We start from the raw sequence: 144,179 nt of genomic DNA on the forward strand, positions 1-144,179 counted from the left end.
TTTAGGGGTTGTTTGGATTGTGCCCGATCCAACCCCGCCAAACTATGGCAACACGCCACCCTGGAAGTATTAATCTCACAGAGCGGGCCGTGAGTGGGCCAGCCCAATTAGGTGTCAATGAATCCGGTCTTGGGAACCTTTTAGAACGTTTCGGTCCATTTTTTCATTTCTTTATTTTGTTGTTGTTTCCCTCACGGATTTTTTTGTTTTTTCTTTTGGTTTTCAACGGTTTTTGGGGGTTTTAATGGTTTTTACCTTTCTATCTCGGTTTTTATTGGGTTCTTTCTTTTTTTATTTTTTTCTCCGTTTTCTTTATTTCTTTCTCAGTTTTCGTCGGTTTTTTCACTGGTTCTCTTTGGGTTTTCTTTTTTCTTTGCTATAACTTTAGTTTCCCTTTGCTCCTCACTGGTTTTCTTGGTTTCTTTCTTGGTTTTCACATTTTTTTCATTTTCGCACCTTTTCTTTGTTTTCTATGGTTTTTGTTTGTTTCTTTCTTGAATTTTCTATTTTTGCACCATCTCCCCCCGGTTTTCTTGTTTCCTTTTTCTGTTCGGTTTTCTTTCATTTGTTTCTTATGTTTCTTTCATTTTTAATTATTTCAGCACATATCTACATTTTTGTTACACAACGTACATCTTTCGTACACATCAAGAACATTTCATAATACATGTTAGACATTTTTCAATAAATGATTAATATATTTTTTCAAGTAAATCAAATACTTTGATGTATATGTTTTTCATATACATTGCACATTTTTGGTATACATATAAAACATTTTTAATATAGATTTAACATTATATATGTATATGATTTTTTTTCAAATATATGCTTTGATGTCTAATTTTTCCGTACAGAAGATAAATATTTCTTAAACACCCGACACATTTTTTTATGCATGTTCAACATTTTTCACATACAGTTAAACATTTTTCAAATATATGTTTAACATTTTTGAAAACTTATACTTTTTGTTGTCTACTTTTTTCCATACACATTGTATATTTTTTTCTATACACCAGGAACATTTCTTATATACATGTTTAACACTTTTCAAATACATGATTAATACTTTTAAAAATTAATTTTTAGAGTTTGCTTTTCCCCTAAACATCGCTCTATTTTTATATACATCAGGAATGTTTTTAATATACAGTTTATACAACATTAACATATTTTCATATACATGTTTTGATATATATTTTTTCATAGAAATTTACAAAAAAATTATATATTAAATTTTTTTTGTACATGTTTAACATTTTTTTATGAACGATTAACATTTTTCAACTTCTGTATATGAAGTGATATTTATAATAGATGTAATCAGAAATTTTTGAAATACAAGCAAAATTAAAAAAATAAAGCAGAAAATCCAATGCAAGGATGTGTAAGAAAACAGAAGAAATAAAAGTGCTGAAGGCCTGTCCGTGCTGGGCTGGCCCAATCGGATGGCTGCCTGAGTTAAGACATCCTATTGTCTCGCGTCAAGCGAGACATAGGAGCGCCTGCACCACATACTCTTTTTACCTCAAAATAAGTCCCACATACTTTTTTTTTCAGTTGAAACCCGTCCCACATACACATGCGTGCGAAGCAAACAGATGCACATGTACTCACTTTATTTTTATTTAGTCCCCGTATTTGCTTTGCTCAAAGTCAAGCTTTGTAAATTTTGACAAAGTTTATTATTATTGAAAGTACTTTCACATCACATTGATTTGTTATGATAAATGTTTAGATTGTTTTCTATAAATTTGGTCAAACTTTACGAAGTTTGACTTTAGTCAACTCTAATATGTAGAGTAAATAAAAACAAAGGGAGTACCTACGTTGGCGATTTCCTATTCGTCGCATTTTGCGACAGAATGTCGAGGCTACACACATCCTTCGCTGCAACATGGGACGGCCCAAACAACAAACAACAACAACAAGAAGAACAACGCCTTTAGTCCCAAACAAGTTGGGGTAGACTAGAGGCGAAATTCATAAGATCTCGCGACCAACTCATGGTTCAGGCATATGGATAGCAAACCTCCACACACCCCTGTTCATAACTAGTTCGCAACATGGGATGACCCACATTTTTTTTGTGGGTGAGCATCCCGGCTTTGGGAAGACTAGAAGGTTCTGACCGGTTTTGGGAACCTTCTAGAAGGTTCCTGAATCGGTTTCGCCTTCATGATTTTTTCCTTTTTCCTTTTATTTTTTCTCTTTTTTACTTTTCTTCTCTTTTTCAGTTGTTTTTTCTTCATCGTTTTTCCGGATTCTTCTCTTTTTTATATTTAATTTCCTTTATTCTTTTTCTTGTTCCAAACAATTACAAATTTACAAAAATGGTTCATGTTTTAAAAAATTGTTTTATTTTTTTTAAAATCTGTTCGCAATTTAAAAATGGTTAGAAATCTCAAAATTGTTTGCAACTTTTTGAAGTATTTCCTAGTTACGCTGCTCCTTAGACTTTGGGCGCCTCATTTGTCACTACTAGCACGCAGAAGGCACACCTAGAAATTTCAAACAATGTTTAGAAATATTAAAATTGTTTGCAACTTTTCAAGTATTTCCTAGTTACGCCGCTCCTTAGACTTCGGGCGCCCCATTTGTCACTACTAGCAGGCAGAAGACACACCTAGAAATTTCAAGATGGTTAGAAATTTCAAACAATGTTAAGAATTTTAATAAAAGAAATCTGTTTGCAATTTAAAAATGGTTAGAAATTTTAAACAATGTTTTTTGTTTTTAAAATTTGCTTGAATTTTCAAAAAAGGTTCATCATTTCAAATTTTGTTCTTAAATTCAAAAAATATTCAAAATTTCTAAAGATATTTACGTTTTAGAAAAATGTTCCAGAATTTTTAAAAATTGTTGTATTTATAGAATAAATGTCCGGAATTTCAAATGATATTCTTGTTTTCAAGGTTTGTTTACAAAACCAAAATGTTCACGTTTTCTTGATTTTTTTTGGAATTTAAAAATTATTTGCGTTTGTCAAAAATTGCTTATAATTTGAAAAAATAGATCGAAATCTGTAAAATTGTTTGCAACTTTTCAAGTACTTCGTAGTTACGCTGCTCCTTAGACTTGGGGCGCCTCGTTTGTCACTACTAGCCCGTGCATATTTGTGGTATTTTTTATTTGAAAGTAAGAGAAGGGGTCACAGTTGGTTGGGAAGATTTTTTTTGACAGATTCCATAAATTTTCATTACACATTGGCAAAACATGTAAACATAATTATGATCTGGAATCAATTGTTTATTATTTGTCACTTACAACTTTCCAAGAACCTAATACTTCTCTGCGGGCCATGGTGCTGGAGGGCATTGCTGGAAAAAAAATGTCATATACACAAACTGAGGTCAGATGGCCTGCAAGTGCATATTGCTATTGTAGCACTTTCGTGATAAATAGAGTGTCGAATCCACATGAAGCGAATAGGAAGGCACCACAAACCCCGCAGTTATGCTGTCACTTAACGAACTACGTACGCACCTAAACCATAGTTTGGAAATAGCCTACTTTAGTAAGTTGCTAGGAACACAAATAAAATGGATAGTGTTTACTAAATTACGAACAAGAAATAAAAGACAGAAAAGTAAAGAGACTAAACTACGTGAAACGGTGCTTGAGTAGTAAACGTTCCCGAGGGAATTGGAGTCATCACCACAAGTATGATGCTGACAATACATGATGAACATGACTCTCTAATTGTATCACTAAGCCACTTGTATATGATCTCGCGTGGGCGGAGCCATATAAAGTACTCATCCCCACCAAGGTTACTGTGTACCGTGCTTCCCCACTCCGGTTATCACAACGATGATTAAGGGGAGTGAACTCCCCGTGGTCACGGCCTTAAATTCTAGGGTTCTCTACTAATCCCTATTGCAATGATCAGGAGGAAGCGAGAATGTGTCCTGTCACCACCTACCCTCCACAACTATCCTTCTCACCAATATGACTTGCCTGAAGTCCACAAGGGAATAATGTTGTGTGGGTGTCCTTGACAACACCATGAGGCAATCAACGCAACACATATAAAGAGAATATTGGACAACTTATTAAACAAAGTACTTATCATTCAAGGGTTCACCCAAATCCTAAGAACTAACACAACTACTCAAACATCATAGAGGGAGAGGGCAAGTTACAAGCCAACATGAAGCCGGTGGAGGAGAGGACCATAGCGGCGCCGGTGATGGTGTTGACGGCCCGCCAGCGGTGAAGACCACACCGACCCAAAGGCCGGTGCGCGTGGTGGAGGCACCCCTTCTTCTTCCTCTTGGTTTGGCCCTTCTCTTCTCTATGGAGGTGGTTTTGGAGAAACAATGGAGATGGATAATGGCTGCGTGGATCAATGAATGTTGATGGAGCATCAGAGACGGCGGCAAGGGTTGTGGATGACTTATATGGAGAGCCTCCCTAGCCTCCTCCCTTGATGAGCTTCATCCAGGGGCTCACAATGAGCCTAATCCTACCCAATCTCTTCTTTACGAGCCAAGGATCCCGTGGGATCGAACGGGTACGAAATCTGTGAAGAATTCCGTCAGGAAGGGCGATTTTTGGAGCTGTCTTGACGTCAAATGACCGCTCAAACGACCGCGAGAATGCCATCTTTCCTGCTATCCTTTTGTGTAATCTCTTTCCAGTAAAACGACCGCCATTTCTTCATACGAACTCGGAATTTGAAGTTCTTGAGCTCGTTGAATTCGTATGAACGATGCCGATACATTTATAGTCTTAGATCTTGATTTGGAGCACTCTAGAAAAAAAATGATTTTTTCCGACCTTCGAAATGGCTAAGTTTGACCCCTGACTGACCCCGTTTTGAACCCATACTTGCTCTTTTCATCATGCTTGTTCCCAGGTTGCCCCAATACACCTATAGACACAAGAAAAGAAGGAAAACTAATAAAACCCAAATAAATACACAAATGTGCAATGATCACAATGAAAAGCGCAAAAACGGTAATCATGCATAATGGACATACATTTGGTTCAATGAGACATGATATATAAAGAGAACATGCAAAATATGAGCTCTAAAAATGCGTAAAATATAGATCCATCATGGTCACTGCTAGAACAAATGGCATAAACATTGGTAGCACCATACTATCAAAAGAGGTGGAAGCAGTTTACAAATCTCACAGAAATTGTCAATTCGAATTAAGTACATCACTCCCCGTCTTCCAATCCTTTTTACTGGTAGCACCATAATGTTGGGGAACGTAGTAATTTCAAAAAATTTCCTACGCACCCGCAAGATCATGGTGATGCATAGCAACGAGAGGGGAGAGTGTCGTCTACATACCCTCGTAGACCGTAAGCGGAAGCGTTATAACAACGCGGTTGATGTAGTCGTACATCTTCATGATTGATCGATCCTCAGCACCGAACTTACGACACCTCCGTGTTTAGCACACGTTCAGCTCGGTGATGTCCCGCGAACTCACAATCCAGTAGAGCTTCTGGGAAGAGCTTCGTCAGCACGACGGCGTGGTGACAGTGATGATGAAGCTACCGACGCAGGGCTTCGCCTAAGCACCACTACGATATGACCGAGGTGGATTATGGTGGAGGGGGCACCACACACGGCTAAGAGATCAATGATCAATTGTTGTCTCTATGGGGTGCCCCCCTGCCCCCGTATATAAAGGAGCTAGGGGGAGGTGGCCGACCAAGAGGAGGGCGCGCCAAGGGGGGAGTCCTACTCCCACCGGGAGTAGGACTCCTCCTTTCCTAGTAGGAGTAGGAGAAGGGGGAAGAGAAGGAGAGAGGAGGAAGGAAAGGGGGGCGCCGCCCCCCTCCTTGTCCAATTCGGACTAGAGGGGGAGGGGGCGCGCTGACTGCCCTAGCCACCCTCCTCTTCTCCACTAAGTCCCAATAGGCCCATTACATCCCCCCCCGGGGGGGGGGGGGGTTCGGGTAACCCCCCGGTACTCCGGTATATGTCCGAAACCTCCAAAAACACTTGCGGTGTCCGAACATAGTCGTCCAATATATCGATCTTTACATCCCGATCACTTCGAGACTCCTCGTCATGTCCATGATCATATCCGGGACTTCGAAGTACCTTCGGTACATGAAAACACAAAAACTCATAATATCGATCATCACAGAACTTTAAGCGTGAAGACCCTACGGGTTCGAGAACTATGTAGACATGACCGAGACATGTCTCCTGTCAATAACCAATAGCGGAACTTGGATGCTCATATTGTTTCCTACATATTCTACAAAGATCTTTATCGGTCAAACAACATACGTTGTTCCCTTTGTGTATGTTACTTGCCCAAGATTCGATCGTCGATATCTTAATACCTAGCTCAATCTCGTTACCAGCAAGTCTCTTTACTCGTTCTGTAATGCATCATCCCGCAACTAACTCATTAGTCATATTGCTTGCAAGGCTTATTTTGATGTGCATTACCGAGAGGGCCCAAAGATACCTCTCCGACAATTGGAGTGACAAATCCTAATCTTGATCTATGCCAACTCAACAAACACCATCGGAGACACCTATAGAGCACCTTTATAATCACGCAGTTACATTGTGACGTTTGGTAGCACACAAAGTGTTCTTCCGGTATTTGGGAGTTGCATAATCTCATAGTCACAGGAACATGTAGAGAAGGCAATATCAACAAACTAAATGATCAAGTGCTAAGCTAACGGAATGGGTCAAGTCAATCACTTCATTCTCCTAATGATGTGATCCCGTTAATAAAATGACAACTCATGTCCATGGCTAGGAAACTCAACCATCTTTGATTAACGAGCTAGTCAAGTAGAGGCATACTAGTGACACTATGTTTGTTAGTGTATTCACACATGTATTATGTTTCCGGTTAATACAATTCTAGCATGAATAATAAACATTTATCATGATATGAGGAAATAAATAATAACTTTATTATTCCCTCTAGGGCATATTTCCTTCAGTCTCCCACTTGCACTAGAGTCAATAATCTAAATTACACAGTAATGATTCTAACACCCATGGAGTCTTGGTGTTGATCATGTTTTGCTCGTGGAAGAGGCTTAGTCAACGGGTCTGCAACATTCAGATTTGTATGTATCTTGCAAATCTCTATGTCTCCCACTTGGACTTGATCCTTGATGGAATTAAAGCGTCTCTTGATGTGCTTGGTTCTCTTGTGAAATCTGGATTCCTTTGCCAAGGCAATTGCATCAGTATTGTCACAAAAGATTTTCATTGGACCCGATGCACTAGGTATGACACCTAGATCGGATATGAACTCCTTCATCCAGACTCTTTCATTTGTTGCTTCCGAAGCAGCTATGTACTCCGCTTCACACGTAGATCCCGCCACGACGCTTTGTTTAGAACTGCATCAACTGACAGCTCCGCCGTTCAATATAAACACGTATCCGGTTCGCGATTTAGAATCGTCCGGATCAGTGTGAAAGCTTGCATCGACGTAACCATTTACAACGAGCTCTTTGTCACCTCCATAAATGAGAAACATATCCTTAGTCCTCTTTAGGTACTTTAGGATGTTCTTGACCGATGTCCAGTGATCCACTCTTGGATTACTTTGGTACCTCCCTGCTAAACTAATAGCAAGGCATACATCAGGTCTGGTACACAACATTGCATACATGATAGAGCATATGGCTGAAGCATAGGGAACACTTTTCATTTTCTCTCTATCTTCTGCAGTGGTCGGGCATTGAGTCTGACTCAGCTTCGCACCTTGTAACACAGGCAAGAACCCTTTCTTTGCTTGATCCATTTTGAACTTTTTCAAAACTTTGTCAAGGTATGTGCTTTGTGAAAGTCCAATTAAGTGTCTTGATCTATCTCTATAGATCTTGATGCCCAATATGTAAGCAGCTTCACCGAGGTCTTTCATTGAAAAACTCTTATTCAAGTATCCTTTTATGCTATCCAGAAATTCTATATCATTTCCAATCAACAATATGTCATCCACATATAATATTAGAAATGCTACAGATCTCCCACTCACTTTCTTGTAAATACAGACTTCTCCAAAAGTCTGTATAAAACCATATGCTTTGATCAAACTATCAAAACGTTTATTCCAACTCCGAGAGGCTTGCCACTACAAGAGATCGGGCCTACTATGACGAGACACAAAATGTCATCGAATAGCTAATAACGTCACAAATTACCCCTAAGTGACGTTTTATGGGCGTCACAAGGATCATCACGGAATCCCCGTCACAGATTATTCCTAGTGACGGCGCACGCAAAATAACGTCACTGGATATAGGACCTTCAGTGACGTTCTCTAGAACATCATCAAGTTGTTACTTTTGTGACAGTCGATTAATGTCACATGCTACGAGAAAAAATTCCATATTGCACCATATTCAGTGATGTAGGAACGTCACAAATTCATGCCACGTCAACACCCAAGCAGACTATCCCACAGCTAGCATCATTAGTTTCATTATTGGTGAAGATGACACCACATATATTTGATTTATTTTGAATTTAAATTATGACAAATGATTAAATCCACTATAATCCAAATGCATATGACAATAATTATTTAATTCATATGAGATTATATAAATATAAGTTAAGATCCAAATCACATCATAAATTTATGATATTATATATTTAATCGTCTCAGCCAATTCGTCCTCTTGTGTTTCATAGTTAAAATTAACACTGACTCACGAGTTTGACAGAAGAATAGACAAGTTGAAAAGAAATATTTAGATAAGTAAAGACCACATGTGTTATCCTGATGATTGCAATGTATGATTCAACAACTATCTTTCCATCGCAAAAGGATGGCCTTCATGCACCATTAAGTTTGAATTAGGACTGCTAAGTTGCTTGCTGAGTTGCTTGAGCCCTTAAGAGAAAACCAATCAGGATATCCGTCTCTTGTTGCTTCTTTTGCCATGCTCCATTCTTCTCTTGCTCGATCTTCTTCACATCTTCTAATTATTCGTGTTGCTTCCTCTACACCTCTTCAAATGCTCTCGCTTGTGCTTCAAGTCTCACCACTAACTCCTCTCAGTGCCTATAAATTGACAAAACATAACAACATTGCATCTTGATGAGATGAAAACAGACAAGATAAAAAGGTGAGAGTACCACTAAGAAGCTTACAATCTATCAAAATATGAATGTAAAATAGAGAGGTGCATTATTAAATGTTAAGGCAAACATATGGATGGGCAAATGAAACAGTAAACTGAAGAATAACTTATAATGGTAAAAAACATGCATAACTAAGAGATAAATTTCATTTATCATTCTGAAAAGGAGCAAGCATCACCGATAAGATATCAAGTTAGTAACCTAGGCAAGAAGCAACTATGCTTGGACAACAACTTTTAGATCAAACTCAACCAACCTATATCATTCTACTAAAAAGCAAGCATATAAACCAATCAACAAATCATACTAGATTTTAGGATTAGAAACCATGCATTACAATCTTATTCTCATGCCTTTGTGTTGTAGCAGCAAAAACCATGTATTTCTCATTACAAGAATTATTATTTTTATGTTACTTTGGATTATTGGATTTGGATCAAACCATATGTAAACAGCGAAGCACTCCTCAGTTTGTTACAAGAACTGAAGACAAATGTCTTATTCACAAGTATTTGTGTATGCATTTTCTTACTATCATGAGGGCACTATGCACAGGTAGAAAAGCATGAAAAAATAAACAACAAGAACACAACAAAGAAACAAGACAAGTACCTGTCATTTGCATCTCTCGCCTCTCTATCCTTTTGCTCAATTCTTTCTTCTAGAACTCAGATCCTTGCTGATGAATTAGAGTTCCCAAATCTCCCGGATCTTGATGCATAACTCATGCTGGAAAGGAAGGTGCTATGGGCGTTTTCTTCCTTTAGAACTTCAGCCACAATCATTGAATCAAACACTGGTTGTCACTTCTGATTGTGTTTCCCTTTTCTTTTCCATTGCATTCTATTGTATAAAGGAAAACATTGATGCTCAAGTAAGGCAAAGTTCATATGATGGATACACTCGATCAATATGAGAATCATTTCAAGTCAAAAACAATAAAGGAAGAAATCTTACATAAGCTAGATGTGTCGGCTCGCTCATGCTGTTAGTATGGGTCTCTTTGAAAAACTCAATGGGACTTGGCTCCTGATTATTGTACTTGCCATTTTCCTATATATGAAAATCTAACATTACCACTCCATATATAATGACAAGATCCGATAGACATAGGACTAGAAGTAAGGTATTTGGAATGCTTACAATTTTGCTGAAAGTGGAAACATAAGACCTAATTAAAGCCAGTGAATGCACACTGATGTACACATTATTCAAGATGTAAGTCCACACGATATATTAGCATTGCTTTGGACATAGCAAGAGTGGCTTCCCCTTCATCTCTCAAAGCCCCTTCCTAGAGCTTACATGAATATAATAAAGTAGATAAGTTAGGATGCAAGCACGGGATGCACTAATATTGTGTATAACTAATTGTTAAAGTGAAATTAATGGAAAACATTTACTCTTGCTTGCACTATGAGTAAGCATATGGATGGAGGAGTACTTGTAACGTAACTGACTGATTTAGCTATTACAAGTTGGCTTCGCATTGGTGGTAGACAAAAAGAAGCTAGATTGTGTAAAATAGTCATAACTCGTAAGCAGGCAGCAGTGCCAACAAGAAGTTCATGTCAGAATGTATAAATACAAAATGAAGATCTCACGCATTGGGATCTAACAAGTAAAGAAATCAACATGCATGGTGCAGCTGGGTCACAGTCAGGGAGAAGCAGCCAGCAAGCCAATAAAAACAAGACTAGAATGTTCATAATAAAAAACAGCAAAAATATATGATTACCGGAGCTACTGGCATAGTTTAGAAACCAGAAAGTTTACTACTATTTCAGAATTAAGGCTCGATGGATGGTGTTGTATGTTTGCAAAGTAGGAGCAGGTTGATTTTACCCAGCTTAGTATGTCAGCTTAGTATGGCATAGTTTAGAAACCAGAAAGTTTACTACTATTTCAGAATTAAGGCTCGATGGATGGTGTTGTATGTTTGCAAAGTAGGAGCAGGTTGATTTTACCCAGCTTAGTATGTCAGAATATAGTAAAAAAACTAAAGTTTACCATGTATCTGCTTTTATCAAGTTCTGGGTGTACTGAAAATGCTTGTGGGCTTCAGACGCTTAACATCATGGGTAGCTAAATTAGGAGAGGCATGTCAAAGATTAAGTTTAGTTCTCTTTTGACTAGTACTGTAGACAAAAGTACACTGATACAGAGCTATGCATCTCCTTAAGGAGTCAAAATCAAGTGCAGTCTCAGTCTTTATTCAGTTTTGACAGCACTAGTTAAGGACTATTTATGGGACAACAGAACCACAAACATAGAATTCAGTTTCACGTTTTAACATAGATAAAGTGGTTGCATCAAGCAGCTAGTTTATCCTGACATATAGATACATGGATACAAGGATGCACTGCTTCCTGCTTGTAATTAGTTCTCCTTTTATATGCTGCATACTTTAGTTCATGTGTTTATGTTCATCTGATTATGACACCATACAACGATCAAGAGCATCTAGTTTTATTCATTACAGCAGGGTACAACCATCAGATGGTTAACATATAATTTTCTTTTGAATGCAAGAGTAGCCATACAAGCACATGGAAGCAAAAGAAATCTCCCAGCTAAGGCCACACATCTCATACCTAACGGAACTTTTCCATAACGGCTAACAGTGCTACAGTAGCATATATTCAGGTTCATCCCTTTTGACAATAGCAGGCTATAACAAATGCAAAACCATGGTCACTATTGCGGTTTTGCACACGGACCTATTAATAGGATATCAAGTAAAGTTATCTAGCAGGAGGTTCAGGCTTTTTAACATCGCAGGCTGTAGCAAATCCTAATTGCAGAGAAGGGCGAGGTGATTAGTACTAGTATGCATGAACCCTAATCATTGAACGCCAAGGGGTGGCTGGATGAGGAGGGCGGCATGAGGAAATCACCGAAAAGTCGTCGGTCGCTGGGGAAAAGAGAGCCGGGTGCTCACTGGGCGGGTTGATGCGGTGGGTCCAACCTCGGCAGCGGGGCAGCCTCCTTCAATCTGGCGTCACGGGTCGCTGCAGTTGGGGGAGAAGAGGGCCGGGTGCTCGCGGGGCTGGATGTTTGGGTGGATCCGAGCTCGGCCTGTAGGGCGACCTCCCCCGATCTGCCGCCGCAAGTCGTTCCAATCGGGGCTGTAATCTTGGGGAGAAGAGAGCCGGTTGAATCGGGGCAGAAGAAAGATGCGGGGTAGGCAGTGGCTCTTCGCGGGTGAAAAAGGAGGAATTTGGCTGGGTCCTTGACGAGTGGGGACACAGTGTACACGAGGAATGATTTATTTTCAGGATTTATCTTCCACTCTAATACTCCCTCCGTCCGAAAATACTTGTCATCAAAATAGATAAAAAGAGATGTATCTAGAACTAAAATACATCTAGATACATCCTCTTTCTTCCATTTTGATGACAAGTATTTTTGAACGGAGGGAGTACCATGTAATTCATTTACTTCAAAATAAATATCAAATGATTATTAAAAAAAGGAAATCTTATATAAACATTATGATTCAGTATTTTTCCATGTAGTTTTTTTATATAATTGTAAATAAATATGCCGAAACTTGTACACAATGGTCTTAAATATGTTTTTCTCGCCCACAAGGATTACTGTGGCATCGATCCCGACCACAACGGAACTGGTGGTTTGATTTTGATCGGAATCCAACGACAAAGAAATCATTTGTATCTGTTGTAGAACTGGATAGTTCGTCATATAGATAAATCATTTAAAAAATTAGATAGAACAAAACAACGTCACCTCAGGCATGCCCCATTCAAGTTGTTTGCCCAACAACTATCTATTTACATATAAGAATAAAAATAAGATTTTCCATCTACTCTCATCTTTCCATTTTAATTTTTTACATAGAACGAAACAACATTACCTTATGAGCGCCCAATTGAAGTTTTCAACACACCCACTACCTATTTATTCCAGATATAAGAACAAAATAGCTATGTTAAAAATATATGTTTTTTCCATTGCCCGTTCACTCTCTTATTTCCATTTCTATTTTGAGATAAACAACATCAGATCACAAATGCCCGATTAAAGTTTCTTGCCGAGTCACTACCTATTTATATTAGAAAGAACAAAATAACCATCTCAGAAAAAAGAGAAAACAGACCAAGGTTTTCAATTTATAAAAAATAATAAAATATATGTCTTGCATGGCTACTACCTACTTATATTTTATTTGCGGGATACTACCTACTTATATTAGATAGAACAAAATAATTACAACCCTCAATAGCCTTTGAAAAATTATGGAGAGTACCACTACCAAAACTAATGCATGGGTCCTACCTCTAAATAACCCTTGGACTAGCTATGGCGGGTCCCACTGCTAGACATTACATGAAAAAAAATGATCACCACACATTCGTAGTATTCGATGACACTGGCAAATCCGTCATGAAAATACCATACTGTCACAGAAATTGGCAGCCAGGTGTGCTCAGAGAACGAGGCAATTAGGTGACGTTTATCGTCACCGATTTGCGATAATCGGTGCCATTGTCCACCATCGTCATGAGGCTTTTCGTCACGGTATGTCAATTTTGTTGTAACCAGTCCATAAATGGATCGTTGGAGCTTGCACACTTTGTTAGCTCCCTTTGGATCGACAAAACCTTCGGGTTGCATCATATACAACTCTTCTTCCAGAAACCCATTCAGGAATGCAGTTTTGACATCCATTTGCACTAGTAGAAAACGGAGCTTTAAAACCGGTTCGTAAGGGCCTTTAGTGCCGATTCCATAATCGGCACTAATTGGTGGGCACTAAAGGCCCCCCCTTTAGTACCGGTTCGGCACGAACCGACGCTAAAGTGCCACCACGTGGCGTGAGCTCGCGCCTTGGTATGGGGGACCTTTAGTACCGGTTGGTGTTACCAACCGGTATTAAAGGTTTTTTTTGATTTTTTTTATTTTTAATTTTTCTGAATTATTTGGTGATTTAGTCTCTAATCACCTCTCTACTGCTTAAGTGTGGATCACTCATTCCAAATCATCTAACTTCCCGACCGGTCACCCATCCCTCTCACTACTCCAGCCCGAGCATGCTTAACTTTCGGGTTCTATTCTCCTTCGTTTCCAAGTCTGCACTTGTTGTTTTCCTGACAATAGTAAGATGCCAATCCTATTAACCCTCAGGAGTTTAGCTTGAGCATGAAGTCACACGTTTCACTGTTTGAGTTTGAAACTATTATTCTAAAAAAACAGTAATTATTTAGTAACACTAATATTTCTTGAATAAGTTTGACCACAGTTTGACCACAGTTTGACCGTAGTTTGACCAGATTTGACCAAAATTCAAAAAATTGAAATAATTATTTAGTAACACTAATATTCTTGAATAATTATGTAGTAACATTAATACTTCTTGAATAAGTAGTTTGACCAGATTTAACATTTTTTTTAAACTGAAATTTGACCATATCTTTTTTTCCTTTTGGAATTTGAGGATTCTAAAAAATTGCAAACTTGCCATAGGCAGTCTCCATCGGATGCAGATTTTCATGCTGAATTTTTTGATATATTATACGTTTTTTTCCGACATCGTATGCAAAAGTTATAGCCGTTTTACATTTTCCCTACACTTTTTGCAAAACATGTCCAAATTTAAGTTTTCAAATTTTCCTAAGTAGTAGATGTAGTAATATAACTACCTCTCGAAGGATTTTATTTTTTGAAATTTTTATCATTTTCTTTTGATTTTTTCAGAAGTGAAATGGCGACACAGGGGGGGGTAGAGTTTGAAAATTGCCCTATAATGCCGGCTTGTGTCACAAACCGGTACTATAGGTCAGACCCCTTTAGTACCGGTTCGTGGCACAAACCGGTACTAAAGGTTAGCCCTTTAGTACCGGTTTGTGCCACGAACCGGTACTAAAGGTGATCGTGGAGCCCCAGCCTGACGCCAGCCTGCCATCACCCCTTTAGTACCGGTTTGTGGCACGAACCGGTACTAAAGGTTCAACACGAACCGGCATTAATGCATAGTCGTTCGAACCGGCACTAATGGTACCATTAGTGCCGACTCAAATTCAAACCGGCACTAATGTGCTTCACGTTTGACCCTTTTTCTACTAGTGTTGCCAAATTTCATAATCATAAAATGCGGCAATTGCTAACATGATTCAGACATACTTAAGCATCGCTACGGGTGAGAAAGTCTCATCATAGTCAACCCCTTGAACTTGTCGAAAAACCTTTCGCAACAAGTCGAGCTTTGTACACAGTAACATTACCGTCAGCGTCAGTCTTCTTCTTGAAGATCCATTTATTCTCTATGGCTTGCCGATCATCGGGCAAGTCAACTAAAGTCCACACTTTGTTCTCATACATGGGTCCCATCTCAGATTTCATGGCCTCAAGCCATTTTGCGGAATCTGGGCTCACCATCGCTTCTTCATTGTTTGTAGGTTCGCTTTGGTCAAGTAACATGACCTCCAGAATAGGATTACCGTACCGCTCTGGTGCAGATCTTAATCTGGTTGACCTACGAGGTTCGGTAATAACTTGATCTAAAGTTTCATGATCAGCATCATTAGCTTCCTCACTAATTGGTGTAGGTGTCACAGGAACCGGTTTCTGTGATGAACTACTTTCCAATAAGGGAGCAGGTATAGTTACCTCATCAAGTTCTACTTCCTCCCACTCACTTATTTCAAGAGAAACTCCTTCTCTAGAAAGGATCCATTTTTAGCAACAAATGTCTTGCCTTCGGATCTGTGATAGAAAGTGTACCCAATAGTTTCCTTTGGGTATCCTATGAAGATATATTTCTTCGATTTGGGTTCGAGCTTATCAATTTGAAGCTTTTTCACATAAGCATCGCAGCCCCAAACTTTAAGAAACGACAACTTTGGTTTCTTGCCAAACCACAGTTCATAAGGCGTCATCTCAACGAATTTTGATGGTGCCCTATTTAACGTGAATGCAGCCGTCTCTAAAGCATAACCCCAAAATGATAGCGGTAAATCAGTAAGAGACATCATAGATCGCACCATATCTAGTAAAGTACGATTATGACATTCGGACACACCATTACGCTATGGTGTTCCGGGTGGCGTGAGTTGCGAAACTATTCCGCATTGTTTCAAATGTAGACCAAACTCGTAACTCAAATATTCTCCTCCACGATCAGATCGTAGAAACTTTATTTTCTTGGTACGATGATTTTCCACTTCACTCTAAAATTCTTTGAACTTTTCAAATGTTTCAGACTTATGTTTCATTAAGTAGATATACCCATATCTGCTTAAATCATCTGTGAAGGTGAGAAAATAACGATACTCGTTGCGAGCCTCAATATTCGTCGGACCACATACATCAGTATGTATGATTTCTAATAAATCTGCTGCTCGCTCCATTGTTCCGGAGAACGGCGTTTTAGTCATCTTGCCCATGAGGCATGGTTCGCAAGTACCAAGTGATTCATAATCAAGTGATTCTAGAAGTCCATCAGTATGGAGTTTCTTCATGCGCTTTACACCAATATGACCCAAACGGCAGTGCCACAAATAAGTTGCACTATCATTATCAACTCTGCATCTTTTGGCTTCAACATTATGAATATGTGTATCACTACTATCGAGATTTAACACAAATAGACCACTCTTCAAGGGTGCATGACCATAAAAGATATTACTCATATAAATAGACAACCATTATTCTCAGATTTAAATGAATAACCGTCTCGCATCAAACAAGATCTAGATATAATGTTCATGCTTAACGCTGGCACCAAATAACAATTATTCAGGTCTAAAACTAATCCTGAAGGTAGATGTAGAGGTAGCGTGCCGACGGCGATCACATCGACTTTGCAACCATTTCCCACGCGCATAGATACCTCGTCCTTAGCTAGTCTTCGCTTAATCCGTAGTTCCTGCTTCGAGTTGCAAATATTAGCAACAGAACCAGTATCAAATACTGAGGTGCTACTGCGAGCTCTGGTAAGGTACACATCAATAACATGTATATCACATATACCTTTGTTCACCTTGCCATCCTTCTTATCCGTCAAATACTGAGGCAGTTCTGCTTCCAGTTACCAGTCTATTTGCAGTAGAAGTACTCAGTCTCAGGCTTAGGTCCAGACTTAGGTTTCTTCTCTTGAGCAACAACTTGTTTGCCATTCTTCTTGAAGTTCCCCTTCTTCTTCCCTTTACTCTTTTTCTTGAAATTGGTGGTCTTGTTGACCATCAACACTTGATGCTCCTTTTTGATTTCTACCTCCGCAGCCTTTAGCATTGCGAAGAGATCAGGAATTGTCTTATCCATCCCTTGCATATTATAGCTCATCACGAAGCTCTTGTAGCTTGGTGGCAGTGATTGAAGAATTCTGTCAATGACACTATCATCCGGAATATTAACTCTCAATTGAATCAAGTGATTACAGTACCAAGACATTCTGAGTATATGTTCACTGACATAACTATTCTCCTCCATTTTGTAGCTGTAGAACTTATTGGAGACTTCATATCTCTCAATCTGGGCATTTGCTTAAAATATTAACTTCAACTCCTGGAACATCTCATATGCTCCATGACGTTCAAAACATTGTTGAAGTCCCGATTCTAAGTCGTAAAGCATGGCACACTGAACTATCGAGTAGTCATCAACGCGCGAGTTCCAGGCATTCACAATGTCTGTAGTTGCCTGTGCAGGTGGTACACCTAGCGGTGCTTCTAGGACGTAATTCTTCTATGCAGCAATGAAAATAATCGTCAAGTTACGGACCCAGTCCGTGTAATTGCTACCATCATCTTTCAACTTTGCTTTCTCAAGGAACACATTAAAATTCAATGGAACAACAACATGAGCCATCTATCTACAACAACATAGACAAGCAAAATACTATTAGGTACTAAGTTCATGATAAATTTAAGTTCAATTAATCATATTACTTAAGAACTCCCACTTAGATAGACATCTCTCTAATCATCTAAGTGATCACGTGATCCATATCAACTAAACCATAACCGATCATCACGTGAGATGGAGTAGTTTTCAATGGTGAACATCACTATGTTGATCATATCTACTATATGATTCACGCTCGACCTTTCGGTCCCAGTGTTCCGAGGCCATATCTGCATATGCTAGGCTCGTCAAGTTTAACCCGAGTATTCTGCATGTGCAAAACTGTCTTACACCCATTGTAGATGAACGTTGAGCTTATCACACCCGATCATCACGTGGTGTCTCGGCACGATGAACTTTGGCAACGGTGCATACTCAGGGAGAACACCTTTTACCTTGAAATTTAGTGAGAGATCATCTTATAATGCTACCGTCAAACAAAGCAGAATAAGATGCATAAAGTTTAAACATCACATGCAATCAATATAAGTGATATGATATGACCATTATCATCTTGTGCCTTTGATCTTCATCTCCAAAGCACCGTCATGATCACCATCATCACCGGCGTGACACCTTGATCTCCATCGTAGCATCGTCGTCGTCTCACCAACTATTACTTCTACGACTATCGCTACCGCTTAGTGATAAAGTAAAGCAATTACAGGGCGATTGCATTGCATACAATAAAGCGACAACCATATGGCTCCTGCCAGTTGCCGATAACTCTGTTACAAAACATGATCATCTCATACAATAAATATAGCATCATGCCTTGACCATATCACATCACATCATGCCCTGCAAAAATAAGTTAGACGTCCTCTACTTTGTCGTGCAAGTTTTACGTGGCTGCTATGGGCTGAGCAAGAACCATTCTTACCTACGCATCAAAACCACAACGATATTTTGTCAAGTTAGTGCTATTTTAACCTTCACAAGGACCGGGCGTAGCCACACTCGGTCCAACTAAAATTGGAGAAACTGACACCCGCCAGCCACCTGTGTGCAAAGCACGTCGGTATAACCAGTCTCACGTAAGCGTACGCGTAATGTCGGTCCAGGCCACTTCATCCAACAATACCACCGAACCAAAGTATGACATGCTGGTAAGCAGTATGACTTGTATCGCCCCCAACTCACTCTTGTTCTACTCGTGCATATAACATCTACGCATAAACCTGGCTCGGATGCCGCTGTCGGGGAACGTAGTAATTTCAAAAAAATTCCTATGCACACGCAAGATCATGGTGACGAATAGAAACGAGAGGGGAGAGTGTCGTCTACGTACCCTCATAGACCGGAAGCGGAAGCGTTATAACAATGCGGTTGATGTAGTCATACGTCTTCACGATCGACCGATCCTCAGCACCGAATTTACGACACCTCCGCATTCAGCACACGTTCAGCTCGGTGACGTCCCGCGAACTCACGATCCAGTAGAGCTTCCGGGAAGAGCTTCATCAGCACGTCGGCGTGGTGACAGTGATGATGAAGCTACCGATGCAGGGCTTCGCCTAAGCACCGCTACGATATGAACGAGGTGGATTATGGTGGAGGGGTGCACCGCACATGGCTAAGAGATCAATGATCAATTGTTGTCTCTATGGGGTTCCCCTGCCCCCGTATATAAAGGAGCTAGGGGGGAGGCGGCCGGCCAGGAGGAGGGCGCGCCAAGGGGGGATTCCTACTCCCACCGGGAGTAGGACTCCTCCTTTCCTAGTAGGTGTAGGAGAAGCGGGAAGGGAAGGAGAGAGGAGGAAGGAAAGGGGGGCGCCGCCCCCCTCCTTGTCCAATTCGGACTAGAGGGGGTGGGGGCGCGCGGCCTGCCTTGGCCGCCCCTCCTCTTCTCCACTAAGGCCCAATAGGCCCATTACATTCCCCGGGGGGTTCCGGTAACCCCCCGGTACTCCGGTATATGTCCGAAACCTCCCGAAACACTTCCGGTGTTCGGACATAGTCGTCCAATATATCGATCTTTACATCTCGACCATTTTGAGACTCCTCGTCATGTCCACGATCATATCCGGGACTTTGAACTACCTTCAGTACATCAAAACACAAAAACTCATAATACCGATCGTCACAGAACTTTAAGCGTGCGGACCCTACGGATTCGAGAACTATGTAGACATGACCGAGACATGTCTCCGGTCAATAACCAATAGCGGAACCTGGATGCTCATATTGGTTCCTACATATTCTACGAAGATCTTTATCAGTCAAACAACATACGTTGTTCCCTTTGTCATCGGTATGTTACTTGCCCGAGATTCGATCATCGGTATCTTAATACCTAGCTCAATCTCGTTACCGACAAGTCTCTTTATTCGTTCCATAATGCATCATCCCGCAACTAACTCATTAGTCACATTGCTTGCAAGGGTTATTGTGATGTGCATTACCGAGAGGGCCCAGAGATACCTCTCCGACAATCGGAGTGACAAATCCTAATCTCGATCCATGCCAACTCAACAAACACCATCGGAGACACCTGTAGAGCACCTTTATAATCACCCAGTTACATTGTGACGTTTGGTAGCACACAAAGTTTTCTTGGTATTCGGGAGTTGCATAATCTCATAGTCACAGAAACATGTATAAGTCATGGAGAAAGCAATAGCAGCAAACTAAACGATCAAGTGCTAAGCTAACGGAATGGGTCAAGTCAATCACATCATCTTCTATATCTAAATAGCTAGTCCCCACTAACTATTTCTCTCAACATGCAAGCATGCCACATCATCCCATAGCATGCATGAGAAAAGGCCCACCTCCACTATCATATGTTTCTCAACATGCAAGCATGTCACTTCATCATTAAACATGCATGAAAAAAGGCTCATCTCAACATGCAAACATCCAAGAGAATTTTCATTCTACTATGCTATTTAGATTTAATAAAAAAGTTACAATTATATAGTAATCAAACATAATAAATTATATGTATTTTCAGTTTTAACTTTTTATATTATTACTTCAGTTATTCATTATTCATACAACGAATCACATTGAAATATGTTGCAAAATATTCCCGCAACAACGTGCGGGGTATCATCTAGTTCTCCTAATGATGTGATCCTGTTAATCAGATGACAACTCATGTCCATGGCTAGGAAACTCAACCATCTTTGATTAACGAGCTAGTCAAGTAGAGGCATACTAGTGACACTATGTTTGCCTATATATTCACACATGTATTATGTTTTTGGTTAATACAATTCTATCATGAATAATAAACATTTATAATGATATGAGGAAATAAATAATAACTTTATTATTGCCTCTAGGGCATATTTCCTTCACATACTCTCGATAATTTTGGCCTAGTTTCCTTCATAAACTGGACAAGTCTTCTTAATGGTGATGGAGGGCCTCCCTGCCCTCTCGAAGATGCTTTTGTGAGAGAAAAACAAGTAGGTTACTTTCGGCTTCACGGATTCATGTCCATTTATCTAGGAGTACATATGTGCCCATGTTTCTTTCTTTCTATGGACAAGTAGCTCTATTGTTTCTTATGCAAATGTGGTTTCCATATGCCGGGTGTGGCTGACTTGTGTCTATGGACAGATGGCTTCTACGACCACCACCTTTGACATATTCAAAAAATAGAGTTCAGTAATGAGCTGACTTATGTGCCTAGTATGGCCCCTAAATCGAAACTGGAGGAAGGTGATATGCATGTTAGCAAATTTCTACTTAAAAATAGGATATTGTATTTGTTATTTCATGGTGCCTAACAATACACTCTTTTACTTTCAAGGTTCTTTCATGAGAGGATAAAGACACCATCAAACTTTGCAAAAACATGTTAAAAAGACGAGGATGCCCTCTACTTTTTGTGGTTTTTGTCTCCCATGAGGGGTATATTCTTGGATCCATTATGCTTCTATCATATTTATGATTTCTAGTACAAAAGAAGTAAATTAACACAACTTATCTTTTTAGCTTTAGTATATGCAGGTTGATGCAGATATTAATGATATGATATTCTTTACAAAATACACTGGTGACCTTGATTATTTGGATCAAGGAGAATGATGGTTGTGATAGTATAATGACCCATCTATCGGACTATCACCAGCAGATTCGTCCAAGAAGCTTGATATTTTCCTTCACAAACGGGGAAACACCCCCACTTTATTAATGGCATCAACGATCGCACTCCGTAAGTAGTCACTTCTGACCTTATGAACGTAAAATGTGTTAGGCATCACTTATATAGTTATACTAATCTAATCTCATCGAACTCCTGCATGGATGTCAAGAAGAAGCAGAACATCAAGTGTGTGAGATACAACATCGATGGTGAGAGCCATGTCTTGTTGATCTCTGCCATGACTTAGCTTGTGGAGAGAAGCAATACTATGACTACAATGGGCATGAGTATGCGTACCCCAACACATCATTTTGTCTAACTCCCAATAGTTCTGACTTGCCCAACATCAATGAGTTTGGGTGATAATAGGGATTAATGGTGGCATTTTCAGCATTGTGCCTCTGAAATCCATTAACTTCTATGTAGTTCGGTTGCCAAAAGAAATCCCTAGATGGAGAAAATGATACATGTCGATGTTGTAGGTAGTGAAATTTGTCTTCATTCAGTAGTGGGGAGAGACAAGTGGGATCTTCATTTTACATTTCTCCTGACCACCAAGATGTTGTCTTCTCACTCATATTAATTACTATCGCAGAGTTCCTGCATGGCTTGAGAGTTGATAATCTTCAATCAGTTTTGGATGCATATAGTTCCCTTTCTCCCTAGAGCGAGTCTAGGTTACCGAATACACAAGAAGTCATGCCTTGGGAAGGTGATTTCTGCAAGACTTTGTTATAAAATAGTTACAGTTTTTGCAGACCAATTCCACAATTTATATTAAGAAAAAACAATAAAGAAATATGACAGGGGTGTTTCACTTGCAACCATATACACACGCTCGAGATATGCGGGACATTTCAATTGAATGCTTCCAGTTATGATAAAATGAAACTAAAGCTATTTGTCGTACTCTAATCACCAAAGCAAAAACATGGTTATGTTTATCCTGCAGGTACTATGAAGCGACGGAGTTACAATCTTATATGAATGCCATAAGTGCCCAGGCAGAAGAACCAAGGCCTAAAATTGCGACATCAACAATATCATGTACAAATGTGCAAATTGTGTTGTAGATGTACCTGTCACAAGTGCCTATGGAAATATCTTCTAAGTCACTAGATGGAAACTAACAATGCGATTGCGGAAGGGCACACTATCCAAGAAGCTAATTAATGCTTCTCTACAAATGATAGTGCTAGACGGCATTGCTTGAAAATGTTCGTCTACACCCACTGAGGTCACCGCTAGAACAAATGGTAAATACACCGGGAGGACCATACTATAAGACGAGGTGGAAGCATAAGAACCTTAAATGGTGGAAGCTGAGCCCCATCATTCTCTTCCTAACTTAAGTCACCTGGGTTGCTCTCCTCATCAGATGAAGGTTCCTAGTCTTGCTCTATGATTTGATCCAAGCTTGCATGAGATCTTGTTGTTGGCCCCTTCCCCCTCCTCTGACTTCCTCCTGTGCTGCTGCTACCTCCTACACTGCTTCTTCCTCTCCCGCCCTCATCTACTGGCTCCTCCTGTCCTGCCTCTTCCTCTCTTGCTTCATCCCCCTCCTCCTCATCTGGTCCATAAAGCTCTTCTACATCAGTGTATCCTTCAAAGTGATATAGTGGATCATCTCTATGCCTCTTCATTGCCTCCAGCCTAGCTGATATGTCCTCATCTGCTAGATCTTCATCCTCACTTTCATGATCAGTGAACTCTTCAGCAAGCAGCTGTGGGAGTTTTCTTTTTGCTGCCTTGTACTTCTCTCTTTGTATCTTATTACTCCTAAACTTCTGAATCTCTTCATTTCTCTTCTGTTCCATCATCTGCTCAATGTGCTCTTGCTCTTGGTTTGTCTCCATGAAATACTCATGCCTCTCATTACCATAGTCCAATGCAAACTCAGGTTCACTTAGGCCCTTTAGCTTCAAAAAATGAGAGCTCTCCTGTGTGTTCATGACTTGGACTGGCCGTGGTTGGGGCTTCTGGACTAGGGCAAAGAACTCCTGAAGTGTCTACATCATAAACAAGTGGTACACATATTTCAGGCAAAGGAACCTGCTCTTCATAAACATGACCAATGTTCAAATCAGCTGGTGTAGGTGCATCACTTCTCATAACTGTAATGTTAACAACATTCTTTCCTTTACTAGCTATGTCATCCAATATTTCTTCCACCTTGTCACCATCAGTTAATTCTTCCATTCCTGACACCCAACTCCTGGATCACTAACATAATACATAAAATCCCTTGAACTATAGCCTTCCACCTCTATTAGGCCAATGAGATTCCAGAATGTTATGTCTGACAAACAAATTGTTCTTTCCAAATTATCTCTGTCTAGGAAATGGAACCTCACTTCCCATTCTTCATCATCCAAGCTACAAATTCAGTTAAAATTGCTGTTAAGTACTTAAGTACAAGGTTCACACTTTAGTTATAATTGTTGTTAATTACAATACTAAAGTTAAAATTAATTTATTTGACAACAACAATAATAGTTTGACAGAGAGGATTTGAGCAATCAACTGAGAGACGACAACAACAATCATGTACAAGTACTCATGTTAAAATTAATTTATGTGACACCAACAATCATGTGACAGAGAGGATTTGAGCAATCATGTGACAGACCATTCACAGTAGAATTACTCTCAGCAATGCTACAATACCTGTTACACCACCATGGAACCCTAACCCTAGAACCCTAACACTAGAACCCTAACCCTAGAATGCCAATCGGGGAAAATAGAAAGAATGAGGAGGATGGCTTACTCCACACCGCTGAAGGGGGAGGCAAAATGGTGGCTAGCTGCCTGTCGGATTGGCCTTCACCGCCTGGGCGAACACAGTAGCTGCCGCGTATTCCAACGACTTCGGCGCCGCCGACAGTTGGGGAGGAGGCAGCGCGTTGGAAGGATTTGAGCTCCTGCAGAACTCTGGATCTCCCTCACAGCTGCCCGGAGCATCCCCACCGGCAACAGCTCCGTCGCCACGGTCGACGCCGCTAGGTTTCGCCGTCGCCATGGATTAGATCGAGAGGGAGAGGAGTCAGCGGATGTGGTGTGGTCGGGCGCGGTCGATCGATCTGTCCGTCGCGAGCCGACCACCTCGTTTACAGCAAACGGATCCGTCCGCGCGACCGTTAGGCCACGTCGACAGATTTGGGCCCCACCTGTTGGAAACGCCCTCAACCACGCCAAATCACCTGTTCAGTGCTATCTACAAACTGTTTACTGAATCCGCAGTGCATTTTGCAAACAATTAACGACCTTGTGGTTTTCTGCAGATGAAGCCTCAAATATGGTGGTATTTTGCAATTCACTCGATTTGCATGCAGCTGGGTTTCAGTAGGAGTCGTGTGCATTAGTTGCACGCGACAGCCAGCAGTACCATGATTCTTTCTTTCTTTGGAAGTTTACAGACTTCTTAGGAGATGGTGCTTTCCATAATCGGAGTAACGTAGCTAGTAATATAACACACTCCAAGGGAAATTTGCTTATGTAAGAAGTATTTAGTGAGGAGAGAGATATTTGTGGTAACATAATCTATTAGCGTAACATAACACATTCCGAGGCAAAACGAGTCTGCATCTAAATAAATGAACGTTTGCATGACACCACATATATGTTACTACGGTTATGGAGGTAGTAACATTAACATATGCATGTTACTAGTCTAAGTTACTTTCCACTATGACCAACCTAATTGAACGAAGTTCCAATGACGTAAAAATGCAAGGTTTTGATTTCTAGTGTTTCCCATTATTTTTGGTGATTCGCTGGTAGTGTGGAAGTGCACACTATCCAAGATCCTAATGCTTCTATGCAGGCGATGATGCTGGAGGGCACTGCTGGTAAAAATGTCTTAGACACACATTAAGGTCACCGCTAGAAAAAATGGCATATACACTAGTGGCACTCTACTATCAAAAGATGTGGAAGCACTTGACCAATCACACAAAAATGAACATGATCTAGATTCATATGCTAGGGTTAACTTCATCATCGACGATATCAATCCTTAAGGGGATCCTCCTAAAGACTAGGAACAAGAGTATAACGTGTACTTCACTAAGTCTATGAACTATACATGTTGCAATCGCTCGGAAACTCACTGCCGAGGACCGCGACGAGGAGCTGCTCCTCTGCGACCGCGGTCGGCACACCTTCTGCCTCCGCCCCATCCTCCCCGCTGTCCCGCTAGGCTCCTGGCTCTGCCCTGACTGCGCCCCGACCTCCATCATCCGTGCGTCCGTCCCCCGCCGCTCGATCTCGCCATTCCCGCTCCCCCCCTGTGTTCGTGCTCGCTCGTCTGCCATGAATTTCATCTCATCTCATCTGCTTATTGATTGAATTTCTGCCAGGTTTCCCGTTGAAGCAGAGCAAGATCATGGATTTCTTCCAGATCGAGAAGGGCGCGGAGGGCGGCGCCGTCGGGCTGGCAAAGTGCACGCTTTCTCAGGGTAATTTTCTTATCTCTGAAATTTTGAGTCGCATGGATTTTGTTCATCGTATGGCTTAAACTAGGGAGTCTGCGATGAGGAATCGTCGCTCAATCGTTACACATACTGCATTACCATCTGCTGATGATGCAAATAATTCATAAGGTGCAAATAGTTCATCTGAAATACTATGACTGATTCGTTCGTTGTACTCTATGTGGGTGTTGTGTGTTGATTCATTATTTTATTCGTCCATTGATTGTTTTGTTTTGCTATGCTGACCAGTCTGACACTGTAGTATCCTGCATATGTCAGTGTCTAGAATTTCTAGGTAATGAAATATCACCGCAGGAAATGCGCGGGAAAGCTACCGCCGCCAGAATTGCGTGGGAAAACCATCACTGCTGGAAATACGCGGGAAAGCATTGTTAAAAAAATTAATTTGATCTTAACAGCACTCTTGTAGTAGGATTGTGTTATTGAAGTAGGTTGGTCAAGTATGTACGGATTAATTGACTTCCATTGATTTGTACACATGTATATCAGGATGACTTACAGGGATACGTCGCATGTATATCCTGTTCGTGATCTGACATTTGTGCCATAAAAAGCCGCCACATTTGTAGTTTATTTAAAATAGGACTGATTACGTGTAGGGTTCACTTCTAATGGGAGAAAAAAAATATCAAAAAAATATCTTGTAGGGGGTTGTTGTATGTCGATTCATGAATTGTTCTGTTTAGCGTGACTAACCGGTCAATACAGTAGCCTCCTGTATATATTCCAATTAACTGAACCTAGTTTGTTGGGAACACAACAGCTACTTAACCATTCAACTGCATATATCTCCAATCCAATATACTCCCTCCGTCCGGAAATACTTGTCGGAGGACTGGATGTATCTAGGCGTATTTTAGTTCTAGATGACATTTCCGCAAATTTATCTATTTCTTGGACAAGTATTTTTGGACGGAGGGAGTATCTTGTATGTTGATTTGTCAATTGTTCTGTTTTGCGTGACTGACCGGTCAATACAGTAGTATCCTGTTTGTTGGGACACAACAGCCTCAACTGCATATATCTCCAGTCATAGTATCCTGCATATAGCTCACTGTATTTATCCATTCTTAAATATTTGTATTTCTAAAGATTTTAACAAGTGACTACATACGAAGAAAAATGAGTGATCTATATTTTAAAATATGTCTATATACATCCATATGTGATAGTCCATTTGAAATCTCTAAAAAGACAAATATTTAGGAACGGAGGAAGTACTTGTATACAGATGCTAAGAGGCGAAGGAGGCGATCTCTTGATATGCACAAGAAGAAGAGGAGGCTACTGCCATTTGTGCTCACTGAAGATAGAGTTCGAAGGCTTGAACAGATGGCTTCTGCTGCCACTGCATTGACATCTTCGAAAATGGAGTTCAGTAATGAGCTGACTTTTGTGTCGAGTATGGCCCCTATATCTGCCAATCAAGCAAAGCTGAAGGAAGGTGGTATGCAGGTTAGCGAATTTTTACTTTAAACAGTATAATGCATTTTTTGATCTCTTGGTGCCTAACGATACACTTGTTGCCTTTCAAGGTTCTTTCAAAAGAGGACAAAGAAGCCATCGAACTTTGCAGAAGCATGTTGAAAAGAGGAGAATGCCCTCCACTTCTGGTGGTTTTTGATTCCCATGAGGGGTATGTTTTTGGAATTATTCTTCTAATGTTTCTTCATTTTTCATACGGAGGAATTAAACTAACGCATATTTATTTCCAGCTTCATTGTGCAGGCAGATGCATATATTAAGAGCATCTCCACTCTCGCCCCTGAACAGGCTCTCAGGGCGCCTTTTTTAGCGTCGGCGGTAAAAAATCGGCCCAGTCGTGCCCCAACTCCTCATTTATCGCCGGTTTAGGCTGAAATAACAGCCGGTGAACCCTAGCCTAACCCAGCCCCCCCCGGGGGGCGCCGGCCGAAGCGAAAAGGCGTGTGGGCCCGCGCTGTCGGCGACAGACTGGCCTATTTCCCACTGTTTTCTCCTTTTTTCCTCCATTTCCTCATTGCTTACCCTCCCCCCCCCCCCCCCCCGGCATCCCGCCGCTCCCGCCATCTGGCCGCCATGCCACCGAAGAAGTACAGGTACTATGGAGCGACGGAGTTACAATCTTATATGAATGCCATGAGTGCCCAGGCAGAAGAACCAAGGCCTGAAATTGCGACATCAACAATATCATGTACAAATGTATAAACTGTGTTGTAGGTGTACCTGTCACAAATGTCCTCATCTAAATATCTTCCAAGTCACTAGATGGAAACTAACAATGCAGTTGCAGAAGGGCACACTATCCAAGAACGTAATGCTTCTCTACTGATGATAGTGCTGGAGGGCGTTGCTTGAAAAATGTCATCTACACACACTGAGGTCACCGCTAGAACAAATGGTAAATACACTGGGAGGACCATACTATAAGAAGAGGTGGAAGCATACGAACTTTAAAAATCTTTTTTTGTGACAATTATTGCTTGATCGTATAATTTTAGGAACCCCCTTCCCTTTGGAAGACACTTTCGTGAAACAAATAAAGCAAGTCACTTTCGTCTTCAGGGATTCATGTTCCTTTATATAGGTCACTTTCGGCCGACTATATTTGGCATCATAGAAAAAACAAAACTGCCGAAATAGAATGACAGGATTTGTGGACAATGATTGCATGTTATAAATAGTGATTATTATCCATTCACAACACAACCTAGTTATTTAATGTTAGGTGGCCGTTAGTTTCTCGTCCGCCATGGATCACCTAAACTAGATCCTACTAACCACCGAACCAAACATACACACATTACTCCAAGGTTACCGTATGAGAGTATACACATAATCGTGACAAATAGATTCGCCAGAGGCGAGGGGGTGGGTGGGTGGGTGGGTTGGGGGGGGGGGGGGCAATCAGCCTGTCCATTCGAGCGCTCACCTTGGTCACTGACGTCGTCGTCGTCCTTGTCATAATCGTGACAAACTATATATACCACTTGTCCTGGCCTCGGCTGCTATGGAGGAGAACCCGAAGGGGGGGGGGGGGGTAGGGAGAACCCTACATTTCAATTACCTTATCGCCAGGTAGATGCCTGATGAGGAGTTTAGGCTGGGGGACACATTGCTGAGTCACTACCAGAAACATGACTAAGCTTGTAGGCTAATAGCCGACAGGAAAAGCATCCCTGTCGGATAACCGACAACCATAGCCCGCTAGGAATGAAATCACATGCTAGCAGTCTGAATCGGAAGGTACAATTTTATTAATATTATAAATAATGAACTTAGTGAAACTGCTTGACGGATAGTATACATAATAAGCTACAAACAAGTTGTGTGAACTCATTGGAAATTCAATAATTGGTAATATGATTAAGCACCTACTTTTATATAAGTTCCCTATGTGGGCTAGTAAGATCCTTATTGTAATAGACAGGAAAATATCGACGATATGCAGGCTCACCTATCAGTAATATATAATTCCTAAAGAGTTTGTAAAAACATTCAACCGCATTATAAGTGCCAACAAATATTATCAGTGTTGAATTAACTCATATTGCATTGTAGTTTATCATTTTGGGAACTAGACAAGAATGTTAGACGAATTTTGTCTAACCCACTTCCATAGTTCTAACCTGTCCAGCATCAAGGATTCTTGGTGAGAATAAGGATTAATAGCAGCCTTTTCAGAATTGCCATTTATATTTAATAATGTATATATAGTTTGATAGGTCACTGAACGTCAAAATATGATGGTTGCTGGTGTTAGTTACTTTTTAGTAGTGAGAGAAGTGTCTTCATTCAGTTGTTGGGAGAGACAAGTGGTATCTTCACTTCTTTTGTCCGGGGTTTCCCATTTTTTGGTGCTTTGCTGTTAGTGAGGAAGTGAACACTATCGATCCTAATGCTTCTATGCAGGCGTTGGTACTGGATGGCACTGCTGGTTTTTTCGAAAAAGGGGTATCCCCGGCCTCTGCATCAGAACGATGCATGGCCACCTTTATTATCAAGCAAAATAGTTCGACGGTAGTCTTAAAGTCTCAAAAAAGTAAAAAAAATCTCACAAAGAGCAAAAGAACAAAAATAAAACCACAACCGGCTAGCAAGATAAAGATAGGAACACTAATTGCCTATCCTATTACATGACCGCCATCCAAACCGGTTGAAAATATCCCGTGCTACCATCTCCCGTCGGATAGATCCAGTAACCAAACGCTCCCTGGCCTCCGTCATAGTGAGTAGCGATCACATACGGATCAACGCAGTGACTCGGAAGATAACCTGCAAAAAATGAGTATTTGTTGTTCTGTTAAAGACCAAATCATTTCTGCAATTCCAGATAGCCCATAGTAAAGCACATACTCCTACGCGAATGTGTCTCGCTGTTTGGAGCTCAACCCCATCAAGCCACGTCCCAGATAACGTGTTGATATTATTCGGAGGAGTAATATTAAAGGCTATGTGCACAGACTGCCAAAGAATTTTTGCCAAGAGGCAATCAAGAAAGAGGTGTTTGATGGATTCATCCGATCACAAAAGCTACATCTAGTAGACCCATTGCAGTTGCGTTTTATCAAGTTATCCTTAGTTAAAATGACTTGTTTGTGTACAAACCACTTTAACACTTTAACTCTCAAGAGAACTAATGGCATATACTGCTGGTAAAAATGTCTTATACATACATTGAGGTCTCCGCCTGAACAAATGACATATACACTGGTAGCACCGTAGTATCAAAAGAGGTTGAAGGACTTTGACCAATCACAGAAAAATGAACCCGAGCAAGATATATATGCTAGGGTTGACTTCATCATCGACAAAATCAATCCTGAAGGGAATTCTCGTAAAGAATAGAAACAACAATACAACGTGTACATCACTAAGTATATGAACTATAAATGTTAACACTCTTCTCTTAGTACTGCTGAGGTTCACTCCTGAAAGGGCTCCTCGCACCTAAGTCTAACGAAATTGATTTTCACGCACTGCTTCAAGTTGCGTACTCTAAGGACTTTGTTTTATGGTACCTTGCTATGATGTGATCTGTCGCCATTGTAGTGGTGCTCTGCACTGCAAGTGCTATAGATTTTACCGATCTACATCTCCTGAGAGCCTCAGATTTTGCCGAATATTGGTTCCAATGTTGCCCTATCGTGCCATGTACTGATCTCCATGGATTATGTTGGAAATGCTCAGCAACCACTTATATATGTATTTATAGAGTCCAGATGTAGTGGTAACACATGTCGATCTTCTTGTGATCTTGTTGAGCATGAGTCAGCTTCGACAACACGGCACCAGAGCAGAGAAGTACCGAGGAGCAGTGACAACGCACACATCTTGAGCTAACCGGATGCGGACCTTGAATCTTGAAAGAAAGGGAACCAGCTACATAGGCCTTAGACATACGCGCCAGGCATAAGTTGAAGAGTAGTAGAGAAGCACTATAATGTCGCCTTTGCGGCGAGGTTGACGAAGGCTGCCCTGGTGGGAGGTCCCCCGCCTTGTTGCTCATGTCGTAACCATATGCCGACGAGCTGTACTCGGTGCCACCGATGGCGAAGATGGCATGGAACATACGCGGCTGGTCCAGACCCTTAAGCCACTCAGTGTATGCCGGCGCTACTCGCCACTGTTTTTGTTACAATTGTTTAGCTTGAACATCCGTGATCGTGTCACATAGGATTCAACTGGACTGGAATGAGTAATGGGGAAGTGGGGCAGGGAAGGGTTTCCCGAGGCTCGCTTAGATCTGATCTGTGTGCAGCTGGGTTTTAGCAGGAGTGGTGTACATTAGTTGCACGCACCAGCTAACAGTACCACGATTTTTTCTTTCCTTGAAAGTTTACTGACTTCTGAGTATAGGGTGCTTTCCATAGTCGGAGTAACTTAGCTAGTAACATAAAACACTCCAATGGAAATTTGCTTACTCAAGGTTTTTATCGAAAAAGGCTTTTGCCCCGCTTTATATAAAGCATCGACCAACAACACCCCGATACAAACGCACGCCACCACAACACACGCACACACCCAAGGCAAGATACATAAGCGCTGAGCGCAGCAACACCACCCCAAACTACAAGAGCAGTCGGGTCCTCGACCGTGAACACGACATCGCGAAGAGATGAAGCTGCATATGACAAACCGTGGGCTCCAAGGCGGTGCCTTCAGGAAGGATACGACACCGGAGCGCCGCCACCGCCCGACCTGAGAGTCAGAGTTTCCCCTAGAGCAACACGACGGGCAATGATGACCGCGACGACACCTTCAGGAAGGGAGCGAGTTTCGCCGCCGCCGGTCCGTCCGAAGATAGGACAGGTTTTCACCCCGGCCCAAACTCACCGTCACCGAACGCCACACCCCGGCGACCATGCCGCCTACATGACCATGGTCACTGGGCAGCACCAAGGCATGGGCTTTGCCCATGAGCGCCGCGACACCACCACCAGGGCCGCCACCCCAGCATCCAAAACCTCGACGCCACCTCACCAGTTACCCAGCGCCACACCACCTATAGAGACGGGTGGAAAGGTCCCGCCTTTCGCACCCCTGAGCTGCCCCCAACTAGCCGCCATCGGCCCGTCCTGCTGTCGGGCGCGAGACCAGCGCGGTCCTGCCGCCGGGCGCGAGACGGGCGCGGTCCTGCTGCCGGGCGCGAGACAGGCGCGGTCCTACTGCCGAGCGCGAGACGGGCGCGGTCCTGCTGCCGGACGCGAGACGGGCGATGTACCACTATTGAGAAAAGCCCAGTCCTTCGACGGAAGTGGTGCGTGGGCGACGGGGAGAGGCATCGAAGGCCGCCGCACGCCGCCTACGGACGAACAGACGCCGAGAATGTCAGCCGCCGCCGTAGCCGACACGCCAAGCTACCGTGGATCCCTCCACGGCCGGAGCAGCAGCCATACCAGGCTACTGCCCATCCCGCGCCGCCCGCCAGACTCCAGGCGTTGAGTCCGCCAGGCACGCAGCCACCAGATCGGCCAGCGCACCGGTCGCTCCACCTGCGCCGCCCCACGCACCACCACACCTGCGTCGCCACCTCCACCACATACGCGCCGCCGCGCCCTGGCCAGAGCCGGCCAGCACCCCGCCCCCCACACGGACCAGCCGAGCTGCCAGCCGCCACGCCACCACCTGAGCCCGGCCGTCGGCCACCCCCAAGGGCATCCGCCGCCGCCACCTCCCGGATCTAGGCAGAGGCACCCAGATCCGACGCCAGCAAGAACCTCGCACACCCACCCCGGATCCGCCATGGGGGGAGGACGGGAGGCACCGCTGGGACGCCAGGACGCCGAAGGGAAGGGGCCGAGCACGAGGGAGAGCCGAGGACCGCCGCCGCCGCCGAGGAGGGCCACGCCCCGCGACGCAAGACCCCAGGCGCAGGAAGAAGGCGCCCCGCTGCCGCCTACGCCGCGCGGCCTTTGGCCGGCGACGCCACCGGCGGCGGCGGGGGAGGGGACCGGGGCGAGGAGGGGAGGGGGTGGCGCTGGGGTTGGCTCCCGGAGTCGCCCGCGGGAGCGACTCGGGGAGCGGGGGTCTATGTTCCCTCACTCAAGGTTTTAATGGTTCTCACATACTAATATCTCTGTCCTCACTAAATACTTCGCACATACTAATGCCTCTATACTAAGTTCCAATGGCGTAAAAATGCAAGGTTTTTATTTACGGTGTTTCCCCTTTTTGGTGCTTTGCTGTTAGTGCAGAAGTGCACACTATCCAAGATCCTAATGCCTCTATGCAGGCGATGGTGCTGGAGGGCACAACTGGTAAAAATGTCTCATACACACAGTGTGGTCACCGCTAGAAAAAAATGGCATATACACTAGTAGCACTTTACTATCAAAAGAGGTGGAGGCACTTGACCAATCACACAAAAATGAACCCGATCTGGATTGATATGCTAGGGTTGACTTCATCATCGATGATATCAACCCTGAAGGGTGTCCTCCTAAAGACTAGTAACAAGAGTACAATGTGTACACCATTAGTCTATGAACTATAAATGTTAACACTCTTCTCGTAGTGGTGCTGGGATTCACTCCTGAAAGTGCTCCTCCCACCTAAAGTCTAACGAAACTGACTTTCGGACACTGTTTCAAGTTGCGTACTGTTAAGAACTTTGTTTTATGCTGCCTTGCTATGATGTGTACTGTCGCCATTGTAGTGGTGTTCTGCACTGCCGGTGGTATAGATTTTGCTGATCTTCATCTCCCGAGTGCCTCAAATTTTGACGAATATTGGTTCCAATGTTGCCGTATCATGCCATGTAATGATCTCGGTGGAGTCTGTTGCAATCGCTCGGAAACTCACTGCCGGGGACCGTGACGAGGAGCTGCTCCTCTCCGACCGCGGCCGGCACACCTTCTGCCTCTGCCCCATCCTCCCCGCCGTCCCTCTGGGCTCCTGGCTCTGCCTCGACTGCGCCCCGACCTTCATCATCCGTGCGTCCCTCCGCCGCCGCGCGAGCCCGGCCGCTCGATCTCGCCATTCCTTTTTGTGTTCGCGCTCGCTCGCCTGCCGTGAATTTCATCTCATCTCGTCTCATCCTCTTATTGGTTGAATTTCTGCCAGGTTTCCCGTTGAAGCAGAGCAAGATCATGGATTTCTTCCGGATCGACAAAGGCGCGGAGGGCGGCGCCGTCGGGCCGGCAAAGTGCGGGCTTTCACAGGGTAATTTTCTTATCTCTGAAATTTTGAATCGCATGGGTTTTTTTCATCGTATGGCTTAAGCTAGGGGGTCTGCGATGAGCAATCATCGCTCAATTGTTACATATACTGCATTGCCACCTGCTGATGATGCAAATAATTCATAAGGTGCAAGTAGTTCATCTGTAATACTTGACTGAATGACTGATTATGAGTATGATGCACATCTGGTAGGAGAAAAAGTTGTCCTCTATGTGGGTGTTGTGTGTTGATTCGTTCGTTGATTGTTTTGTTTTCCTAGGCTGACCGGTTGACAGGGGTAGTATCCTGCATATATGTCACAGTGGATTAGAATTTCTAGGTAATGAAACATTGAAAAATGAAGTGAGCTATCACTGCAGGAAATGCGCAGGAAAGCTACCGCCGCCAGAATTGCGCGGGAAAACCATCACTGCTGGAAATACGCGGGAAAGCATTGTTAAAAAAATTTAATTTGATCTTAATGGCACTCTTGTAATAGGATTGTGTTATTACCACCAAAAAAATAGGATTGTGTTATTGAAGTAGGTTGGTCAAGTTTGGATGGATTAATTGACTTCCATTGATTTGTACACATGTATATCAGGATGATTCGCAGGGATATGTCACATGTATATCCCGTTTGTGATCTGTCTTGCACTTATTGAGCCATAAAAAGCCGCCACCTTTTGTAGTTTATTTAAAGTAGGACTGATTACGTGTACGTTGCACTTCTAATGGGAGAAAAAGTTATCTTGTAGGGGGTTGTTGTATGTTGATTCGTGAATTGTTCTGTTTTGCGCGGCTGGCCGGTCAATACAGTAGTATCATGTTTGTTGGGACACAAAACATCTGTAAGTCACTAGATGGAAACTAACAATGCAATTGCGGAAGGGCACACGATCCAAGAACCTAATGCTTCTCTATAGATGATAGTGCTGGAGGGCATTGTTTGAAAAATGTCATCTACACACACAGAGGTCACCGCTAGAAACAATTGGTAAATACACTAGGAGGACCATACTATAAGACAAGGTGGAAGCATAAGGACTTTACAAATCTATTTTTTAATCAATTTTTGCTTGGTCGTATCATTTTAGGGACTCCATTCCCTTTGGAAGACGCTTCCGTGAAAAAACTAAAGTAGGTCACTTTCGTCTTCAGGGATCCATGTCCCTTTATATAGGAATATGCAGAGTGGCAGTGGGAAAGAACAAACAAAACTACACAGTACCCTTTCAGCAATGAGGTCACCGATAGTAAAAATGGCATATACACTGGTAGCCCGGTACTATCAAAAGAACTTGAAGCAATTGACCAATATCACACAAAATGAACCCGAGCTAGATTGATATACTAGGTTTGACTTCATCATCGACGTTGTCACTCCTGAAGGGGCTCCTCCTAAAGACTAGGAACAAGAGTAAAACGTGTACATGACTAAGTCTATGAACTATAAATGTTAACGATCTTCTTTCAGTCGTGATGGGGTTCACTATTGAAAGAGCCCCTCCCACTTAAGTCTACTGAAACTGACTTTCAGATACTGCTTCAAGTGGCATACTATTAAGGACTTTGTTTTCAGCTTCACTATGCAGGCTGATGCATATATTAAGGATCCAGTAACTAGAATGGTAAGTAGCTAATGGCTGAGAGTGAGATATATACGGTTAAAAAGAAGGATACAGGTGAACGCGCGTTAATGTTTGCATGCAATCGATCCCAACGTCGATCGACTTGCCTTTTTCCATGAATAAAGATTTGTTTTACATCGATCAAAGAAACTTATTGTGAAAACAAGATATAGAGGTGAAAGTTTACCACTTTATCATTTTAAGAAAGTCTGACACTGTTAATTGAATATCTAGTGATGTTGATTATTTAAAGAATAGGGAAAATGATGGTTGTGATAGTATGATGACCCTTCTATCACCAGCGGATCCTTCCCAGAAGCTTGTTATCCGCCCTAACAAACGAGGAAACATCGCCCGCTTTATTAATGGCATCAAAACCACACTGTAAGGAGTCACTGCCTATCCCGATGAATGTAAATGTATTAGGCATCACTTATGCCACTATGATATTATCCAACTCCTGCAGTGATGGAAATAATAAGCAGAACATCAAGCGTGCGAGAGACCACATCGACGGTGAGTGCCATGTCTTGCTGGTCACATGCTGTGATATATATCGTGGTGAGAAGCTGTACTACGACTACAATGGGCATGACTATATGTACCCAACGAATCATTTCGTTAACTCCCCCAATAGTTCTGCCCTGCCCTGCATCAAGGAGTCTAGGCGATTAATGGCGGCACTTTCAGCATTGTTGCTGAAAGCAGTAACTTATATACAGTCCAATTGCCAGAAGAGGTCCCTTATGGCAAACAATGATACATGTTGATTTTGTTAGTACCTCGTAGTTTAAATAGTCTTCTTTCAGCTATGGAGAGAGACAAGTGGGATCTTCATTTTCTTTTTCTCCTGACCTCATTCCTGCTCGACTTGAGTCCTTTTCGGGGATTCATTTACCCCTTCTATAGAAGTAAATACATATCTGCCCCTGCCTCTCTATCGAATGGTTAAGTAGATGTTGTCTCCCAATTAGTGGTACATTTTAAACTGGAAGAGAAATGTTTCACCCCATTTGTTGGGGAATTGTTCTCCATGTTTAGTTATTTCAGCTGGTGAAATGTGGTTTCCCTATTGGTGCCGTGGTTTTTTGTTTACTTTATTATTGCCCTGTGGCTACTGGGTATTTTATTTACTTGTTCTTTCGACACATCCCAACTTCGAGAAGACGTGGCAAGCTACCAGGAGTGATCTTGAACTCCCATGCCTTTGTAACCTCTTGAAGTTGATCCCTAACTAACTTCATAACTATATAAGTTCTTAATGAAATGAAATCTAGTGCTGATGATTTCGTCAAGAAATGTTTTTCCAGAGAATTTATCTAGTGCTACTGTGTATGTGTTTAGAGCATGTTGTGCTACGAACCCATAACTTATCAACTAAAAGTTAGCAACTTTATAATTGATTTGACACCATAGAAATAAAATGTGTCATGCTATCAATTTAGTTTGACAACTAAAAGTTATGAAGTTTTCTTCGAACTACGCATGAAAGATATGATGGACTATGGATAAGAAATAAAGATAAAGTAGATTTAGACTAAGTACAACTTGTCGTATACTCCAAATCACCCCCCTCTTGTTATATTATTTATATACCATTGGAGAGTCATATTAACAACATTGAAATCTTTTAGGGGTTGTTTCGATTGTGCCAGATCCAATCCTGCCAAACTATCACAACACGCCCTGGAAGGATTAAACTCACAGATCGAGCGAGCCACGAGTGGGCCAGCCCAATTAGGTGTACATGAATCTGGTTTTGGGAACCTTTTAGGCCGGTTGTAATGGGTAGTATCATATACTAGTATCATGTATATGATACTACCTCCGTAATGCATAGTATCACAAGGTAGTATCATAGGTTGTCTTATTAATTGTCATGCATGACACAAAGTAGTACAACATTTAATATGATACGGTATCATGATATGATACCACACCCTCTTTTTCCTCATTTAATTGTGTGCCACATCATCCAAAAAGTCTAGTTGGCATGCATGATACCTCTTATGATACTCCCATTACGACCAGCCTTAGAAGCTTTCAGTCCATTTTTCAATTGCTTTATTTTTGTTGTTGTTTTCCGTACATATTTATCAGATTTTCTTTTTAGTTCTTTTTGTTTTTTCTTTCGGGTTTCACCAGTTTTTCTTGGTTTTCAATGGTTTATTGGTTTCTTTCTTGTTTTTATTTGGTTTGTTCTTTCTTTTTGTCTATTTTTCTTCAGTTTTCTTTATATCCTTATCAGTTTTTATCAATTTTTTCGACTTTTTCACTGGGTTTCTTTGATTTTTCTTTTTCCTTCACTATAACTTCACTTTTCCTTTGCTTTTAAGCGGTTTTATTTGTTTCTTTGTCGTTTTTCACAATTTTTTATTTTCTCCATCTTTCCTTTGTTTTCTATGGTTTTTATTTGTTGCTTTCCTGATTTTTCTCCAGTGTTAGGTTTCTTTGTTTCCTTTTCTTTTTTGCATCGTTGCCCTCTGGTTTTCTTGTGTCTTTTTTCTCTTTAGTTTTCATTCATTTCTTTCTTATGTTTTTTTCTTTCTTCTTTTCCTTTTTTCAACAGATGTCTATATTTTTGTTACACAATGTACATCTTTCGTACAAGTCAAGAACATTTCTTAACAGTTTTTAAATATTTTTCAAACACATGATTAACACTCCTTTTTCAAGTAACTGTTTTGACGTTTATTTTTGCATACACATTGCATGTTTTTGTATGCAACTACAAGATTTTTTAATACAGGTGAGACATTTTAATGAGTATATGTTTTGATGACTATTTTTTTCATACAAATCATACATATTTCTTATGTATCCGATACATTTTACTACACATGTTCACACTTTTCATATATACATATCACATTTTTCAAATACATGATTAACATTTTTGAAAACTTATATTTTCTCTTTTTCATACACATTGCACATTTTTTGTATACACCAGGTTTTTAGATACACATTTAATGTTTTCAAATACATGATTAACATTTTAAAACTTTTTTTGGTCTGTATTTTTCCCATAAACATTGTATATATTTTTTTAATATATAAGGAACAATTTTAATATACAATTTAATATTTTTTTGAGATACAAGATTAACATATTTTCATATATATGTTTTGATTTTTATTTGTATACACATTATACAGTTTTCCTACATGTTTAATATTTTTTAATGTACGATTAGCATTTTCAATTCTTGTATATTTATGAAATGATATTCATAATAGATATATTCAGAATATTTTGAAATATAAGAAAAATAAAAAAGAGAAAAAATATATCCGATATGTGATTTCTCCATCTCAAAAACAAAACTGTACTATCAACAGTGTCATGTACTACACGAAGTATCCCTAAAAAATATAGATACTATATGGAGTACATGACAACACAGTACGACAGTAGTGCTACACCCGCATGACTTTCCCTTTTTGACTAAATTTTTTTCGTGAAATTTGAGGAGAGGGGAGTCAAAACTTCTACGTCAGGAGGCCTCACCAGAGCGATGAAGGGACTGAGGAGTAAAAAGAATCCTACTCTCCATATATATATATATATATATATATATATATATATATATATATATATATATATATAAAATTCTAAGACTCAAAACATTTTGTTCTAGACTCAACGACGTCAGCGATTCGATCAAGCAGTGGGCTCCTAAGTCGGGGAAGGCTCTGATTACCAACTTGTAACACCCACAATGCGGCTATATCTCCCACGTGTCGGGGCACGACTTAGAGGCATAGCCGCATGGTAGGCTTGTCGCAAGAGAAGTAATCTTCACACATCCCATGTACTGAATAAGAAAGTGACAAAGAGTTGGCTTACAATCGCCACTTCACACAATACATAAATAATTCATACGTCATCCAAAGTACAATCAAAGGTCCAACTACGGAACCAAAATAAAGGAAGACAATCCCAAATGCTAGATCCCCGATCGTCCCAACTGGGCTCCACTACTGATCATCAGGAAAAAAAACATAGTAACGGCCCGAATCCTCGTCGAACTCCCGCTTGAGTTCGGTAGCATCGCCTGCACTGGTATCCTCGGCACCTGCAACTGTTTGGAAGTATCCGTGAGTCACGAGGACTCAGCAATCTCACACCCGCACGATCAAGACTACTTAAGCTTATGGGTAGGAGAAGGTAGTGAGGTGGAGCTGCAGCAAGCACTAAGCATATATGGTGGCTAACATACGCAAATGAGAGCGAGAAGAGAAGCAACGCAACGGACGTGAAGCAAGAAGTGATCAAGAAGTGATCCTGAAACTACTTACGTTCAAGCAAAACACAAGACCGTGTTCTCTTCCCGGACTCCGCTAAAAAGAGACCATCACGGCTACACACGCGGTTAATTCATTTTAATTAAGTTAAGTGTCAAGTTCTTTACAACCGGATATTAACAAATTCCCATCTGCCACATAACCGCGGGCATGGCTCTCGAAACTTTATACCCTGCAGGGGTGTCCCAACTTAGCCCATCACAAGCTCTCACGGTCAACGTGTTGGGGAACGTTGCAGAAAACAAAAAATTTCCTACGGTTTCACCAAGATCCATCTATGAGTTAATCTAGCAACGAGTAATCGGATTGCATCTACATACCTTTGTAGATCACGCGCGGAAGCGTTCAAAGAACGGGGATGAGGAAGTCATACTCGATGTGATACAAATCACCGGAGATCCTAGCGCAGAACGGACGGCACCTCCGTGTTCAACACACGTACGGTCAGCGTGACGTCTCCTGCTTCTTGATCCAGCAAGGGGAAAGGAGAGGTTGATGAAGATCCAGCAGCACGACGGCGTGGTGGTGGATGCAGGGCGTCACCGCAGCAGGGCTTCGCCGTTATACTGCGAGAGGGAGAGGTGTAGCAGGGGAGAGGGAGGCGCCAAGACTCAAGGGTGTTCTGCCCCCTCCCCCCCCTTTATATAGGCCCCCTAGGGGGGCGCCGGCCCTAGGAGATGGGATCTCCTAGGGGGGGCGCCGGCCAAGGGGTGGAGTCCCCCCCAAGCCAGGTGGGGCGCCCCCCACCCTAGGTTTCCCAACCCTAGGCGCATGGGGTGGGCCAAGGGGGGCGCACCAGCCCACTATGGGCTGGTTCCCCTCCCCACTTTGGCCCATGGGGCCCTCCGGGATGGGTGGCCCCACCTGGTGGACCCCCGGGACCCTTCCGGTGGTCCCGGTACAATACCGGTGACCCCCAAAACTCTCCCGATGGCCGAAACTGCACTTCCTATATATAATTCTTCACCTCTGAACCATTCCGGAACTCCTCGTGACGTCCAGGATCTCATCCGGGACTCCGAACAACTTTCGGGTTACTGCATATTCATATCTCTACAACCCTAGCATCACCGAACCTTAAGTGTGTAGACCCTACGGGTTCGGGGGACATGTAGACATGACCGAGACAGCTCTCCGGTCAATAACCAACAGCGGGATCTGGATACCCATGTTGGCTCCCACATGCTCCTCAATGATCTCATCAGATGAACCACGATGTCGAGGATTCAAGCAACCCCGTATACAATTCCCTTTGTCAATCGGTACGTTACTTGCCCGAGATTCGATCATCGGTATCCCAATACCTCATTCAGTCTCGTTACCGGCAAGTCACTTTACTCGTACCGTAATGCATGATCCCGTGACCATACACTTGGTCAATTTGAGCTCATTATGATGATGCATTACCGAGTGGGCCCAGAGATACCTCTCTGTCATATGGAGTGACAAATCCGAGTCTTGATCCGTGTCAACCCAACAGACACTTTCGGAGATACCCGTAGTATACCTTTATAGTCACCCAGTTACGTTGTGACGTTTGGTACACCCAGAGCACTCCTACGGTATCGGGGAGTTACACGATCTCATGGTCTAAGGAAAAGATACTTGACATTGGAAAAACTCTAGCAAACGAACTATACGATCTTGTGCTATGTTTAGGATTGGGTCTTGTCCATCACATCATTCTCCTAATGATGTGATCCCGTTATCAATGACATCTCCATGTCCATAGCCAGGAAACCATGACTATCTGTTGATCAACGAGCTAGTCAACTAGAGGCTCACTAGGGACACATTGTGGTCTATGTATTCACACATGTATTACGATTTCCGGATAATACAATTAGAGCATGAATAATAGACAATTATCATGAACAAGGAAATAAAATAATCATTTTATTATTGCCTCTAGGGCATATTTCCAACAGTCTCCCACTTGCACTAGAGTCAATCATCTAGTTACATTGTGATGAATCGAACACCCATGGAATTCTGGTGTTGATCATGTTTTGCTCTAGGGAGAGGTTTAGTCAACGGATCTGCTACATTCAGGTCCGTATGTACTTTACAAATCTCTATGTCTCCATTTTGAACACTTTCACAGATGGAGTTGAAGCGACGCTTGATATGCCTGGTCTTCCTGTGAAACCTGGGCTCCTTGGCAAGGGCAATAGCTCCAGTGTTGTCATAGAAGAGAGTCATCGGGCCCGACGCATTGGGTATGACTCCTAGGTCGGTAATGAACTCCTTCACCCAGACTGCTTCGTGTGCTGCCTCCGAGGCTGCCATGTACTCCGCTTCACATGTAGATCCCGCCACAACGCTTTGCTTGCAACTGCACCAGCTTACTGCCCCACCATTCAAAATATACACGTATCCGGTTTGTGACTTAGAGTCATCTAGATCTGTGTCGAAGCTAGCGTCGACGTAACCCTTTACGACGAGCTCTTCGTCACCTCCATAAACGAGAAACATTTCCTTAGTCCTTTTCAGGTACTTCGGGATATTCTTGACCGCTGTCCAGTGTTCCTTGCCGGGATTACTTTGGTACCTTCCTACCAAACTTACGGCAAGGTTTACATCAGGTCTGGTACACAGCATGGCATACATAATAAAACCTATGGCTGAGGCATAGGGGATGACACTCATCTCTTCTATATCTTCTGCCGTGGTCGGACATTGAGCTGAGCTCAATTTCACACCTTGCAACACAGGCAAGAACCCCTTCTTAGACTGATCCATATTGAACTTCTTCAATATCTTATCAAGGTATGTGCTTTGTGAAAGACCTATGAGGCGTCTTGATCTATCTCTATAGATCTTGATGCCTAATATATAAGCAGCTTCTCCAAGGTCCTTCATTGAAAAACTCTTATTCAAGTAGGCCTTAATGCTGTCCAAAAGCTCTATATCATTTCCCATCAAAAGTATGTCATCTACATATAATATGAGAAATGCTACAAAGCTCCCACTCACTTTCTTGTAAACGCAGGCTTCTCCATAAGTCTGCATAAACCCAAACGCTTTGATCATCTCATCAAAGCGAATGTTCCAACTCCGAGATGCTTGCACCAGCCCATAAATCGAGCGTTGGAGCTTGCACACCTTGTCAGCATTCTTAGGATCGACAAAACCTTCCGGCTGCATCATATACAGTTCTTCCTTAAGATAACCGTTAAGGAATGCCGTTTTGACGTCCATTTGCCATATCTCATAATCATAGTATGCGGCAATTGCTAATATGATTCAGCCTAGCTTTATAGATGGTCACATTACCATCCGCGTCTGTCTTCTTCTTAAAGATCCATTTATTTTCTATGGCTCGCCGATCATCGGGCAAGTCAGTCAAAGTCCATACTTCGTTTTCATACATGGATCCTATCTCGGATTTCATGGCTTCTACCCATTTGTCGGAATCCGGGCCCGTCATCGCTTCTTCATAGTTCGAAGGTTCATCGTTGTCTAACAACATGATTTCCAAGACAGGGTTGCCGTACCACTCTGGTGCGGAACGTGTCCTTTTGGACCTTTGAAGTTCAATAGGAGCTTGATCAGAAGTATCTTGATCATCATCATTAACTTCCTCTCTAATTGGTGCAGGCACTACAGGAACATTTTCCTGTGTTGCGCCACTTTCCGGTTCAAGAGGTAATACTTCTTCAAGTTCCACTTTCCTCCCACTTACTTCTTTCGAGAGAAACTCCTTCTCTAGAAAGGATCCATTCTTGGCAGCAAAGATCTTGCCTTCGGATCTGAGGTAGAAGGTATACCCAATAGTTTCTTTAGGGTATCCTATGCAGACGCATTTTTCTGACTTGGGTTCGAGCTTTTCAAGTTGAAGTTTCTTGACATAAGCATCGCATCCCCAAACTTTTAGAAACGACAGCTTAGGCTTCTTCCCAAACCATAATTCATACGGTGTCGTCTCAACGGATTTCGACGGAGCCCTTTTTAAAGTGAATGCGACAGTCTCTAAAGCATAGCCCCAAAATGACAGCGGTAAATCGGTAAGAGACATCATAGATCGCACCATATCCAATAGAGTGCGATTATGACGTTCGGACACACCATTACGCTGAGGTGTTCCAGGCGGCGTGAGTTGTGAAACTATTTCACATTTTCTTAAGTGTGTGCCAAATTCGTGACTCAAGTATTCACCTCCACGATCTGATCGCAAAAACTTGATTTTTCTGTCACGTTGATTCTCAACCTCACTCTGAAATTCCTTGAACTTTTCAAAGGTTTCAGACTTGTGTTTCATTAAGTAGACATACCCATATCTACTCAAGTCATCAGTGAGGGTGAGAACATAACGATAGCCATCATGAGCCTCAACACTCATTGGACCGCACACATCAATATGTATGGTTTCCAATAGGTTGGTTGCTCGCTCCATTGTTCCTGAGAACGGAGTCTTGGTCATCTTACCCATGAGGCATGGTTCGCACGTGTCAAATGATTCGTAATCAAGAGACTCTAAAAGTCCATCTGCATGGAGCTTCTTCATGCGTTTGACACCTATATGACCAAGGCGGCAGTGCCACAAGTATGTGGGACTATCATTATCAACCTTACATCTTTTGGTATTCACACTATGAATATGTGTAGCATTACGCTCGAGATTCATTAAGAATTAACCATTCACCATAGGAGCATGACCATAAAACATATCTCTCATATAAATAAAATAACCATTATTCTCGGATTTAAATGAGTAGCCATCTCGAATTAAACGAGATCCTGATACAATGTTCATTCTCAAAGCTGGTACTAAATAACAATTATTGAGGTTTAAAACTAATCCCGTGTGTAAATGTAGAGGTAGCGTGCCGACGGTGATCACATCGACCTTGGAACCATTCCCGACGCGCATCGTCACCTCGTCCTTCGCCAGTCTCAGTTTATTCCACAGCTCCTGCTTTGAGTTACAAATGTGAGCAACTGCACCGGTATCAAATACCCAGGAGCTACTACGAGTACTGGTAAGGTATACATCAATTACATGTATATCACATATACCTTTCGTTTTGCCGGCCTTCTTGTCCGCTAAGTATTTGGGGCAGTTCCGCTTCCAGTGACCACTTCCCTTGCAATAAAAACACTCAGTCTCGGGCTTGGGTCCATTCTTTGGCTTCTTCCCGGCAGCTTTCTTACCGGGCGCGGCAACTCCCTTGCCGTCCTTCTTGAAGTTCTTCTTACCCTTGCCTTTCTTGAACTTAGTGGTTTTATTCACCATCAACATTTGATGGTCCTTTTTGACTTCTACCTCTGCTGATTTCAGCATTGCAAATACTTCAGGAATGGTCTTTTCCATCCCCTGCATATTGAAGTTCATCACAAAGCTCTTGTAGCTCGGTGGAAGCAACTGAAGGATTCTGTCAATGACCGCGTCATCCGGGAGATTAACTCCCAGCTGAGTTAAGCGGTTATGTAATCCAGACATAGTGAGTATGTGCTCACTGACAGAACTATTTTCCTCCATCTTACAGCTGAAGAACTTGTCGGAGACTTCATATCTCTCGACCGGGGCATGAGCTTGGAAAACCATTTTCAGCTCTTCGAACATCTCATATGCTCCGTGTCACTCAAAACGCTTTTGGAGCCCTGGTTCTAAGCTGTAAAGTATGCCGCACTGAACGAGGGAGTAATCATCAGCACGTGTGTGCCAAGCGTTCATAACGTCTTGGTTCTATGGGACGGATGCGTCACCTAGCGGTGCTTGTAGGACATATTCTTTCTTGGCAGCTATGAGGATGATCCTCAGGTTCCAGACCCAGTCCGTATAGTTGCTACCATCGTCTTTCAGCTTGGTTTTCTCTAGGAACGCGTTGAACTTGAGGACAACATTGGCCATTTGATCTACAAGACATATTGTAAAGATTTTAGACTAAGTTCATGATAATTGAGTTCATCTAATCAAATTATATAATGAACTCCCACTTAGATAGACATCCCTCCAGTCATCTAAGTATAACAAGATCCGAGTTAACTAGGCTGTGTCCATCATCATGTGAGATGGACTAGTCAACATCGGTGAACATCTTCATGTTGATCGTATCTTCTATACGACTCATGCTCGACCTTTCGGTCTTCTGTGTTCCGAGGCCATGTCTGTACATGCTAGGCTCGTCGAGTCAACCTAAGTGTTTGCATGTGTAAATCTGTCTTACACCCGTTGTATGTGAACGTTGGAATCTATCACACCCGATCATCACGTGGTGCTTCGAAACAACAAACTGTCGCAACGGTGCACAGTTAGGGGGAACACTTTCTTGAAATTATTATGAGGGATCACCTTATTTACTACCGCCGTTCTAAGTAAACAAGATGCAAAAACATGATAAACATCACATGCAATCAAATAATAATAGTGACATGATATGGCCAATATCACATAGCTCCTTTGATCTCCATCTTGGGGCTCCATGATCATCTTGTCACCGGCATGACACCATGATCTCCATCATCATGATCTCCATCATCGTGTCTCCATGAAGTTGCTCGCCAACTATTACTTCTACTACTATGGCTAACACGTTTAGCAATAAAGTAAAGTAATTTACATGGCGTTTCTCAATGACACGCAGGTCATACAAAAAATAAAGACAACTCCTATGGCTCCTGCCGGTTGTCATACTCATCGACATGCAAGTCGTGATTCCTATTACAAGAACATGATCTCATACATCACATATATATCATTCATCATTCATCACAACTTTGGCCATATCACATCACAAAGCACTTGCTGCAAAAACAAGTTAGACGTCCTCTAATTGTTGTTGCAAGTTTTATGTGGCTGCAAAAGGGTTCTAGCAAGAACGTTTTCTTACCTACGTAAAAGCCACAATGTGATTTCTCAACTTCTATTTACCCTTCATAAGGACCCTTTTCATCGAATCCGCTCTAACTAAAGTGGGAGTGACAGACACCCGCTAGCCACCTTATGCAACTAGTGCATGTCAGTCGGTGGAACCAGTCTCACGTAAGCGTACGTGTAAGGTCGGTCCGGGCCGCTTCATCCCACAATACGGCTGAAGCAAGATAAGACTAGTAGCGGCAAGAAAGTTGACAACATCTACGACCACAACAAATTGTGTTCTACTCGTGCAAGGAGAACTACGCATAGACCTAGCTCATGATGCCACTGTTGGGGAACGTTGCAGAAAACAAAAAATTTCCTACGGTTTCACCAAGATCCATCTATGAGTTCATCTAGCAACGAGTGATCGGATTGCATATACATACCTTTGTAGATCACGCGCGGAAGCGTTCAAAGAACGGGGATGAGGAAGTCGTACTTGACATGATCCAAATCACCGGAGATCCTAGCGCCGAACGGACGGCACCTCCGTGTTCAACACACGTACGGTCAGCGTGACGTCTCCTCCTTCTTGATCCAGCAAGGGGAAAGGAGAGGTTGATGAAGATCCAGCAGCACGACGGCGTGGTGGTGGATGCAGGGCGTCACGGCAGCAGGGCTTCGCCGTTATACTGCGAGAGGGAGAGGTGTAGCAGGGGAGAGGGAGGCGCCAAGACTCAAGGGTGTTCTGCCCCCTCCCTCCCCCCTTTATATAGGCCCCCTAGGGGGTGCCGGCCCTAGGAGATGGGATCTCCTAGGGAGGCGGCGGCCAAGGGGTGGAGTCCACCCCAAGCCAGGTGGGGCGCCCCCCCACCCTAGGGTTCCCAACCCTAGGCGCATGGGATGGGCCAAGGGGGGCGCACCAGCCCACTATGGGCTGGTTCCCCTCCCCACTTTGGCCCATGGGGCCCTCCGGGATGGGTGGCCCCATCCGGTGGACCCCCGGGACCCTTCCGGTGGTCCCGGTACAATACCAGTGACCCCCGAAACTCTCTCGATGGCCGAAACTGCACTTCCTATATATAATTCTTCACCTCTGGACCATTCCGGAACTCCTCATGATGTCCAGGATCTCATCGGGACTCCGAACAACTTTCGGGTTACTGCATATTCATATCTCTACAACCCTAGCGTCACCGAACCTTAACTGTGTAGACCCTACGGGTTCGGGAGACATGTAGACATGACTGAGACGGCTCTCCGGTCAATAACCAACAACAGGATCTGGATACCCATGTTGGCTCCCACATGCTCCTCGATGATCTCATCAGATGAACCACGATGTCGAGGATTCAAGCAACCCCGTATACAATTCCCTTTGTCAATCGGTACGTTACTTTCCCGAGATTCGATCGTCGGTATCCCAATACCTCGTTCAATCTCGTTACCGGCAAGTCACTTTACTCGTACCGTAATGCATGATCCCGTGACCAGACACTTGGTCACTTTGAGCTCATTATGATGATGCATTACCGAGTGGGCCCAGAGATACCTCTCCATCATATGGAGTGACAAATCTCAGTCTTGATCCGTGTCAACCCAACAGACACTTTCGGAGATACCCGTAGTATACCTTTATAGTCACCCAGTTACGTTGTGATGTTTGGTACACCCAGAGCACTCCTACGGTATCCGAGAGTTACATGATCTCATGGTCTAAGGAAAAGATACTTGACATTGGAAAAACTCTAGGAAACGAACTATACGATCTTGTGCTATGTTTAGGATTGGGTCTTGTCCATCACATCATTCTCCTAATGATGTGATCCCGTTATCAGTGACATCTCCATGTCCATAGCCAGGAAACCATGACTATCTGTTGATCAACGAGCTAGTCAACTAGAGGCTCACTAGGGACACATTGTGGTCTATGTATTCACACATGTATTACAATTTCTGGATAATACAATTAGAGCATGAATAATAGACAATTATCATGAACAAGGAAATATATAATCATTTTATTATTGCCTCTAGGGCATATTTCCAACACAACAAAGGATATTCCTTCTCCCGAGAAGACCCGATCAGTCTCGGAATCCTGGTTACAAGACATTTCGACAATGGTAAAACAAGACCAGCAAGACCACCCGACTGTGCCGACAAATCCCAATAGGAGCTGCACATATCTCCTTCTCAGGGCACACCGGATGAGCACTCCGTACAACTAAAACCAGCCCTCAAGTTTCCCCGAGGTGGCGCCGCAAAGGACTCTAGTTTGGACCAACACTCAAAGGAGCACTGGCCCGGGGGGTTAAAATAAAGATGACCCTCGGGCTCGCGAAAACCTGAGGGAAAAGGCTTAGGCGGCAAATGTTAAAACCAAGGTTGGACCTTGCTGGAGGAGTTTTATTCAAAGCAACCATAACACCCAACCGCGTAAGGAACGCAAAATCAAGGAACATAACACCGGTGTGATGGAAACTAGGGCGGCAAGAGTGGAACAAAACACCAGGCATAAGGCCGAGCCTTCCACCTTTACCAAGTATATAGATGCATTAAATTAAATAAGCGATAATAATGATATTCCAACAATATCCATGTTCCAACATGGAACAAACTTCATCTTCACCTGCAACTAGCAACGCTATAAGAGGGGCTGAGCAAAAGCGGTAACATAGCCAAACAACGGTTTGCTAGAAAGGTGGGTTAGAGGCTTGACATGGCAATATGAGAGGCATGATATAACAAGTGGTAGGTAACGCGACATAACAATAGAGTGGACAACTAGCAAGCAAATATAGAAGTGAGAGGATAAAGACACCATCGAACTTTGCAAAAACATGTTAAAAAGACGAGGATGCCCTCTACTTCTTGTGGTTTTCGATTCCAGCGAGGGGTATGTTCTTGGATCCATTATGCTTCTATTATTTTTGGCAAATTTTAACATGCTCCCTCTTACCCCTTCTTTTTACATGTGAGGTAAGAACGTAAGAGTTAATTAGACCACTAATTACTGAGATCAACGGCTCAGATATATTATATACTCTTACATCTCTTGTGAAAATAGGGGGTAAGAAAGAGCATGTTAAAACTGCTCTTCATTTTTATGTTTTCTAGTACAGAAGAAGTAAACTAACACAACTTATCTTTCTAGCTTGACTATGCAAGTTGATGCAGATATTAAGGATATGACATTCTTTACAGAATACACTGGTGACCTTAATTATTTGGAGCAAGGAGAATGATGGTTGTGATAGTATAATGACCCTTCTATCACCAGCGAATCCCTCCAAGAAGCTTGATATTTTCCTTGACAAATGGGGAAACACCACCCGCTTTATTAGTGGCATCAACAACCACACTCCGTAAGTAGTCACTTCCGTTCTTATGACGTAAAATGTCTGAGGCATCACTTATATAGTTATATTAATGTAATCTCATTGAACTCCTGCATGGATGGAAAGAAGAAGCAGAACATCAAGTGTGTGAGATATGACATCGATGGCGAGAGACATGTCTTGTTGATCTCTGCCACGACATAGCTTGTGGCGAGATGCTATACGATGACTACAATGGTCATGAGTATGCATGCCAAACACATCATTTTGTCTAACTCCCAATAGTTCTGACTTGCCCATCATCAAGGCGTTTGGGTGAGAATAGGGAATAATGGTGGCATTTTCAGCATTGCCACTGAAATCCATTAACTTATATATATTCGTTTGCTAGAAGAAATTCCTGGATGGAGACAATGATACATGTTGATGTTGTTGGTAGTGAAAATAGTCTTCATTCAGTAGTGGAGAGAGACAAGGGGGGTCTTCATTTTACTTTTCTCCTCACCTACCGAAGATGTCGTCTTCTAAGTTCTCACTCATATTAGTTACTATTGCAGAGTTTCTGCGCGACTTGAGAGGTGATAATCTTCGATCCGTTTTGGATGTATATAGTCCCCATTCTCCCTAGAGTGACCATAGGTTATCAAATACACAAGAAGTAATGCCTTGGGAAGGTGATTTCTGCAGGACTTTGTCATAAACTAGTTACAGTTTTTCCAGACCAATTCCCACAATTTATATTAAGAAAAAATAATAAAGAAATATGCCAGGGATGTTTCACCTGCAACCGTATACAGACACTCGAGATATGCGGGACATTTCAATGAATGCTTCCACTTATGATTAGATGAAATTAAAGCTATTTGCCGTACTCTAACCACCAAAGCAAAAACATGGTTATGTTTACCCTGCAGGTACTATGGAGCGACGGAGTTACAATCTTATATGAATGCATACTTAAGTGCCCAAGCAGAAGAATCAATGCCTGAAATTGCGACATCAACAATATCATGTAAAAATGTGCAAAGTGTGTTGTAGATGTACCTGTCACAAGTGTCCTCATGGAAATATCTTCTAGGTCACTAGATGGAAACTAACAATGCAATTACAGAAGGGAACACTATCCAAGAACCTAATGCTTCTCTAAAGCTGATAGTGCTGGGGCGGGGGGGGGGGGGGGGGGGGGGGGGGGCATTGCTTGAAAAATGTCATCTACACACACTCAAGTCACGGCTAGAACAAATGGTAAATACACTGGGAGGACCATACTATAAGACGAGGTGGAAGCATAAGAACTTTGTAACTCTAATTTTTTTTTTTGTCAATTTTTGCTTGGTCATATAATTTTAGGGACTCCCTTCCCTTTGGAAGACACTTTCGTGAAAAAAAATTAAAGTAGGTCACTTTCGTCTTCAGGGATTCATGTCCCTTTATATAGGAATATGCAGAGTGGAAGTGGGAAAGAACAAACAAAATTACACAGTACCCTTTAGCACATATCAGATGGCCGGAATTTTGCTTTTCTAGCGAGATATCTGATTCTGATAACAGGTTTAGTTTGTTTTCAGAAACCACATGGGACCTTTTGGGTGTATGATGCACTTCTACAAGCCGGACTAGCACCTAGAAAATTATAGTAATTTTACGTAGTGTCAGAGTAGTGGTTTTAACTTCGTGATTGCTTGCAGGGGGGTAATTGATGTGGGGCACCGTTCTTGTCCAGGTCATCCATGGTCAAGGAAAGCATGCTCTTCCTCTACATGGGCGCCCTTGAGCCAAAGTGTTGTACGAGCCCTCCTCCTGGGCGTCAAGTGGCTGAGGCAAGGGGACTGGCAAGGGCCATGCACCCCATATGCTCCCACAAACACATCTACTACTACTCCTAATTCTCTACTTAACTGAGAAAATTAGCTATATTTTGATGATTTGACCCCTCCTAACATTATATGAAATGTTTGGACCCCTCTGACTTGAGATTCAGGCTCCGCCAATGGGGACGACTCTTATTATTGGCCGGCATATAATTTTTGATAAAATTCCTGCTGAAATCGAGGGTTCTCCTCCCACACAAGGTAAATAAGAGTGGCTCTTCTTTCTAGTGGAGGAAGTAGATGGGGACAGCATACCTCTTCAATGGTTCCCGATCCTAGTTCATTTTCAGTTGGGATGTCAGGAGAGGAGTATAACCAAGAAGAAGGTGAATCTACTTTCAAGAAAGCACAAGTAACAAAATAGGATGGCGAAGGTATTGTGGAAGTAGTAGAGCTGGAAACTTATGAGTGTCACAAATTCTGAGGAAGAAGAACCATCGCAGTTAGTAGATCACTCCCACGTTGTAATTTTTTTGCCCAGGTTGTATGGATTTGGCCGAGTTTCCCTTATGAACTGGGCCTAGCTTTCTTAGCAGATGCGTGGGAATTTCGTGCCCTTTTAAAGAGGTTACTTGAACAAAAAAACAAAGTTTTAAATAGCATGATATGGCAAATTCTGGCAGAAGTGTTAGCGCGCTAAATGACAATAAACGGCTTAGTGTGATTCCCCTCCAAATGCTATAGGGCCGAGATAGCACACTATATGAGAAAATTCAAGTATATCATCACTTTATGAACAAAGAACTTGCATCGGTGTTGAATCAAGGTTTTCATGCACACAAGCTTCCCAGACTCCACATCTCTGACATCACAGTCCACAGAAAATATAGTAAACCGAAATAAATCTGGGGATATGGCATCACCAGCACTCAATAATATCGTCAAGATTTAATTTCAGTAAACCCAATGAGGCAATGACACATGTAAATCAAGCATAGCACATGTAGTTTTCTTGTCCACATAAATTTACTTGTCTTTTCATCTGGGCCTGAACAACTATATAAAGGTCTGATCCATTTTGATAGCTAACTATTGATAAAGATTCGTGTAGAAATGAATAGTTTATTGGCTATACTAACACTAGTATTGAATTGAACCAGTACCTTACCGTTGTTATTATCAATATTCTTACAGACAAATTTAAATGATGCTACATTTTATGCATGGGTAGGGTAAAAACATTCATATATGCACATCGATAGACTCACCATCACCGCCATATCATTTGATTTGGTATTATTGATGGTGTCTCAAGGACATTCAATTTTTTCCTTGTAGCTAGCAATCTGAATCGGAAGCTTCCTGTGGGCTCTCTATCAAGCACATGATTTCATTCCTAGCAAGCTATGGTTGTCGGTTGCTCTTGCCGGCTGGCCGACGGGAATGGTTTTCCTGACGGTCTTACTTCTTTTTCTGTCAACTATTGACCCACACGCTTATTCACATTTCTGATAGTAACTCAATAATGCATCCCCCCAGCCTAACTGCCCATCGCCAATTTGTCTGGCATTGAAGCAATCGAAATCTAGGGTTCTCCCTACCGCCCCTGGGTTCTCCTTCGCGCCTCTCCACATCTGTCGTGGCCAGGACTTGGTTAATGATCTCGGAAGTGTCAACGACGACGACCAAGGTGAGCACAAGAACGGACAGACCAATTTTTCCCCTTAGCCTCTGGCGATTTGTTTGTCACGATTATGTGGTTGACCTGGGATGGTGACCTTGGAGTAATGCATGCATTTTTGGTTCGGTGGTTGGTAGGATCTAGTTTACGTGATCCATGGCGGCCAAGAAACTAAAGGCCGCCTAATATTCAAAAATTAAATTGTGTTGTGAATGGATAATCATCACTATTATAACATGTAATCACCACTCGTAAGTCTTGTCCTTCTATTTTGGAAGTTTTGTTTCTTCTATGAGGCTTCATAGAAGAAACAAACATAAACTGCTGAAATAGAAGGACAACACAACTTAGTTCTTGAATGTTAGGCGGCCTTTAGTTTCTTGTCAGCCATGGATCGCGTAAACTAGATCCTACCGGCCACCGAACCAAACATGCATGCATTACACCAAGGTCACCATCCGAGATCATACACAGAATCACGACAAACAGATTCTCCGGAGGCGAAGGTGGGAAATCATTCTGTCCGTTCGTGCGCTCACCTTGGTTGCCAACGTCATCGTCGTCCTTGTCACTTCTAAGGTAGTCGGCCAAGTCCTGGCCACGGCTGCAATGGAGGGGCATGGAGGAGAACCCAGGGGGGCAATAGGAAGAACCCTAGATTTCAATTCCCTCATCGCCAGGCAGATGGACGACGGGGAGTTTAGGCTGGGGGACACATTATTGAGTCCTTACGAGAAACACGAGTAAGCCTGTGGGCCAATAGCTGACAGGAAAAGAAGTAAGGCCGTCGGAAAATCATTCTTGTCGACCAACGCAGGAACAGCCGACAACCATAGCCTACCATGAATGAAATCACATGCTAGCAATCTGAATCATAAGGTATAGTTATGTTAATGTTATAAACAATGAAGTTAGTGAAACTACTCAGTAGATCGTATACATAGTAAGCTACAAACAAGCTGTGTGAACTCACTGGCATTCAATGATGACTTTAATGTGGCAATATGATTAATCACCTACTTTTAGATAAGCTCCCTATGTGGACTAGTAATATCTTTATTGTAACAGACAGGAAGAATATCAATGATATACAGTCTCACCTATCAGTAATATATAATTCCTAAATATTTTATTAAAACATTCGACCACATTATAAGTGCAAAAAATAATTATTGGTGTTGAACTAAATTCGTATTGCACAATAGTTTATCCTTTCAGGAAATAGACAAGAATGTTAGACGAATCTTGTCTAACCCAATTCCGTAGTTCTAACCTGTCCAGCATCAAGGACTCTGGGTGATAATAAGGATTAATAGCAGCCTTTTCAAAATTGCCACTTATATCTGATAACATATATATAGTTTGATAGGTCACTGAACAACGCAAGATGATAGTTGCTGGTGTTAACTACTTTTTAGTAGTGAGAGAAGTGTCTTCATTCAGTCGTTGGGAGAGACAAGTGGTATCTTCACTTTTTTTGTCGGGTGTTTCCCATTTTTGGGGCTTTGCTGTTAGTGCGGAAGTGCACACTATCCAAGATCCTAATGCTTCTATGCACACGATGGTGCTCGATGGCACTGTTGATAAAAGTGTCTCATACACACATTGAGATCACCGCTAGAAAAAATGGCATATACACTGGTAGCACCGTACTAAGAAAAGAGGTTAAAGCACTTGACCAATCACATAACAATGAACCCGAGCAAGATTGATATGCCAGGGTTGACTTCATCATCGATGATATCAATCCTGAAGGGGGTCCTCTTAAAGACTCGGAACAAGAGTACAACGTGTGCATCACTAAGTATATGAACTATAAATGTTAACGCTCTTCTCTTAGTAGTGTTGGCGTTCACTCTTGAAAGAGCTCCTCCCACCTAAGTCTAACGAGACACTGCTTCAAGTTCCATACTATTAAGGACTTAGTTTTATGCTGCCTTGCTATGTTGTGTACTATCGCCATTGTAGTGGTGCTCTGCACTGCAAGTGTTGTACATTTTGCTGATCGACATCTCCCGAGTGCTTCAGACTTTGCCGAAACTTTGTTCCAATCTTGCCCTATCATGCATGTACTGACCTCGGTGGAGTCTATTGAAATCGCTCGACAACCCATTTATATTTCTACGTGTAGACTCCAGATGTAGTAATAACACATGTCGATCTTCTTGTGATCTTGTTGAGCATTGGTCAGGATCTTGGGGGTCCTCTGCTATCTGATTCGCCAACGCAGCACTGGAGTAGAGCAGAGCGGTACTGAGGAGCAGCGATGGTACATACATCTAGTGCTAACCGGTTGGGCACCTAAAATCTTGAAGAAAGCAGGATCTAGATAGCGTCTCATACATATGCACCGGGCGTTAGTTGCAGAGGGGAAAAGAAGCGCTCTAATGTTGCCATTAGGGTGAGGTCTTCGAATGTTGCCCTGGTGCGACGTCCTACGCCTTGTTCCGTGTGCTGGACCCGGACACCGATGCGTTGGACTCGGCGCCACCACCGCCGACGGTGGCGTGGAACATGTGCTTCTGGTCCGGGCCCTCTCGTCGATCGGTGTAGGCCGGCGGTGCTCATTGATGCTTCTCACACAATTATTCGGATTGAGCTTCATCATCCGTTATCGCGTAGCATAAGATTCTACTGGATTGCAACGGGGAATGGGAAAGTTGGGAGGGGAAGGGTTTCCCGGATCTGCACGCAGTGGCATTCCGACCGACGTCGTTGGCATTAATTGCATGCGCCAGCAAGCAGAACCACATTTCTTTCTTTCTTTGGAAGTTTGATGACTTCTGAGCAGAGGGTGCTTGTCATAGTGGGAGTAACTTAGCTAGTACCATAACCCACTCCAAGGCAAATTTGCTTATGTGAGAAGTATTTTGTTAGGGGAGAGATATTTGTGGTAACATAATATATTACCATAACATAATGCATCCCGAGGCAAAATGAGTATACATCTAAATAAATGAAAGTTTGCATGAAACCACACACATGTTACTGCCAATTATGGAGGTAGTAACATGGACAAGTAACATATGCATGTTACTAGGCTAAGTTATTTTCCACTGTGATCAGCTTAATTGAAGCAATTCGAATGGCGTAAAAATGGAAGGTTATTATTTCTGGTGTTTCCCATTTGTGGTGCTTCTCTATAAGCACATCAAAAAATCACAGTATCGGCTCCTAAGCTTCTCCATCTAGCTCTAGGAATTTTAAAATTTCATGATTTTAATCTCTTATAAACTTTGAATGCTCCTTTTGAATCTTTCTACTTTTGGAATTCAGCTTTCAGGTTTGAACATTTTGTCATTTTTTGACCTTTCAGAACCTCAAATTTTAGGAGTATCTAACTTTTAAGATTTTCCCAAACACCCAAATTTTGGATTCAACAAAAAAATCTAGCAGGTCACTTTTGGCTTCAGGAATTCATGTCCCTTTATCTTGGAGTACATATGTGCCCATGTCTCTCTTCTTCAATGGATAAGTGGCTCCATTATTTCTGCCTATGCAAATGTGGTTTCCATATATGCCTGTTGTGGCTGTGTATGGACAGATGGCTTCTGCAGCCATTGCATTGACATATTAATAAAATGGAGTTCAGTAATGATCTGACTTGTGTGCCTATTATGGACCCTAAATCTGCCAATGAGGCAAAACTGGAGGAACTTGGCATGCAGGTTAGCAAATTTCTACTTAAAATAGCATATTGTAGGGAAGCGGATTAGGAGCACTCGGCGACGCTGCACACTGAAATCACACCCGCTCCCATGCTAGCTCGGGATATGTGCATCATTTAACAAAATGGTTTCTCATGTGTGAATACCTCACAGAGGCGTACACGTGAACAGTTTTGACCTGTGCATTGTCATTTAATAAGTGTGCATGGCGAGCATTAGAATATAGAACAGGGGCACAATGCATTAACTATCTTCCGTGTTAGAGCTAGGCCATTTATGCTTTACATCCAGCGGCATTCCCTCCATTTCCAGATCAAGGAGTAAGGATCCCCTCCAAGAGCTTACGGTTCATCTTCCCCAACATCCCATATCCAGAGAAGACGAGAGACGGGCGGGGCAGCTCATACCCAGTTGCTGATAAAAGCCATCTCTTCAAACTATAGCTGGTGCTATTTGGAAATGATATGATTCCTACATCAGATGTGCGAATGGATCCGGGTTCAGTTAAAACAACCATGAAAAAACCATGGCGAAGAGAGCGGTCAAGTTCAGAATTGATTGCTGAGGTTTGTTGTTTAAGAACTTTTATATGTTTAGCACTAGTCTTGCATACATGGAGTGGCTCTGAGAATAAATCATTGAAGCGAGCGCATCATTCTGTAGCATCTCGTCTAATCAAAAGCAGTAAGAGTGCACTTGGATGATTAAATTTTCGAAGAAATATACAGTGAACAAGTACGTTGCAACTTTTGTGCAGTGTGGTAAGAAATGAAGGTGTGAGAGGAACAGCTAGGCTCTTGTAAATGGCGCATTTAATAACCTGGCAAGTCGGTTGTCACAGTGTGTTAATTCGCATGTAAAGTCCCAAAACGAACATGTGAGTGGCTGCATCGGGATGACTTCATTGATAGCTTAATGAGTTTCTAGTTCTTTTGGTGATACACAATGCTCTCCTGTGGTGTGCACACAAAGTCAATAGTCCTAATTAACGAGACTCACGTTTGCATGCAAAAAAAGTTAACGTGTTGTCTTTCCTCTGCAAAGACAGGTATGTCAGAGTATGACGCGGCTCAGTAAATGAATGCAAAACAGCTGCTTGCAATGTAATTACGTCAATTCATCTTCGCTGAAGCATGAAGATGAACGATTAAATGCGGCTATACTGCACTGGTAAACAGTGGCGTAGCTAGGGGGTGGCCAGGGTGGTCCATGGACCACCCTGGAATTTCCCCATAGCTTTTATATAGTGTAGTAAAAAAATATTTCTTTGAAAATAAATAAACTTATTTAATATTTCTATTGATGGACCACCCTGATTTATTGGGCTGGCTACGCCACTGCTGGTAAATCAGGCAATGTGACTAATAACATACTAGATTTTTAGAGGAAAAGTTTTGAGATTAGTACAGTTAAATCGTCTAGAATTACTATCATGAAGTTCTCAGGTTTTCACTAAAAATAGAAATACTTAATCTCATTGAATTTGTACCTTGAATTTTCCTGGATTGGAATTATCCGTTTCTATTTCTAAATTTAATAATTATGAAATCCATAGTTTTAATTATCGCAGGATAAGATTCTCAATTTTTATAGAAGACACATAACTTGATGGAAAATGGTATTGTAGTTTAAAAACTGATAAAAATATTTGTGAAAAATATTTTCAAAGTTAAGATAATATTGCAATTATAAACTTGGTACAAACTGAATATTACATGTTTTATCTGATTCAAAACGCAGGTTCCCTCAAATCTGCATGCATGTCAGATGTCCACCCATATCTAGATGCATTTATTTCAAGTCAGAGATCATTAAAAGTATGGAAGAATACAGACCCTATACATCTCCTAAAAGAAATCATACGTCAAAATAAACTCATGAATACGTGCATACTAATATAGTGGTACAGATCACTATGCTTATTTAATGGTGAGATATGAGGGAGGTGAGCCCGCAGGTGCTCCTAGGCATTTTCGCATATTGTAGTTCTTATTTCTTGGTGCCTAACAGTACATTACATGATTTTCTAGGTTCTTTCATGTGAGGATAAAGAAACCAACAAACTTTGCAGAAGCATGCTGGAAAGACGAGAATGCCATCTACGTACGTCTTATGGTTTTTTATTGCCGCGTGGGGTATGTTCTTGGATTGTTTATGCTTCTAACATTTTTATGATTTTCAGTATAGAAGAATTAAACTAACACAGGTTATATTTTTAGCTTGACTATGCAGGTTGATGCATATATTAAGGATTAGACATTCCTTAATAAATACACTAGAGAACTTGATTATTTGGAGAACAAAGAGGATGATGGATGTGATAGATCCAGCGGCGATGGTATGGACGAGCTCGCCTGCTCCGGTTATACGTGCCAATGGGACAACGACACGTTCGAGCCGGAACTGAATGCAATCGTAGAGAGAGACGGATACGCCCTGTCAAACAGTAGCGTACAGAGACGGCTCCGTGTAACATACCGGTGGGTGGACGGTCCACCGTCAGCTGTTCCGTTGGTACAGGACATGGTAATTCAGCGTATAAATTGGTATGACTGCATCGCGTGGATATATTCCGTGTGGCCGTTTACTGCAACGTATAAATTTGGTCCGCACCAGTAGTGGTACGTACTAGCTGGAGAGAAAACATGATTTAATGCAACGGAACTTCATTTCATAATGATCCATCCAAATTAATTCAGCCAAACTATTACTCCCTCCGTTTCTTTTTATTCTACATATAAGGTTTGGTCAAAGTCAAGCTTTGTAAAGTTTGACTAACTTTACATTAAAAAATATAAACATTGACAATATGAAATCAATATTATCAGATGCACCACAAAATGTATTTTCATACTATATAGTTTTAATATTGTAGATGTTCATATATTTTTATATAAATTTGGTCAAACTTTGTGTAGTTTGACTTTGACCAAATCTTATATGCGGAGTAAAAAGAAACAGAGGGAGTAGAACTTAAACAACGGGCGCGCATAACACGTGATTGTCACTCGTCAGGTGGAGAGCTGACTAGAGCGAACGACTCACTCGCTAGGGTAGGTTCGATCAAGGACACCTAAGTCCCCCCCTCAAACATTTGCTACCATGGGGTTTCAGCGTGTATTTTGTTTGGTTGTTGCTTTATATATAAAGCGGGACGAAAGCCTGTTTCGAGAGCGCAACTCAAGTTAGCTACATTTTCCCGTGGCATATACAATAAATTGGCCATGGTACAATACATTAAAAAACATATGCAAAGATAAAAATTGTCATCGTATTTGTACGAGAAAACATGCAGAGTGAAATTTTGTCATGGTCCATGGCAAGTTTGGAAGAAAATGTTCTAAAGATCATGGGAAACTTAGCTAAAAAAGCTTATCACTAGATCAATCATTCTTAGCAAAAAAAAATCTGAAAATGCCATGCCACTAGATCAATCATTCTTAAAATTGCCATGTCACAAAACACAAATGTACCTACATTTTTCTTAGATGCAAAAAAATTGCAGTTGTACACATGTTTAAAAATTTGCCATGATCCATGGCAAATACTATATAAAAAGTGAACATAAGCACAGAACAAGTTTGACATGATTAAAAATAAATAAATAAACACAACAAATACTCCCTCCGATCCATGACACTTATTTTGGATCGGATCAATGACAAAAACTATATAAATGCCTAGTACAGAAGTCATGGCAAACATTAGAAAAGATGTTCTATTATTCATGGCAAAAAAAAATAAAAAAGCATGTATTAGTGACATGGCAAATTAATATATTTTAGATGTCTATATGTAGGCGAAATGTAGAAAAATTTGTACTTTGACATGCCAAAAAAAAATTAAAAACTGGACTCGTAACTGGGCAAATTTAGACAGAAAAATATGAATACAAAAGGTAAGAAAATTTGTACTAGATGGCAAAAAAAAAAATCTGAAATTGCCATGTCACTGATTTTTCCCCCCGACATTTGTCATGTCGCAAAAACAAATCTACCTATATTTTTCTTAGATGCAACCAAAAAATGTCATTTTAAATATGTTATTGTATGCAAGAAACCAGGACAGGCTGCAGCTGTGAGAGTTTCGTTGTCATCTGATTTACTTGGTGTGGAAGGTGGTCTACTGATGTATTTTCCAATTATGACTAGCAATGTAGGATGAATCTCCAACCAGCGCTCAACCCCATCCACCAGGGGATCCAGGAGCTGTCCAGGAGGCGCACGTAACATGCCGCCTTTCCCTGCGTGACGTACATACGGCACCGGCTGGCCACGGCGTCCCGTTCGATTCCAAATGGCACCGGCTGGCCACGACGTCCCGTTCGATTCCAAATGACTCCTCTGAACTCTGGTTTTCGTTCCCTCTCGTTAGGGTTTCGTTCCTCTCGCCGCCTCGGGCGTCGTTGAGATCTACCTTCCCTCTCGCCGGGGGTTTGATCTTAGTACCAGGGATCGAGGCAGCCTAGTCGCTGTCAAGGCCGGGGGCTGGTTTTCTCACCATCGGGGGCTAGGGTTTTTGTGGTTTCGAGAAGATCGTCCGCCACCTGCGTCTGATCCAGATGGCTGGCCAGCGGAGTTCGTCGGCGGCCGATCGAAAAGGAAAAGGCAACTTGGAGGAGATGATGAAGGAACTGGCCCTCAAGGAAGATGACCTCGATGATGTAATCTTTGAGGATGATGATGCACCAGCCGAGGAGTCGCTCCGCTGGATGATTTTAGCCCGAGTTCATATGGACAAGGACTTCAGCTCCTACTGGTTCTTTCACAACATGAAAACAGCATGGGATCTAGCCAGGCCAGTAAAGATTAAAACCTTGGAGGAGAACCTTTTCTAGATGCAGTTTGATTGCTTGGGAGATTGGGAGCGTGTGACCCAGGGCGGTCCATGGCACTTCAGGGGAAACCCAGTACTAATCGCCCCGTATGATGGTTATACAAAACCCTCTTCTATTGAGCTTTTCACCTTCGAGATTTTGGCTAGGATCATCGAGCTTCCCATCGCTTTCCATGGAAAGGTTAAGGCGCTTGCATCAAAGATTAGTGTGTTTGTTGACTCCGAGCCTTCATCTTTTGATTTCGAAGGAAACTTTTTTAGAGTCAGAGTTAGATTGGACGTCCGTCATCCTTTGAAGAAAGCTATATCCTTGATCCGGGGAGGAGAGAGGGAGATTTTTGCAGTAAAGTATGAGAGCTTGCCCGACTAGTGTCAGGTCTGTGGCATGATGGGCCATGAGTTCAAGGAGCACGGCGACGGGGTGCACCCCCCCCCTCTGCACTGGTTTTCAAAAATCTCCGGGCTCCAGCGACCACGGCGTGGGGAACCCAACGCCGAAACAGAAAGCAGCAGAACCAGAGGCAAGAGATGCATGCGGAACACTATCCAACGACAAGCCAACAAGAGGCACATGTAGATGAAGGTATGGACCTGGATACCAACAGGAAGCGCTCGTCCGATCAGGTTATTAGCTCTCCAAACCCCAAATCGACGGGGCTGGAGCTGGTGGCGGTGACGAAGCCAAGTGGAAGCACGGTGCCGATTAGTCCTCCTCCAAAGCAAGACCCGAAGAGGTCTAAACTCACGGGGCAGATGGGAAAGACAGGCACTTCGGGCGAGAAGGACGGGACAGTTGGTGTGCTGAAGAAGAACCCCAGTGGGGGAAAAAGCTCGGACGCGAGATCGGCGGCCTCCCCAGCGGAGGACCGCCGGACGCAATGAATCTGCTATGCTGGAACTGTCGGGGGATTGGCAATGCCCCGACAGTTCAAGAGCTGCGCGAACTCACGAATAAGTTTGCCCCTAGAGTGCTTTGTCTAGTTGAAACACAGATTAGTGGGGTAAGGGCTGAGAATTTGAAAAGTACTTTAGGTAATGATTGTTCTTTTGCGGTTGATGCCTCCGGTAGGAGTGGAGGTTTGGCTATTTTCTGGAATAATGAAATAAAGACTGAGATTTTGGGTTATTCTAAGTATCATATTGATTGCAAAATCGTTGGTGTAGGAGACCAACCATGGAGGCTATCTTGTTTCTATGGCGAAGCTCAGACGCATCTTCGCCATCACACTTGGAATACAATGAAAAACCTGTCCACCCTCCAAGATTTGCCGTGGGTGTGCATAGGCGACTTCAATGAGGTGCTGAGACACGATGAACATGACGGGATTGGCTCGAGAAGTCAATCGCGGATCCAGGGCTTCAGAGATGCGGTTGACGTGTGTGGCTTACTTGATCTCGGATACAAAGGTGTCAAGTGGACTTATGAGAAGAAAGTAACAGGAGGCTCGTATATCCGAGTCAGGCTGGATAGAGCTTTGGGCTCGATGGATTTCGAGACTTGGAGACTTGTTGCTGGATTTTTTATTAATATGAATCGTATGCATCTTTCTGATGCAGAGGCTGGGGTAAAACCCCTTTTTGAAAAAATTAAAAAAAAGAAGAACAACCAATAAACATGTATAGATGGGATGCAAAATAATGCAAACATTCATTTATCTGCAAACATAATTGCAGAAAGCATGGAAAAAATAACAATCATAAAATTATAGAGGATAACCTCATATTAAGTAGCAAGGTAGTGTACCAGCAGGCGGCTGGAACTCCAAGTTTCTCCGAGCATTATAACTTGTAGGAGAGTAACAACATACATGAAGGGAGCAAATAAATGACATGGTGAGACTAATTTGAGCGGTACAATCAGGGATTAAGGTAAGATGGTACTTACTGGTATGTCTCCTAATAAATTCACAGTCCCAGAACAAAGGTACTCCCATATTCGTGTTTATGTGAAAATCATGTATCATGGTAACTCTGTAGTATAGCTTAATTTCCAGACATAAAATTAATCTAAAAATTGTTATAAAACAGTGGACTGAAAATTTATTTAGTTAAATAGAATATGAGTTGAGGAGGGGCGGTTGGTTGTTCATATGGCTGCAGTGCATGAAGGTGAAATTTGGTGGGCATCTGCATATATTGTGAATGTCCTTGTGGATCTGTTGTTGACTCATATGGTTACAAAGAAGAGAACAGGTGGATGACATTAGTGACGAAAATATCAATGGATATGAAAGATTTAAATGGCTAGAGTTGCACGTGTACTCAAAAGCAGCACACATGTTTGTTTCAACGGTGAGAGTAATAAGAATATACAAAAATGAAGTACTAAACTGTAGTCAGGCCATGACTCATCTTCTTTGTACAAATAATCTGGTCCATCTATAGTTCTCACCTGAAAACTTTGAGGCAGCTCATACCAAAATATGATGCTGGGTCGAAACTCTGGCGTGTTGCTGCACGAAATGATAAGAGTTTAAGGTTTAGTTAGTAGAATCCCAACAAAAAAAGTTAGGAAACAGAATAGCATATCAGAATGGATTCCAACAAAAAAATGGCTCCTTTTTCTCGGCCACCTGAAAATTAGCTCCACCCAAATGAAAGTTTCCAACTTGTATGATTTGTGTGAACCCACTGTCATCTGCATTGACAAACTTGCATAAAAGAAAATTTGAGATGTTCCTAATTAATTAGTACATGCCAAAGCTTGAAGAAATCAGACTGCGGAAGTAATTTTGGTAAGTCATAATCATACCAAAAATGATTCCTTTCCCTAATATCGCATCAAAAGTAAATCAGACTGCGGAAGTAATTTAGGTAAGTCGTAGTCACACCCAAAATGATTCCCTTTTCCTAATATCGCATCAAAAATAAAAGAATGTAAATTAATGCCCCAATCAGGATACAATCTCTCATTTTCTAATTCCAAATCAATCCTTTTCCCGGGAGTTCTATTCTAATCAACCTGGGAGAAGACGTATGTACCTCGTTGCTTCCGATTCTTGGGTTATTCTACGGTGCAGCCGACGCAACTGAGTCTTGGCGAGGCCATCGCTGCTGAGAAGATGACGACGGGTAGAATCCTCAGGGATTATGCCTTGATCAAGGATCGATTCAGGGTGGTCGGCGTCAGAACTCAGAACAGCGGCCTGGCCTGCGCTCCTACAACCATATACTCCCTCCGTTCGGAATTACTTGTCGTGAAAATGGATGTATCTAGATACATCCATTTTCACGACAAGTAATTCCGAACGGAGGGAGTAGATGTTGGAGGCGAGGTGGAGTGGCGGGATGTCAGAGGAGGTACGGGGCAGACCAACCCGTGCAAAGTTCGATTCGGCCATGTCTTCCTCCATGATCTGCGTCGCTGGCAAGGAATTGCAGCAGATAGGTGGGGAGAGCAAATCTCCAGATTGACAGTCTGCCTCGTAGTGGTGCCTGCCTTCGTGGTTACCTTAACCGCTGTGCCCGCGGTTGCCGCCATGCCAGCCACCATCAACAACAGCAGTAACCCATCGGGTCGGCCTCCGATCAGGCGCGGCCGAGTCACCTGGCACAACCGATTGCGGTGGTGGAGACGGCCCGTTGCCTCACCAAGCGACCATGGTTGCAGCAGCGGTGGGAACGCGATCTGTAGCCGCCGTCAACGCTCGTACAATGCGTGAAGCACGTCTACGACCAAAGGAACGAAACCCACGCGAAGCAATTCTCGGCCAAGACTTAGGCCCTATTTGTTTGGGATTTTGCTTTCGATTTTGCAGTTTTTCCACTTTGACAAAAAATGACACAAAAACTTCTAAATAGGGGCTTTTTTCGGCTTTTGACTTATACTCCCTCTGTTCCCAAATGTAAACCTTTTTAGAGATTCTAATAAGGAATTAGATATGGAGCAAAATAAGCGAATCTACACTCTAAAATATGTCTATATACATCTATATGTTGTAGTCCATTTGAAATCTCTAAAAAGACTTATACGTATTTAGGAACAGAGGAAGTATAAAAAAAAGCACAGTTAAAAACGCTGCGTCCGCTCGTAGGCCTGGCCCATGCAGGCGTCGGTGCATCCCCCGACTTTTTTTTTTCACAGGCGACGGGTGACTCGTTCCTTTATCCGTTTCCGGCGCCGCAGGGCGGTCTAGGTCTCCGGCGCCGCCACCAGAGCCGGCGCCTCCGCCCCCGCCCTCACTCCCTCCACCTCTCTCCACCGCCCCCGAGCTGGGCCTGCTCCGCCCCCGCCGGAGCTCCATCTTCGCCGCCCCAAGCCCGAGGCGGAGGCCCTTTCTGCCGCCCTCCCTCCCCACGCGATCCACTCGGCGGCGGCGCCGAGCGATCCAACAAATTCCGTAGCGCCGACGCGATAGAGCCGCCGCGATGGGCTCTCTGGAGCCTTTCAACCGGTGAGTCCCAGATCCCCTCCCTTGAAACCCTAGCCGTCGCGGCGGCTTTCTTCTTCGTCGTCTCTGATCTAGCTTGGATCTGTTCGATGGTCGGTCCGGGGCAGGCTGGTGAGGCTGACGGCGCGGGCCTTCTACGACGACATCTCCATCAAGGGCGACACCCAGGCCAAGACCTCCCGCGGCGACAACCGGGGCATGGCCGTCGTCGTCCTCGACGGCCTCACCAGGTACGGGAAATCTCTGCTGTGAATCGGCGGTACCTGGAGAAATTTACACGCCAGTGAATTCTTAAGCTTGGGCTCGCGCAAGTTTGGACTTGTGCTGAGGTTGTTGACTCATGGGCGGTCAATTTGAGCTTGCATAATACACTTCAGCCGGGGCTTATGACATCTGTGCTCTCGTATATCGTTGGTAAAAATGATTTCAGACTTAAGAGCATTTCTCCTAATTTCATCCATTGAACGGAGCTGATAAAATGCCCAGTTCGGTCTGTCTTGCGGAACAAAAAAAAAACTACCATGAAAATATGGGTGTCCACGCCCCCAGAGTACTAGCAACCGGTAACACAGAATAAAAGCCCGGTAGCTTAAAATTCAAATAGCTTGTAAGTCTTGACAAGTTCATCAGAGTCCTTGTTGGGAGCTACCAAAATGTAGTAAGTGCACTTGGGGATTGTGATTGATTATTTTGCTTGATTCTTCAATCTGAGATATTGGGATCATCCTGTTTGTCCAGGATGGATGGTTCTTATGTAGGTCTTTGTATCAAGTATGAACGCATAATCGCTCTTATGGAGACAATGATAGTTATTTTGCAAACTGGTGCTCCCCCTTGATGGTTTCCATGGGGTCTTATTCCATATGAATCCAAAGTAATTTACAATGGTTACTGATATGCAAGAAAAAAAAATGAAGCGCAGGGCGTCAGGCCTGCGTTTTGCCTCTGTCTAGCGCCTAGCCTCAGGCGCTTCAGAGCATACACGCTCTAATCTTCGTGCAACATTGCTCCGATAAGGCCCCTCATGGAATCCTAGCTTGCCAACCCAATCTCAACCATCTATATACTCTAATCCGAACCGTCCATCTACTCCCAGCTGTCTCTTTCTCTTGCCTGCTCCCTTCCAGGCACGCATCAGTAGCAGCAATGCTGGTGCTGCAGCTTCTTGTCCACAGCCACATCCCCTTCCCGCCTCTTCTTCCCCACAGCCGACACTGCCTGAGTACCTCACTGGCTGCCTGTGTTTTGCCTCCGCCCAACTGCCAGCTGCGCTTAAGCGAGCGTCTATGAGGGTGGTTATTTTGTTTGATTCTTCAATCTAGGATATTGGGATCACCCCTGTTGTTCAGGATGGGTGCTTCTCATGATAGTTGTTTTACAAACTGCCCCCCCACCCCAGTTGGTTGTGAGGTCTTAGTTCATATGAATCCAAAAGCAATTTACAGAGGTGGGTCGATAACCAACCCTAAGATGGTTACTGATATGTCATAGCCGTTTTATCAAAATCTGAGGCTCTGATATTTGTACAATCTTTTGCTTTTGCTATTCTCATATCGTGTCATTCAGTGATTAATGGCGACCAGAGGTTATGACGGTAGTTGTTACTCAAGAACTGGAAATTTGCCACTCACTTTGGGACTGAAAATTTTGGAGGCCTTCTTTGCCCATTGTTTGTCAGACATACAAATCAACCATCAGTAAACCCAAAAGTGCATTTGCATTATAAATAGCCTATATCATGTACCCCATCTGCCATACCGCATTTGTCCTTTCAAATATTTATTTTCTTTGGTCTACAACTGTTAGCTTGTTGGCTAAGTTGCACTATATTTTTTTTGTACCTTCACCTTTAGACGCCAGTGGGTCCGGGAGGAAGACTTGGCTAAATCATTAAAGCTCCACTCAAAACAACTTCGCCGTGTCCTCCGATTCTTTGAAGAAGAGAAGCTAGTGACAAGGGATCACAGAAAGGAGGTTAGTATTGTATTGATCTTGTTCTTGTAATCTACTTTCTTGTCATTTTGATTTTTTGTAAGGTAGCCTCATTTACTTCATATCTCTGTCACCTGATCACAACATATTCTTGTTTGTTTAGTTGTTTACTCAAATGTTTTTAAGCTGTAAATGGAACCATTCATCAGTGGCCAGAAAATGAGTCGCTTTAGCTCTCAGTTTAACAATTAGTGAGGTGTGAGAATTTTTCTCCTGCTAAACTTCTCTGCAGTGATGTTGAGATGTGCATGAAATGTGCCAAATATGTTTAAACATCTAGACTAATTTAAGTAGCACCTGTTTTGCACTTTATGTTTCCTTATCGTGGTATTGCTTTATTGTACTGATGTCTTCTGTAAAAGGTTAGTATTGAATACTGAATGTTGAAAGGTACAAGTCATGGGAGCATCAACTTGTTTGAAGCTACACTATTTTGATACACTTACATTTTGTGTTTCTTGCTGAAAATTAACCTCTATCATATTTGGTTACACTGGAGGGAGGTGCTGTTATGGCCGGCTTAGTTTATATCCGGAAGAGGCCCACCGGGCAGTAGTTAGGGGGCTTGGCCCACAAGTTAAGAGGCCCACCGGGCAGTAGTTAGGGGGCTTGGCCCACAAGTTATCTTAGGCAAGTTATCTTAGGCTAAAGTTATAAATACTCGTGTAAGACATCGTTTGAGATCAAGCAATAAGAAGAATATTATCTCCTATTGCCCGGCTCCCTGAGGAGCCGGAAACCCTAGCCGCCAACAGCCCTAACCGCCGCCGCCCTTCTCCTAGCTCGTGACGGCGCCTTGCCGCCGGCGCGCCCGTTCCTCGCCACGCCCTCCTCCATCCTTCCCTTACCACCTACGGCCTAGACCTGGTAAAGTACTTGATTCTACCAATTTGGTATCCAGAGACACCAGGCCGATCATGTCACTCTCTCCATCACCGCCGCCGTTACCATCCACCTCCGTCCCGCTCTCGCTGCCGCCGGCCACTTCCACGGCGATGACAGAGATCGCGTCCGGGACCACCGCCCCCTCCGCGCCAGCGGCCATCACCACTACAGGGGATCCGCCCCCGCTCCTCTCGCCGGAGGAGGTGTTGGGCACCCTGCGGGAGCTTGTCCAGGCGGTCAGGGGCATTACCCTCTACCTCGCCGGGAACCAGCCCCCGCCACCGAGCGCCGTCACCACCGCCTACGGACCGCCGCCGCTACAGTGGGCCGCCCCGGCCCTCCAGGCGCCCCTCGGAGGGGCGCCCCAGCCGCCGCCGCTGCTGCCGCACTACTCGGCGGCGGGACAGCCTTGGCCAGCGTGGCCGGCCTCCACCGCGCCGCTGGGGGGCCCGACCCAGCAGTTTCTTCCGGCGCCACCGCCGCCCCCCCCCCCCCGACGCAGGCGCCGGTGCAGCAGCTCCACCCGGCGCCACCGCCATCGTCAGCACCACCACCCGCGTCTCGGGCCACGGGTCGGCCCCTGCACCAGGTGCAGTTTCCACCGTCACCATCGCCGATCCCCGTGTGGGCGACCGGCTCGTCTCCGGGCCCGGTATACTCCACGGCGTCGGAACACCCGACGCCCTCCCTACGATTCGATCACCTCTCCAGCTCAGCGAACTACGCCCCGGCGCTTTCCGAACCGGCATACGCGCTGCCGGCGACTGCGGCCGTCCCCGGGCACGGCGGGCCGCCACCCCCTCGCTTCGCCAAGCTGGACTTCGCCACCTACGAGGGCACGAAGGACCCCCTCAACTGGCTCAACCAGTGCGAGCAGTTCTTTCGAGGGCAACGGACGCTCGCTTCGGATCGTACCTGGCTCGCTTCCTATCATCTTCGAGGCGCAGCACAAACTTGGTACTACGCTCTCGAGCAGGACGAGGGCGGCATGCCACCATGGGAGCGCTTCCGGGAGCTTTGTCTCCGCTTTGGGCCTCCTATCCGTGGGAGCCGACTGGTGGCCCTCGGCCGTCTACCTTTCACATCTACGGTGCAGGACTACGCCGACCGCTTCCAGGCCCTGGCGTGCCACGCGCCGGGCGTCTCCGCGACCCAGCGCGCCGAGCTCTTTGTGGGCGGTCTGCCGGACCATATTCGCGTGAACGTCGAGCTCCGAGATCCCCCCGATCTCCAGACGGCCATGTACTACGCCCGCGCGTTCGAGTGCCGCGCGGTGGCCATTCAGCAGGACTCGCCGTTCTGGGCCGCTGGCTCACTACCTTCGCCGGATTCCGCACCGGGTCGGCCTGCGCAGGCTTCCGCGGCACCACTCGCCGCAACCGAGGCACCTCTCGCCGCGACCGCGGCGCGCCCGTTCCGCCGGCTCACCTCAGCCGAGATACTCGAGCGTCGCCGCCAAGGGTTGTGCTTCAACTGCGACGAACCCTACAAGCCCGGCCACGCCTGCCCGCGACTCTTCTACCTGGAGGTTGCAGACTACATTCCGGAGGACGCCATCGCCGCCGACCTGGCCGTCCCAGATGTCGAGAAGGTGTTTGACGCTGGTTGATTACCTCGAGGAGTTCAGCAAGCGCTTCCCCACCCTACAGCTCGAGGACGAGCTGTTTGTGCAGGCGGGGAGAAGTGTTATGGCCGGCTTAGTTTATATTCGGAAGAGGCCCACCGGGCAATAGTTAGGGGGCTTGGCCCACAAGTTAAGAGGCCCACCGGGCAGTAGTTAGGGGGCTTGGCCCACAAGTTATCTTAGGCAAGTTATCTTAGGCTAAAGTTATAAATACTCGTGTAAGACATCGTTTGAGATCAAGCAATAAGAAGAATATTATCTCCTATTGCCCGGCTCCCTGAGGAGCCGGAAACCCTAGCCGCCAACAGCCCTAACCGCCGCCGCCCTTCTCCTAGCTCGCGCCGGCGCCCTGCCGCCGGCGCGCCCGTTCCTCGCCACGCGCTCCTCCATCCTTCCCTTACCACCTACGGCCTAGACCTGGTAGAGTACTTGATTCTACCAGGTGCACCAGAGTCATACAGTTTATTCATGCAGTACTTTATATTTGGAAGAACTTCATATGTTTTTTTAAATAAAATAAGTAGTGACAGGGAAAAGTACATTGAGACATTGCATATGAAATAATGATCATGCAAGTATTCCATGCAAATGATAATTTATAGTACTTGTCTATGTTTTTCTAGAGACTTGCTGTTTTAGTCATGTGCTTTTGGTTCCTGGAAATATGTGGAGCTCATGATCATATCATTTTAACATCTGGTGTCTGTTGCGTTATCCAAGGAATTGATTTATTGAATCTAAATGGTTCTTTGCGTTCTAAGTTCTAACTGTGTCTTTTCCCTTTTGGTACAGTCAGCAAAAGGTGCAAAAATATATAGTGCTGCAGCAGCAGCTGCAGGTGATGGTCAACCCACGAAGGAGGGAGAGGAAAAAGTAAAGCTGCACACACATTCCTACTGTTGCTTGGACTATGCACAGGTTAGTTATCCTAAACTTGTGGTAGTTTTATGTTATTGTGTCTTTAAATGATAGACTGTCTTGTATTCCATAAAAAAATACTTCTATATTGGCTTTATAATTTTGAAATAATCTGTGATTGCACCACTTCAATGGATGTTTCGTGTGGATTGTTGAGCAAACAAAAGTGACACTTCATTTTTGTTTGTCTTTTTCAAACGACAATTATGATTACCCTCGACTTGCAAAGAAGCAGAATTCTAGTATTTCTATTCCAGATTCAAAATGTCTGGCCTAATTGTATACTTGGAGTAGACACCATTAGCATTGTTTTTAAGGTGTCCGTAAGGCGTCGCCTAGGCGACGCTTAGGCGTCAGGGCGCCCTGCAAGACAGGGTTCAATCAATGCAATTTGGGTGTTAATTTATTTTTAGTTCCCTTAGCCGACTCCGGCTGAGAACCATACAATAATAAATACATTTTCCTCCCATTTAGTTTTTCTTCTACTATCTTATGTAAACTATGGTTGACAAGATGCATCATCTCAAACACAGATCTGTGATGTTGTACGGTACCGGATACACCGCATGAAAAAAACGTTGAAGGATGAATTGGACAGCAGAAATACAGTTCAACACTATATATGTCCTAACTGTAAAAAGAGGTATTAGCTTGACTTGTAATTTATTTTGTTTTAGAAAGAATGTTGGAGTGTTTGTGCTCAACTGTCTTCTCAGGTACTCGGCCTTCGATGCGTTGCAACTTATAAGCTACACGGACGAGTATTTCCATTGTGAAAATTGCAACGGCGAACTACTTGCAGAGAGTGACAAGCTTTCTTCTGAGGAAATGGGAGATGGTGATGATAATGCACGGAAGCGTCGGCGTGAGAAACTGAATGATATGCAGCAAAGAATTGATGTGAGCACAAACTTCTTATAATTTCGGTCGCTTAAAATTTTATTTAGGTACTATAGTGCAAAGAGTAAATTGTATCACTGGTTCATAAACTCACTAGGTGGATGCACATAGGCTCATGAACTAGTAAACTGGGCATGTACATATCCGAACTTCCGCAAACTGTGGAACAGGGGTCCAAAGGTGGTTCTAGTGGCATCCTAGCCAGACCTGCTCTGTCCCGTATATGTAGGTTATACACGGGCTGGGTCAGTTACAACCCAAACCCTCACAAAGGGCTTTAGTTTGGGGACCCGAGAAACCTATTGGATTCATTCCTCATCTTGAAAAACAAGAACTCACTCCTCACCCCAAATCGGGATCTCAAGTTCTTTTCACCACATAATTGGAAGATTTGTCCACCCTGGTGATGGTTGTCACCTAGTTTGACAGTTTTTTAGTTTCAGCATTAACAGTGCATCAAAACATATATCTAAGCTGTATCTAAGCACTATTGCTTTGTTAGTTTTTGGTATGACTTGTTCAATAAATCTGTTTAGAGTGTCTGGTTAAAGCTCAGTGTAAAATTTAATCCATCTCTTGAAGTTGCAGTTTACTGAAGAAATAATAACTACTTGGATGAAAAAGATTTAATCTCATTGTATATGTGACCTTTTGGAAGTACACACTCTGTATGTGCTTATTTTATAGACTAATGTGTAAATAATTCTCCTCTCTTCTCATTTGCAAATTTATGTGTCTTAGAATCTTGATGATTTGATGGAGACTGATTTTATATATCACTTTGCTTATTTATATTTGTACCAATACAGGAGCAATTGAAGCCATTGCAAGCACAACTTAAGAGGGTGAAGGATCTGCCTGCTCCTGAGTTTGGGAGTCTACAATCATGGGAAAGACTAAATCTCGGTGCTTTCGCGCATGGTGATTCTGCTGCAGCTGAGGCAGCTAGGAATGCACAAGGGCAGTACAATGGTACACCGATGCCTTATCTTGGAGATACAAAGGTAAGAGTGTCATATTGATTTGAGTAGTAGGATTTTGTAGTCAAGTAATACGCATATGTATGCTCATAATGATATAATATTTTATATCCTTTTCATGGCCATTCAGACTCTTGAAACATAAATGTTTATCCCAAGAAAAAAAAGCGATAGGCGTTAGCTGTGCATTAGGCCTAGGCACACATAAGCACACACCTAGAATGATTAAGTGCTTGGTGTTCTGTTGTCGCCAAGCGCTCCTAGGTGCACGTTTTATTATTCACTGGTTTATCCTACTCATCTACATGAAAGTCTACACTTTGCATTATACGGTATCTCATTAACTATATTTTGTTCAATCATTTTATGATGAGTCTGAGACATGTCCTTTAGTATCTATGTTTAATATACTGTGACATGCACCCCCTAGCTTGTATAACTGATAGCTGGTCCTATTTTCTTTCTACCATATTTTACTTGATCAATCGCGTTATTTGGATTTTCAGGTTGATGTTGAGTTGGCTGGTTCGGGTGTAAAAGCAGAAGGTGATGAATCTGGCAGAGATGGTTCAGCATTGAAAGTCTTACCTCCATGGATGGTCAGAGAAGGGATGAATCTTACAAAAGAACAAAGAGGAGAGTCCAGTAACACATCAAAAGGAGATGAAAAATCAGAAGTCAAAGATGAGAAAAAACAGGACTCAAAAGAAGATGAGAAGAGTTTACAGGTCAGATTAGAATTGAATATAGCATAGAATGCATTTACTGTAAAAGTGGTTTTATGTTAACATCTTCTAACTGTGTTCCTATTTTTTTTTAACTGTGTAGGATGAATACCTTAAGGCATATTATGAGGCCCTCAAGAAAAGACAGGAGGAGGAAGATGCAAAGAGACTGCAGCAGGAAGGCCAGGCATTTTCTTCTGAAATTCATTCTGAGCGGCAGGTGGGCATGAAAGCCAAACGTGAGGATGAGAATGGTGAGGATGAGGGTGTTGAATGGGAAGAGGAGCAACCTGCAGGTATCTTATCCCTTTTAGTTTTCAGTCATATAATTTAGGATACATATATGCTTGTAGTAGTGATAGCAAACTAGGAAGTCGTCTAGGGAGTGATAGCATTCCTACGAAAGGATGAAAATGGAAGGCAAAATTAGGAAGTTGGTTATGCAGGTGACTAATTGTGTAACTAGTATGAGAGTGATGAGGGGAATAAGTGTTGGGTGGTTGGGATAGAAAGTACCACACCTGACTTGGTACACTTTTTATATTGGTATATAATAGATTTGTCAATTACTGCATTAAAGTTTTCATTAGTTGATGAATCAACCTTTAACTGAATTTGACAGTCTCCAAGTTATCGTAGTGTGAACATGGTTATTGTGACGTCTTAAGGTGACAACCGAACATTCCGATAGAGGCTGTCCAGTTATTTGCTCATATTGTGAGTCGGTTTGTATGGCCAAGTTGGTCCTGAGAATTAAGAATTAACTGTCACTACTCTGTTCCAAAATGTAAGGCTTATTTTGATTCATCAAGACTGACTAAAATTTAGTCCACTTTTATGTGTCTTGTGTGACATGAAGTTATATCACTAGATTCGTATTAAAAAAAACTTATGATTCTGATTTGTGTCACATAAACCACATATTGTTGGAGTTATTGTTAGTCCCTTGTCTTAACGAATCGAAATACTCGTTACATTTTGGGATGGAGGGAGCATTCCTTATGCTTGGACTGTTGAAATTCTTGTAGAATGTTTTATAGTAACCATGAAGCTAATGGCCCTTTGCTTCAAGAGAAAAGAAATGGTATTTTCTTATCTTTGTCATAAACGTAAATGTGATTTTCTTTACCTGTTGGGGATTTTCCGTATGCGCATGAATTTCCATGTAGGCAGTGTTGACATTTGAATTGAAGGTTTGTATGTTGGATACATTTGTCGAATCTTGTAGATTATGTGTAAACTAGTTGGTTTAAACTGATGCAGGGAATACATCGGAGGAGCCATATAAGTTTGTGGATTTGAATGCCGAGGCCCCAGAATCTGGCGACGACGAGGAAGATGAGATTGACTGGGAAGAAGGTTAAAAGTACGGCGACAAGTTGCTCCGTCTTGAATTCGTGAAGTCAGTTCAAAGTGGGATGTTAAATGGTATAATAATATTTCCAGATGTATGCATATCAAGGCTTGGCTGCAAATAACATTTTTCTCCCAGATTTGTGAAAAGTTACTATAATGTGAAGTATGATATTGACATCCATGTGACGTTAAGAAATTCAAAAGAATTTGAAAGAAGTTTTACCCTTTTAGCCCTCTTCAGTCTTAGCTTTTGTCTCCTGTCGTTGTCCCTAATTAGTTACCACAACCTGTTTGTTGGCCATGGAGAACGTATCCTGTGTAATGAAAGAACAACTCATGGCCGGTGGAATTCAGTTGACTAATAATGATTCTATGAGGCGTGGCATCCGAAGCGACAAGCTCCATAGCAGTGTGCATTGTTTTGTTTTTTTCGCTCGGCAAAGATGGAGGTTCCAATAGTGATCTGTTTGTCTCCGAATCAACCCACGTTCGTGATCGTATTTTTGAAAAAGTTATAAACAGAAGATTAGACTCCGGTCATTTGAATGAGCACCAACGGTTTGTTTGTTTTCTTAGCAAAGCTTTGTTGATTGCTTGTGGAAAGGAGCTTGGCAACGAGGCATTACCACGTGGCATTGCTGTTAATATGCCGTTCCATACGCGCTACTGTATTAGTTTGTTGAGTTCCCTTTCCTCGAAATAAAAAATAATAATTGTTTAGTTCCCTTTGTATGAGTCTTGGTAATGACTTTCGTATGTGTTTTCTTAGTCAACCCAACAAAGTTAACTTTGCCGGCTAGATACCAGTCGAGTCGTGTTTGCCAAGTGTGCAACTCAGCACACATTGCCGAGCGTTTTGCGCTCGGCAAAGATGGAAATTCCAATAGTGATCTGTTTGTCCCCGATGCAACCCATGTTCGTCATTGTGGTTAAAAGAAGGTTTAAACAGAAGATGAGACTCTCGTTGTTCGGATGAGCACCGACGGTTTGTTTGTTCTCTTTGCAAACCACAAATTGTTTACGCAAAGATTCAAACAACTCACAGTGTGGGATCAACAACAAATCAACTAGTACTTTATTAATTGTTCACAACAGCTACATGCCCGTGTTGAATGGCAAATTAAACACATCCGGACTAGCCTACGGACCAGTACATGCCGTGTTGGATGGCAAATTAAACATGTCCGGACTGGCCTACGGACTGGTACATGCCCGTGTTATGATAGCAAATTAAACATGTTCGGACTGGCCTACGGACCGATACATGCCCGTGTTGAATGGCAAATTAAACACGTCCGGACTGGCCTACGGACCGGTACATGCCCGTGTTGGATGGCAAATTATGCAAGTCCGGACCGCACAGTCCAAATAGTTGCGGGCAGTTTAAGGGTCCACATTCGAGATGCCCTTAGTTCTCTTTGCAAAGAGATTCAAGCAACTCAGTGTGAGATCATTAACTAATCAAGTCTCGCCAAAAAAAAAAAAAACTGTCATCTTGTTACCCACTGTGGGCAAGAAACCAGGTTAAATTATCCCCAAATAAGACCAAATATACAAGTATTGTTCCAGCATTGCTAATTAACACGGCTCGAGTAAAACATTGCATCCAATACATACCACTCCAGATGATACTATAAAGGCGATCAGTGTCAAATTGTGGTACAGTACTACATATCGGTCAACCGATCAAGCTTGATCAAAGGGGCCATGCAAGGATGAATCTATCATCTCAGGTAGTCGTCGATGGGGGTGAGGAACAACTCCGCGGGTAACCATGGCTCGTCGGCGTAAGCCTGCATCAGCCGCTCCAAGAGCAAGCCTTCCTCCTCATCCGGGGCGCGGGACGCCGTCTCGCCAGCGTGCTCCTGCATCAGTTGGTTCGGCGAGGGCGGCGGAGCCGCCGCCAACGGAGGAGGACCCCACGCCCGCTCGGCGACGACGTGGTCGTGCTCCCCGGCACAGTACTGCAGCAGCTGCGTGAGCTGGCCGCCTCTGCTGGAGGCCATGGCCACGTCGTCACCTCCTCCTCAAAACCGAGGGCCATAGGCGCTGCTCGTGCTCCTCCTTCCATGCCGATGGATATGGATATCGGTCGCGCTTGATGTGTGTATATTATATTGTGTTTCCTCCGGTGTGTTTAGTGCGGTTTAGCTCTATATATATGTAAACTCGCGAGGTTGATCCGGCTGATATCCATACAACACCGTCATAATTTTTTTACTACAGAGAAATATTGACGAAACATACTAAGACAATTTCTATGTACATAGCATGATAATCTATGCACCACGGAGCTGATAACTTGCGTGCCCGTAAAAAAAGAGCTGATAACTTACATACGAACACCGTGATAACTTTGACCCGAGAGAAAAGTTGTTGAAAAAATACACTGATAACTTATGTGTAATAGTATGATAATATACACAACACAGTCCTGATAACCCACGTATAAACATCATGTTAATTTTTTACCCAAAGAAAAAAGTTACTGAAAACATACCCCATTAACTTATGTCTAATAACATGGTAATATACATAGTGTAGACGTGGTAACTCACGCACGAACACCACAGTAACTTTTGACCCGGGGGTGGGGGTGAGGAAGTTGTTTGAAAACATGCATATCCACTCCCGATAACTTCGTGTAAATAACACGGTAATATACACATTGTAGACTGATAACTCATGTACAGAGACACTGCAGTAACTTTAACTCAGGGTGGGGGGGGGGGGGGGGGGGGGGGGAGGAAGTTGTTGAAAACATATCCCCAATAATTTCTATATAAATAATACGGTAATATACGCACCGCTGACCTGATAACTTATGTACAAATACCACGGTAACTTTTGACCCGGCGAAAAAGTTGTTGAAAACATACTCTCGACAACTTCTGTGGAATAACATGGTAATATACGCACTGCATACTTGATAACTTAATACAAATACTACGGGCACTTTCGCCCCGAGGGAAAAAGTTGTTGGAAATATACCTTGGTAACTTTTGTGTAAACAACACGGTAATATACGCACTGCATACCCGATAACTCACGTACTAACATCGCGGTGACCTTTGACACGGGAAAAAAATTGTTGAAAAACATCACGGTAACTTTTGTAAATGACCTGATAATATTCCATCGCTTACTTGATAACTTGCGTACAAACACCCATGGAAACTTTGACCCTGGGGGAAAGGATTTGTTGAAAAATATACCCCCAATAACTTCTACCTAAATGGCATTACAACTTTACGCACCACAGACTTGATCATGAGATGGCCAACGGGGCAGCCGCCCGGCCCGGCACACGTCTAAATGGGCTTGGCCCAACACGAGCCACGAAATTTTGTTCATAAACAGGCCTTACCGTGTCTACACGTGACCTCACCTTGCGGCCTAGGCATGACACCGGTACGGCACAACTCGGCACACGCCTAAACGGGCCTAGACTGACACGACCCGCAAAGTTCCGTTTATAAGCGAGTCGTGCCATGTCGGCACGTGGACCTCACCCCACGGCCGAGGCACGTCACCGATGATAGGCGGTATTACAGACATGATAATTTACTTATAAACATCATGGTAACTTTTCATCCTAGGCAAAAAAAGGGAGTAGTCGAAACACTCCGGTAACTTTAGTGTAAACACCAAGATAAGTTAGTATTACATGCATGATAGCTTTTGACCTGAAAAAAAAGTCATCAAAATATATCAACATGAGATCTAGTTTCGAAGATTTCGTCGCTAGGATTTTTTTACGTGAAAACGAATTTTAAGGCGGAGCAACGGTTTAAGCTACAAAACATTTTTAAGTTTTAAAATAGAATGGATATTTGCTGACATCATCACTCCTGTCTTTATGTGCATGCATGCATATTTATCCATGCAAACTTGCTCCACCGGATTTTTCTTCAATAAGGTAATGCGGAAGTAGCGCTAGAGTGGGATTAGCAAGGGAGATTAGCGATTAAAGAAGTCAGGAATCATCGTTTGGATTTATTCCTAATGTCCGAACGTTCGGAATATATCGCTGTCCAATATAATAACATGTTCTATTTATTCGCGAACGCACACTTATTGTGCCTAATAAGTTTTCCATAAGATTGCTTTCGATTGTTGATAAGTTCAGTAATGTATGAGATATATATGCGAAAATTCATGGACCCTGATAAGTGACACATGTGTGGGCTGAAGAAGATCGGGCCACACGCTCTTCTAGCCATCGATTGTGATACGTCAACCTTTCTGTTTCTTTCACACATGCATGTAAACAGGAACGAAAAATAGATGATATCAGCAAAATTCGTTGGGGACAAGTCTGTTTTGTGTGTTGCGTGCAGGTACAGGTCATTAGTCGCTACCGAAGTACTTCCTACTGGTTCGATAACTCCTGGTTTTCAATCGAGGGAAATACTTATTGCTAGGTTAGCCCTTACACTTGGGGTTACCCAACCACTCCTACAAGAGAGCAAGCGGAAGCTAGTGCCAGATGGACAATTGTCAACTCAACTCCTCTAACTCTTAGAAGGAGAAGTCTTGTTGCATTGTTTACTGCAACCCAATAATGTCAATCTGTTCCTGCCTCATTTATATCTATCTATCTATCTATCTATCTATCTATCTATCTATCTATCTATCTATCTATATCTCTACTAATTAGATTCCCAAAAAATTTCCACGTTAATTAGTAATTAAGAGCCGTTAATTTTGTGGGGCCAAGTTATTACGGTGTAGATCATCCGACAAATCCTCGGTTGAAATAGTGCTCAATTGTTGGAAAAAAAATCGTTCCAAGTCACACAATTACGTGCGTCGTTTGTTGCATCTTCTTCAGTTGCATCTGCTATTATTGACGATTGCTTCTTCATGGCCTCTGATTTCAACCATGTTATTTTTGATCATTGTAATAGAGAGAGTAATAAAGTAGCCCATGAACTTGCTAGGCTAGTTAAGTTTTCCCCTCCTAGTTATTGGTTGGGTTCAGCGCCTCCTGAGGTGCTTTCATTACTTGTAAGTGATAACACTGTTCTCGTATCTCTACTCTTAATGGAGCAGTTGGTAGTCCGCGTTCCGGGTTTTATTTTCGTTCCACCTCACGCGGTCTTTTTTGGTACTTCTTTGGTACTTCCTCCCCCCTCCCCCCTCAGAGAGACGGTTTTTTTTCGTCCTTCCTCCCACCTCCCGCTTCCCAACTATTCTCCGCTGGACCGTCCAGTGATGTGAAGGTAACGTCTAGCGATGCCTGCGAGCGAGGTCAAAAAAAGCCTACGAAAGAAAACCAACGAAAAAAACCCACGACCGAGGCAACGCACACCCTCCCTCCGCAAACCCTAGCCGCCGCACGAGGGAAGAGATGAGGGACAGGACGTTGCGTCCAGACATCTCCGCCGCCGGCCGTGCACGACCGCTCCTCCGTGACGACACCAACCGTCCAGAAGCGGAGTCACCACCTCGACCCGGGGTCCCCCTGTCCCCGTCGTGGTCGGCGCCACGCCCATCCCGAGGCACCACCCGCTTGTTGTCGGCACGCCCGAGCTTGCCAAGAAGTTCGCCGTGCCGCGGAGGGGCTCCTGGGGCCGAAAAGCATAGCGGCGCCGGCGATGCCGGGGTGCTCGCATCACCCAAGGTTGTCCGGCCCATCGCGCTCAACTTCGAGGAGAGGACGCCCGTCAAGGAGCGGCCATCACCAGCGCGGAGCTCGGCGTCGGTCAAGAAGAGCACCACCATCATGCCCAGGCTGGTAACACGCGGCTGGAGCTTCGTCGCCGACAGGGCGACCCACCTCCTCCTCCACAGAACAAGATCCCAAAGGGCCGGTTCCACCTGTATGTACTCTGCACACCTGAACTGAACATGTTCAGTCTTGCAGCTTCTGAAGCTGATTTGAACTGAAGCTTAAAGTGTATGTGCAGGAGAAGAGCTCGATGAGCTGCACGGCTCACGCACGATGAGCAGGAGGCCCAGGGAGAAGGAGCCCTCCTTGCTGGTCTCCGACGGCCGGCGTCGGCAGCACAACCGCCTCCTCCAAGAGGAGGCCCTCCTTGTCGGCCTCTCCCGTGCTGGTGCCAGGGAAGCTCAATGCTCTCGGCAAGGTAAGTGATCACATTCAGATGGGCTCTTCTCTCTGTCAGTTTTTCTATCTGCCTTTTCTTTGAACTGATCCGACGCTGGGAAATTTTATTTCAGGAAACCAGGGAGCAGGCGCAGAATCAATGGCAAGCCGAGTCGACAGGTGACTTCACACATCAAATCGAATCAATGGTGATTTTCTACTGGCACATCAGTGCAAAAAAAATGACAATTGATAGCCTCTCCTTTAGCTATCATACCATGTGTTGTGTCACTAAGTTACGATCTCAGCTGCGGTCTACATATTTTCAGATTACTGAAGTTTAATTATAGCCCTCCAATGCAGTATCTGTATGCTTTACAAAATTATCCGAGTATTGCAAAATTGCATGATACATCAAATTGGAGCGTAGCCTACATACTTATGGACTGTGGACTTATGTTGCTTATTTAGAGGCTACCGTACATGGATCAGGTATGATATTGATTGCAGAAATTTCTATACGACTCTTGCGAATTTCAACCTTGTTCTTCTCCATGATTTAGGAAAACTACAACTATTTGGTGCACGATCTAAAATAGCTGCAGGCTAATCCTCCGCTAATGTTCATAATGTTATGTGGTACACAATATGGGTAAAGGAGAGCACATTGCTCTAATGTTTTTGCATATGATATTAAATCAGACATTTCAGTGGATAATATATGGTATTGACTTGGACATTGGTGCTGTGGAACAATCTAGCAGGTATTGGATCTTATAGAATTATAGAGTTGGCAGGGTCTGAAAATCATGGTGTTGGTGTTTCAGCCTATCAAACGCTAACCCGTCTCGCGGTGCGCCACCGTCCGTCGCGGCCGCCCCTGCCACCTCCCGCCGCGGCCGCCGCCCCCATGTCCCACCGCGGTCGCTGCCCGCGCCAACGACCCCTTCCCCGCCGCCGCGCCACGGGTCCACTTCGCCATGAGCTCCAGCGCCGACCATCCCGCCGCTGCTCGTGATCCCCTCTTCCATCAGCTCCACTTCACCGGAACCGTGAGTCCACATGAGTATGCGTAGGAGGTTCACCAGATCCTCCTGACATGTTCTTCCTTCTCCAAAAATATTTTCTTTTATGTTTAATTCTTCGTCATATGATCGTTTCCTATTACCCCAGTGCAGGCCAGTTTGTGATGTTAGATAGTAGTTGTGTAATATATATGCTAGACAAGGTTTTGTACTCCTGATTCTAATGTTTCGTTCCTCACGCCTGAATTCAGGAAAATCAGCCAAGATACACAACAAACATATCAACCGCAGCTATCTGCTATGCGCACATGTGCGAAAACAAACTTATTAATCCTTTGCCGTAGACAATACTGAAGCACTAACACAAACAAGATCCTTCTGAAGATAGTCTCTGAATGCAAATGATCATGACTTATGAATTTGGAGCCATGGCCCATGTGTAGGCAAGGGCAATGATCCCATTTACTACTTGAGCGGTCCAACAGAGGTATTTCTATTTTTCTATCCTCAGAAGAAAAAAACAGTGAAAAGAAGATAGAGCTCGTTTAGTTTGTTTCTACAAATCTTCGACAACACGTTTATAACAATATCACCAGCCTAAATGCTTGTTACTTACAATATTTTTAATTTAGTTGACCTCTTGAATGCAGATTATTGAAGGTTGTTTCTGAAGTTGTGATTGACTGGAACCAAAGGAAAGTTGGAGACTTTTTTGGTGTCAATTGCTTGGATTAAGTGGGAGTGAAGATGTTCTTTCTGTCTATATCTGGTTCTATTATTGGCAAATTTGTGCCTTCGAGATTGCTGCGAGTGTTTGTGTTCTCGAGCTGAAAATTTAGATTATTACCATGTTTGGTCTCCTGAATATAAATCATGATTCTTTGCATCTCAATTGCAGACCAGCAGACCTTTCCGTCCTCATATTCCCCGGATTCGTTTTCTGCGATCGAGCGCCCGAGCGGTTGCATCTCGACGGCAGGTGCGCGCTCCATTTCAGTAGTTATACTTCAGTCCAGAAGTTTTTTTGGGGCTCTCTAACTTTTTTGAGTGGTTTTTCCAGTTCCCTTTACAACCGAGTTAGCTTTATACTATGAGCAGTGAGAAAGTCATGTATAAAGAAAAAACAAAATATTGGTCTGCTATCAAATGGTACATTTATTTGAACTCTAAGGGCAGGTTCAGGGTCTCATGAAGAGGGCATGTGTTTGTATTAGGTGAGATCTGAACTGATTCTGACCAATGTGGAATTAATTTTGTTGTTGATGGATCTGCAATTATTTTTATGTGCACAGAAGTGCCGTAGTTGAGAAGCCTGAGAAGAATATATCACTTAGGTACAGATTCGAGCTAGGGTTTTTCATTTTCTCAATCCATTTATCATGCGGTAATTTTCCCATAAAAGACATACATGATGGTCGTCGTTGGACAGACTATATTTGTTTACTTCTACCCATAAATTTAAAGTCCTGAACATGTATATTACACATCTCTTGCAGGATATATTAATATTAAACTATGTGTGCGTTCCACTGCATTCATCTATTTAAGGCATGATATTTGTAAGCTTGGTTCAGGCTGTGCCGCATCTATCTATATAATGCACAATATTTCTATGCTTGGTTCAGGTTGTTTCTGACAACCATTGGCAATCTGTCCCTATGTCATTCCTCTTATATATACATAAGAACTGTCTACACAGATCAGAGTGTGTGTATGAGGGTCGTTTCCATTTGTGTTCTGTTCCCTTTATTGTTTTATCGATGTAAAACCCTTGACAAATTATCCATTCCTTTTTCGCAGATCAGAAGGTTTTGCAGTTGACAAGCTTACAGGTTTGAGCACCCCGAACAACGGGGTGGACCCTTTGACCTGTGGGTTCTGCTGGTACCAAGAGAAGGAGGTTCCTTTTAACCTGCAGGAGCTCTGCCAATGGCAGTGTGCTTTCCTTGACAATGACGTGGTACTGCACGTATGCAAGATGCAGCGAGTGAAATCGGCGCAAGAGGGCATCTTGCAAGCAGCACCAAATCCTATATTATGGGACCGAGTGAGTATCTCAAAGAAGAAATAATTTTTTTGATGTAGGAATATCTGTAGGCTGATTATGCTTTGATGTATAAATCGCGGTAGCACTTAGGTAAAATATAAGTTCTTAGCCAGTTCAATAGTACTTTTGTTGAACAAAGCTCAATTGACATTACGCTAAAACCTCGAGAATACCTGAGGGGACAAGGCAAGTGTTGTTTGTAATGACTTGTGTTATGATATTGCAAAATAGATTAGACGGAAAAGTACATAGCATTGCCATGGAATATTTAATACTTTTAGATCTGCCTGTTCATATGATGGCATCCACAAAATCCTTTCTACCATGTGGGTGTGTTTGTGTTAGAATTGTTTCACGCAAATAGTCAAATTATTTTCTATGTGTATGCTTCTCCTTTTATCAACTTATGAGAAATTATATTAATGGGACATGCTTTATTTGCAAGATATAGATGTCTTAACTTGATAAAAGGATTATATATCGAATGTGTTTGTGCGACTGAAGATGAGGCATGCTTTATTTGAAAATTTATATTGAGTGTGTTTGTGCGACTGGAGATGGAGGATGGCTTGTGCTCTCTCTTGTGCGGTCCGGCCATTATGAACAGGTGTTGTGGTGGTGATAATGTGTTCCAACTTGGACGGCGTTGCCCCCATTCTGGTGTACGGAGCTAGAGATGTGTAGTGCTATGGATGAAAGTCATGTGCAGCTTAGGTCTGTGCCGGTGGCGACGACGCCTGTGGGTGCCGTTCCACTCCTTGGAGGCATCGTCGAGGTGTGTCGGCATCTTTCCCCTCACATTGGTGTTTGGTGGTTGTCTCCAGGCGAAAGCCTAGGTTCTCATAAATAATATTCAACAAATTGGAATTTATTTAGCAACCGATTTTTATCTTTCCTTTGAACTCATCTATCTATCTATATCTATCTATCTATCTATCTATCTATCTATCTATCTATATCTATACCTATACTAATTACAAACTCCCTAGAAATCCCCAGGTTAATCAGTAATTAGGAGCCATTGATCAGGTGGGACCAAATTATTACGGTGTAGATCTCTCATGAATCTCTCCCCAAAAGAAAAAAGATCTTATAGATATTTCTCTCACCACTGAAATTTCTCAATGTCTCATGCGTAGAAAAAGTCTCACTTATCTCTTTCCCACAACCCCATTCAATCTCAGAAAACAATATAAACAATCTCTCACGTATCTCTCTCCAAATAGGGAAAAACTTTCACGTATATCTCTCCGCACGTGTAAAAGAAGTCTCACGTATGCATCTCTCCCACAACCACACTCAAACAATTTGGAAAAGAAAATCCACCACATGATCCTAATGCATAATTTTTTCCTCTAATTAAAGCAATTTCTATCTCTTCTGGGAAAAAAACTAAATCTACTCCACGGTCTCTTCCTCATTAGTACTCCATGATATCTTCCTCCATACTTCATGGACTCTTCCTATTCTCCATCGGACTTTCCCCACGTGGAAAATAATTCCATCCACGACTTCTTCCTCTTCTCCATGATCTCTCTTTGTGTCTCCGCCAATGAAAAACGAATGCATAGCCTCTCTGAAGCTGAACAAGGTAGGTTTGGAAATTGATTCCGTGTGCTTAAGGAGATTATCAGATCAATCCTCATCAGGATCAGGTTCGTTTTCTTGCTGGTTTACACTTCAATCCGTCGTTAGATTTTCTTTGGTTGTGGGTCTCCCTCTGACACCTATTCTTCATGTTTCGCTGTCATGCCGCTGTCAACGTCCATCAATATTGGTTGTAGATGTGAGTTGTTGCCGCCGTGGAGGCAGATACTTCTGGGCCTCTTCTCTCTCCGACACTGTGTGCACGTGCACATCGCCTTTCTAGCCAGAAAGATTGAACACACGTTTATTCCTAGAGGCTATAAAGTTTTTCTTCATCCGAATTGATCTATGGCATTGGAGGACACGTGGTTTCCCAATCCCTGCAAAAAACGATATCTAATAACCTCCTCCTTGATGATCTGCCATGGAGCTTTAAAAAAAAGGAAGACGGATCTATCATGGAGGAAACACTATCCGGCAGCCGTCTAACCTCAAAATTCTGATCCCTGATAGATTTGTGTCACAACTTCAAGGTGAAGAATTCACATGTGCCTGTACGTGCCCTCTACACCTGGGTCGATTTCCTCCTCAGCTGCGGCGGTGGCCAATGTGTGCATCATCTCTTCTCTTTCCAATCAGGTTTGTGCGTGTTGCTCAACCAGTATTTACTAATTGTGTTGCAGAGCTGTCTGCCTGTATTTACTAATTCTATGATGCTCAATATCTTGTTGCTTTTCTCTCTGAATCTTCGGGTATGAGGCCCAAGCTTTGCCAAATTAGCAATCCGGCATATGCATCCACTTGCAAGGTGCAATCATTTGAGGCAAGGATATTCATTGTCAAACAAGCACTACTGTGCTGCTAATAACAAAAATTAAATTGCATTAGGATTCATGAACTACTTATTTTCATCTTATATATGCTGACCTTTTCCTTCTTTCAGTGAAAAATCATGCATGTGTCCTTCGTGTTATATTATTGTAACCTTTCATACACATATAGGCCGTAAACTTAACAAGTCAAGTTTAAAAAGTTCCAACAATTCATGACCATAAAATTTTAATGCAGTTTGTTTAGCACTAAATGCCAGACTAAAAATCATGAGAGGATCTGATGCATCCGTCTGTAGTTTTTACCAGTAGATATGTGGAACATTACTTGTATTTGTGTTTCCTACCATGTTTGGTTACATTCATTGATCCCTGATCCCTTAGGTCTATTGGGAAATGTATACTTCGGCAGATTTCTCAGTTTTAAGTTTTATCCTTGAGCTGGACATTAGGTATCCACCTCTGAAATCACACTTATGGGTTCACCCTTTTTTCACCTGAGGCAGGCAGCCGCGATGGCCACTAGAAAAGTTGGCTCTTGCTTTGGTGTTTGGTGGGCAGCCGCATCCCGCCCCTCCTCCAACCTGAGCTACTGTAGATTACAAGTATATTCTTATGAGAAATTACATCTTTGTTTGATTGAAAAAAATTGTTTGTACATTTTTGGGGGAAGTTTTGTATTTCAATTATAAAGCCAGTGTAGGGTCAGGGTGTGCATTTTTTACAATGTGGTTTGGCCATACCTGTGTCTAGAAAGTGTTTTCCCTTGTAGTACCTTCATGAGATTTTGACTTCTTACCCTAACTCGAATTATGACATTGCAGATGCTGGGTGCAAAACTCCAACAATACTTCCATCTGCAGCAACAAACTCTGGTAGAGTTAACTCACGTCAGCATAAGGCATGAAGCTTTGGAATTTGCAGAAAAAGTACTTGCACTAAGAGGTAATTTACAGTTAAAATATCTCCTTTATTTGGTTTAAGAACATGTTCTGATGTTACTTTTGATTTGTATATAAAATTCTAATAATTCTGCAGCAAGTCTTTCTCGAGGAAATAGGAAAAACTGCAACACTTTTTTTGTCTTTTTGAAGATGCACCATGGACCATAGTGAAAAATATCGCGAACAGATGTATCTAGCATTGAAATGCGCCTAGATACACCCGTTTGAGCGAAAAGTAATATGGATAAGAGGGAGTATCACTTTTTGATGTTGCGGGGCACCATGGTACATGTACGTGTCAAAAACATCAAGTTCAAAACTTCGTGGCATGCTTCCACCCAATGATTAGTCAACATGATATCAAATTTCAAGGTTGGGGAGAATCATAATGGACTACTGTACGTAGATGGACCTTGCTTGTGGCAGCACTATAACTATATGTACATAAATTTGGTTCTGATATATTCATGCTAATTTCCTATAATTATTTCTAGGTGCATTTGGATGCAAGGAACCATTGGTGCGCATATGCTACTGCCACAAAATCAATTTCCCATCTACTTCTTATTTCAGTCACATGAATGGGATCAATGCAAAGTAAGATTGCATTCTTATTCCATTTATTATTGCCCAAATCATTTATCATAGTTTAGACGGCATACTCATCTTGCTTCCAGTTTCCTCGAATGGCCTCTCAATCCATGTACCAGATCATTAGATGGCACGCATGTATGATGTATATACTTTGCCTTTACTCTGCATTTTTGTTTGTCCTTTGTTTATGTTTCGATGCCCATATTTCAGCAATTAGCAAGTGCTGCAACATACTAGGAAGAAGTTCTTGTGGTCCGGAGTTGGAAGGATCAATAAAAACAGTAATCGGTCACTTGCTTTCTTTCTGAAAACATATCTGAAAGGAGGCTTGTTTGACATATGTTTCGATGCTCATATTGCAGGGTTTAGTGGCTGCATCAACATTGTAGGAAGAAGTTCTTGTTTTCTGGAGTTTGAAACATCAGTAGTACGCTGTTGAGATGCTCTTCGACCCTTTTTTTTGACAAACACAACAATGTAGCTACTCCATTGAATAACTTACCTTGTGTTGGTATTCATCATTATAAATAACACTGAGTCTTGTTCATCATGAATCTGTATCAATATGTGTTGTGTTCTCTTTCAGAGAAGTGAACTTTGAGAACCCTCCTCATTCCGATCAATGAAAATTCCGAGGCTGAAAGTACAAACTTGATAAGACAAATTGATAGACTTGGAGAAAAAAATAGGTGTATTTGGACCTGGATGGTAACATAGGCATATTTGGAATAGGGTGACGACGGAGCAGAAATGGCCAAAAGAGTTTGAGTGGAAGGGCTTGTGGAAGAAGATATGGAATGATAACGATGCGATTTTGTTGTGTGATTGTTGTATGTATATTTGAGGTCCTTAGGAAAAGAAGTCTCAGTGAGGTAAAGTGATGGAGACACATCTTAGGTGGAGATGAAAGGAGAACTCGGAGACAAATAGAGCATTATTCGTAGTTGGTTTGTGAATGAACATCTGGTGGGAAGAACGTTTTCATGTCCATATGCCCCCTTTTCTTAGTATTTGTACTAAGGTGAGGTGCATTATATATATATATATATATATATATATATATATATATATATATATATATATATATATATATATATCATCATTTGTTGGTGGTGTTCCATGTTGCGCATGTAGTAGAGTGAGACAACAAAACACCGACATAGAAGCCACATGCTGAGAAGGGGCAATAGATTGAGAGGATAATTTATATTGGAATAGGGGGGAAGATACTTGAGTTTGTGTTGTGGTTGAACATTTGTTGACCCGTGGCAACGCACGGGCAGTCTCCTAGTCTGAATAAAGGAGGATAAATTCTGTCAAAAAAAAACGTGCGTCGTTTGTAAAAAGGAATCCACGCTGCTACAATTAATCCACCGATACTTCCTACCCTATTAAACAATCAATCTGAATTTAAAAAAAACTATGTCACACGTTTAAAAAAAAGCAATATATATCTCTTGTCATCTCGCCAATCTTGCAGTGTGGGCGATCCAGTCGCCGCACACCTGCATCTCCCGTCATGTGCTCTGTGGCTGCGCCGCCGTGGCACCAGATCTAGGCCAACGACTCATGGCCTGCAACTCCGGGGCGGGCGACTTGGAGATGCGCCGGGACGTTGCCTTGACGCAGATCGACGGGGTGCCGGTACCAGCGTCGGTGGCTTCTTCAGCACCGGCCAACAGCAGGTCTACACCATGGCGTAGTGCAGCTCATCAAGGTCGAGTGCGACAGCACGCCCCCTGGCCAGGTAATCTAAAGGTGTTCTTCCACCCCCCTTAGTTTTGCTAATAGATCAAACACCGAGTTGCACATGGGATTCTCATAGGGCTGGCCTTGGCAACGTTCAGAAGCTCAAGTTTGAGGTGGAGGCAATGGAGATGGTAATTTCTGCTATGCAGGTGACGACGGCTGTGGGAGATCTCTTCATTAGTTGTTTGTTTCCAATTAATAATTGAATTAAGAGCAAGAAAAGATAACTGCCAGACCGCAATGTACGGCAGATTTTGCTAGCTATACTGGCCAAGCAGTAATAGTATACTATAACTATAGAGGTGCCAAAAGACACCCAGCGCCCTCTACCTAGCCACTTGGTGCCTTTCACCATCAAGGACAGCGGGGACAACAGAGCCGTGCATGCGTAGGTGCCCCAGAAGTCAGTGTCCCAACTCCCGAGAAGTCAGTGTCAGTGATGCCAACGGTAGACAACGCCCCGTGGTGGAGCTTCAGTAGGAGGCAGCACATAATCAGAGATTCCGAGCTGACAGGGGCGTTCTTCATGGGTGGAGCCCGAACATCAAGTGTGCAGGACTGAAGCAGATAGATGCTCATGCATTTGCCCTACAACTAATAGTAGCTAGCTAGACTCCTAGGAGGATGAAATCAATCCGAAAATAATTCTTCCAGGACAACAGTAGGCTATGCAAAGTGGAGATTTGCCCTAATCCAATCTTGATCTGTCCATTTTTTAGGTCATGTAAACAGAGAACACCTGTGGTGTTGTTAATTCTATAACTGAAAATGGATAAAATGGTATATATCAAATCAGAAAAGATATCCTTGGAGGTAATGTTAATTAAATTCATTAATGCCCTTAATGTACATACTCACTGAAGGAACTAATAGGTAATGCCTTGCCACCTGCAGACCGTTTTTATAAGATGCTATATGCAAATTTGTATTGTCACATATGAATCTTATAGACCGTAACACTTAAGTGTGCATTGGTAGACAGCGAGAACAAATTATTGTTGCCTGCAATTTCTGAACAATATTAGCAAAAACCTGAAGAAAATCAACCAGGTGAGGAGCTACTGATCGACATTAGTGATAGATAAGAATGGCTCCAAAGCGTAAGAAAGAACTGACATATATGACATACTATTCTTTTTAATATAATAGCAAACTGTATATGCTAAAACAGCTCGCAAAAATGTTTTATATTGTGGGACAGAGGGAGTAGAATATTTCTGAAATGGTACTCTCCTTAATTGCATATTCAGATTTAAGGTATGGTATGAAAGACGCACTGTCTGGACCATGATTAATAATTAGTTTCTTATGGATGTGTCTTAATATATGTGACTAAACCAGGCAATAACACTGAGTGGTCTCAGCTTTCAGCTCACATATTTCCACTAATGCATACGCCTACACAGCTTCATATGTGTATTCCCATACAATTGTTTGCTGAACAAATCAAGATAGCTCTTGGATTTGATGCTTCCTATGTAGTGGGATATGTTCTTGCTGGTACCATGGCATTCATGCATAAATAAATGTTAGTTCCTTGATAACTTTCAGTACAATCACGGTGAATGGAAGCAATAGGACTTACAGATGAACTGGCGAAATATCACTTCATAACATCCTTTAAGGTAAAATTGTATCGTCTCATAAGTACCTTTATTTTGTTACTATTGAATGTATTTTGTTCAGTACACGTATCCACCTTAATGCAGTCCTACAGTTTTATGCAGTGTACTTTGAATCTATGATTACTAATTTCTGATCCCAACCATTGGTGGTGTAGTCATAGTGATTTTGGTATAGTTAAGACCATTAGACCGAAACAATAAGAAAGCTACCAGCAGGAGTGCCTTGGAACATTGGTTGCTCAAAGATTAGTCTACCTGGACGGTACTCTATCAGTATAGTCTTACAAGAAATAACCACAGAGTCGTGACATTTCAATTCTCAATACACAAATGATTATCTTTGCTGTTGAAATGACTTTTAGAATGGAATATGTAAGATTATAAGCCTATAATTTTATTCTTTCACTCTTAAATAGAAAATAATTCCTCAGATGTTGTGTTTAATAGGAGAAATCCATAATTATATATAATGTAGTATTATATTATATTATATTATATACAGTATTTCTTAATACATCCATGTGAGTTGAAAAAGAAATAAAAGATGTTTAGATATTTATATTCTTTGATATACTATAATGCCTAATAATGTGTTTGTGCTCAAATTTCCATATCACAAACCACTAAGTTGGTTCGAGGGAAGACGCTCCTCATTTGCTTCCCATTTCGACAGCATTGAAGAATACATATCACGTCGATTTGATTGGCGGTAAAAACTGGTAAGAGCAGCAGCTTAATTATACCTAATGTAGGAAATGTTGCTCTAATTTTTCTGAACCTGATTGGAGATTATTAGGAAAATTCCTTATAAATATACTAATTGACGGGAAGTTGTCATTGCGACTATGATGACCAGAGAGAGATAGGTATATGATCAAACCTGTCTCCTTTTATGTGTAACTTGAAACCATGAATTTCTATTTAGCTTCTGGTAGTTCTGGGCACAATAAATATTAGTACTGAGCAAGTCCTTTGTCAACAGATTTAATAATAGGTATATCATAACCCTGTAGCGTTGTACATTTTTTTCACATGTTGCCCTTTCAAATTTTGTTATGATACATATAATTGCCTCTCTGAAGATTTTTCTTTGGGTCTTTAGTTAATGATCACCAGTCAAATTGATTCAGCATTTTAAAATCATGAGGTTGTATATAAGACAACTGGATATGCTATGTACCACAGCTGCCTTCTTAGTTTTATTACATTTTCAGCATCATCTGTGTTGAATTTTGATTTTATTTGACATACTTTTTCAGATGGTGAACAAAGAAAGAACCATTCTTAAGCTTTTGGAGTAACACAGTAATATTTTTAGCAAGTTGATTGTCCTGTTGTGTAGTAAGTTTTTAGGTGATTTGTAGGCTGAAAAGAGGCTGATGATGATGTTGCATCAGAGTGCCTCTTGAAGTCCTAGATGGTCAACGTTCATAATTGGGGCATGTACTGTATGATACCTGTATTACAGTTATTTGAAATAGATAATATTGCCAACTCTTTTTTTGACCTCCTACAAAATTATGACACGCTAGATCAATTGTATTTTTCTTAGATGTTGAAGATGTCATCTAAGAGGGGTTTGAGTACGTTTCTGCTCATTCCAAAAGTATACATGCTACTTTAGAACCTGGATAACAAATCTGCTTTCAAGCTTGGGTCTTGGTTGGCGGACTCGGAGACATGGAAGAGGATACCTACTAATAACTAAATACAAAAACAGTGAGTAGTACATAACAACTGTGACTTTACATGCGTGGATGACCTCATTTTTAAAGCAGAAAATCTTAATATATCAAGTGAGGTATATGTGCTGAAAGAGACATGCCATCAAATGTTTTCATCTAAATATTAATGTTTAAATGTGGCTAATTTTGTTAATGCAATTTTGCTTCATATTATTTTTAAAAGTTTAAATTTTAATGAAATTTTAGTGTTCCTTCCAAATCTTACTTTGATCATGTGGCTAATTTTGTTTTTGTTGGCTGTATTTTGCATCTCACCGATTCATGTATTTTTCGTATTACGTCACCAAGCTTTATAATCCATGTTGCCAACGCAAAAAGTGGGTTGCATTGTTTGACTCGCGTTCTCATTGATGACTGGAGTTAAGGCTTACAATACGTTGGATTCGTAGCAACTGATAGATAGTATAAATCATCATCACCATGTTAATACTACACACTAGTAGAAAACAGGGCTTTGGTCCAGGCCGGGCCAGCCCATTAGTCCCGGTTCAGTCCAGAACCGGGACCAATATGGGCATTGGTCCCGGTTCGTGAGCCCAGGGGGCCGGCCGGGCCACGTGGGCCATTGGTCCCGGTTGGTGGGACGAACCGGGACCAATGGGCCTCGCTCCTGGCCCACCACCATTGGTCCCGGTTGGTGGCTTGAACCGGGACCAAAGGCTCCCCTTTAGTCCCGGCTCATGTCACCAACCGGGACCAATGAGGTGCCTATATATACCCCTCGCTTGCGAGCAGAGCACCCCAGTGCTCTGTTTTTCTCTGGCCGAGGGGGAGAGGGCTTGGTGGTGCTCTAGCTCACCTCCTATGCACACAAGGTGTTCGATGGAATGCCCGAGCCACACTACTTAAGCTTTCTCCTCTTCAAGCTCGACCTCCAAGCTCCATTTTCCATAATATTTGTCTAGGTTTAGCGGTCCGTCATGCCCCGTCCCCGTCTTCACCGCCGTCGATCACCCGCGCCGAGCTCATCGCCGGCACCACCGTGGTGAGCCTCTTGTTTTATCTTCTTTCTGAAAGGAAAAATATTCTTACTTGTATGTTTACATAGATACTTGTGTTATTTTCTTACTTTTATTATTGCATCTTATATAGTGCGATGGTTTTGGTATCCGCCCCCGTCGGCCCTCGTCCTGTCTATGATTCAGATGTGGTATATATATTATCTTTATAACTATTGGTTCATTTATTGTTTATGAAAATTATGCCGACCAACGTGACATAGATTTTATTTATGTAGGATGTATGTGAATCGGAAATGCCAACCGACCCTATTGTCGAGAGGTTAAATTTAGTTGAAGAAGAAAACAATTTGTTGAAGGAAAAAATAAAAAAAAATGAGGAGGAGAAGATGATATTGGAGTTGCATGTTGCGGATGTCGTCGATGATCACAAGATCAAGATGGATGCAATGCGCTTGAAGATTAGAAAGATTAGAAAATATGCCATTAATACCGAGGCTTGGTATCATTATGCCGTTGGATCAATTGTTACCTTGGTTGCAATTATGATCGCATTTGTTTTCGCATTGAAATGTTTTACATAGTTTCAATGTATGATTTAATTAATTAGATGCTCTGGAGAGCTATATGTTGTTAAATGAGAACTATGTATGCACTTTGGTTTTAATGTGATGATGAACTTCTATTAATTTGGACACTTAATTATATATAATGCACGCAGATGAACCGGCAATGGATGTACGGTGACAGACACAGCCGCGAGTACATTAAGAGCGTGCATGAGTTTCTCGATGCGGCTGAGGCAAACAAGCAAAATGGTTTTATATGTTGTCCATGCACTGAATGTGGGAATACGAGGTCTTACTCTAACCGGAAAATCCTTCACTCCCACCAGCTTTACAAGGGTTTCATGCCACACTATAATGTTTGGACGAGGCACGGAGAAATAGGGGTTATGATGGAAGACGGCGAAGAAGAAGAGTACGATGACAACTATGTGCCCCCTGAATACGGTTATGCTGCAACGGGGGGAGCTGGTGAAGATCAAGAGGAACCAGACGATGTGCCCAATGATGCTGCAACGGGTGAAGCTGCTGAAGATCAAGAGGAACCAGACGATGTGCCCGATGATGATGATCTCCGCCGGGTCATTGTCGATGCAAGGACGCAATGCGAAAGTCAAAAGGAGAAGCTGAAGTTCGATCGCATGTTAGAGGATCACAAAAAAGGGTTATACCCCAATTGCGAAGATGGCAACACAAAGCTCGGTACCGTACTGGAATTGCTGCAGTGGAAGGCAGAGAATGCTGTGGCTGACAAAGGATTTGAGAAGCTACTGAAAATATTGAAGAAGAAGCTTCCAAAGGATAACAAATTGCCCGACAGTACATACACAACAAAGAAGGTCGTATGCCCTCTAGGATTGGAGGTGGAGAAGATACATGCATGCCCTAATGACTGCATCCTCTACCGCGGTGCATACAAGGATCTGAACGCATGCCCGGTATGCGGTGCATTGCGGTATAAGATCAGACGAGATGACCCTGGTGATGTTGACGACGAGCCCCCCAGGAAGAGGGTTCCTGCGAAGGTGATGTGGTATGCTCCTATAATACCACGGTTGAAACGTCTATTCAGAAACGAAGAGCATGCCAAATTGATGCGATGGCACAGTGAGAACCAAAAGAAAGATGGGAAGTTGAGAGCACCCGCTGACGGGTCGCAGTGGAGAAAAATCGAGAGAAAGTACTGGGATGAGTTTGCAAAGGACCCAAGGAATGTATGGTTTTCTTTAAGCGCAGATGGCATTAATCCTTTCAGGGAGCAGAGCAGCAATCACAACACCTGGATTGTGACTCTATGTATGTATAACCTTCCTCCTTGGATGTGCATGAAGCAGAAGTTCATTATGATGCCAGTTCTCATCCAAGGCCCTAAGCAACCCAGCAACGAAATTGATGTGTACCTAAGGCCATTAGTTGAAGAACTTTTACAGCTGTGGAATGGAAATGGTGTACGTACGTGGGATGAGCACAGACAGGAGGAATTTAACCTTAAGGCGTTGCTGTTCGTGACCATCAATGATTGGCCCGCTCTCAGTAACCTTTCAGGACAGACAAACAAAGGATACCACGCATGCACGCACTATTTAGATGACACTGAAAGTATATACCTGGACAAATGCAGGAAGAATGTGTACCTGGGCCATCGTCGATTTCTTCCGACCAACCATCAATGTCGAAAGAAAGGCAAGCATTTCAAAGGCGAGGCAGATCACCGGAAGAAGCCCGCCATGCGCACCGGTGATCACGTGCTTGCTATGGTCAATGATTTACACTACGTAATCTTTGGAAAGGGTCCCGGTGGACTAGCTGTTCCGAATGACGCTGAGGGACACGCACCCATGTGGAAGAAGAAATCTATATTTTGGGACCTACCCTACTGGAAAGACCTAGAGGTCCGCTCCTCAATCGACGTGATGCACGTGATGAAGAACCTTTGCGTGAACCTGCTAGGCTTCTTGGGCGTGTATGGGAAGACAAAAGATACACCTGAGGCACAGGAGGACCTGCAACGTTTGCACGAAAAAGACGGCATGCCTCCGAAGCAGTATAAAGGTCCTGCCAGCTACGCTCTTACGAAAGAAGAGAAAGAAATCTTCTTTGAATGCCTGCTCAGTATGAAGGTCACGACTGGCTTCTCATCGAATATAAAGGGAATAATAAATATGCCAGAGAAAAAGTTTCAGAACCTAAAGTCTCATGACTGCCACGTGATTATGACGCAACTGCTTCTGGTTGCATTGAGGGGGCTTCTACCGGAAAACGCCCGATTAGCCATTGTGAAGCTATGTGCATTCCTCAATGCAATCTCTCAGAAGGTGATCGATCCAGAAATCGTACCAAGGCTAAGGAGTGATGTGGCGCAATGTCTTATCAGTTTCGAGCTGGTGTTCCCACCATCCTTCTTCAATATCATGACGCACGTCCTTGTTCATCTAGTCAACGAGATTGTCATCCTGGGGCCCGTATTTCTACACAATATATTCCCTTTTGAGAGGTTCATGGGAGTCCTAAAGAAATATGTCTGTAACCGCGCTAGGCCAGAAGGAAGCATCTCCATGGGCCATCAAACAGAGGATGTTATCGGGTTTTGTGTTGACTTCATTCCTGGCCTTAAGAAGATAGGTCTCCCTAAATCGCGGTATGAGGGGAGACTGACTGGAAAAGGCACTCTTGGAAGAGACTCAATGATATGCAGGGACGGATATTCTTGGTCTCAAGCAAACTACACAGTTCTACAGAACTCTACCTTGGTGACCCCGTATGTCGATGAACACAAGAACAGTCTGCGCTCCAAACACCCGGAGCAGTGCGACGACTGGATTACATGTGAACACATCAGGACTTTCAGCAGTTGGTTGGAAACACGTCTCAGAGGTGACAACACTGTTTGTGATGAGTTGTACTTGTTGTCCAGGGGACCATCTTTGACTGTATTGACTTACAAAGGATACGAGATAAATGGGAATACATTTTACACGATCGCCCAAGATCAAAAGAGCACCAACCAAAACAGCGGTGTCCGCTTTGATGCAGCAACCGAGAGCGGAAAGGACACATATTATGGTTACATAGTGGACATATGGGAACTTGACTACGGACCTGATTTTAAGGTCCCTTTGTTTAAGTGCAAATGGGTCAATCTGTTAGGCGGCGGGGTACAGGTAGACCCACAGTACGGAATGACAACAGTGGATCTGAAAAATCTTGGGTACACTGACGAACCGTTCGTCCTAGCCAATGATGTGGCACAGGTTATCTATGTGAAGGACATGTCTACCAAACCGAGAAAAAGAAAAGATAAGGAAGCGAATATATCATATGATGAGCCAAAGCGCCACATAGTTCTTTCAGGAAAAGGGACATCCCGGGAGTGGACGACAAGACAGACATGTCTGAAGATTATGAAAAGTTTCATGAAATTCCTCCCTTCAATGTCAAGGCTGACCCAAGCATCCTGATAAACAATGAAGATTATCCATGGTTACGGCGCAATAAGCAAATGACACAAGCGAAGAAAAAGTGAAGACTTTCTCCCGCAACTATTATGATGATACCATGCCAACTTTGTAACACACGAACATGCTACCATTGTCCGTTTTGTACATGCACATGCTATGTGGGTGGAATTATGATACCATGCCAACTTTCAACTCTTTCAGAGTTCATTTGAAATGCTTTCATGTCTTATGGTTCGGCCCTCGTAATACCATGACCATTAGTCCCTAGCCCATGCCAACTTTCAACTTTCAACTTTCTAAAACTAATGGCACTAACAGAAAGTTTATAATTTTGCTCCTTGCCCCTGGCCCATGACCATTAGTCCCGGTTTGTGCCACAAACCGGGACTAAAGGGCTGGTCCTCGTTGCGGGCAGAGTTAGTCCCACCTCGCCAACCGAAGGGGGCTCACACCGGTTTATAAGCCCTTCCCTCTCTGCCTTGTTGAGCTCCTCTCAAAGTGAAAATAGATGCCCTAATAGAGAAAAGTTTAACCTAAATTCATAGTGAATTTCTCTGAAATTCATAGAAATTTACTAGGAATTTAGGTTGAATTTTCTTTATAAGCGCATCTATTCTCATTTTTAGTAAGTTAATCACAAACTTGTGATTCAAACAATTTTCAAAGAATTCAAATTAAAAGCAGAAAGTTTATAATGGCACTAACAGAAAGTTTATAATTTTTCTAAAACTAAAAGCAAAAAGAATAAAAAAATAAAGCAAAAAATAAAAGAAAATAAATAATGCAGAAAACAAAACAAAAAACTGGAAAAAATAGCAACAATAAGTATTTTGTTGTAAGTAGAAACAAAATAAAATAAATAAAGCAACAGAAAGTTTATAATTTTGCTGACCTAAAAGCAAAAAGAATTAAAAAATAAAGCAAAAAACAAAAGAAAATAAATAATACAGAAAACAAAACAAAAAAACTGGAAAAAAATAAAAATAGCAACAATAAGTATTTTGTTGTAAGTAGAAACAAAATAAAATAAATAAAGCAACAAAGAAAACAAAAAAACAAAAAAAGTGTTTTCAAATTTGAAAACTAATGGCACTAACAGAAATTTTATAATTTTTCTAAAACTAAAAGCAAAAAGAATTAAAAAATAAAGCAAAAAACAAAAGAAAATAAATAATGCAGAAAACAAAACAAAAAAACTGGAAAAAAATTAAATATAGCAACAATAAGTATTTTGTTGTAAGTAGAAACAAAAAAAACAAAAAACAAAAAAAGTGCCACCTACTGGGCACCCACGGCCTGAATACGACTAGAAACCCTACCATGGGCCAGGATTCAGGCCTGCGGGAGGCCCAGTAGGCCCACAGGCACAGATTGCACGGTTAGGCCCGAAAGCCTACTTTAGAGAGAAGCTCGAGAGGGAAGGCGCACCGCACCTTATAAACAGGTGCGACTCCCTCTCAACTAGCGAGGTGGGACTAAACATTTGGGCGCGGGGCAGCACAAGGCCTTTGGTCCTGGTTGGTGGCACCAACCGGGACTCAAGGGGGCATTGGTCACGGTTCGTGGCACCAACCGTGACCAATGCCCCCCTTTAGTCCCGGTTGGTGCCACCAACCGGGACCAAAGGCCGCCGCTTCTCGCCCTTTGGGCTGCTGAAAAGAGGCCTTTGGTCCCGGTTGGTAGCACCTAAAGGGGGGCATTGGTCACGGTTTGTGCCACGAACCGTGACCAATGCCTTAGCTATATAAGCAACACTTAGGAATTTTTCACCATTTCCCTCGCCAGTTGCCCCGACGACGTCCGCCGCCCCTGCCGTCGCCCGTGACTCGCCGTCGCGTCTCCGTCGCCGTCGCCGAGCCCGCGCGCCCCTGCCCTCGCCCCCGAGCGGGCCTCCGCCGTCCCCGAGCCTAGCTTCTTCCTCATCGCCGACGCCACCTCGCGGTGAGCGCCGCCCCGTTCCCTTGCTCCTCCCCCTGTACTGGCTGCCGCCGCCACCGCGCACTGCCATTGCGCCGCCGCCCCTGCCCTTCGCTGCCGCCGCGCGCCGCCCCTGCCTTGCGCGGCCGCCGCGCGCCGCCCCTGCCCTTCGCTGCCGCCGCACGCCGCCCCGCCACGCGCCGCCCCTACCCTTCGCTGCCGCCGCGCGCCGCCCCTGCCTTGCGCGGCCGCCGCGCGCCGCCCCTGCCCTGCCGTGCCGCCGCCCCTGCCCTTCATTTTTTTAAGTTTAATTTTTTTGTTCATATATATATATATAATGTATATGTGTATGTACGTATGTGGCTATGTGTATGTATATGTTCATAGAAAATTTTGTATAATGTATATGTGTATGTATAATGTATATGTGTATGTATAATGTATATGTGTATGTATATGTGTATGTATAATGTTCATATACAATGTATAATGTATATGTGTATGTATATGTGTATGTTAGTTTAGTTTTTTTTTTCATAGAATTTTTTTCATATATATATAGAAAGTTTTTTGTTCATATATAGAAAGTTAGAAGAAAATTTAGAATATGCTAAAATTTATAAGAAAAAGAAGGATAGGAAAGAAGAAAATAAGAAGAGGAAAGAAAGAAGAAGAGGAGAGGAAAAGAAGAGGAGAAATAAATAAGAAGAAGAAAAAAGAAGGAAAAGAAGAGGAGAAGAAGAAAGGAATAGTGGAGAAGAAGAGAAAATAGAATATTCTATTTTCTCTTCTTCTCCACTATTCCTTTCTTCTTCTCCTCTTTTTTTCTTCGATCTTCTCCTCTAGCTATTCCTTTCTTCGAGGGTTCTATAGGGTCGAGGGATCGAGGGTCGAGGGTTCCGGGTCGTCTAGGGGTCGAGGGTTCCAGGGTCGTCGAGGGTTCGAGGGGTCGAGGATCGCCGAGGGGTCGAGAGAGGTTTCCTAGTGTCAAAGTATTGAAGAAATCCATGGCTTCATCATTAACCAGAAGTAACCAGGGCATGACGAAGTCCTCCAAAGTTATTTTGGAATGGTGTCCCGGATAGGATAATCTGCCTTTTTGTATGAATTTCAGCAAAGGCCTTCCAAATAACGATATTTGGAAGGTTCTTGCTGAACTTTGTACCAAAAAGCGAATTATCTTATCTGGGACTCCGTTCCAAAATAACTTTGGAGAGCTTCGTACCATCATGCACCTGTTACTTTCGCCTAATGATGAAGACATGGTTTTGTTGAATCCTTTGACACTAGGCAACCTCCCGACCCCTCGGCGATCCTCTCGAACATGAGAGGAAGAAGAGGATAAAAAAAGAAGAGGAAGAAGAAAAAAAGAGGAGAAGAAAGAATAGAGGATCTTCCTCTATTCTTTCTTCTCCTCTTTTTTTTTCTTCTTCCTCTTTTTTTTATCGGGAACGAGGGTCGTCGAGGGTCGCCGAGCGGTAGAGGAGAAACCCTAAATAGAAAGTATCGTCGGTGTGAGATACATGTACCATCGGTGTCGGACACTACATCCACGTCCCACAAGTTGCGCGGGCTTCGACGCCCACATCACTTGTGGGACGTGGATGTAGTGTCCGACACCGACGGCCACATGTATCTCACACCCACGATACTTGCTATTTAGGGTTTCCTCTATCACTCGGTGACCCTCGACGACCCTCGTTCCCGATAGAAAAAAGAGGAAGAAGAAGAAAAAAAGAGGAGAAGAAAGAATAGAGGAGTTCTTACTCCTCTATTCTTTCTTCTCCTCTTTTTTTTCTTCTTCCTCTTCTTTTTTTATCCTTGAAGCGTTGTCGAGGCCACCCCAAACCCTAGAGAAGCAGCGTCGAGGCCACCCCAAACCCTAGAGAAGCAGCGTCGAGGCCACTAATTAATATTAGTTCTACGTTTTTGCCACTAATATATCCATCTGTCATGTTTGATAATAATTGCCATGTTGTCAATATTTGTAGAAACTATGGACACCGCCTGAGACGAAGTACAAGAAGAGTTGTTGGGGGACATAATCGCACGAGGAAGTGATGCCATCTGCTCATTGTTTCTCAACGAGACCGATGGTTTGGAAGCAGCTGATTATGATGGCTCCGGTGACCTAATGCCGGTGCAAGAAGGAGACCGTGAGGACGGCTCCGGTGACCCAATGCCGGTGCAAGAAGGAGACCGTGATGACGTCTCCGGTGACCGAACCGAGTCCGGCCAGGTATATATATTAGTTAAGCTTCTGCTGACTAGCTAATTGATGCATTCATTATTTTGGTATGTACACATATTAATTAAGTCTTTGTTCTTTTTTCTAGCCCTCCAGATCGAGCACAACTTCGGTAAAGAGACGAGGCCCGAAGAAAAAGTTGAGCTCGGATGAAAAGTTTGAGATCATAGCAATCGCGCCCGACGGCCAACCGATTGAACCCCTCCGGACAAAGAGCACATTTGTTGCTCAGTGCGGGGTTTTGGTTAGGGACAAGATCCCGATCAGCATCCAGCAATGGTTTAAGCCGGCTACAGAAGACCCTGAGGTGTCTTATGTCAATGATATGCAGAAAAATGATCTTTGGACTGAGCTGAAGTCAAATTGCACCCTACCGCCAGAGGATAATCTAGAGAAGCCAGTTAAAGAGCAATTAATCAAGTCTTTTGCTCTTAAGAGGATGGCAGAACTATTCAGGAGGTGGAAGAAAGAGCTGAATAAGTTTGTCGAAAATAATGAGACACCAAAATTCAAGGGCAGATATGAGAAGATCAGAGATCACTGGCCCGCATTTGTGGCCCACAAGACATCGGAAAAGAGTAAGAAGATGTCGGCGACAAACAAGCAAAATGCTGCGAAGAAGAAGCATCACCATCGCACGGGGTCAGGTGTCTACCTCGTAGCCCGGCCTAAGTGGGCCAAGACTGAGAATGATCTGGTTGATAAAGGGATCGAATGAGAGACAATTAATTGGCCAGACCGTTGCCGGACTTGGTTCTTCGGGGCTGGCGGAACCTTGGACCCTGTAACAGGGAAGTGCATTTGGACGAACGATCAAATGGACATACCAGTCAGGAAGCTTCAGCACTACATCGAAGCAGCGCAGCAAGGGACGTTCTTTCCAGACAAAGAGAATGACGAGCTCACAATGGCCCTCGGGAATCCTGAGCACCCTGGACGGACACGAGGCACGCCAGGCTCCATTCTGTGGAAGGTTGGGTTTCTGGACGCAGACGGTTACAAATCCCATGAGAGGAGGAAAAAAGTGCAGCATAACCAAATGCAGGCGCTGCAAGCAAGGGTACAAGCGATAGAGGAACAAGAAGCAAATCGCAGCAAACATACTGCCGAAGCTTCCCCTGAAGCTACCCCGCCATCTCAGCAAAGAAGCAGCATGACTTCCACCGAGCTGCTTCAGCCGGAGCATGCCTTGACGGCTCCTGCCAGCTATCCCGTGGATGCTATCACGGAGTCTCAAAATTGCCACCTTATGAGCAATGGATGAATTTGAAGGTCAAGGCGGCTGTTGGCTCTGTTTATCCTACTGAACCCGGCGCAACTTTTCACTGCCGGCCGATTCCAGAAGGATATGCTAGGGTGATGGTGGATGAAATAACGGAGGGATTTGAGGACCTCCAGCTTGACCACCCTACCGGTGAAGGGGAGACTAGGCTGGGGTCTGCTCTGAAGACTCCATGCCTATGGCGGAAGGAGCTCATCAACCTTCCGAACTGGACGCCTCCGCCTCCTCCTCCTCCTCCTCCGGCAAGTCAGGGCACTCCGCCTCCTCCACCGCCTCCTCCTCCGGCGAGTCAGGGCACTCCGCCTCCTCCACCGCCTCCTCCTCCGGTGAGTCAGGGCACTCCGCCTCCTCCACCGCCTCCTCCTCCGGCGAGTGACGATCAGGGCACTCGACCGGCTCCTTCTCCAGCGCGTGGTGGCACTCCGCCTCCTTCTCCGCCTGCGCCGACGCGCCCGAGCAACCAGCCTCCTCCTTCTCCGCCTCGTTAGCAAGGGCGGAAGAGACCCGCCGCTGCTCCGGCTGCTCCGGCGCGTCGTAGTCCTTCTCCTCCGCCTCATAAGCAAGTAAAGAAGACAAATGCTCCGTCTGCTCGGCCGGTGTCTAGCAGTAGAGCCAGAGGCGGGAGGACATACAGATTCGGTCCTTCTCTGAAGACTCCAGAGAAGTTACCATACGAGAGGACCCCGGAGGAGAACGCGGAGATCGCACGAACCGAAGTGGATGACTGGTTTCAAGGGTTGAAAGCAAAGAGACATCCACTTCCGGAGGAGAAGGTAGATCCGGTGAAAGCGAAGCGCACTCTGGCTGCCCTGACAAAACCACCCAAGTCTCCGCCAAATGGAAACTATGAGCGCATTATTGGAAAGGAATTTGCCGAAGCGGAGCGGTCGGGAAGTACTGTCAGTGATCAAAGGCTGAAAGAACGACGAGCTGGGAAACAAATTGCCTAGCTCGGCAAACAAGCGAAGCAATCGTGCCCCCCGCTCAAGGTGCCTAGCCACAACGTCGCTAATGATCCGAGGATGGTGCCCGGTTATAGCAATCTTGTAGATTACCTGCCCGACGATGTACATTATGAACCCATGGAGGTGCAGATACAAAGATACGAGTACGGGAAGCCTCTCGTCAAAGATGAAAGATCTCTATCAACGATGATGCGAAGATTGCATGATTGGTACTTGAAAATCTGCAGAGACTCTGGGGGGAGGAGTACTTTGTATGTGAAAGTTAAAAAGGAGCATGACCTCGTTGGAATTGAACTGTTGCCTGTTCCATTTGAGGAGTTCTATCAGTTTTTCAATCAATTGGCCCTCGATAAAACAACGGTCGCCTGCTACTGTCTGTAAGTAGTACTACTTCTGTCATTAAGTCTCTCTATATAGCTCAGCTCTTTCATTGCATGTATTTATAATCATCCTCACTATATTATGCAGATTGAAGATCGCCGAATTGAAGAAAAGACAAGTCGGTGATATTGGGTTCATTAACACATATCTCATAGATGCAACTCAGGTTAAATTTCATGCCGCAACTACCGAGGCCAACTTGCTACGATCGTTGGTAATAAATGAAAACAAAGATATAATACTCTTTCCTTACAACTTCAAGTGAGTGTTACTGTCTTGTGCGTATTCGGTTTCCCTTATATATTAGTCAAGGTTATAGTAATGTAATTGATGAGTTATGCATGCGTGTGCAGTTTCCACTATATTCTCCTAGAGATTAAGCTTGAGCAGGGACTAGTAACCGTCTTATATTCAAGACGAAAAGATCCCCAGGACTATGCAGACATGACTCAAATACTCGAGAAGTAAGTTAAATCGATCATTATCCACCATATCAGCAGCTTTGTTCATTTCCTGATATATCAAGTAATTGTTTTCTTTGTCCGGCAGGGTTTGGAGAAAATTCACCAGAAAAGCTTCGGGACTGCCGAAGGAGCTGCAATTTAGACACCCGAAAGTAAGTACTATAGTAGCATGTTCCGCGCATCTACTAGTCATTCAAGCGCTAGTTTCATCAGTACCATTTGGCATTCTTGCTTATCAGTTTGATTGACCTCTATTTCTTGTAAAGTGGTTGTGGCAGGAACAAGGGAATGATTTCTGTGGATACTATGTTTGCGAGTCCATCCGCCACACGACCTGTGAGCGGGGCTACACTGACGAACAATATGAAGTACGTAAATAACAACATTCACAATTTTATTTTATTACCATCATTTGTGTTGAGTTTCATTCATTCATATATATATATATATATATATATATATATATATATATATATATATGTATTGACCCCCTTCTTTAAATTAGATGTTTCAGAAGCGGGATGAACTCCTAGCACCAGCTCGCATGCGAGAAATTCAAGAGGAATTGGCGGCATTCTTTCTTGACCACGTGATCCCTGAAGACGGAGAATACTATGTGGACCCTGAGTCCGTATGATTATATTTGTAAGAGATAATTATTGTATATATGTAGCCGGTAGTGTCAGATAGATATACGAGAACTTGTTGTTCGACCAATCTCTCGGAGAAGGAGAGGTGCTCGATATCACTTCTCTCTGTATGCATATATGTTCATGACGATCTTCTGTTTCCTTCGTTTGCTTACTAGCTAGCTAGCGTGTCTAGTCCTCTCTATACGTATGTATAGTACGTAGCGTCGACCAAGCACGGACATAAGAGAGGACACTTATCTCTATTAATTATAGCTAGCTAACACAATATATGAAACACCTAAATTAACCCCCCAAAACCCCCAACCCCCCCCCCTTTCAAAAAAAAACAAAAACCCCAACCACAGAAATGCTGACGCGTGGATGCCTATTGGTCCCGGTTGGTGCCACCAACCGGGACCAAAGGGTCTCCTGCCTAGGCTCCGCGCACAGGCCACGTGGAGGCCCATCTGTCCCGGTTCTGAATTGAACCGGGACTAAAGGGACAGGGCATTAGTACCGACCCTTTAGTCCCGGTTCCAGAACCGGGACAAAAGGCCCTTACGAACCGGGACAACAGGCCCTTTTTCTACCAGTGTACAAACTGTTAAGGGGTGCATTTTTCAATACTAATATTTAAAAGGTGTATTCCCTAATTTCTAAATATTTTAATCTGTAAATTTTCTTTTATCCAAAATGATATTTATAGTTATATATTTACATGTTTTCAAAATGACTAGCCCGTGCAAGTGCACGGGTTGACGACTAGTATAGTCAATCACTGAGAGGCCAATATCATGAGATAAACTAGGTAATCGACATTAACCCTCACTAACCCTATTGTCATCTGCACCAAGACAACCATTGGGCAACAATGCACTTTCACCACGTTTTTCAGGTACATATGATGTTACTATAATTTCATTCCAGGAGGAAATCCATGGGTGATTACCATTCAGGAAGTTATCTCCCTGATGGATAGCATTCATATCATTTGCGGCACGTTTTCTTGAGTGGTTACCCAAGTAAGGGTTCTAGCCATTTTAGCTATCCTCGCACATGATTGGCTCCCGCTGGAGGTCTTCAAGTCTTCCAAGGGGATGTTTATATTCGTGAGTGTTGCAAGGTATAATATGTTGACCCCGCACAGAAATGCACTAGTAATTACTAAAAATACCCATGAAAGTTAGTTAACCTCAACAGGTATAATAGTGTTTTTGTCATGAATGCAAATGACATGAACGGATAGGCGATATTTTTGTAAACATGTTGATTGCATTTATTTTTTTAGTTCATATGTGTTGGTTATGAATTTCCAAACCATAGAAGGCTCTCTGCAATTTCAAAAATTAATTTCTATCGCTGCTGAGCTAGCCACCAGACGGTTTATGACAAGTGGGTTCAAGTTGGCGTGCGCCGGCCTCTCGCCGTGGATTCAAACGCTGGAGTTCGAATGTTGCATGGCGGTAGGAGCAAGGCAGAGGGTTTAGGCGCACACACACATGCGGCGGTAGCTGGTGGTGGTTGGGAGGCATGGCGGCATGACATCGGTGTGATGGTAGGTGCATGGCGCAGGCCAGAGGGCACTGGAGAGCACGCAAGAAGGGGAAGGGAAAACAAACTAGGAAGCCACATAAAGGACGACGAGGAAAGGCACGGGGTGTTTTTTTGAACACAGTACAAACACAATCGCTCATACATACGCGCATACACCCAACCCTATGAACACATACACGCACACCCTACTCCTATAAGCACCTTCGAGTGACTGAGCCGGCATATGATCATCTTGAGATTTACGAAGTCACCGTAGGCACCTCGTCGTCGACGAGAATGTCTCCTCCATAAATATCAGCGAAGAAGCCCATACCACACTAGTAGAAAAAGGGTCAAATGTGAAGCGCATTAGTGCCGGTTTGAATTTGAGCCGGCACTAATGTGTGCATTAGTGCCGGTTCCAACAGCTAGCCATCCGCTCTCATTAGTACCGGTTTGTGACGAACCTTTAGCACCGGTTCGTGCCACGAACCGGTACTAAAGTGAGTGGTGGCAGGATGTTGTCAGTCCGGGGCCCCTCCAACACCTTTAGTATCGGGTCGTATCACGAACCGGTACTAAAGGTCGTCCTACATAGACCCTTCGTCCACCCGAGGTCGCTCTGTTCTTCCCCTTTCCCCTCTCCTCTCTGTTCTTTTCCCTCTTCCTCTCAAGCTCATCACACATTTTGCCCAAAATTTGTCAAGATTTGAAGGCCCCATCCATTCAAATAATCACAAAGGTTAGCAACTTTGTCCTTTCATCTCTCATTGCTAGATTAGCTCGTGCAATGCTTTATATAGTGATTGATTTTTGAGTTTAATAATTTGGGAGGAATTATATATATGTGCTAGTATTTGATTTATATGCAATTTGAGGTCAAAAATAACACTTAGTTTGCATATGTAGGTGTGGTTTACTTAGTACCTTCTAAATCTCCGTCGTAACCACCGTCGATCGCTCGCAACGTCCCGTCGCCGGCACCACCTTGTGGTGAGCCTCTTGTTCATGAAGTTTTATATAAAAAATTGATGTTTGTGTGATTTGGATATATAGTTACTCGTATAATTATCTTACCCATACGTTGTTTGTTATACATAGTGCCATGGTTTTGATATCCGTCCCCGTCGGCCCTCGTCCGGGTTATGATTCGGATGTGGTATATTCTCTTTTAAAACTATTCATTGCATTTCGTGTTTATGACAAATTATGCCCATCAAGTTGACATAGATATTTGTATGTAGGAGGTAGTTGAACCGGAAATTCCAACCGACCCTATTGTCGAGAGGTTAAATTTAGTTGAAAGAGAAAACGAGGATTTGAAGGAAAAATTGAAAAGAATTGAGGGGGAGAAGATGGAATTGGAGTTGCATGTTGCCGATGTCGTCGATGATCACAAGATTAAGATGGAGAAAATGCGCTTGAAGATTAGAAAGATTAGAAAATATGCCATTCATAGTGAGGCTTGGTATCATTATGCTGTTGGATCAATTGTTACCTTAGTTGCGATCTTGATCGCATTTGTTGTTGCATTTAAATTCTTTAGCTAGAGAGTTATTTGTTTGTTGCATTTAAGTGTTGTATGATCTTTATGTATGAACTTTATGTATTGTATTAATTTGGTGTTTTCGGTGCTGTGTATTGAAGATGAGCCGGCAATGGATGTACGATGACCGATGCTCTCCCGAGTTCATTAATGGCGTGCATACTTTTCTGCTTGCGGCTGAGGCAAACAAGCGGGCGGATGGTTTTATGCCTTGTCCATGTGCTGGCTGTAAGAATGGTCACAATTACTCTACGTCAAGAACCATTCACGTCCACCTGTTTGAGTCCGGTTTCATGCCCCACTATAATGTTTGGACCAAGCATGGAGAAAGAGGGGTTATGATGGAAGACAATGAAGAAGAAGAGGACGACGACAGCTATCCTGGCCATGGGTTCCCTGAATACGATGATACAACAATGAGGGAAGAAGCTGAGCCGGTAATGCGGGAAGAAGCTGAGCCGGCAATGCGGGAAGAAGCTGAAGAAGAGGCATCGGATGAGCCCGTTGATGATCTAGGTCGGGCCATTGCCGATGCAAAGAGAAACTGCGCAAGTGATTTGGAGAAGAAGAAGTTGCAGCGCATGTTAGAGGATCACAAAAAATTGTTGTACCCGAATTGCGTAGGTGACAAGAAAAAGCTGGGCACCACACTGGAATTGCTACAATGGAAGGCAGAGAATGGTGTATCTGACAAGGGATTTGGAAAGTTGCTGGTAATGATAAAGAATATGCTTCCAAAGGACAACGAATTGCCCGAGAGTACGTACGAAGCAAAGAAGGTTGTCTGCCCTCTAGGGTTAGAGGTGCAGAAGATACATGCATGCCCTAATGATTGCATCCTCTACCGCGGTGAGTACGAGGATTTGAACGCTTGCCCAGTATGCGGTGCATTGCGCTATAAGATCAGCCGCGATGACCCTGGTGATGTCGAGGGCGAGCGCCCCAGGAAGAAGATTCCTGCCAAGGTGATGTGGTATGCTCCTATAATACCACGGTTGAAACGTTTGTTCCAAAACAAAGAGCATGCCAAGGCGATGCGATGGCACAGAGAAGACCGTAAGAAAGACGGAAAGTTGAGAGTACCCGCTGACGGGTCGCAGTGGAGAAAAATCGAAAGAAAGTACGGGAAGGAGTTTGCAGATGACGCAAGGAACGTATGGTTTGGTCTAAGCGCAGATGGCATTAATCCTTTTGGGGAGCAGAGCAGCAACCATAGCACCTGGCCTGTGACTCTATGTTTGTATAACCTTCCTCCTTGGTTGTGCATGAAGCGGAAGTTCATTATGATGCCAGTGCTCATCCAAGGCCCTAAGCAACCCGGCAACGACATTGATGTGTACCTAAGGCCATTAGTTGAAGAACTCTTACAACTGTGGAATGGAACAGGTGTACGTGCGTGGGATGAGCACATGGGGGAAGAATTTGACCTAAAGGCGTTGCTGTTCGTGACCATCAATGATTGGCCTGCTCTCAGTAACCTTTCAGGACAGACAAACAAGGGATACCGCGCATGCACGCACTGTTTGGACGATACCGACAGTATATATTTGGCTAATTGTAAGAAGAATGTGTACCTGGGACATCGTCGATTTCTTCCGAGCAGGCATCCCGTAAGAAAGAAAGGCAAGAATTTCAAAGGTGAGGCGGATCACCGGACGAAGCCTCGCCACCGTACTGGTGCTGATGTACATGATATGGTCAAGGATTTGAAGGTGGTCTTTGGAAAGGGTCCTGGTGGACAACCTGTTCCGAATGACGCTGACGGACGCGCACCCATGTGGAAGAAGAAATCTATATTTTGGGACCTGCCCTATTGGAAAGACCTAGAGGTCCGCTCCGCAATCGACGTGATGCACGTGACGAAGAATCTTTGTGTGACCCTGCTTGGCTTCTTGGGCGTGTATGGGAAGACAAAAGATACACCTGAGGCACGGGAGGACCAGCAACGTATGCACGGAAAAGACGGCATACATCAGGGTCATGCAAGCTACGCTCTTACCAAAGAAGAGAAGGAAATCTTCTTTGAATGCCTGCTCAGTATTAAGGTACCGTCTGGCTTCTCGTCGAATATAAAGGGAATAATAAACATGGCAGAGAAAAAGTTCCAGAACCTAAAGTCTCATGACTGCCACGTGATTATGACGCAACTGCTTCCGGTTGCATTGAGGGGGCTTCTACCGGAAAACGTTCGATTAGCCATTGTGAAGCTATGTGCATTCCTCAATGCAATCTCTCAGAAGGTAATCGATCCAGAAATCATACCAAGGTTAGAGAATGATTTGGTGCAATGTCTTGTCAGTTTCGAGTTGGTGTTCCCACCATCCTTCTTCAACATCATGACGCACGTCCTAGTTCACCTATGTGAAGAGATTAACGTTTTGGGTCCTGTATTTCTACACAATATGTTCCCCTTTGAGAGGTTCATGGGAGTCTTAAAGAAATATGTTCATAACCGTGCTAGGCCAGAAGGAAGCATCTCCAAGGGCCATGAAAATGAGGAGGTCATTGAGTTTTGTATTGACTTTATTCCTGACCTTAAGCCGATTGGTGTTCCTGAATCGCGGCATAAGGGCAGACTGGATGGAAAAGGCACGCTAGGAGGGGAACAAATAATATGTATGGACGGACATTCTCTCACTGAAGCACACTACACAGTTCTACAGAATTCCGCCTTGGTGGCTCCGTATATGGATGAACACAAGAATTTGCTACGCTCCAAACACCCGGAGCGGTCTGATCACTGGATTACACGTGAACAAACCAGGAGTTTCGCCAGCTGGTTGCAGACACGTACCATGCATGACGCCTCTATTGAAGATGACCTGTACTTGCTGTCCCAGTTACCATCTTCGAATATAATGACTTTCAAAGGGTACGAGATAAATGGTAATACATTTTACACGATCGCCCAAGATAAGAAGAGCACCAACCAAAACAGTGGTGTCCGCTTTGATGCAGAAACCAAGACGGGAAAGGAAACATATTATGGTTATATACAGGACATATGGGAACTTGACTATCGACGTGGTTTGAAGGTCCCTTTGTTTCGGTGCAAATGGGTCAATATGACACGAGGCGGGGTAACGGAAGACCCGCAGTACGGAATGACAACAGTGGATCTCAACAATCTTGCGTATGCAGACGAACCATTCGTCCTAGCCAATGATGTGGCACAGGTTTTCTATGTGAAGGACATGTCTACCAAGCCGAGAAAAAGAAAAGATAAGGAAGCGAATGCATCGTACGATGAGCCAAAGCGGCACATAGTTCTTTCTGGGAAGAGAAACATCGTGGGAGTGGATGACAAGACAGACATGTCAGGAGATTATGAAAAGTTTGATGAAATTGCTCCATTCACAGTGAATATTGACCCGAGCATCCAGTTAAATGATGAAGATTTTCCATGGCTACGGCGCAAAGGGACACACGCGAAGAAAAAGTTTCACACCCAAAGATCTGGGATGTGATCGGCTTCACTATCATCACTTTCTTCTGTGTTTCACACCCAGGAGGGAATCTCTGTAATAGTTAGGGTAGCTAGTTATGTGTTTTGGCATTTGAAACGCGAAGAAATTTTATGTGCAAGCAAATTCTTTCATGCATTTACTGATTTTTTCAGCTAAATGACCCTGAAATTAAAAAGCATTTCAAATAAACTCAGAAAAGGTTGAAAGTTGGCATGATATCATAATTTCACCCACATAGCATGTGCAAAAAAGTAGAGAGGGTTACCGCAAAAACTGGATGCACTTCGTGTACAAAATGGACAATCTCTTTCGAAGTATCAGGGTTTCGGACGAAAACTCATCCGTTACAAAGGCATTTCATTTTTTAAATAACCTAAGCATTACCAAATTGAATATAATGATAAAACACACTAATATTAAACATAAGAAAAAAGAATCACTGAAAAAATCTATTTTCAAAGTTAAGTTATTCACAAACTAGTGATTCACACAAATTTCAAATAATTCAAAATTTAAACTATTCAAATTTATAAACTACCGGTACTAACAGAAAGTTTGTAATTTTTTGTACCTAAAGCAAAAATATTCACAAAAAAACTCTAAATACAGCAAAAAACAACTCAAAATTAAATAAAGCAAAAAAAAGAAAAAAAAAAGCCCACCTACTGCGCCACAGCGGCCTGCATATGACTAGAAACCCAACCTGTTGTTGGGCCGGGATGCAGGCCCCAAAGGCCCAGTAGGCCCACAGGGCAGCACAGAACATTTAGACCCAGTAGGCCTGCTTTGGAGAGGAGCTCGAGGGAGCTACTGCACTGGGGCTTATAAACCAGTGCGGACGCCTCTCGGCTAGCGAGGTGGGACTAAACATTTCGCACCGCACATGCGCCAGCGCACCCCCTTTAGTACCGGGTGGTGGCTCAAACCGGTACTAAAGGGGGGGGGGGGTCTTTAGTACCGGTTGGAGCCACCACCCGGTACTAAAGGGGTGCCGTTCTTGCCGCTTGGCCTGGCCAAAACAGACCTTTAGTACCGGTTGGTGGCTCCAACTGGTACTAAAGGTTATTCTATATAAGAAAATAGTTCAAAAAATTTGTCAGTTTCTCATCTCTCCCTCTGCTTCTTTCTCCTCTTCCCCGTCGCCGCTGCCCCTCGTCGCCGACCCCGTCGCTGTCCATCGCCGTCGCCATCCCCATCCCCGTCGCCGCGCCCCGCCCCGTACTCCCGTCGTCGCCGCCCGGCCCGTCGTCGCCGCCCCGTCCCCGTCGTCGCCGCCCCGTCCCCGTCGCCGTCTCTGTCTCTGTCCCCGTCGCCGCCCCCCGTCGTCGCGCCTCGCCGGTGAGCTCCTGCCCCGGCCGCCATGTACCACACACACACACACACAATCTTTCTATTTTGTAGTTATAGAATTATTAGAAATGTTAGTTATATAAAAATGTTTTTTAGTTATAGAAATATTAGAAATGTTAGTTATATAGAAATGTTAGTTATATAGAAATATTAGAAATGTTAGTTTTATAGAAATGTTAGTTATATTAGAAATGTTAGTTATATAGAAATGTTAGTTATATAGAAATGTTAGTTATATAGAAATGTTTTTTAGTTATAGAAATATTAGAAATGTTAGTTTTAGTTATAGAAATATTAGAAATGTTAGTTTTAGTTATAAAATTTAGAATTTGCATATATGAAATCACAATCCATCATTTAAAAAATGTTACTTTACTTTTGCGGCATATAGTATTTGTTGTCAACGATGCCCGGCCCGCATCCTCGCCGTCGACCCGTTCGCGACGACGTCCTGCTTCAGAGGACCCATGTCCAGGACTGGGCTCTGCCGGCCTGGCACTGGGAGGTGCTACCTTCAGGGGCGCGATGCTTGGTGAGGAACCCGGCCCTGGGTCCCGTCGTCGACCCTCATCTCCTTTGGTGGCATTCACATGGGCCACTTTCGGTGCGGAGGGAGCCGGCCCCGCCGGAGGTGGTACGTCACCATGTCAGGGAGGAGGACGAGCACGTCCATCGCTACATGGCTGCTATGGACGTCAGGTTCTCCAATACCTGGCAGGTTCTTTGGGAAGATCACCCGAGCTATGATCCAGTGATGGTTCCTTCACTTTGGTTGTCCACCGCCTAGATTACTCTCTAGTATTCGATCTTTATTAGCTAGCTAGCTAGCTAGTGACGTATTCGATATATAATATTCGAGATGATTTATTCGAGATTATATATATTATTCGAGACGATGTATTCGAGATTATGTCTATTATTCGAGACGACGTATTCGAGATTATATTCGATGATGCTTATTATGTACTATGATTGATTCAGTTTTTCCTTATTAATTGATTGCATCCATGCATTGTAATTTGAATATATTTCTTTTGGATTAGTTAAATAAAACCTATGGCGGACAATACCGGCAGAGAGGGAGAAGAGGCCCTGTTCAATATCATACGCAATCCTCGCGGGCCAGATGATGATCAGAATGAAGAAGATTATGACGGCTCCGAATATCTAAACAACACCGGGGAGGGTGATATGATATTCGATCGCGACGACCGAATTGATGAAGTCATGAACTATGAACATGACGAAGAAAATGTTGATCTTGAAACAACAAAGACCGGCGAGGTATATATATTTATATAAGCAGGCATCTGGTGATCATCACATGTTTTAAATGACTTGAAGATATATTAACGAATCGATCTTTCTTCTTTCAGCCATCCGGATCGAGCAAATCTTCAGGCAACAGGAAACGAGGCCCGAACAAAAAGTTGAAGGAGGGCGTAAAGTACAATATCGAGGCCATCAAACCTAATGGCGAACCATTAGCGCCTAAGAAGATTGCGGACAAGTTCATTCGTCAGTGCGGAGTTCTTGTGAAGGACCAACTCCCGATCTCCCTTCAAGAATGGAGAGAGCCAGCAAAGCCACGTCCAGGAGTTACTTTTGTCGACGACAGACAAAAACTTCTGCTTTGGGAAACGCTCATGGAACATTTCACCCTACCAGATCATTTCACAGATGCAGATGTGGAGAAAGTCAAGGACGCTGCTCTTAGGAAGATGGCGGTTGCATTCAACAACCACAAGAATCGTGAATGGGCCAAGTACGTCAAGGGAGGAAGGAAGACTCCAGTATTCGAGGGAACACTAGAGAAGCAAAGTGCTCATTGGGACGATTTCGTGAAATTCAAGGATTCGGAATTATCTAAGGAACGGTCGAGAATAAACAAGGCCAATGCCGCAAAAAAGGATAAGTTCCATAAGCTGGGGCCAGGTGGCTATGCGGTGGGAATGCCTAAGTGGGATAAGTCTGAGAAAGAGATGGAGGATGCAGGTGTCACTCCAGAAACATTGAGCTGGCCCCCCAGGTGCAGGACTTGGTTCTATGCGCATGGGGGGAGTTGGACCCGAAGACAGGCAAAGTTTCGAAGAAGGCATGTCTGGACGGAGCCAAAGATAAGCTACTTGCTGCAATAGAGGAGGCTCGATCGGGGGTGTTCCAGCCCAACAGAGAGAACGACGAGCTTACGCATGCCCTGGGAAATCCTGAACACCCGGGAAGAACACGAGGCATGGGCGCTATTCCGTGGTATGAGGGGTTTTCGGACTGGAACGCCGACTACAGAACCCGTGCGAGAAAGAAGATTGCGGAGGAGAAGAAGAGGAAGATGGAGGAGGAGCAGAGGAAGCTAGACTATGAACGCCTTCAAGGCCTAGAATCAGCGCACGCTGACTTGGCAGTCAAATTCCAGCGGCAGCAGGAGCAGATCGACTCACTTAGTCAACAAAGGGGGTCTCAGCAGCTGCAACAGCTAGCGGATGATCCAGCATTGGATAGCACCGTCCCATCCATGCCGAGAAGCAGCATGGGTTCCGCCCCGAGCGACGCACTGCTGGATAGCTACCCAGTGGATGACATCATGGAGAACACTAACTACGAGCTACACTTCAAAATGAAGAACATATCCATGAAGGTGGCGGATGCCCTTGCTTTTACAAATCCCCCCGAGGCAACCTTCCATTGCAACCCGATTCCAGCGGGCTATGCTCGTGTCTTGGTTGATGAGGTGGTGGACCAATATTCGGGGCTAGAGGTTGACATTCCTGGAGGTGACGATGAGCACTGGGAGAGGCCAATCATCGTATCATCCTATGGAGAAAGGATTGCATCATCTTTCGAAGGCCACCGACACCGCGTCATCCGACTCCTCGTCGAAGTCCGCCACCGAGTTGGTAGACTCCCGCTCCTCCAAGTCCACCAACACGCCAGGCCACTCCTCCTCCAAGTCCGGCACAGCTTCAGGCCACTCCTCCTCCTCCAAGTCCGGCAAAGCCTCAGACCACTCCTCCTCCAAGTCCGGCACAACTTCAGGCCACTCCTCCTCCAAGTCCGGCACAGCTTCAGGCCACTCCTCCTCCTCCAACTCAGCCACGTCAGCCGTCTTCGCCACCTCAGCAATCACGGAAGAGAGCTCCCTCAGCTATGGTGCGTAGCGGTACAAGTCGAGGTAGTACTGGAGGTACAGGCGGAGGCAAGCGATTTCAATATGGTCCAAGCCTCGCGCCTCTTCCGCAGAGGCCTTACGGCAAGTCCGAGGAGGAAAACGTAGCCATATCGAAGGCCGAGGTGGAAGCCCATTTTGCACCAAAACCACCACCACCGCCAAGGGAGAAAGTGCCTGAGGAAAAGATTGACCACTTCATTCGTATGGCTAGAGCACCAGCTCCCAAGCCTGTTGACACAGACTATGAGCGCCACATCAAGAAGTTAAATCGAGCACGTCTATAGAAAGAGGCGAGCTCGAGCTCGAGAAAATCAGCTGGCAAAAGGAGCGGTAAAACCGTTCCCCAGTTGGGAGAACAGGCGGCGCAGTCAATCCCCCCGCTTGTTGTGCCAACAACACATGAGAGTAGGCGCATCCAATATTATTGTGGGAAAACCGTTAACGTTCCCGGGCTGGGCGATGTGGTAATAACCGAGGAGCATATTGAGCAGGCTGAAACGCTCATGATCACTGTTGGACGACTCCTCGATATCGAGCCCATGTCTCCGACTAGAGAGGAGGAAATAAAACGGAAATATGTCCGGGGCCAACCTTTGGTCGAGCCAGACGAGGTCAAGAAGCTCCCAACGAGAATGTATGAATTGCATCAATGGTACATGGACATTACCAAGATTTCCAATGGAGAGTCCCTCATGGTGAAAGTCAAGAAGGATCATTACTACCATGAGAAAGCTGTGTCCGTTGAGTATTCAGAACTATTTCAGCTATACAATCAAGACGCACTCGACAAATCTATCGTCAGTTGCTATTGTCTGTAAGTGATTTCTTTCTGTAATTTAAGTCTCAAGCTAGCTGTAGTGATCATTTTGATCAATCATTACCTGTAATTATCCTCACTATATTCTTTTCTGTGGTATTATGCAGGATGAAGATTTATGAAATGAAAAAAGGTGGACGCTATGGCATTGGGTTCGTTGACCCAAATACCATTAATGAATACACATGGAAATTAGATCCATATTACGAAAAAAGTGTAGAGGAAAGCATGCTAGAGTTCTTCAAGCGCCTCAAATACAATGAAGATATACTACTTCCTTACAACTTCGAGTGAGTCACACTGTCTTGTACTACAAATTCTGTTTTTGCCTACTAGCTAGCTACATGTTTTTGCTTACATATGCCCGCTTAATTAAGACATGCAAACGTGTGTGCATGCAGATTTCACTGGATCTTGTTAATCATTAAAGTTGATGAAGGAACAATTGAAGTACTAGACTCATTACTTAAGAAACCAACTGACTACACCATCGTGAAGGGGATAGTCAACAGGTAATTTCAATCATTATTAACTATATCTCGGCCTATTTAATTAGTTCGTCATTTCCTGATAACAACTATTTAATAACCCATTTATTCATTTTCTTTGTCGGCGGGCAGGGCTTGGGCAAAGTTCATCAGGGCCACTCCAGGCCCATGGAAACAAAATCTGAAATGGTATCGACCCAGGTAAGTGATTAAGTAGTACTAGCTAGCTGCCATCTCTTTAATTATCATGCTTGATTAATTATTATCTGGTCAAATTCCATTCTGGTAAAGGCCCTGAAGCAGGCGCCGGGGAATAATCTGTGTGCATACTACGTTTGCGAGAACATTCGTATGATGGCGTCCGAAAGGAGCAGATCTCAAAGAAAGGAGTGGGTACGTTTGTCAGAACACTATTCACAATTTTTACACCATTATCGATATCTAGTCACACAACTAATACACATGCATATTTATCTCCTTCTTAACAGTTCAAAGAGGTGCGGGAGAAGCTCCTACCAGAGGACCGCATAGAAGCAATTCAAGAGGACATGCGGGATTTTTGCTCGACCAGGTCATAGATCCCAAAGGAGAATACTATTACCCGCTACCGCCCCCATGAACCACTTCCAGTTGTTATCGTGCTCCGAAGGCACCAATTAGGCTAATGCCACTGGCTCTGAAGGCACCAATTAGGAGAAATTGTAGATAGGTAGCTAATTGTATATATATATATATATATATATATATATACATACATGTGTTTATATATGTGTGAATTAATTAATGGTGGTTGTGAGACATTCGATGATATATATATATATATTATGATCGGTTCTACTAGAAATTCTATTTATATATATGCATAACGTGTACAATATGTAGTATCGTAAAATACCAGCAAACGAAAAATAATTAAATGGAAAACACAAAATTAAATGAAAAAGAAATCATAAACCCAAACCCCCCAAACTTTTAATACCGGTTGGTGTCACCAACCGGTACTAAAGGGCTCCCTTCCCTCGAAGCTGGCTCGTGCCACGTGGTTGCCCTTTAGCACCGGTTCGTGCTGAACCGGTACTAAAGGGGGGGGGGGCTTTAGTGCCCACACTTTAGTGCCGGTTACCGAACCGGCACAAAAGGGCCTTACGAACCGGTGCTATTGCCCGGTTCTGCACTAGTGCCAGGGAGAAAGAAGAGCTAAACAGGTTCTAATACTGATTTCTGCAATGTGTTGAAGAAAACCTAGCGAGAAGAGGAGAGGCAAGGAGTCCAGGAAGAAAGGCACATGTAGCTTAACCCAGTACTGCCCTTGATCCAGGAACACAACTTTCAAGGTGAAACTGATGAGGACACCACAACCATCAACAAGTCTTCAACAATTATAGGTCCAATCACCAGAAGTCGCATCAAACTAATAAGTGACCAGGTGAACGCTAACTTAAGTTTACCTTATAACCTGGATGACACAACTATGCTTGAACTTAGGTATCACATGGAAGATATCCAACAACCTATGAGGTCTTGAAGCAACCAGTCTAGCGGAACAAGTTTGGAGAAAACAATTTTCAAGTGAAGCTGATGCTGTCAGTTTTTTTACCTCTGATATTTCGTTGTGCCACACCCATGTAGTGGATGCAGGAATTCAGTCTATTTTGGGACAACCCAATAACTATTTTAGAAATTCCTAATAAATCCTAGAGGCTATTGGGGAACGCAGTAATTTCAAAAAATTCCTACGCACACGCAAGATCATGGTGATGCACAACAACGAGAGGGGAGAGTATCATGTACGTACCCTCGTAGACTGTAAGTGGAAGCGCTATGACAAAACGGTTGATGTAGTCGTACGTCTTCACGATCGACCGATCTAGTACCAAAGATACGACACCTCCGCGATCTGCACACGTTCGGCTCGGTGACGTCCCGCGAACTCATGATCCAGTAGAGCTTCGAGGGAGAGCTTCATCAGCACGACGGCGTGATGACGGTGATGATGTTGCTACTGGAACAGGGCTTCTCCTAAGCACCGCTACGATATTACTGAGGTGGATTATGGTGGAGGGGGCACCGCACACGGCTAAAGATCAATGATTAACTTGTGTGTCTATGGGGTGCCCCCTCCCCCATATATAAAGGAGTGTAGGAGGGGGAGGGGGCCGGCCTCTCTAGTGGCGCCCCAAGGGAGTCCTACTCCCACCGGGAGTAGGATTCCCCCCTTCTATTTGTTGTTCTAGGAGAGAAGGAAGGAGGAGGAAGAAGGAAGGAAAGGGGGGCCCTCCCAATTCGGATTGGGATTGGGGGGGGGGGGCGCCCCCTCCTTTGCTTCTTTCCCCTCTCTTCCACTAAGGCCCAATAAGGCCCATATACCTCTCGGGGGGTTCCGGTAACCTCCAGGTACTCCGGTATACTCCCGATTTCACCCGGAACCATTCCGATGTCCAAACATAGGCTTCCAATATATCAATTTTTTTACGTCTCGACCATTTAGAGAATCCTCATCATGTCCGTGATCAAATCCGGGACTTCGAACTACCTTCGGTACATGAAAACACATAAACTCGTAACACCGATCGTCACCGAACATTAAGCGTGCGGACCCTACGGGTTCGAGAACTATGTAGACATGACCAAGCCATGTCTCCGGTCAATAACCAATAGTGGAACCTAGATGCTCATATTGGTTCCTACATATTCTACGAAGATCTTTATCGGTCAAACCGCATAACGATATATGTTGTTCCCTTTGTCATCGGTATGTTACTTGCCCGAGATTCGATCGTTGGTATCTCAATACCTAGTCCAATCTCATTACCGGCAAGTCTCTTTACTCGTTTCGTAATGCTACATCCCGTAACTAAATCATTAGCTACATTGCTTGCAAGGCTTATAGTGATGTACATTGCCGAGAGGGCCCAAAGATACCTCTCTGACAATCGGAGTGACAAATCCTAATTTTGATCCATGCCAACTCAATAAACACCATCCGAGACACCTGTAGAGCACCTTTATAATCATCTAGTTACAATGTGACGTTTGGTAGCACACAAAGTGTTCCTCCGGTATTCGGGAGTTGCATGATCTCATAGTCATAGAAACATGTATAGTTATGGAGAAAGCAATAGCAACAAACTAAATGATCATCGTGCTAAGCTAACGGATGGGTCAAGTCAATCACATCATTCTCTAATGATGTGATCCCGTTAATCAAATGACAACTCATGTCTATGGTTAGGAAACATAACCATCATTGGTTCAACAAGCTAGTCAAGTAGAGGCAAACTAGTGACACTCAGTTTATCTATGTATTCACACATGTACTAAGTTTCTGGATAATACAATTCTAGCATGAATAATAAACATTTTATCATGATATAAGGAAATATAAATAACAACTTTATTATTGCCTCTAGGGCATATTTCCTTCAGTCTCCCACTTGCACTAGAGTCAATAATCTAGATTACATTGTAGTGATTCTAACACCCATGGAGTCATGGTGCTGATGATGTTTTGCTCGCGAGAGAGGCTTAGTCAACGGGTCTGCAACATTCAGACCCGCATGTATCTTGCAAATCTCTATGTCTCCCTCCTTGACTTGATCGCGGATGGAATTGAAGCGTCTCTTGATGTGCTTGGTTCTCTTGTGAAATCTGGATCCTTTGCCAAAGGCAATTGCACCAGTATTGTCACAAAAGATTTTCGTTGGACCCGATGCACTAGGTATGACACCTAGATCGGATATGAACTCCTTCATCCAGCCTCCTTCATTTGCTGCTTCTGAAGCAGCTATGTATGCCGCTTCACACATAGACCCCGCCACGATGCTCTGCTTGGAACTGCACCAAGTAATAGCTCCACCATTCAATAAAAGAACGTGTCCGGTTTGTGACTTAGAGTCATCCGGATCAATGTCAAAGCTTGCATCGACGTAACCGTTTACGATGAGCTCTTTGTCACCTCCATATACGAGAAACATATCCTTAGTCCTTTTCAGGTATTTCAGGATGTTCTTGACCGCTGTCCAGTGATCCACTCCTGGATTACTTTGGTACCTCCCTGCTAAACTTATAGCAAGGCACACATCAGGTCTGGTACACAACATTGCATACATGATAGAGGCTATGGCTGAAGCATAGGGAACACCTTTCATTTTCTCTCTATCTTCTGCGGTGGTCGGGCATTGAGTCTGACTCAACTTCACACCTTGTAATACATGCAATAACCCTTTCTTTCCGTGATCCATTTTGAACTTCTTCAAAACTTTATCAAGGTATGTGCTTTGTGAAAGTCCAATCAAGCATCTTGATCTATCTCTATAGATCTTGATGCCCAATATATAAGTAGCTTCACCGAGGTCTTTCATTGAAAATTTCTTATTCAAGTATCCTTTTATGCTATTCAAAAATTCAGTATCATTTCCGATCAACAATATGTCATCTACATATAATATCAGAAATGCTACGGAGCTCCCACTCACTTTCTTGTAAATACAGGCTTCTCCAAAAGTCTGTACAAAACCATATGCTTTGATCACACTATCAAAGCATATATTCCAACTCTGAGAGGCTTGCACCAGTCCATAAATGGATCACTGGAGCTTGCCCACTTTGTTAGCACCTTTTGGATCGACAAAACCTTCTGGTTGCATCATATACAACTCTTCTTTAAGGTATCCATTAAGGAATGCAGTTTTGACATCCATTTGCCAAATTTCATAATCATAAAATGCGGCAATTGCTAACATGATTCGGACGGACTTGAGGATCTCTACGGGTGAGAAGATCTCATCGTAGTCAACTCTGTGAACTTGTCGAAAACCTTTTGCAACAATTCGAGCTTTGTAGACAGTAATATTACCGTCAGCGTCAGTCTTCTTCTTGAAGATCCATTTATTCTCTATGGTCTGCCGATCAGCAGGCAAGTCAACCAAAGTCCATACTTTGTTCTCATACATGGATCCCATCTCAGATTTCATTGCTCAAGCCATTTTGCGGAATCTGGGCTCATCATCGCTTCCTCATAGTTCGTAGGTTCGTCATGGTCAAGTAACATGACTTCCAGAACAGGATTACCGTACCACTCTGGTGCGGATCTTACTCTGGTTGACCTACAAGGTTCGGTAGTAACTTGATCAGAAATTTCATGATCGTCATCATTAGCTTCCTCACTTACTGGTGTAGGAATCACTGGAACTGATTTTAGTGATGAACTACTTTCCAATAAGGGAGAAGGTACAATTACCTCATCAAGTTCTACTTTCCTCCCACTCACTTCTTTCGAGAGAAACTCCTTCTCTAGAAAGGATCCATTCTTAGCAACGAATATCTTGCCTTTGGATCTGTGATAGAAGGTGTACCCAACAGTCTCCTTTGGGTATCATATGAAGACACATTTCTCTGATTTGGGTTCGAGCTTATCAGGTTGAAGCTTTTCACATAAGCATCGCAACCCCAAACTTTAAGAAATGACAACTTGGGTTTCTTGCCAAACCATAGTTCATAAGGTGTCGTCTCGACGGATTTAGATGGTGCCCTATTTAACGTGAATGCAGCCGTCTCTAAAGCATAACCCCAAAACGATAGCGGTAAATCAGTGAGAGACATCATAGATCGCACCATATCTAATAAAGTGCAGTTACGACGTTCGGACACACCATTATGTTGTGATGTTCTAGATGGCGTGAGTTGCGAAACTATTCCACATTGTTTCAAATGAAGTCTAAACTCATAACTCAAATACTCACCTCCACGATCAGAGCGTAGAAACTTGATTTTCTTGTTACGATGATTTTCCACTTCACTCTGAAAATCTTTGCACTTTTCAAATGTTTCAGAATTAGGTTTCATCAAGTAGATATACCCATATCTGCTCAAATCATCTGTGAAGGTGAGAAAATAATGATATCCGTCGCGAGTTTTAGTCATCTTCAAGTGATTCTAGATGTCATCAGAATGGAGTTTCTTCATGCAGTTTACACCAATATGACCTAAACGGCAGTGCCACAAATAAGTTGCACTATCATTATCAACTCTGCATCTTTTGGCTCGAATACTATGAACATGTGTATCACTCATCAAGATTTAGTAAAAATAGACCACTCATCAAGGGTGCATGACCATAAAAGATATTACTCATATAAATAGAACAACCATTATTCTCCTATTTAAATGAATAACCGTCTCGCATTAAACAAGATCTAGATATAATGTTCATGCTCAACGTTGGCACCAAATAACAATTATTATTCAGGTCTAAAACTAATCCCGAAGGTTGATGTAGAGGTAGCATGCCGACGGCGATCACATTGACTTTGGAATCAGTTCCCACGCGCATCGTCACCTCGTCCTTAGCTAATCTTGCTTAATTCGTAGCCCCTGTTTCGAGTTGCAAATGATAGCAACTGAACCAGTATCAAATACCCAGGCACTACTGCGAGCATTAGTAAGGTACACATCAATAACATGTATATCAAATATACCTTTCACTTTGCCATCCTTCTTCTCCGCCAAATACTTGGGGCACTTCCGCTTCCAGTGACCAGTTCCTTTATAGTAGAAGCACTCAGTCTCAGGCTTAGGTCCAGACTTGGGTTTCTTCACTTAAGCAGCAACTGGTTTGCTGTTCTTTTTGAAGTTCCCCTTCTTCCCTTTACCCTTTTTCTTGAAAATGGTGGTCTTGTTGACCATCAACACTTGATGCTCCTTCTTGATTTTTACCTCCGCAGCCTTTAGCATTGCGAAAAGCTCAGGAATCGTCTTATCCATCCCTTGCATATTATAGTTCATCACGAAGCTCTTGTAGCTTGGTGGCAGTTATTGAACAACTCTGTTAATGACACTACCATCAGGAAGATTAACTCCCAGTTGATTCAAGTGGTTGTGGTACCCAGTAATTCTGAGTATATGTTCACTGACAGAACTATTCTCCTCCATCTTGCAGCTGTAAAACTTATTGGAGACTTTATATTTCTCAATCCGGGCATTTGCTTGAAATATTAACTTCAACTCCTAGAACATCTCATATGCTTCGTGATGTTCAAAACGTCGTTGAAGTCCCGGTTCTAAGCCGTAAAGCATGGCACACTGAACTATCGAGTAGTCATTAGCTTTGCTCTGTCAGGTGTTCATAACATCTGGTGTTGCTCCTGCAGTGGGTTTGTCACCTAGCGGTGCTTCCAGGACATAATTCTTCTGTGCAGCAATGAGGATAATCCTCAAGTTACGGACCCAGTCCGTGTAGTTGCTACCATCATCTTTCAACTTAGCTTTCTCTAGGAACGCATTAAAATTCAATGGAACAACAGCACGGGCCATCTATCTACAACAACATAGACATGCAAAATACTATCAGGTACTAAGTTCATGATAAATTAAAGTTCAATTAATCAAATTACTTAAGAAATCCCACTTAGATAGACATCTCTCTAATCATCTAAGTGATCACGTTATCCATATCAACCAAACCATGTTCAATCATCACGTGAGATGGAGTAGTTTTCAATGGTGAACATCACTATGTTGATCATATCTACTATATGATTCACGCTCGACCTTTCGGTCTCTAGTGTTCTGAGGCCATATCTGCATATGCTAGGCTCGTCAAGTTTAACCCGAGTATTCTGTGTGTGCAAAACTGGCTTGCACCCGTTGTATGCGAACGTAGAGCTTATCACACTCGATCATCACGTGGTGTCTCGGCATGACAAACTATAGCAATGGTGCATACTCAGGGAGAACACTTATACCTTGAAATTTAGTGAGAGATCATCTTATAATGTGATACGTCTCCAACGTATCTATAATTTTTGATTGCTCCATGCTATATTATCTACTGTTTTGGACATTATTGGGCTTTATTATCCACTTTTATATTATTTTTGGGACTAACCTATTAACCGGAGGCCCAGCCCAGAATTGCTGTTTTTTGCCTGTTTTAGGGTTTCGAAGAAAAGGAATATCAAACGGAGTCCAAACGGAATGAAACCTTCGGGAACGTGATTTTCTCAACGAACAAGACCCGGGAGACTTGGACCCTACGTCAAGAAAGAAAAGAGGAGGCCACGAGGTAGGGGCGCGCCTACCCCCCCAGGCACGCCCTCCACCCTCGTGGGCCCCTTGTTGCTCCACCGACATACTCCTTCCTCCTATATATACCTACGTACCCCCAAACGATCAGATACGGAGCCAAAAACCTAATTCCACCGCCGCAACTTTCTGTATCCATGAGATCCCATCTTGGGGCCTGTTTCGGAGCTTCGCCGGGGGGGCATCAATCACGAAGGGCTTCTACATCAACACCATAGCCCCTCCGATGAAGTGTGAGTAGTTTACCTCAGACCTACGGGTCCATAGTTAGTAGCTAGATGGCTTCTTCTCTCTTTTTGGATCTCAATACAATGTTCTCCCCCTCTCCTGTGGAGAACTATTCGATGTAATCTTCTTTTTGCGGTGTGTTTGTTGAGACCGATGAATTATGGGTTTATGATCAAGTCTATCTATGAATAATATTTGAATCTTCTCTGAATTCTTTTATGTATGATTGGTTATCTTTGCAAGTCTCTTCGAATTATCATCTTGGTTTGGCCTACTAGATTGATCTTTCTTGCAATGGGAGAAGTGCTTAGCTTTGGGTTCAATTTTGCGGTGTCCTTTCCTAGTGACAGTAGGGGCAGCAAGGCACGTATTGTATTGTTGCCATCGAGGATAACAAGATGCGGTTTTCTTCATATTGCATGATTCTATCCCTCTACATCATGCCATCTTGCTTAAGGCATTACTATGTTTTTAACTTAATACTCTAGATGCATGCTGGATAGCGGTCGATGAGTGGAGTAATAGTAGTAGATGCAGGCAGGAGTCAGTCTACTTGTCTCGGACGTGATGCCTATATACATGATCATACCTAGATATTCTCATAACTATGCTCAATTCTGTCAATTGCTCAACAGTAATTTGTTCACCCACCGTAGAATACTTATGCTCTCGAGAGAAGCCACTAGTAAAAACTATGGCCCCCGGGTCTATCTTCATCATATTAATCTCCTACTACTTAGTTATTTCCTTTGCTATTTACTTTGCCTTTATTTTACTTTACATCTTTATCATAAAAATACCAAAAATATTATCTTATCATATCTATCAGATCTCACTCTCGTAAGTGGCCTTATAGGGATTGACCACCCCTATTTGCGTTGGTTGCGAGGATTTATTTGTTTTGTGCAGGTACGAGGGACTCGCGCGTAGCCTCCTACTGGATTGATACCTTGGTTCTCAAAAACTGAGGGAAATACTTACACTACTTTGCTGCATCATCCCTTCCTCTTCGGGGAAAACCAACGCAGTGCTCAAGAGGTAGCATAATGCTATCGCCGAACTAAGCAAGATAAGATGCATAACGGATAAACATCACATGCAATCAATATAAGTGATATGATATGGCCATCATCATCTTGTGCCTTTGATCTCCATCTCCAAAGCACTGTCATGATCACCATCGTCACCAGCTTGACACCTTGATCTCCATCGAAGCATCGTTGTCGTCTCGCCAACTATTGCTTCTACGACTATCACTACCTCTTAGTGATAAAGTAAAGCAATTACACGGCGATTGCATTTCATACAATAAAGCGACAACCATATGGATCCCGCCAGTTGCCGATAACTGTGTTACAAAACATGATCTTTTCATACAATAAAATTTAGCATCATGTCTTGACCATATCACATCACAACATGCCCTGCAAAAACAAGTTAGACGTCTTCTACTTTGTTGTTGCAAGTTTTACGTGGCTGCTACGGGCTGAGCAAGAACCGTTCTTACCTACACATCAAAAACCACAACACGGTATAGTGATTGCTTTTTGATCTTCAGAAAGAACACTGTTCATTGAATCCGAGTCAACTAAAGATGGAGAAACAGACACCCACTAGCCACCTATGTGCGAAGCACGTCGGTAGAACTAGTCTCGCGTAAGCGTACGCGTAATCTCGGTCTGGGCCGCTTCATCCAACAATGCCGCTGAATCAAGAATGAACTAGTGACGGCAAGCAATATGTATATACCCACGCCCACAACTCCTTTGTGTTCTACTCATGCATATAACATATATGCATAAACCTGGCTCGGATGCCACTGTTGGGGAACGCAGTAATTTCAAAAAAATTCCTACGCACACGCAAGATCATGGTGATGCACAACAATGAGAGGGGAGAGTATCGTCTACGTACCCTCGTAGACCGTAAGCGGAAGTGTTATGAGAACGCGGTTGATGTAGTCATGCGTCTTCACGATTGACCGATCTAGTACCGAAGATATGGCACCTCCGCGATCTGCACACGTTCGGCTCGGTCACGTCCCGCGAACTCATGATCCAGTAGAGCTTCTGGGAAGAGCTTCATCAGCAAGACGGCGTGGTGACAGTGATGATGAAGCTACCGACGCAGGGCTTCGCCTAAGCACCGCTATGATATGACCGAGGTGGATTATGGTGGAGGGGGGCACCGCACATGGCTAAAGATCAATGATCAACTTGTGTGTCTGTGGGGTGCCCCCTCCTCCGTATATAAAGGAGTGGAGGAGGGGGAGGGGGCCGACCTCTCTAGGCGCGCCCCAAGGGAGTCCTACTGCCACCGGGAGTAGGACTCCCCCTTCCCTCTATTGGTTCTAGCAGAGAAGGAAGGAGGAGGAAGAAGGAAGGAAAGGGGGCAGCCTCCACCTTTGCTTCTTTCCCCTCTCTTCCACTAAGGCCCAATAAGGCCCAATAAGGCCCATATACCTCCCGGTACTCCGATATACTCCCGATTTCACCTGGAACCATTTTGATATCCAAGCATAGGCTTCCAGTATATCGATCTTTTATGTCTCGACCATTTCGAGACTCCTCGTCATGTCCGTGATCAAATCCGGGACTCCGAACTACCTTCGGTACATCAAAACACATAAACTCGTAATACCGATCGTCACCGAACGTTAAGCGTGCGGACCCTACGGGTTCGAGAACTATGTAGACATGACCGAGACATGTCTCCGGTCAATAACCAATAGTGTAACCTTGATGCTCATATTGGTTCCTACAAATTCTACGAAGATCTTTATCGGTCAAACCACATAACGATATACGTTGTTCCCTTTGTCATCGGTATGTTACTTGCCTGAGATTCGATTGTCGGTATCTCAATACCTAGTTCAATCTCGTTACCAGCAAGTCTCTTTACTCGTTTCGTAATGCTACATCCCGTAACTAACTCATTAGCTACATTGCTTGCAAGGCTTATAGTGATGTACATTATCGAGAGGGCCCAGAGATACCTCTCCGACAATCGGAGTGACAAATCCTAATCTTGATCCATGCCAACTCAACAAACACCATCGGAGACACCTGTAGAGGACCTTTATAATCACCCAGTTACGTTGTGATGTTTGGTAGCACACAAAGTGTTCCTCCAGTATTCGGGAGTTGCATGATCTCATAGTCATAGGAACATGTATAGTTATGGAGAAAGCAATAGCAACAAACTAAACAATCATCATGCTAAGCTAACGGATGAGTCAAGTCAATCACATCATTCTCTAATGATGTGATCCCGTTAATCAAATGACAACTCATCTCTATGGTTAGGAAACATAACCATCATTGATTCAACGAGCTAGTCAAGTAGAGGCAAACTAGTGACACTCTGTTTGTCCATGTATTCACACATGTACTAAGTTTTCGGTTAATACGATTCTAGCATGAATAATAAACATTTTATCATGATATAAGGAAATATAAATAAAAACTTTATTATTGCCTCTAGGGCATATTTCCTCCAGAGGCCCACTTAGCCCATTCGTGCAAGGCAAGGGATACTACTAAAGTTTAGTCCCACGTTGCTAGTTTAGTGGGAGTTGGACCCCTTACACTTACGGGTTACCCAACCACTCCCGCGAGAGAGCAAGCGGAAGCTAGTGCCAACCACTCCTGTGAGAGAGCAAGCGGAAGCCAGTGCCAGGTGAACAATTGTCAACTCAACTCCTCTAACTCTTGGAAGGAGAAGTCTTGTTGTATTGTTTCCTACAACCCAATAATGTCAATCTGTTCCTGCCACATATAGTCAATCACCGAGAGGCTAATATCATGAGATAAACTAGGTAATCGACAATAACCCTCACTAACCCTATTGTCATCTGCACCAAGACAACCATTGGGCAACAATGCACTTTCACCACGTTTTGCAGGTACATATGATGTTGCCATAATTTCACTCCAGGAGGAAATCCATGGGTGATTACTATTCGGGAAGTTATCTCTCTGATGGATTGCATTCATATCATGTGCAACACGTTTTCTTGAGTGATTACCCAAGTTAGAATTCTAGCCATTTTAGCTATCCTCGCACACGATTGGCTCCCCCCGCAGGTCTTCAAATCTTCCAAGTGGATGTTTATCTTCGTGTTACTGTTGCAAGGTATAATATGTTGACCCCGCACAGAAATGCAGTAGTAATCACTAAAAATACCCATGGAAGTTAGTTAACCTCACCAGGTATAATAGTGTTCCTGTCATGAATACAAATGACATGAATGGATAGGCGATATTTTTGTAAACATGTTGATTGCATTTATTTTTTCAGTTCATATGTGTTGGTTATGAATTTCCAAACAAAGAAGGCTCTCTACAATTTCAGAAATTAATTTCTGTCGCCGCTAAGTTATAGCCACCAAACGGTTTATGACAAGTGATGTCAAGTTGGCGCGCCATGGATTCAAATGCGGCATGGCAGCAGGAGCAAGGCAGAGGGTTTAGGCACACACACACACGTGCGGCGGGAGCTGGCTGTCTGGGGTCGCGACACTATGTGGGAAGGAGCTGGTGGTGGTTGGGAGGCATGGCAGCATGGCATCGGTGCGAACGTATGGTAGGTGCCTGGCGCATGCTAGAGGGCACCAGAGAGCACGCGAGAAGGGGAAAACAAACTAGGAAGCCACATAAAGGACGAACACGTTGTTAAAACATTGTAGGCGTGTGCGTGCGTGAGTTTGTTGTAATCTGGTTAGGCTAAGAGATATGATCCCATATTCTGTTAGTTTACTTGGAGATCAATCCTAGGCTAACAAACTCTTGTAATCTTTTGGCCTTCGAGCCCTATATCAACATGCACGCATCGCTGCATGTTGCATACGCTTAAGCCTAGCTTTTCTACATGGTATACAGAGCTTGGCTCTTCCATGGCATCTAGATGTCTTCGTCGGCTGCTCCTGCCATGGCCGCGCCCTCCCTCGCTTCCCTCAGCCACACCATCACGGAGAAGTTGAATCGGGAAACTTTCTCGTCTGGAGGGCGCAGGTACTGCTGCATATCCAGGCGGCAGGCATGATGGGTTTCCTCGATGGTTCCGTCCAGGAGCCCGCCCCTGAGATCCGCACGGAGACGGAGGTCTCTGGCATGAAGGAGCTCACTGTTGTCATCAACCAGCGCATGCCGTGTGGGTTACCCAGGACCAGCAGGTGCTCTCGTTTTTGATCGCATCTCTCTCTTGCGAAGTGCTCTTGCAAGTCAGCAATTGCACGACGGCTGCCACCACCTAGAGTGCTCTCCTTCAGAGCTTCTCCCGCAATCCCGCGCCCGCATCATCCAGCTTCGGGATCAGATCGGCCACACCAAGAAGGGCGGTCTCTCAGCGATTGCCTACTTCACCAAGATGAAGGGGATCGCCGACGAGCATGCAGCCGCCAGGAGGCCTCTGGATGAATATGATGTCGTCTCCCACATCATCCAGGGCCTCATGCACGAGCCGGAATACAGTGGGTTCGTGTCCACCATCTCCACGCACACCATCACCGACCAGCCCATCGGCCTAGGCAATCTATTCTCGCTGCTGAGTCACGCATCGCCGCGTAGACCTCCGCCTACTCTACCAACCTTGTTGTAAAGTGCGGAGGCCGCAACAACTCCAGCCGTTCTGGGAACGGTGGCTCCCGTGGCTACAGCAGCAACAACACTGGAGCCTACTTCTTCGACAACTACTCTGGTGGCGGCAGTTCTGGTGGAACGCCTCACCATGGTGGTGACTGCAGTGACCGTGGTGACTGCGAGAAGTGTCAAATCTGCAAGCTTGAAGGGCATGGTGTGTGGCATTGCAAGAAGCGCTATGACCGCAACTACAACAACAATGTGCGTAATCCCGCGGGTGGTGGAGGTGGCGGTGGTGCTGGTGGAAACCGATCTGCCAACACCATGCACTCCTATGGAGTTGATACCAACTAGTATCTTGACTCCGGCGCAACAAACCATGTGACCGGTGAGCTGGAGAAGCTTGCTATCCATGATCTCTACACCGGCCCGGAGCAAATCCACACCGCAAGTGGTCAAGGTATGGACATTGCACATGTTGGTCATTCAGTTCTATCTACTCCTCATGGTTCCTTAGATCTAAAGAACATATTTCATTCCCCTCAAGCCGACAAGAGTTTACTTTCTGCCTATCAACTTATCAAAGATAATCATGCTTTCCTTGAGGTTTACCCTGAAACTTTTTTTGTTAAGGAACGAGCCACTCGGAGGATCGTTCTTCAAAATGAGAGTAGGGGTGGTTTGTTTCCTATTTATGGCCGTCAAGATGCTCCTCCTCAACAAGTCCTTAGCGTGATCAAACCATCTACTTCATGATGGCATAAGCGCTTCGGACATCCTGCATTACCGGTGGTTTAGAAAATTCTTCGAGATTTTAGTCTTCCCGTATCAAATAAACAAGACCATATGTTGGTTTGTGATGCTTGTAAGATGGCCAAGAGCCATCAACTTTCGTATCCCAAGTCTTTTAGTGAGTCAAAGGCTCCTTTAGAGCTTGTTTTTTTGGATGTGTGGGGTCCTGGATCCGTTTCTGTAGGCAGAAAAAAATATTATGTGAGATTTATTGATGATTTTAGCAAGTTTAGTTGGATTTATTTGCTCAAAAATAAGTCTGACGTGTTTGAGATATTTCATCTTTTCAACAACATGTTGAACGTCTCTTCGATCGAAACATTCTTGCTATGCAAACGGATTTGGGGGGGGTGAATACCAAAAACTCAATTCCTTTTTGAGCGCATTGGCACCACTCAATATGTTTCATGTCCCATGCTCACCAACAGAACGGATCCACATAAAGGAAGCATCGACATATTGTGGAAGTTGGTCTATCTAGCAGACGTTCAATTCCTTTTTGAGTGCATTGGCATCACTCATTATGTTTCATGTCCCATGCTCACCAACAGAACGGATCCGCAGAAAGGAAGCATTGACATATTGTTCTTGCTCATGCTTTTATGCCCTTGAAATTTTGGGATGATGCATTTCTTATTGCTGTTTATCTTATCAATCGTGTCCCTAGTAGGGTTATCAAAAATCAAACTCCTCAAGAACGTCTCTTTGGCAAGAAACCTGACTACACTTTTCCTCGCATCTTTGGATGTGTGGTTTGGCCTAATTTGCATCCCTACAACAAGCACAAACTTGAATTCCGGTCAAAACAATGTGTTTTCTTAAGGTACAACATCCTACATAAAGGATACAAATGCCTAGATATTGCCTTTGGTCGTGTCTATGTTTCTAGGGATGTGGTTTTTGGTGAACATGTTTTCCCATTCGCCAAACTTCATCCCAAAGCTGGTGCACCACTACTCAAAAATCTCACCCTCTTGCCGTTTCATCTCCTGCCATCACCTTGTTTTGATCAAGGGGGAGTAATAGATGATGCTGACCGCATGTCCATGTCTAACAATAATAAATTTGATCAAAACCCTGATGCAAGCGTGCAGGAAAACGAGGAAGAATTTGGCGAAAATTCGCATGATTTTATGTACACAGAAACGACAGGAGAAGCTATAGAGTTTCCAGTCGTAAATCTCGGGAGGATCACTCGGGATCCGTGGCGTCAGATGCGTCAGCTGCTGGAGGGGAACCCCCGGCAGGATCTGCGCTACTCCCTGGTTCCGCAGCAGACCGACTGCATCATGAGGCGGACCCACAGAAAATGTCTCTTCATTATGGAGAAGTTCTTGGAGCAGAGGACTCCACCAGGTACAAAAGTATTGTAGGAGCATTAAATTACTTGACATTAACTAGACCAAATATCTCATACTCAGTAAATAAAGTATGTTAGTTCTTACATGCTCCCACTAGTGTACATTGGACTGTAGTAAAGAGGATACTTAGATATCTTCAAGGTACACAGAGTCATGGACTCAGAACTGGAAAGTCAGATTCGATGCTTGTAAGTGCTTTTTCACATGCAGATTGGGCAGGTTGTCCTGATGATAGAAGATCAACAGGAGGTTTTGATACGTCTTCGACGTATCTATAATTTTTGATTGTTCCATGCTATTATATTATCTGTTTTGAATGTTTAATGGGCTTTAATATACTCTTTTATATTATTTTTGGGACTAACCTATTAACCGAAGGCCCAGTACAAATTGCTGTTTTTTGCCTATTTCAGTGTTTCGCAGAAAAGAAATATCAAACGGAATCCAAACGGAACAAAACCTTCGCGAGGATCTTTCTTGGAACAACCGCAATCCATGAGTCTTGAGTGGAAGTTAGAGACGCAACAAGGTGGCCACGAGGTAGGAGGGCGCGCCCAGGGGGGTAGGCGCGCCCCCACCCTCGTGGGCCCATCATAGCTCCACCGACCTACTTCTTTCGCCTATATATACTCTTATACCCTGAAAACATCCAGGGGAACCACGAAACCACTTTTTCACCGCCACAACCTTCTGTACCCATGAGATCCCATCTTGGGGCCTTTTTCGGCGATTTGCCAGAGGGGGATTCGATCACAGAGGCCTTCTACATCAACACCATGGCCTCTCCGATGATGTGTGAGTAGTTTACCACAGACCTTCAGGTCCATAGTTATTAGCTAGATGGCTTCTTCTCTCTCTTTGGTTCTCAATACAAAGTTCTCCTCGATGTTCTTGGAGATCTATTCGATGTAATACTGTTTGCGGTGTGTTTGCCGAGATCCGATGAATTGTGGGTTTATGATCAAGATTATCTATGAACAATATTCGATTCTTCTCTGAATTCTTATATGCATGATTTGATATCTTTGCAAGTCTCTTCGAATTATCGGTTTAGTTTAGCGTACTAGATTGATCATTCTTGCAATTAGAGAAGTGCTTAGCTTTGGGTTCAATCTTGCGGTGCTCGATCCTAGTGACAGAAAGGGAACCGACACGTATTGTATTGTTGCCATCGAGGATAAAAAGATGGGGTATATATCATATTGCTTGAGTTTATCCCTCTACATCATGTCATCTTGCCTAATGCATTACAATGTTCTTATGAACTTAATAATCTAGATGCATGCTGGATAGCGGTCGATGCGTGGAGTAATAGTAGTAGATGCAGAATCGTTTCAGTCTACTTGACACGGACGTGATGCCTATGTTCATGATCATGCCTAGATATTCTCATAACTATGCGCTTTTCTATCATTTTCTCGGCAGTAATTTGTTCACCCACCAGAATATATGCTATCTTGAGAGAAACCACTAGTGAAACCTATGCCCCCCAGGTCTACTTTACATCATATAAGTTTCCGATCTATAATTCTAGTTTACTATTTATTTTGCAATCTTTACTTTTCAATCTATACAACAAAAATACCAATTTTTTTATCTTATTATCTTTATCAGATCTCACTTTTGCAAGTGGCCGTGAAGGGATTGAAAACCCCTTTATCGCGTTGGTTGCAAGGTTTTTGATTATTTGCGCAGGTAGTAGGCGATTTGCGTGTAGTCTCCTACTGGATTGATACCTTGGTTCTATAAAACTAAGGGAAATACTTACGCTACTTTGCTGCATCACCCTTTCCTCTTCAAGGGAAAACCAACACATGCTCAAGAGGTAGCAAGAAGGATTTCTGGCGCCGTTGCTGGGGAGATCTACGCTCAAGTCAAGACATACCAAGTACCCATCACAAACTCTTCTCCCTCGCATTGCATTATTTGCCATTCGCCTCTCGTTTTCCTCTCCCCCACTTCACCTTTGCCGTTTTATTTGCCCCCTTTTCAATTTGCCTTTCTTTCGCCATGGCCGAACCAAAAGGGGCTAAGGGTTTCCCGGGTTTTAATACCTTGGATAAACCCTCTATCATTTCTAAGCTCATAAATAATGATGCTATGGAAAGACCTACCGGGGTTATCAATGAGAGTTTAGATAATTTTGATGAAGATGACCCTGGAATATTTTGTTATTTGCTTGATGAATCTTTAAGATGCTTGGGATAGACTGTTAATGATCCGATCCAGCTATGTACCCCAATATCAAATTGAGATATACTTGAAAAGCTTTTATGTTGGCTTGCCCTCTTCTTTCAAGATAGTTTTATATTCTATATTTGAAGAAGGTTTTCTTGAGGGGGATGCCATCGATACCTATGAAAAGATCAAAACTATATTTGGGCACCCCATGAATGATAAGGTTGAATCCACCTCTCTTTTGTGCTTTTATCAAAATGAAATTATCAAAGAGATGAAGGCTAGCTTAGATGCAAATTTCCGTAGTGTGCTTAATCTTTCTTCCACCATTAATGTCCACGTGCTTTCTCAAAATAGAAAGATAAATGCTATAGATAAGAAATTTTCTCTTTTCTTTCCCAACACCAAAGATGGCAATACCTAGATCTATTCTTGTTTTTATGCCTAGCTAGGGGCGTTAAACCATAGCGCTTGTTGGGAGGCAACCCAATTTTATTTTTGTTCCTGTTTAGTAATAAATAAATCATCTATCTTTTGTTATGATTGTGTTTTTTATGTTTTAATTAGTGTTTGTGCCAAGTAAAGCCTTTAGGATCTTCTTGGGTGATTGTTATTTGATCTTGCTGTAAAAAATAGAAAGTATGCGCTCACGAGAATAATTTTCATTTCTTACGAGAGAGCAATAAAATACAAATTTCAACTGCAGTAGATCAATATACAACTTATTTAGGTCGTACTAATTTTTCAGAATTTTTGGAGTTACAGAAGTATTCGAAACCTACAAATTACTACAGACTGTTCTGTTTTGACAGATTCTGTTTTTCGTGTGTTGTTTGCTTATTTTGATGAATCTATGGCTAGTATTGGGGGGTATGAACCATAGAGAAGTTGGAATACAGTAGTTTAACACCAATATAAATAAATAATGGATTTATTACAGTACCTTAAAGTGGTGGTTTGTTTTCTTATACTAACGGAGCTCATGAGATTTTCTGTTGAGTTTTGTGTTGTGAAGTTATCAAGTTTTTGGGTAAAGATTTGATGGATTATGGAATAAGGAGTGGAAAGAGCCTAAGCTTGGGGGATTCCCAAGGCACCCCAAGGTAAAATTAAAGGACAACCAAAAGCCTAAGCTTGGGGATGCCCCGGAAGGCATCCCCTCTTTCGTCCTCGTCTATCGGTAACTTTACTTGAGGCTATATTTTTATTCACCACATGATATGTGTTTTGCTTGGAGCGTCTTGTATGATTTGAGCCTTTGCTTTTTAGTTTACCACAATCATCCTTAATTTACACACCTTTTGGAGAGACACACATGAATCGGAATTTATTAGATTACTCTATGTGCTTCGCTTATATCTTTTGAGCTAGATAATTTTTGCTCTAGTGCTTCACTTATACCTTTTTAGAGCACGATGGTGGTATTATTTTATAGAAATTATTGATCTCTCATGCTTCACTTATATTATTTTGAGAGTCTTTTAGAACAGCATGATAATTTGCTTTGGCTATAAAATTAGTCTTAATATGATAGGCATCCAGGATGGGTATAATAAAAACTTTCATATAGAGTGCATTAAATATTATGAGAAGTTCGATACTTGATAGTTGTTTTGAGATATAAAGATGGTAATATTAGAGTCGTGCTAGTTGAGTAATTGTGGAATTTAGAAATACTTGTGTTGAAGTTTGCAAGTACCGTAGCATGCACGCATGGTAAACGTTGTGTGACAAATTTGAAGCATGAGGTGTTCTTTGATTGCTTTCCTTATGAGTGGCGGGCGGGGACGAGCGATGGTCTTTTCCTACCAATCTATCACCCTAGGAGCATGCGCGTAGTGCTTGGTTTTGATGACTTGTAGATTTTTGCAATAAGTATGTGAGTTCTTTATGACTATGAGTCCATGGATTATATGCACTCTCACCTTCCATCATTGCTAGCCTCTTCGGTATCGTGCATTGCCCTTTCTCACCTCGAGAGTTGGTGCAAACTTCACCGGTGCATCCAAACCCCGTGATATGATACACTCTATCACACATAAGCCTCCTTATATCTTCCTCAAAACGGCCACCATACCTACCTATTATGGCATTTCCATAGCCATTCCGAGATATATTGCCATGCAACTTTCCACCGTTTCGTTTATTATGATACGCTCCATCATTGTCATATTGCTTTGCATGATCACGAAGTTGACATCGTATTTGTGGCAAAGCCACCTTCATAATTCTTTCATACATGTCACTCTTGATTCATTGCACATCCCGGTACACCGTCGGAGGCATTCACATAGAGTCATATTTTGTTCTAAATATCGAGTTGTAATTCTTGAGTTGCAAGTAAAGAAAAGTGTGATGATTTTCATTATTAGAGCATTGTCCCATGTGAGGAAAGGATGATGGAGACTATGCTTCCCCCACAAGTCGGGATGAGATTCCAGACGAAAAAAGAGAGGCCAAAGAAGCCCAAATAAAAAAAGAGAGGCCATAAAAAAGAGAGAAAAAAGGCCCAAATAAAAAAAGAGAGAAAAAGAGAGAATGGGCAATGTTACTATCCTTTTTCCACACTTGTGCTTCAAAGTAGCACCATGATCTTCATGATATAGAGTCTCTTATTTTTTCACTTTCATATACTAGTGGGAATTTTTCATTATAGAACTTGGCTTGTATATTCCAATGATGGGCTTCCTCAAAATGCCCTAGGTCTTCATGAGAAAGCAAGTTGGATGCACACCCACTTAGTTTCTCTTGTTGAGCTTTCATATATTTATAGCTCTAGTGCATCGTTGCATGGCAATCTCTACTCCTTGCATTGACATCAATTGATGGGCATCTCCATAGCTCGTTGATTAGCCGCGTCAATGTGAGACTTTCTCCTTTTTTGTCTTTTCACGCAACCACCATCGTCATATTCTATTCCACCCATAGTGCTATGTCCATTGCTCGCGCTCATATATTGCATGAAAGTTGAAAGAGTTTGAAAAGGCTAAGTATGAAACAATTGCTTGGCTTGTCATCGGGGTTGTGCATGATGGGAGCATTTTGTGTGACGAAAATGAAGCATGGTCAAACTATATAATTTTGTAGGGATAAGCTTTCTTTGGCTATATTATTTTGATAATACATAATTGCTTGGTTAGCATGCTTGAAATATTATTATTATTTTGTCAATATTAAACTTTTGTCTAGAATCTTTTGGATCTAAACATTCATGCCGCAGTAAAGAGAACTACATTGAAAATTATGTTAGGTAGCATTCCACATCAAAAATTCTGTTTTTATCATTTACCTGCTCAAGGACGAGCATGAATTAAGGTTGGGGATGCTGATACGTCTCCGACGTATCTATAATTTTTGTTTATTCCATGCTATTATATTATCTGTTTGGATGTTTAATGTGCTTTAATATACTCTTTTATATCATTTTTGGGACTAACCTATTAACCGAAGGCCCAGTGCAAATTGCTGTTTTTTTGTTTATTTCTGTGTTTCATAGAAAAGGAATATCAAACGGAATCCAAACGGAACGAAACCTTCGTGAGGATCTTTCTTGGAACAAACACAATCCAGGAGACTTGGAGTGGAAGCCAGACACGCAACGAGGCGACCACGAGGCAGGAGGGCGCGCCCCCACCCTCGTGGGCCCCTCGTAGCTCCACCGACCTACTTCTTTTGCCTATATATACTCTTATACCTTGAAAACATCCAGGGGAGCCAGGAAACCACTTTTCCACCGCTGCAACCTTCTGTACCCGTGAGATCCCATCTTGGGGCCTTTTCCGGCGATCTACCGGAGGGGGATTCGATCACGGAGGGCTTCTACATCAACACCATGGCCTCTCCGATGATGTGTGAGTAGTTTACCATAGACCTTCGGGTCCATAGTTATTAGCTAGATGGCTTCTTCTCTCTCTTTGGTTCTCAATACAAAGTTCTCCTCGATGTTCTTGGAGATCTATTCGATGTAAAACATTTTGCGGTGTGTTTGCCGAGATCTGATGAATTGTGGGTTTATGATCAAGATTATCGATGAACAATATTTGATTCTTCTCTGAATTCTTATATGCATGATTTGATATCTTTGCAAGTCTCTTCGAATTATCGGTTTAGTTTGGCCTACTAGATTGATCGTTCTTGGAATGAGAGAAGTGCTTAGCTTTGGGTTCAATCTTGCGGTGCTTGATCCCAGTGACAGAAAGGGAACCGACACGTATTGTATTGTTGCCATCAAGGATAAAAATATGGGGCTTATATCATATTGCTTGAGTTTATCCATCTACATCGTGTCATCTTGCCTAATGCGTTACTCTGTTCTTATGAACTTAATACTCTAGATGCATGCTGGATAACGGTCGATGTGTGGAGTAATAGTAGTAGATGCAGAATTGTTTCGGTCTACTTGACACGGACGTGATGCCTATGTTCATGATCATGTCTAGATATTCTCATAATTATGCGCTTTTCTATCAATTGCTCGGTAGTAATTTGTTCACCCACCGTAATATATGCTATCTTGAGAGAAGCCACTAGTGAAACCTATGGCCCCCGGGTCTACTTTACATCATATAAGTTTCTGATCTATAATTCTAGTTTACTATTTATTTTGCAATCTTTACTTTTCAATCTATACAACAAAAATACCAAAAATATTTATCTTATTATCTTTATCAGATCTCACTTTTGCAAGTGGCCATGAAGGGATTGACAACCCCTTTATCGCGTTGGTTGCAAGGTTTTTGATTGTTTGTGCAGGTACTAGGCGATTTGCATGTAGTCTCCTACTGGATTGATACCTCGGTTCTCAAAAACTAAGAGAAATACTTATGCTACTTTGCTGCATCACCCTTTCCTCTTCAAGGGAAAACCAACGCATGCTCAAGAGCCAGCAGGTTTCACAGTGTTTGTTGGTTTTAATTTAATCTCTTGGAGTGCTCGCAAATAGCCAACTTTATCTAGGTCAAGTACAGAAGTTTAGCATAAGACCCTAGCCAATGCTACTGCTGAGGTTATTTGGGTTCAGAACTTGCTGACAGAATTGGGCGTCTCTCATCCAAGAGCCGTATCGCTTTGGTGTGACAATCTTGGTGCTACATATTTGTCTGCTAATCCTATTTTTCATGCCAGGACAAAGCATATTGAGATTGACTACCACTTTGTTTGGGAACGAGTGGCTGACAAACTATTGAATATCAGATTCATACCTACTGGTGATTAGGTGGCGGATGGACTTACAAAACCTCTCACCTTGTGGAAATTAGAAGTTTTTAGGCACAATATAAACTTAGATAGTTGTGATTGAGGGGGAGTGTTAAACATTGTAACGTGTGTGTGCGTGAGTCTGTTGTGATCTGGTTAGGCTAAGAGATATGATCCCATATTCTGTTAGTTTACTTGGAGATCAATCCTAGCCTAACCAAGTCCTGTAATCTTCTGGCCTTCGAGCCCTATATCAACACCCACACGTCCCTGC

General features: G+C 43.2%; 3 protein-coding genes, 1 long non-coding RNA gene and 1 pseudogene across 15 annotated transcripts; 4 read left to right on the top strand and 1 right to left on the bottom strand.

The window, feature by feature from the left end:
• Positions 1 to 8,601: 8,601 nt before the first annotated feature.
• LOC123059562 (uncharacterized) lies at positions 8,602 to 12,298 on the bottom strand. 2 transcript variants are annotated; one of them, XR_006427474.1, is made up of 5 exons: positions 12,001 to 12,294; positions 10,247 to 10,403; positions 10,061 to 10,156; positions 9,716 to 9,946; positions 8,602 to 9,023 (listed from the first exon to the last, which is right to left on the bottom strand). It is a non-coding gene; the product is annotated as an uncharacterized lncRNA (long non-coding RNA). The 2 variants fall into 2 exon arrangements; XR_006427473.1 differs by having other exon boundaries at positions 10,061 to 10,403; positions 12,001 to 12,298.
• A 9,206-nt stretch (positions 12,299 to 21,504) lies between these two features.
• LOC123057321 (probable Histone-lysine N-methyltransferase ATXR5) lies at positions 21,505 to 22,430 on the top strand (annotated as a pseudogene).
• Positions 22,431 to 25,703: 3,273 nt separating this feature from the next.
• On the top strand, positions 25,704 to 51,192 carry LOC123057322 (probable Histone-lysine N-methyltransferase ATXR5). The gene is made up of 6 exons (XM_044480363.1): positions 25,704 to 25,709; positions 26,187 to 26,328; positions 26,429 to 26,527; positions 27,795 to 28,018; positions 28,099 to 28,199; positions 51,102 to 51,192. Exons 1-6 carry the CDS (start codon positions 25,704 to 25,706, stop codon positions 51,190 to 51,192), a joined length of 663 nt encoding a protein of 220 aa, XP_044336298.1.
• A 16,151-nt stretch (positions 51,193 to 67,343) lies between these two features.
• LOC123063592 (general transcription factor IIE subunit 1) lies at positions 67,344 to 77,282 on the top strand. The gene is made up of 10 exons (XM_044487425.1): positions 67,344 to 67,675; positions 67,780 to 67,902; positions 69,526 to 69,646; positions 72,966 to 73,091; positions 73,625 to 73,734; positions 73,808 to 73,991; positions 74,801 to 74,995; positions 75,478 to 75,699; positions 75,800 to 75,992; positions 76,960 to 77,282. The coding sequence occupies exons 1-10, from the start codon at positions 67,650 to 67,652 to the stop codon at positions 77,058 to 77,060; spliced, it is 1,401 nt and encodes a 466-aa protein (XP_044343360.1). The 5' UTR covers positions 67,344 to 67,649; the 3' UTR covers positions 77,061 to 77,282.
• A 5,508-nt stretch (positions 77,283 to 82,790) lies between these two features.
• LOC123063593 (uncharacterized) lies at positions 82,791 to 90,681 on the top strand. Of its 11 annotated transcripts, none has more exons than XM_044487435.1 (12): positions 82,791 to 82,877; positions 82,965 to 83,144; positions 83,239 to 84,156; positions 84,381 to 84,616; positions 84,780 to 84,870; positions 85,028 to 85,108; positions 85,190 to 85,343; positions 85,930 to 86,176; positions 89,100 to 89,198; positions 89,418 to 89,538; positions 90,032 to 90,134; positions 90,342 to 90,681. In XM_044487435.1, the coding sequence occupies exons 7-12, from the start codon at positions 85,318 to 85,320 to the stop codon at positions 90,346 to 90,348; spliced, it is 603 nt and encodes a 200-aa protein (XP_044343370.1). In that variant the 5' UTR covers positions 82,791 to 82,877; positions 82,965 to 83,144; positions 83,239 to 84,156; positions 84,381 to 84,616; positions 84,780 to 84,870; positions 85,028 to 85,108; positions 85,190 to 85,317; the 3' UTR covers positions 90,349 to 90,681. The 11 variants fall into 11 exon arrangements, 10 of the variants coding, with proteins under 10 accessions (XP_044343370.1, XP_044343366.1, XP_044343365.1 ...); XM_044487431.1 differs by lacking the exon at positions 85,190 to 85,343 and having other exon boundaries at positions 84,381 to 84,439; positions 84,518 to 84,616; positions 84,780 to 84,941; XM_044487430.1 differs by lacking the exon at positions 85,190 to 85,343 and having other exon boundaries at positions 83,239 to 83,756; positions 83,869 to 84,156; positions 84,780 to 84,941.
• The last annotated feature ends 53,498 nt before the right edge of the window (positions 90,682 to 144,179 follow it).

This window comes from Triticum aestivum, chromosome 3A (genome assembly GCF_018294505.1).
Source record: "Triticum aestivum cultivar Chinese Spring chromosome 3A, IWGSC CS RefSeq v2.1, whole genome shotgun sequence".
Taxonomy (NCBI): Eukaryota; Viridiplantae; Streptophyta; class Magnoliopsida; order Poales; family Poaceae; genus Triticum; species Triticum aestivum.

What these genes read in the sequence shown, in the direction of transcription:
- LOC123063592 (XM_044487425.1), top strand. Translation starts at nt 67,650, where the DNA reads ATGGGCTCTCTGGAGCCTTTCAACCG. An exon ending in GTCCTCGACGGCCTCACCAG is followed by an intron (nt 67,903 to 69,525) that starts GTACGGGAAATC and finishes CTTCACCTTTAG; the next exon opens with ACGCCAGTGGGTCCGGGAGG. An exon ending in AAGATGAGAAGAGTTTACAG is followed by an intron (nt 75,700 to 75,799) that starts GTCAGATTAGAA and finishes TTAACTGTGTAG; the next exon opens with GATGAATACCTTAAGGCATA.
- LOC123057322 (XM_044480363.1), top strand. An exon ending in CCGTGCGTCCGTCCCCCGCC is followed by an intron (nt 26,329 to 26,428) that starts GCTCGATCTCGC and finishes AATTTCTGCCAG; the next exon opens with GTTTCCCGTTGAAGCAGAGC. An exon ending in GTTTTTGATTCCCATGAGGG is followed by an intron (nt 28,200 to 51,101) that starts GTATGTTTTTGG and finishes TTATCTTTCTAG; the next exon opens with CTTGACTATGCAAGTTGATG.
- LOC123063593 (XM_044487431.1), top strand. Translation starts at nt 84,877, where the DNA reads ATGTTCTTTCTGTCTATATCTGGTTCTATTATTGGCAAATTTGTGCCT. An exon ending in CCTTCGAGATTGCTGCGAGT is followed by an intron (nt 84,942 to 85,027) that starts GTTTGTGTTCTC and finishes TCTCAATTGCAG; the next exon opens with ACCAGCAGACCTTTCCGTCC. An exon ending in AAAAGTACTTGCACTAAGAG is followed by an intron (nt 89,539 to 90,031) that starts GTAATTTACAGT and finishes AATTATTTCTAG; the next exon opens with GTGCATTTGGATGCAAGGAA.